Source organism: Passer domesticus, chromosome 1 (assembly GCF_036417665.1).
Source record: "Passer domesticus isolate bPasDom1 chromosome 1, bPasDom1.hap1, whole genome shotgun sequence".
Classification (NCBI taxonomy): Eukaryota; Metazoa; Chordata; class Aves; order Passeriformes; family Passeridae; genus Passer; species Passer domesticus.
In genome coordinates, this window is record NC_087474.1 from 98,136,310 (window position 1) to 98,280,488 (window position 144,179).

Below are 144,179 nucleotides of genomic sequence, written 5' to 3' on the forward strand. Positions count from 1 at the left end.
TTCTTATTGAGTAACCAGTTTTCATTTTAGAAATTACCACATAGAGGTATGTATATCCACAAATCATTTTATGCGTCAGCAGCACTATTCAGAAAATTATGTAAACAGTGCCCAGGAGTTTGAAGTACATTGCAGCAGTCAAAATATGAGTAACACTGCTTGTAATCCTTGTGTTCAAGGTATGTAGGATTTGGAAATTGTTTTAATCTATGACACTCACAGTCTGACTTCATTCTAGTACAGAAAATGCCAAATGTGCAGAAGTCACTGCATCAGTACTGAAATGGCACAGAATCATAAAATCCTAACTTCCTTCCTTATTGATGAAAAAAAATTTAAACATCATAATAAGACTTTTTGAGGTGGGTGTTAGATACACTGTGAATAGTTGGGAGCAAAACATAAGTTATCATCCTGTGACTAGGAAAAGCAGAGGCATCCTGAAAGCTTTGCACATGCTGAAAGGAGAAACAACCAGGAAAATAAGTCTAAAAATACAGATTTTCACTTTGCAAAACAGCTTACCATTTGCAGAATTGCATTAGATATCTGTCCCCATGCACTTTCAGTGTTCTGTGTATCTTTTAATCATTATTTTGTATAATCTGACAACTAGTAATTGCAGTTACAAATGGGAGACTTGATTATTTAAGTAAGACCAGTAATAGGAGGGGTTTGAAGAAAAATGAGCAATACCTTGTTCAAATTATTGAATGCATTCTTTTTCTTTTTCTTTTTTCACTGGGAAAGATACCTTTGGTGATAAAGATTTTATGCATAATTCAAAGGAAAAATTAGCTGCACAACACATTTTTTTGCTCAGGACATAATTTTTGTACGCTATGGACTGCAATTTGTAGCACTTTAAGGCTTCTATAGTAGAACTACGCTATCCTCACTCTTTCCCCACTTTAGTCTTGTTATCAAAATGAGAAGTATTTTTGTTTAAAGAAGTCTTTCAGAAAAAGTCACTTCTAAGCAGCTAAGGTTCATTGTCATAGTGACATTTTAAAATGTTATTCATAGTTTGCTTTTTTTCATTGCAAGTTACAATGGAGTCATTTATTCTGAGTGAAATATCTGAGAATGTTAATACATTTATAAATTAAAAACATCATATCATCCACGTCTGCTGATAATAAGATCTGCATCAAGTTCTCAGCTTCATTGGACAAGGAGATTTAAAGGATTACGTGAGTTAGTGTCAAACATCAGCTGATGAATGAAAGCTCCTAAACTCCATATGCTCCACTAGCACAGTTTGAGCTTCACTAATTGTTGGACTCACAAGTGGCAGAAGAAATACTTTGTTTTCTGGCTCTGAGCTACTGATTTGCCATATCTTTGAATACAGAAAACAATGGAAGTGGAAAGTGTTGACTTGCAAAACATTTCATATATTCCTTTTAGTAAACTGATTCTGTATTTTGAACCCAAAATCTGCAATTTTTGGAGTCAATCCTATTTAAAAGAACAAACCAGATCATACAGATAAGCGAAGTTCTAACTCATCCTCCTGTCTCCCAGAAAAGTAAAGGGTGAGAAAAGAGACAAGAGTTAAAAATCCCATAGAAATTTCTTGGCAGAATGAGTCTATAACCATGGCTTTTTCATTCAAAACAGCATTTCTGATTCTAGCCTTCTAGAGAACCAGTGCTGGATCGACGCTTTTTGGAGGTTGAGGTTTTCTGGACCACCAGGTTAGGGAAGGAATAAATAGTTCCTTTTATAACTTGGAGGAAAAATAAAACATCAAAGTAACAATGTGACCTTTGTAATCTAACTGTATTTGACTTTCCTTCATGCCATCCGACCAGAGTTGTTTTGTGCCCTGAAGAAAGGAACAAGATCATAGTATTTGCATATAGACTGGTGGAGATACAAGTCAAACACTGCTCTCACATTCAAAATCAGATGAAACAGATAAATCTACAGCTTCTCTCTTGTTGTACTACTGAGATTATACATGAATAGATAATAACAGAACCTGAACATAATCCCTTTTGAAGTCTGTGGTTTAACTATTTTATATCAAATAAAGAAGATGTAATTGTCTGTTTGAAACAACTCACAATCACTGCTGCTGAATACGGTACCCTCCTTGTTCCTGATTACTGATATTCAACCAGACCCCAGCAAACTTAAAGACAAAAACCACTTCCGTATGTCTAGGTGGTGTTTCAGAAGTGTCAGATTTTTCAAAGAAGAAACAATAAGAAGAACATGGGAAGAAAAAGGCCAGAGCATTAGCATTCTTAGCAAATTATTCCAATATGTAAGTTTTGCTCATGTAAGATTCAAGTAGTTCTAGATCATTCTATGGAAATTATAGTTATTTAAAAATCTTCAAAATAACTCAGTAGTATCTGAAAGACATGACGACAGATTGAGTGGTGATGTTGGTATATAATTTTTCATAATTGCATTTGCATAAAAATGTTACTTGTATTAATCATCTTTGAATGTAAACACCAAAGATTGCATTGTAAAATACTTTCTAAAGAGAGTATCAGTATTCATAATATTAAATGCCATTACTACTTACATGAGGAGCACTGCTCTATTATATCTTAGCAGTTACTAAGACAAAATTAGAATTTGTAGTCTTGTTGCTTCCAAAGCAGATACGCTCTCCTCATTGCTGTGCATCTTTCAGTTCTCTCAAGCTCATTTTAATCCACCTTGAATGAGTTTTTTAAATAATATGAAGAGCAACAGCTACAATTTAAGTGTTTCCTCCGACATGGATCTTAAACAGATTTTCAGGCATTAGATTCTATGGGATATTTAATAATTTTCCCCAGCTAATGTAAATATTTTCTTGTATTTTCAAACAGTTCAGTATATCTTAGTAGGTTTTGTAAATGGAATATTTCTTTCCCTCCTTAGGTTAAGTCAGCTGACTGTTTTCTGCTTAGTTTTAAACACAATAGTACTAACTCATAAAATTAATTCCCATTTTGTGGGATTGTCAGAAATGAGGATTGCTCTGACCCCTGTTTGAACTCATCAGCTGAAATGAAGTTGTTCAGTGAGCTGGAGAAGACAAAGCTGAGTTCCAAGAAATTAATCAACTCCATCAGCCTCCACGATAGGCCTGAAAATGGCACACATCAGACTGACCCTGAGCAGCTCTGGATTCCCTCCGTAAATGAAAGTCATCATTCCTGGCAAGGAAGATACTAAATTATAGGCTTTTAAATTTAATTTTCAGTTTACTTGTGTTTTCGATTAGTGTGCCATGTTTCATAAAGATGGTAGTACCTTTAAGTAGTAAATGCCCTTCATCTACCAGCTCAATCCCTGTTGTAATAAAAAGGTAAATTTGAACTAAAAACTGTTAGCAAATGAAACATGTGGTGGGTTTTTTTTCCCTTTTCTCTTTCTTTTCTCAGTGACACCTTAAGCAACAACACCAAATTATTTTCTTCATACCAAAATCAATAACAGGCTTGGAAATAAAAAGTAGCCCCACAGCCTGAGGCCACAGATTTTCATGACAGGCTACTAAAACTATCTTTCAGTAGCCTGAAGGTCTGCCAGCTAATCATTCACTTTCCTTTCACTATTTAGTTGTCGGATATCTCTCCGGGCTAGTAAAACTTAAAGGCTATGTGACAAATTGTCTGCTAAAGAAACGTTGTCCATTTTTATCTTTGTGGAACTTCAATCTTTAGCACATAGGCTGGAAAGTTCACATTGCTTTGGAAAGAAGACAGAAATTCAAATGCCAACTAATCTTAAATCCTTAAATGCCATCTTATTTTATTACATGCAAAGTATAAAAGCTATAGTCGTATAACTTTACAAATCAGTAGTAGTAAAAATACAATTTTTTTCTGGAGAGGCAAGATGGATAAAAAAGGGAAAGCAAGTTTAAGGTTCTTTAGTTCAAGTCTCAAAGGTGAGGGACAATAGCAATTAAAACTGAATATCTTGATTAGGTTTTCCCCTCCCTTGTACCTTTGCATGACAATATAATCTATACATAACTATAAACATGAAAAAGTATATATAAATGATATATAATACATATTATATATGAAATTATATAAATAAATAATATAATTATAGGTAACATTAGGAATTCCCAGCATCCATTGTAAGTGATATCTATCCACAGCAAAGCTGACAGGATATTGGAATGTGACGAATGCTGTTAAGTCTCCTCAAAGTTCTCTTTTGCACAGGTTTTTATTTAAATATATAAATGTATACATTTACCCTAGGTAGTAAAATTTCATTCCTACCTTTTCAAAGGGTCAAACAACTTGAATGGTTACCAAATAACAAATCTAGTGACTGCCTAATAATCTCAACAGTAATTTCCCCATTAACACATCTGGGAGATATTTAATAAACTAGATTGACGGGCAACTTTCTAGTATTCCAGACTAACCATGTGTTCCTAGATTTGTGCTTATATAATCTTTCAAGTGCATGGCTTGAGGCAAAATATGAACCTTTGCTTCTTTACTCTTCTTCAACATTTCCAGTGTTTCCCTTTTCCCTTTACACCTCTATTCCCTCCAAACTGTGCCCTGGAAGGGCTTTTGCAGATAAACCAACCTAAAGCTTTCAGATACATAAGTATAATCTATGCTAAACCTTTACATCATCTTAAACAGATTACATCAATATAAGTCTTTAGATCATCTTAAATACCTCAGACCTATTAATTTGTTCTCTAATAGGCATTTAGCAACAGAGGTGCACAGATAAGGGGTGACTAGGGTGGGGGCAAGACAGTTAAATCTAGTATGAAATAGTGAAATGCTTTGCCACGGTGGCTATGTGCTAAATTTTAGTGATTAACCTTCATGGCCTGAAATACCCTGACATAGTGGATAGTGTATGTCAGTTTAGCTTAGTTAAAAAGCAACAAGACTTCTCAACCTTAATTACTGCTTACTGGCTTTTACATCTGAGAAGCAAGTTTTGAGGTGTTTCAATTCTCTGTCACTAAAATGGAGAAGTAGGTTGAGGAGTCAATTATTTCAAAAGTTTTTCATTGTGAACAGGAAAGTTCAGTCACTTCCATTGTATGTGTGTATTGTACACAGAAACACACATAAAGGAAAAAGGTGATTTGTACTCTTTTTCCACTGTTCTTTTAAAACAAGCACAGTCAGAAGCAGCAAACTCCCTGTCACAGTTTCTTTCCATTTCCACACTACCATTCTCCTTAAAAAAATACCTTGTTGCTGGTGAAAATTATCAGACTAAAGGTGTGATGATTGGTTTATTATAAAACCAGGAAAAAAGACTATAGATGATCTGAACATCTAAGGGTAGATAATGTGACCAGACTTAAAATATCTGGTAGAGGGATTTTTTGGAGCCTTGAACCCCTTATAATCTGAAGAGAAAGTAGAACAGACAAGTGATGAAGATTTAAACAGAATGGCAGTAGCAGACATGAACTTCTTGGAAAAGCTGTTGAAACTCCTAAGTTTTCTTGTTAAGGCAGGAACCAGGCAGCCTCATGACTTTACTCACTAGAGTGTGACTATCCAAATTTGCATCAGGCTTGCATACTTCACCTTAGGTGGATGTAAGGGACAATATTCATATAAATATTTCACCTTCACATGGTATTTTCCATGCTTATTTTCTAAAGCAAAATAGTCTTATGAGTTAGGTAACTCTTTCCTCTGGAGGGGCATAATGGTTCACCAGGATCACTACAACACTGATGACCCTCAGTGCTCAACTGAGTGAGTGTGCACCCTCTCTGCAAAATAGAAAGGTTAAAATTCCCAAAGTAATTTCAAATAAAGGTGGCCAGTTTGGGTTGAGTAAATGGGTACTATATAATCAAAAGCATTTTGCATGTATAGGGGAAGGAGCCCTGTAAGAGCACTTAAATAGAAACCTAATAAACTTCTTGTTTCAGAGTCTTTGAGAAATAATTACTGAGACATGAGGGAGAACGTTATTGTTGCTTGATTTTACCATGTGTCTGGTATAGAAGTATACTTGGCAATATACAAAGCTGGGATAAGCAAAAAATTATTTTCAGTTAGCTGTCTGTTGTGTATAAGATCACCACTCACTCTGCTAAGATCGCCACTGGAGAGAGAACGAATTAATGGTATAAACAGGTGAGCTGTATTAAGTTTTATAAAAGCAGAGTATTTATGCTAATAGCTGACCATTTCAGTTTATATTAATAACCACTAATTCTTGCATGTTAGCTCTTGCAAACGTACTCAGAGATATATTCAAAATTCAAATGCAGGCAGTAAGATGTTTTACATGAATTGTGGATTAATCACAAATGTCTTGATATTTCATATTCCCATCTGCAGTTCAACAAAGAGGCCACAATTCAAATGTTCTGAAAAACATTTTTATTATTTTCCGCAAAGCATACTTTGCAACACCTTGGAAATTAAGGTCTATCTACACATGTATTCAGATATTCAGCTCCAGTCTCTCCTTTGTTTTGATAAATTACATTTCTGTCTTGTGCCCATCTCTCCCTATGAAGGCATCATTTGTTTTCTTCCCCTTGCTGGTGCTGGGCCTCAGTACAGGCATCCACAATGACACATGCTGGTGGAAACAAGGTAAGAGCACTGGTGCAGACCTCTTCTGCTCTGTGTCAGTTATGCCATTATTGGCACTTGATCTAGTGGCATGCATTTGTTTAATGAAGCATGGTTGCTTTAACCTTCGAGACTGTCCCTCTTGGAGAAGCATCAGCTCTCTCCTAGAAATTGAGCCATGACTCGGTAACGTGCCAGTTATTACTGCAATAAAAACTGTCTCCCCACAGCAAAGGCCACAGCAAAGAGTACTTTGATAATCTTCTACAGCTATTTGTATGTGTTACTCTTCACATGAAGAGTTAACTCATATTCACTAGAATATACTAAATTTGTTTTATTGGAAAATTCCAGTCCTTAACTTCTGAATTTTTCTTACATTTATCCCTTACATGGCTTGATTCAATACAGAAATGAGGCCTCAAAGTCTAATAATTATATTATTTTCTTTTGAAACTAAAATATCAGTAGGAACAAGATTTCTGTCTTAATATTACCTTGAAAATATTAGCCTTAAAAAAGACATGATTTGCATTAGTTAGCCTGAAAAATCACATGTATAACTAGAAGTTGGGACCTCAGTCTCTTGTCATTTAGTAAGTACAGAGGAACACCCTATATGGTTAACAGATACTATAAAAGTTGTTTTATGTCTATGTTAACATCAGAGACTTACTGCAAACATCAAAATCAATAAGGGATTTAATTCAACTGAACAAAGATGTGTTTGAGGCAAATCATCGTTGTATTTCAGGAGCTCTTTTCCTGCTTTTTCATGAAATTTTGCTAACCAGAATGTGACTACTATTACTCTTATTGTTAAATTTTATTCTTAGTGCTTGATTCCAAAACAGCTGCCTGTGACCCTGAAAGAGGAATTCAGCTAAGCTTTATTTAATACTTCATTTTGTATACTCCGCCAAGTCACAGATCTTCTACCTTGACTATTAACATAAATCAAAAGATCTTGTGAAAACAACAGTGTGTCTAGGAAATGGTAGTGCTACAGAGAACATGGGCTTGGGAGCAATACAAATGTTCAGATATTTACCTACCTTTCTTTGTAAACAAGATATTACAAACAGAAAGATTACAAATCGTAAAATGCAAATAAATGGTTGACTACTTCGTTATGCACTTTTCTGAGTTGGATACACTTTATAATGGGGTTTTGAAACAAAGGCTTTGTGACACATTAATACTACTGCTTGTGGTTGTGATGAAAGCTTGGTGTTACTAAAACATCAAAGGCAATGATTCAGTGTGAATTTCTCTGATTTGAGCATTGATGATAACCTTTGTCTAAAACACTAGGCTGGGACATTTGTATTGTTAAACACTTGTGCTGCATTGACCTTTCTCAGGATTGTTTGCAGTTGGATATTTCAACACGCTGTACCTGCAATTGTATTGACTAGAGTATTTTGCCTGTCAGGATTAAGTTAATGTTGTTATCTTTGGCTGTAATGAGTTTTGAGCCTGCTGATGCCTGCCTGCAAGTGCAACTGTAAATTACTTTACAGTAAGACGTGATGATTTGCTAAGTCTCTTGATAGGTTCTTTAGTCAGATTTAGTGTAAAATATAAGGTGAAAAAGTTTTTGTGCTCTGACATTCTGCATTGCAGTTGATGTTTTCAGAACCTTAGCTCTTATATACATATAAGAAATTTCACTAATGTCCTGGAAATTTTAATACTTTTCCCTACCAAAGTAGGGGGCAAAAAAGAGTAAAGAATAAATAGATTTTTTCCATCTTATTTTTAAAATTAATGGGAACTTCTAGGTTTCGTGTAAAAATATTTATAACCTTGTAACTGGGCCCAGTTGCACAGATAATTGGCATATTATCCTCAAGTGCTTTCAGCAAGATCTGCCAATGATCTCATGCTTCCTTATGTTTCCTCTTTCAAATCATACAGGTGAGACAAGAAAGCAGGCCAGGACAGAGAAGTTGAGTGTGCACATTGTCTGTCCCATGGCTGATGTGCCGGGTGTGTCTCCTGCCCAGCCACAAATGTAAAACTCCTGTACAAATTCCTATAATTTGCATCTCACTTAGTGTGATATCTTTTTCTATTTTTGACAAATACAGTATTACCTTGTTTATATTTGTTCAGGACAAGTCTGTAAAAACTGGACAGGAGCTAACTCAGAGTTCTGGTGCTGAAAAGAGTTGCTCTTTGCCTATCACACCCAGCATCAAGCTCCTAGTTTCCAATATATATGCTATAGCATTGGACAAAAAGCAGGCATTGTATTTATCTCTAGCAATAGTCATCCTCCCAAAGTTTGCACTCTATTTGAAAAAAAAAAATAGATAAAAAACAAAGAGGGGAGGAAAGAACTGAACATCTACATTTAGAAATAAATAAAGTAACAGAAAAAATTTGTCACTTAGCTGGGTGAACATCAGCTGACTTATTACACTCTCTTTTACCAGTGTTTCATAAGGCTCATGGATGGGATGAGGTGAGGTAATTCACATATTACCAGAAAGGTAGTGGCACATCCTTCATCCTTGAGTTTCAGGGTCACCTGTTGAACCCCAAATACTCATAATTAAGTGGTTCAGGAAAGGCTCTTTAATTCTATCCTGTCACCTATGAATATTGGAGTCCCTGAGCTGGAATACCATGGAATAGAGTTTGTATATAACATAAGTTGCAGCTGCTATTACTTTAATTCCATCTGGATACTTAAAGGAGGTTCCATCAGGTTTCAGACAAGAAAGGCCTTACAGTGGCTTTGCTAGGGGGAAGAGGGCAAGATGTGCTAAGATAGACTTACATGTTGTGACCTAAATTCTTCTTTCTTAAAACACCTTTTCCTGGCTATAATACATGATAAAATAATTATGCAGCATGAATTAAGAAAATTTTCCAAAAATTTGCTAAAGGATTTTGAAGAGATTTAGCAGTGTTCAGTGCACGTGCAGTGTGCTGTACGTCACTGAAAGAAAAAAACAATGAAGCAAATGGATACTTTGGACAGACAGAATATACAAATCTACTTGTCATTATGAATTTTCACTCCAGCTGGCTGCACATCTTGCAACAAGAGTTGATTATATCATAGTATTTTTAGAAGCAATAAAACCACAGTTCTTCCTCCCTACCTGTAGAGCCAGCTCTTAGTCTCCATCTACTGCTGAACTTGTTTCACTGTTACTCACACCATTGTTAAAGTGCATGCTAAAAATTGTAGATTATTTCTGTTCACTGCACACTACATTGTTTTACCATGGATAATATTTTATTTATAAGGAAAATAAATTGTCAGAGTTAAAAAACACAGTGCATTTTGTTCTAGGCAACACATTGCTTTTATCACACAAATAATTTATTGGTTCTGCTCCCAGACGAGTTCTGTGCTGACCTTTCCAGGTATACTGAATATTACTGCATAATTCGTCTTGTTGGGAAAATGTATTTATTTTAGCCATTAATACATGCTGTGATAACCTTTGTGTTGAGGAGCAAGTTTGCTGTTTTAATTCTGATACATATTTTTACAGAGGGGTTTACGGAAAACAAAGCTTCCTATCTTAAAGCCTTTTATTCTGAAGAAGAGAGAGATTTTGAATCCGAACCTACCATATAAGCTTTGGTAATGGATTGAAGCAAAACTAGAACAGCCCCATATCCAGGTTACAGGGCAGACACAGCCCCAGTCTAGTTCAAAACCAGCCTCTGCAAGCCATCAGCCCAAAATGGCAGGCACATCTTCAGAACAGCTCACTGCATTCTAGTAACACCTAACGTGAGCTTGAATAACTTCAAACATGGTTTCAAAGCATCCCTGTCTTAAGCAACCAAAATCAGCCACCACATCAGCCCATTACTACATGAATATTTGCTTTCAGGTTCTATGGACGAAGGGTCTGAAGGCTGAAGAAATGCCAAAACCACATTTTTCAGTTTATAATGAGCAGAACACTTGGCAAATTTAAGTCACAGTAATAATGTACAAAGACCAAAACCAAACTAGAGTAGTGAAATCGATTAGAGTAATGAAATGTATTTTGAGCAAAATATAATTTTTCATGTGGTAGTCAGGTTTTTAGATTGTTAAATTTATGTCTAATAACTTATTTTGAAATAACCAGTTCAAATTTTCTCTTCTGAGTATCCTGAAATTTACATGAGAAAAAGTGGTTTGTTATAATAAATGCAGAAAACCAATATGCAAATCTTTGGCTTACACTTCAGGAAGAAATGAATCTCTGAAAATAAAGTTACATCTGTTTTGGTTTGTTTTTGTTTTTTTTTTTCCTGAACATCAAGCACTTAATATCGGGTCCTCATTTTTTGTAGTTTTCAAGTCCTTCTACAAGCTGCTCAAGATCTGGTCTCATGCTTGGTATTTCCCCACTCAGACAGTGTTGGTGAACATATTATTTATTATTTTGTTGGGATTTTTAAGGAGAGGGAGAAAAAATATTCTCAAAGCAGAAGAATGCTCAGGATTGGAAGATGAGCAATGACTTGCAAATATTTTCCACTTCAACAGCTGCTCCAGGAGTTTAACATCACTTCGTGTTTTTTTTTTTTTAATTTCAATACAACTTCTGTTTAGACAGCTGCCTGAATACATGTTTATAGCACACAGAAGAGAAAACCCTCCCAGTAAAATGTGACACTAGTAATAAAGGCATACCATAAATTGGAATAGGCCTACCTCTACAATTCTCCTATCTACTGTAATTAATTTGGACACTTTCTGGCATTTGCCACCTGAGATTTGAAATATAAACAATGTTTACACCCATATATACTCATGTTCAGTTTAGTCAACTTATGATGCAAATGGTAGGAAAAAAAATGGTTAAATCAAATTTTTTCATAATTATAATTTTTGGAAATAAAAACAAAAAATGAAGAATTCCCCCCCAAAAATTCCAACAAAATATGTGAAAATGTCATGAGAAAGATCTTAGAGCCAAGATTTCTCCTGCTCTCTCTCTGGCCCATTTATTTAATATTTATTATTTAACAGTAATATTTAATTATTTATGTGAAGTGGAATAGCATCAACAAGAGAGGCTGGGAGGAAAAAAAAAAAAAAGAACAAACCATACTTTGTAGAGCAGTGGTTATTATACTTGCCCATGATGTGGAAGAGGGAAGCTGGAGGAGTTTATATCCCAAAGCAGGGAAAGCAAAACTTGAGGCTATTTTTTTCCTGTAAGATTTGTATCAGGACATTAAGCTATTTCATGATAAAAGCTGGTTTGTATTTTTTTTTTATTTTCTAAATGTCAATGGGATCTTAGTACAACTCACTGCTGCAATTTCTTAAAATAAAATGGCATGCCAATGTTGAGAATGGAAATGATCCCCTTTAACTTGAAACATCAGCTTAGGAGTCTCAACAGGCAGCTGCAGGCATCTTGGCAAGGAGATACAGAGCACTTACTTTAAATATATACATTTTCTATCCAATCAGTGCACAATTTCAGCTATTTCAAAGGATGTTAGAGAAGGCCAGTGGACTACAGGACATGACTTGAGCTTATGTGCAAAAGACAGAGACATCTTTGAATATCTGCATGTTCCTAAAGCAGGTACCTCAGACCTGCAAGAATCAGACAGTATATTTCTGTTATTTCCAGTTTGCCAGTGCATGGACTTCTAGAAAGAAAGATTCTAAAGGGGAGACCTCCATTCTCTCCAGGTTCTTCCCTGGCCTATAGGGATATAGAATTCATACCACGAACTTTCTGATAGAATAGTCTGGCTTGGGAAATTGGGCAACGGAGAAAGAACAAGAAGCTCCCACTCCCAACTGCTGTCAAGACACCCAGGAAAAGGAACTCTGCAATTTGAAATGTTTATGCTTAGTATACTGTTACTTTGATTAAGATCACCCAGCCTTAGCAGCTGCAGTATATGGAACACTTTCCCAGTCCCTTCCCATCCCAATCCCCACCACAGATTCTCTTCCAAAGAAACAAGAATTTGACATTCACACTGCCAGCATCAGTTGTCACCAAGAAATGTATTCCCTTATGCACCTGTTGACATGAGTGACTGCTATGGGGAAGAGAAGAGAGTAACAGAAGATCAGGTGGATAGCTGCATTTGCTCCATGCATTCCAGCTGCTGGTGTAGTTGTAGGGGGTAAGGAAAGAAACAGTACTAGGAGAAACCCAGTTCTGACATGCCAGGATGCTGAGTTCAGTCCAGGTCCTTCTTTCCTCTGGAGTGGTTGTGGAAGGGTTAGTATAAGGAAGCCCAGCTTGCTGAAAACCTACCAGGCTAAAGAAACTGTGCAGTCCTTCTGCTTGCCTGCGGGAACAGCTACCCCTGTTTCCATAAAGATGTATTAGAGAGGATAGGAGGTTCTTGTAGGCTGGACTGGGCCTCCAGGGTTGTGATGTGTTAGGTGAGCAGGGACTGGAGCCCAAGCCCTACTTTCTAACAGAGGTATAAGCTACCAGCCAGGCTCTGCAAACTTCACCATCTCCATTCATGTCTAGAAATCAGGGCATTCAGTACTCTAATGATCTCCCATCAGCTTCCTAGTGCTTCATGCTCATGACATACCCTGATCTGACTTGATTCATGCTTGAAGTATGGATGTACATGAATGTTTGCAGTAAGATTTTTCAGCAGTAAGTCCTCTGTTTCCACATGATACTCAGTTAGAAGGCCCACTATCTTTCAGTTGCATCCAGCATTCCCTAAATTTGTTTGAAAAATAGATTTACATCTTTTCTTTCTTTAGTTCCAGGATTGCTGTTCATGATTCTTTCTATTTCCCCTTCTTCTTCCTGAAAAATCTTATGTGTAATTATTTGTCTCTGAAGATTTTAAAAACAAACCTATAAACTTAAATGTAGCCTCTTCTCTAATATTTTTGAAATTTTTCTCTTTTTTTCATTTTGTGTGGTTAATTCAATTTTTTCCAAATCAAATTTCACTATTTTCTAGCTTTTCTTAGTAACTTAATTTTAAATCTTCACTATGAATCAATATAATTCTCAGAGATAGTTGCCCCTTCCCACCTTCTCAAACTGTTTTCCTGAATCTTTGTCTTGCTTGAGGTTAGATAGCCTTGCCAAGATGTATCAAATCTGACCAGTTTAACATAACATTGCATTTAACATGTCCAGATCTGCTGCTTTGAATCACCCCTAGAAAACAATTACCTCTGTCCATTAACTACAGGTCACTTAGGTCTGTTCATTAACTACAGGTCACTTAGCATGAATCTGATTGTAACATTAGTGAGGTGTCCAAAGTGAGCCAAAGCTGCGAGTGTGTGTCTTGCCGTACTTGACAAATGATTTGAAGTTGGCGCACTCACCTGCAGGAACAGGCCCAGTCAAGAGGAGGATATATCTTTGTTTGAATTTGACTACAGAATGAGGACATGCCCTAATTATAATGTTCACACAGCTGCTGTGCTTCAAAACAATTCCAGGCCCCAGTCCTGGAAAAAGATTTGTTGTGAGGTACTCTTTGGCCTTGAAGAGTTTATTGACTTCAATGGGCCTAAGAGTAGGCATTGGTGCCAAACACTGCAGCTGTAATAATTAATTAAGATTAAGCTGTCTAAGAGTGGGAAAAGGTACAATATTTCTAATTCTTTTGATCCAGGGCTGCTTTGTTCCATGTGAAGACCTAAAACTTTATAGCATGTGAACATCATGATGCCCATGACCACCATTTTAATGGTCAGCACACTGCATACGCAATGGTAAGTGTGCCTCAATATCATGAAAAGGTTAATCCATCACCTAATCAGCTTACAATTTCATTCCTCATTCCCTTTTTAAGTATGTATAGAGTGATGGCTTGGACTTGAATACTTGTAATTTATACGAAATACTTGATTATTTACATAGTAAAAGAGGGATTATTTTGGATTTCTTGGACTGTAGGAAAGTTTTAGGACCTAAAATACTGCTAAAGAAAACTATCTCTGAACCTGTCTCTAGCATCCTACTCACTCACTATTTTTTTTTCATTTTTTATATTATATATTTTTTTATTTTATATATTTTTAAATTTTCCTGCAGCTGTCTTCTCATATGCCATTTATCTCAAGTACTTCCATAGTCACTTGTCAGCCTCCTTATCTACTATTGTCCTACTCTTGGACCAGAAGTGCTGGAAACACCATCTATGTAATAAAATTTCACTCCCTCTTGTGGGAAAAATGAGATAGGAAGCAGCAGCATGGAGAGTCAGGTAGGCAGAAAATATTACCACTATTATTATAATTTACAAAATAATGTTCTTCTTGTTAACAAAATTGAAAACACCACAGATTTGAAATTGGTTTTCTAGACCATGGGGGCTAGGAACATACTATTTCCAACTTAAAATTTGGCACTCCATATGTTAGTAACAAGAGCTAAATTCCATGGCCAAGGAATCACTCAGTCTTGCTGATACATCTGCCTTGTTAGTAATAAATCTACAGGAGTCATTAGCAAAATCTACTCCCAGCTACATACCCTGTGGTTAAAGTTCCTTTACTTCTCAGAGGCTTGTCCAGAACATGTCTGATCAGGACATGGGCAAGAAAATGTCAAGAGAAATTCAGGATACTTTAAGCCATGTCTCTGTAAAACAATGCTGAAACCATGTCAGCTGGAGTGGTAGAAATCATATCCTCCTGCTAAGAACAAACAATAACAGACTGATATAGAAAAACATACAAGTAAGAGCTATGATAGGGTGATAAAAACAATGGCAATTTCAGAATTATTTCAGCTATTCAGAGCTCCATCTCTTTGACCTCCTTTTTTTTTTTTTCTCTGTTCTTGGCTTTGTTTGACTATGAGGCACTCTACAAATGGTATTCAAACAGATTTTTCTGTGTAACATCTAAATCTTTTTGGCATTCAATCAGAATGAACAATATTACTGAAGAACAATATTATTACGATGAATTTTTCAGCTTACTGCATACGTTATTCCTATTACAGCATCTGGAAAGAATAGATCTGCCAGGTATTTTAGAAAGTGTAAATTATAGTTGACAAGGATAATTGATACTCCTGGGCTGACTTTTCTCTGTAGTCAGCTGGGAGTTTTGGAGCAACACAAGTTTTTATAGATCCTTCAGCTAAATTGAAAATCCAAATGTAGAATGCTACACTAAAAACCGTATGTGGATTTGAGGAAGTTCCTGAAAAAAAAATTAAACCCAGAGTCAGTGAATAGGTTCTACCGTCCTATGGCTATATTATACTAATATGTCTACTGTCCTATGGCTGTATTATACTGATAATAATCTGTATTATACTGGTACTTCTTTTAAGTAGGATACAATGATCACTGTGGCTGACAGTTATGGAATGATATTGCATATATAAAGCACAACAATGTTTCACATCCCAACTTCACCTGGTTGGGCACTGGAAGGAGGCCCCCAGGGAAGCGGTCATAGGAGGCAACCAGGCAAGGTTCAAGAAGTTTTTGGACAATGCTCTCAGGCACATGGTGTGATTCTTGGGATAGCTTGTGCATGACCTGAATTTTTATGATCTTTATGGGTCCCTTCAGGGTATTCTATGGTTCTATGACTTCTAGAGAAGTGGAAAGCAAGGATTGAAATAGCATTTGTGTAGTCTAAATCTTACCTCACTGAAAGCATTTTTCTGGAGTGCTTGTGAATGCATGAAGATGTCATAGATAGGAACTCAAGTGCTCTATCTATAAAAATGGTCTTGCAGACTGGTGCCTAGGGCTATCCTTGCATGTTTTAATAGATGGTCATTGTATATATGACCTGAGGGCAGGATTCAGGCCTTTAGTCATAAATGAAGAAACTAGCTTGAAACCCACAACCAGCTGCTCAACCTCTGCAAAATCATTGGGGTTAAGTGAGGCAACTGTTTTGTTTTGGTTTTGGCTGAGTTTTAAAGATTGATTTTCACAGGTATCTAACTTCCATCCACTGAATGGGAAGCTTAAGTACTGTACTCTTACAGTCTTATCTCAGGAACACATTTATAAATCCTCAGGTCTTTTATGTTCTATTTCCCTGTGTTGATCATAATCCTTCCTTTCACCATGTGAAAAATAATGAAATTTTAAATTTCTAATTGTGTCTTTTATTTTTTCTTTTATATTTTCTTCTGTTTGGAAAAAGAATATTGTAAAATAATTTCCATTGTAGCTAGTGGGCCAGTATACCAGCTGAAGAGTTCAAAGGTCTCCTAAAAAGAATCAATTACATTTGCAAGCGGGGAAAAGAATGGGGATGATTGTTTGAGTCCTGGGTTTGTGCAACATTTTTAATACTCATTGAAAACCCTCCTAGCTGTCTTTAAAACATGGTTCATTTTAAAGACTCTTTGCACCTTGTCTTAATGATTTGGGATAGAAATATTTTAGCACTTATTTTAAGTGCTTGCTTGGTCATTCATGAAGCAGTGATAACATTTCTTTGACAAACAAGCCCACTGCATATAAAGAAAGTTGCAAAATTAAAAGGACATATTCTGCTCCTCTCTCTCTTGGGAGAAATCTGCAGAGACTTTGATCTTAGCCATGTTGCCCTATTACTTGACATAACATGAGTATTTTGCAATGCATTTCTAAGAATTTATAGAAGGGCATAAATAATGATTTTTAAGAGCTATTGTCAGTTTTAATATACATGGAATCATTTAAAAATCTAATCCAATTAGCTGATCCAAACATTGCTTCTCTGATATCCAGAACTGTTTCTCTGGATAGTTAAATCAATCAAAAGTCATCTTCAGTGCTGTCTTTCACTTAGTTTATTTTCATCCTATCCCAACCTTCATCTAGCATTTAGGAAATTTATGAAGTTATATTAAAGTTATCAATGGTAAGACATAAAATAGAAGATAGATCTGCTACTTCAGATGTGTTTTTACATTGTTAAATATGGCAGTGCAAATAAAATTAACCATCATGAAAAACCACTGAACATTTTATAGGTATGCTGTATTAGCAAGACATTTCCCAGAAAAATTGCATTCTTCAGCTGTGTGGGTAAAATATTTTCAGTTTGTTTGGAAGAACCTTTAGGTCTTAAGAAGATTGTTCTTCCAGAACCATATAAAAACATTGTGAGGACACACCACAAACACCTTGTTGACATTACAGGTTACCCAGAGCGGGATTGTCAAAAGAGCTCATCACTGGCACAATTTTCCTCTCAGCAGCCTCAGAGGTAGCAGGACAAATAGGAAAAAAAGCAACAAACTTTCAATGGTGGCTGGAAATCCAGAGGCATCAAGGCACTTGGATTACAGCAAAACGAAATTTTTCACCAAGGAGATTGCAGTGAACTGAAGCCACCTCTAACTTCCAAAAGGTGCTAGGGAATAAAGTGGCATTACATGGGAGGACAGCAATCCAGTATCACTGCAGTTCACAGACAGAAAGCACAGCAGCAAGGTTTCTATTTAGAGGAAACCACCACAGTGTTAGGTTTAGGCATATGGAGGGGAAAAGTCAACACACCCTGTCAATATTTTCCTGGACACCATTTCATGACTCTTTAGACCATGTGTCTGCTGCACCTGAGATGCAAAAATACATTAATTGACTTCTTCACACCTCTGTTACACAAAACACAGTCTCCATGACCTTTACTGAATATACCAAATTGCAAGTTAGAACTCTTGGGCCCCTTCTCAGACAGCCTTTGGAATACCAGAAACATAGCCACCTTGAAAACTGTTGACTAAACAAGTTTCTCCTCATTTAAATTACTGACTAAACAAAATCTCTGCTTTTCAAACCGAACACATAGACCCCTGCTTTGAACAATTTCAAATTCCATGTTTTGATAAAAGTACGGAAGCTCTTGGAATATTTTATTTCCAATATTTTTATTTTATTTTGAAAACAAAACATCTGCTTTTTCATTGTGGAGGAGCTGGGAAAAATGGTGTCTTCTTCTTCTCTAGTTATTTCCAAGACCCAGCTTTGTCTTCTGTGACAGCTTGAAAAAGGATTTGCTATCCAGCTGGAAGATCTTGGTCGCAGGGCTTGGTCGCAGTTGTAGAAGATGTCCAGGTTTCTTAGGTTTATTAATACTTGGTAATTATCCCTTATATCAGCCCACCACTACACACAAAGATGCAACAGAAACATGTTAGAAATCTATTGCAGAATTATTTCCATTATTAATTTCTTAAGACTTTTCCCTCAGGGGTAGAAATACTTGAATAAATGGTAATAATGGCAATGTCATCACTGTGACATCCTAAGCAAAGACCCACCTCAAAACCCACCACGCTTTTCGAGAGAAAATTGACATCAACAGAAAGGGGCAAATTGTTGTCCTGTAGAGTGAAGAGGATTTTGTTTGTTTGTTTGATTTCTTTCTCACTTCTTTTAAAGAAAGGCTAGAGCTACAGGAGTCCAGCCAGATGGTCAGAAAGCCTCATGAAAACAGCACACCAAACATGTACCTCCCCTCTTCAACTGTAGCACTGCTCCTCCAAATTAGTGTGAGCACCAATTAATTGGGTTCTGGGCTGTGGTGCTTGGTTCATTTCTTTCCTCTGTCATGTCATAAATAGCGCCTGTTCCCTCAGAAAGGAGAACCTGTATGGGACATGAGCAGTGACTTCAAGCTTTTGTAGAAAGTAAATACAGGAACTGACTAAAGGGTTGTAAAGAATATATGCACTTGTTAAGTTTAATTTGAGAATAGTTGCCATATCAGGCATAGAAATCTCTTTCTACACTCTGCTTTTCAAACAAATGAAAATTACAATATTGAATTTTTTCAATGAAGAGTAAAAGGAGCAGTCTCCCTGCATATAATGCATTTAAATGCCAATTGTCTGCCGCTTCTCAGCAACCTAACATTGTTAAATTGCCTTTTAATCACTCTGTTTGATATTTGATATGTAGCAGTAAAATGTTTATACTGCGAATTGTACAGTAAACCTTCAGTTTAGGAGCAAATTAATAGTCTGGAACCGTGAGAATCTGACTGTATCTGAATATTGATGATCTCACTTTCTGAGTCTCTCTGGGATTGGGGGTGCGAGGTGTTGATCATTGCTTCTCACTGATAAGCAAAATATTTCCAGAGCGTGAAGAATTCTGTGGTGTGTGAGAAGGATAAACCATAATCTGCATCAACACACTAACTTCTCCTCTGCCATTTGCATTGAAAATCAGGTAGAAGTTATGCTAAGCTCTCTATTATAGCCTCATGTATGTGAAAGGTCTTCCCCTTCATTTGAATAAGGCCTCTTATGCATGTGAAAAAAAGCACATTTAAAAGGAAGGTTCCTTTAATTAGGGTGGTATTTAGAATTCTTAAATGTTCACTTTTTGTGATGCTAAATTGTGGAGTATTTTCAAATATGTTGTAGTAGTCATTTTCATTAGCCACCTTTATTTTTATTTATTTTAAAAAAGAAATGACATGCTGTACAATATGGAGTGAAGGAGTAGATTAATATGAGTAGCTAGATTAAGGAAAATTTAAATCAGAGTGTTTGATGAAATGTAGGAAAATGTTTAAATATAGGATTAGACTTACGATATAGAAAGCAGTCAAGGAGATCAAAAGAACTCTGTTCAGAAAGTCCTATTAAAAAGAGGAAAAAAATTCTATTGAGTGAATTCTTATAACTAAATGATTAAAGTGTTTTTAATATATTAAATTCAATCTGACTTAAAAATAAAAATAAACAGTAAAGAATGTGCACAAAGTAGAGATTGTATTAATTTTTGTGCAAAGACCGAGTGACTGGGCCTATGTGAAGCTGTCATAAAACACATATATGAGACTATGGAATTTAACTTAAAAGGAGTTCCCTGGAGAATAATTTTAAATCTTCCATGCAGATTTATGGAGACAGAAGTTAACTGATTGGCATCTGTATGAATATGGATTTCTTTAAATCCATATTTGATTTTCTACACCTTAAAAAAATCAAATGTAACTTATTAAATAGATCTTAAGCAAACCTTTGGAAGAACATGCTTAATCCTCTAGGGAGTCAAAAGAAATGCCTCTAACTTTGGTATTGTACAACTACCCAAGATCATAGGAGACATGTCCATAGCTGTCAATGTCCTCTGTATCTCATCAATCTAGGTTTGTTTTGTCTTGTTTTGTTTTCAGTTAATGTTAGACTAAGTTCTTGAGTGATTGTTAACACTCAGTGCTGACAGGATCCTGCATGCTTCTTTTATTCCCCACTGGAAATATTTACAAGAAATGCACAGGGAAAAATGTGGATTGAAATTTACTTTTCATATTATACAAAAGTTTTTTCTTATTTTGATAATCTAAGACTTTCGCAGGGTTTCATTATATAGAATAAGCAACTGATGGATGAATTAAAATTGTACAGCTGTATGTGCAGTGCACATCACCTGTAAAATGCATTTCCCACCCTATTGATCTATTTTTGTTTTAGTGCTTTAAAAAAACAAAAATAAAAAAGAATATTTAATGTAGTGTACAACCCCTCAATGCTCACATGAACCACAGAATTCCTTCTGGCTTGATTCCCTAGTCCTTCATTTACTCAAATAAAAATCTCTACAGAAGTTATGAGCATCAATCAAAATGCAAAAAATTTGTATTTCAAAGTACTATTTTAATTTGGCATGATTATTCACTAGTCGATGTGGACATCTTCTCCTAGTTTACTTTAAATCCAGGTGTGTTTGGTGTAAATACCAAAACAAAAGAGGTCATTTCATTAAGGCTCCCCCTTCCCATCAGCCCTTCCCAATGACATTTACAGCCATGCTTTCCGGATAAGATCTACAGCACAAATGCTTTGGTGTGTGGAGTGGACTCTTCTCAACTTTCATATTAGAAGTAGCTTTGCTATCAGACCAAACAGATGATTATTTATTAATTAGTAAACAGTACAAGAGATACATTCACACCTTAGTTCAATAACTACAAAATACAAGAGGAAGTACTTTCCCAAATACACATATATTTTAAAATATTCTTGATGTAAATGGGTAGTTTCAGTTTTCCATTTTTATCAAATGAATTTCAAGCATGATTAACTAATTGTTTCTTCTTGCTATAGCATCCCAAAGGCATGGTCAGTTGATTAGTTTTTTAATGCACAGTGACAATGTTTGAGGGCTGCATTCAGTCTGGCATGCGCTGCAATCAAACACATGGACCCTTATGCCAGTAAAATGTGCAGTTGTTCCTACAGCAGCTTTAATTCCACAGATTGGAGTGAATTGTGAGAATACCTTGATATAGAGATACCAATACAGTACTACACTACACTGTACTACATTCCTCAGTACTGTGCCTGCTGGGGAGGCCACACCTTGCTTTCTGGGCCTCTCAGTTCAGGAAGGATATTGAGGTGCTGGAGTGAGTCTAGAGGAGGGCAATGAAGCTGGTGAAGCCTAATGACGAGCAGCTAAAGGAGCTGAGGTTGTGTAGAGGAGGGTCAACAGGGGCACATTATCACTTCCTACAAGGACCTGAAAGGAGGGTGTAGCCAGGTGAGGGTTGGTCTCTTCTCCCAGGTAACAAGACTGGATGAGAGGAAAAAGTCTTAAGCTGTGCCATGGGAGATTTAGGTTGGACATCACAAAGAATTTCTTCAAAGGAAAAGTGATTAGAAATGGGAATGGACTACCCAGGTAGGTGTTGGAGTCACCGTCCTGGAAGTGTTTGAGGATAGGCTGGGCATGACAATTATTGCCATGGTTTAGTTGATATGATGATCTCTGGTCATTGGTTAGACTCAGTGATCTCAGAGATCTTTCCCAACCCATTTCATTGATTCAGTGATCTGGCAATTTTTGTGCCCTTTGGTACCACTGTGAGCACAGCTTGATATTGCAGCTAGAATTCTTCAGCTGGCAGTTGCTACTCTGCAGCAGAATGGGATACGTGCTGCAAGATAAACTAAAACAGCAGTGTAAGAGGTGGAAAGAAGGGGAAAAATTTGGGGGCCAAGAATACTCAGGAGCTCAAGAGTAGAAGAAATTAAGGTGAAAAAAATCTGAAAATAGCTTATCAAAAACACAGTTTGAAATAATGGAAGATACCTTAAATCAAAATAGTTAGGGGGCAAAAAATGCCAGCAGTGAAGACTGTGCATCTGGCAAGCCTGAAAGAACAGGTGACTGCACAAATCTTTGAAGAAGCTGCTAGGTTCATGGTTTGCAGTAAGTAAACATGATCCACTTCTGTCTCACCAGCTGTCTCTTTCTGGTGGAAGCCCAAAGGCTAGCTTGCTCCTTACTTCTCTTTCTGATGCTTCTCTACTGACTTCCTCAGTTTCTATTGCACATTTACAGAACTACCTCTTTATGTTTTCCATCCTGGCAGTTGGGAAGACTTGTGATTCAGGTTTTTATTAATTTGTTTCTGCAGTAAGACAAAGTATAAAAATGAGAATTGATATTGAATATCTTTTACATCTCTACAGTGAGACACATCTGAGCTGAATGTGACACACTATCACTCCTAAATTTGCATATTGACAAACATTCTTGAAAAACATGTTTAATCAATCCTGCACAGGAGAGACGTCTTGTTATTCTGATGTGCAGTAAGTACTTTAATGAAAGAAGAGATAGTAATTTGTAGAAACTGGAAAGAAGCTGCTAGATGTTCAGGAATCAGGCCTAGGACAGAATATCTTCATACTGACATTAATGCTTTAACACAAAAGAGAAAATGAAATGATTAAAAAAGCCATATGGAATATAATCTAAAAAGAATCAGATTATCTCAGAGACAGACAAAGAAGAAATGGGATAGCAATTGAAATTTGAACTATTGATTTTTTTTCTGTACAAATATAATCTTTTGATGTATCAGACAAGCTATAGCTGGATACAATATATTATACCAATTCTCCATTTTGAAGATTAATTACACCAATAAAATACAGAAGACTGCTACAGTAATTGGGAGAATGGAAATCATTCTGATGGAAAGCAACCTGATGAAGAGTTAAAGAAATGGGGCTTCTTGCCTTGACAAAATAAGGGGAGAGAGTATATAAAATGGACTGCTGCTATCCATAGGTGCAGCAGAAGAATGGATGAGCAGAAGACAGACTACCAAACAGACAAAGAGTGATGAATTACATAAACCTAAATGAAGTTGTAGTCAAAGAACTTTAGGGCCATGAACATGATTTGGAAATAGAAGGAAGCATTTTAATTACCATAAAGTAACCAGTGGAGAGAAATGAGCTTGATGTCCTAAAAATCATCTCCTCTCTCCTTCCTTTACTGAGAAGAATAATTTTTCAGTGAAAACGAGGATTTAGTGCAGCTATTTTCCTAGATTAATTTACACATTCTGGCCTTTATCACAAAACTCTGGGATTCTGTGTGTACATAAACTTAACAGCAGAGGCCACAAAAAAATACTTGCTGTTAGTGTATGAAACCTGTGTGTTATGAAAGCTCATTTGTATACAGTAAAAGGCATCTGAATCACACAGTAGATGACCTCCACATGGATCTCACAGTCTGCAAGGATCTCTTTGATTACTTTCATCTCACAGTGTGTTAATATTGCTGACATGGTAAATGACTCCTGACTAGAAAGGATGCATTGAATTCACACCTGTAGCACATTACAAAAGAAGTTTTCCATGTAAATGTATCCTAAAATTATGAGGAATCTAACTGTAGGCTGTGCACGTGAAGGTAACTACCCCCTGGGAAAGACCAATCAAAGCAAAAGGATACCACTGAGGAAATTGCTGGTGTACCTGGCATGTTAAGATCTTACATGATGAACTTTGCCTTTTCTTTACAGATAAGTCTTAGGTATGAAAGTTCAGTCCTGCTGTTCAACAAGTAAAACTTAAAAATTTATAGCCTGGTTCACTTTTCTATCAGAGCAGTATGAAACATGTCACAAAATGGTATAGCCCTTTTAATTCAAACAGTAGATATGGTATGCAGCTAATGAGCTTTCAGAAGAATTGGATAAAAACTTACACTGAATCTTAAATCTATGAAGATGATTCATAGAAGTTTGTCAAAACCTTTTACACTGTCCCATTGTAAAAGTCCAAGGGTCATTCTACAAAGTTAGTGGTTGACAGATGTAAAATGAATGAAAAATTGAATTTAGCACAGCTCATAGCAACTTCAGGAGCCTTACTTTGAATGATACCTCTGAGGTGTAATAATAAGGTACGGAAAACTTTCTTCCCTATCTGCCACACTTAGCCCAGCAGGGTGGAGCATGCAGGTAAGAAAGAAATTCTTCAAAGGAAACATTGACTCTCAGGAGGTGTATATGTTAGCTGAGTTCATGTACAAAATCTGAACTCTACCTGCCTATAAAGTAAACAAAAACATATTAATTTTAAACAAAACTACATTTATCCATATCCCCCCAAGTGCAAATATGTGTGAAAACACGTCTAAAAATAGAGTTCAAAGACAAATGCCTTTCCTATGGGGATCAATGCGAGAGAATTTCTTTTCATCTCAGTAAAACCTCAATTCAAAAGGAAGGCTGAGGCCTTTGGGGAAATACCTAAAAACAATGTTAAGATATTTCAAAAACTGTTTTCCACAGTTTTAAGACAAGCTCACCTGAGTTTAAATTTCTGAGGTATGACAGACCTTGTTAAGTAATTTAAAAAACAAAAGCAAAAGCAGCAATACAAACCCAGTAAAATTCTCAGATGTCTGTTTCCTTTGTATGTCTAAAAGCAAATATATTCCTTCAGCATTGTTTCACTCAAAAAAAAAAGTTCTAATAGGGAATAAACCCCACTGTTCAAGGTACTGCCTGAAGCTGCTATGAACACCTTTTCCATACCTTCTTCACTCTTGGAAAAGTCTCCCTGTGAAGTTAAATTTCCTCCTCTGCCTCTAGATAAAGAACTACAAGTAATGAAATGAACATAGTCATTGTACCCTGAAATCACAGATATCCTCACTGCTGGGAGCACTTTAAATCACATGCTTGATTGGTACTAGACCTTAACTTTAACGAGCCAGACCTACACTCAGTCTAGTACCAGGCACGTGTCTGGTATACAGACCATTTATTCAATATTCTAGGAAACACATATTAATTGAGGCAGACTTGTCATTGTTAAGTATGAGCTATGGCAAATGTTGCCTATGGACCCACCTTCAAGAACTCCCAAAACCATAATTTCGTGAGAGAAATTTTTGTCAAAACTAAGTTGGTTCCCTTCTATATATGAGTATTTTGTAAACACTCCCAAAAGATTTTGCCTTGTAAATACCTATAGGTCACCATTACAATGTCCTTAACATTTTGCTGAAACCAAAGATCAGTTTCTTTAACCCATTATATCACTCATTTGTAACGCAAATTGGATGTTTTGTATTTCTACAGTAGACTTTGTGACCTGTCATCACTGTCTGAACTTCTGTTACACCAGGCACTGAGTAAACAGGAAAAAATGTGTGATCCCTCTTTCAAGCAGATTCCAAGCTAAGTAACTGTAAGAACCAATGAGATTTTTTTGACTTACGCAAGATCTGTCTCATTATTTTCCAGCTTATTTCTGTTTATTTGTTCACCTCTAACAATACTTCTTTATCATCCTCTCTCACGTACTAGTTTTCTGACTAACAGACTAATAAATACTTAGGTTAATACACCAGAAGAGTTTATAATGTGTAGCACTGGGCTTCATGTGAGATACATCAGACTTGAGAAATATTGAATTGCAATTAAGACCCAAAATCTAGCTCCCTCTGCTTGATATTCTCCAGAAGAAGGAGATGAAAGGCTTGTCCATATGTGTGTGGGTTTGTGGAAGAAAGTCGGGTTTCCAGGTACTTACTTCTCTACCAAAGTAAATGTAATCCATGCAGAAAAGCCTGAATGCATTTTTCTCCTACAGAAATTTAATGTTTTCAGCTCTTGCCGATTAGATGGTGCACTTGCTCACATTCTCTCTTCTAAAATCCATGAATAAATGTCACAAAATTCATATAAGCTTTTACTAAATTACTTTTAAAAGTGAGATGTAGAGGGGTAAAAACCAAGATTTCACACTAAAATTATCTAAGGTGGAAAAGAAGGAAATCTGTATTCTCCTAAAATGTCTGTGATTAAAATGTAGACTTATTTTCTTTTGAAGAAAAGAGGAATTTGATTTTGATTTTAAGCCTCCTGAAGTGTCCATGTGTGCATCTCAACTGTAAGATATGAAAATGAAATGCAGAACAGAAGATCTAAAACAGAAAAGAATTTTAGAGCAAGATGATAATATATGAAGAAGATATATATGCCATCAATTTTAAAGTGAATACTTCATTTTCTATAAAAATAATTCATTGTACTTTTGCAAAACCTCAATCCGTAAAATGGCTGAAGTTTATATAATGATTTAAACTATTCAGTGTTTGATATAAGCACAGACAATTTTTTCCTCTACAGGTATTATGATGGAAGTGTAAAGGAGAAAATTGCCAGGAATTGCCATAAAGTGCATGGTTGATTTTAAGTATATCGGAGGAATTAAATATATGTGTATATGGAAAGGAAGTGAAAAAGAAAATAAATGGTCCTGTAAAGGGGATAACAGATGGTTCCATTTGATCAGAAAGAAGGGCATGATTTCCTTGCCTTCACTTTTTGATAATTTCTAAGAATTATTTTCTTAGTTCATTTAGCTTGTGGATGTTAATTGTCTGATTTATACATCACTTTCAGAAAGTGTGACATAAATAAAAGGTAAGACAAGACATCTGCTCACTATCTTTGATATTTATAAATAACTAGACACAATATAGAATGAAGTTACTAAATTAGAAGAAAAGAAAATATGTGATAAGAAGGCAGTGCCACTTGTTAAATTTACTCTTTTCCGTTTTCCTGGGTGATATATCACAGAAAGGTTGTCTGAGCTGTCATTGTGGCATCACTAAGAGGATGTACACAACATCTTCCATTCAAATTACCTTTCAAATCAATCACCCTCATCAGGCTGCTATCTTCATCTGATGGCTGTAGGACAAATGTTTTGGCTTATAGGTAGGAAAGGTTAGCATTTGAAAGAACTCTGAGAAAGAAGGTTCCATGGTAAACTTTGATAAATTGTGTTAGGAAAGGGCAGCAAATAATATGATTGTTGAAATCCTTCATCTAACTGGCTTGCAATTTTTGAAAAAAAGTCTGTTCTTACTTTCTTTTCTTTTTTTTCTCCAAACTGGGGAAAAAATGTGTCCTTTAAAAACCTAGAACTGGATTTTTACAGGGATGTGTTATTCAAAAATGCACTAATGTGGCATACCCTTGTACTGCATGTAGAACTGTCTTCTGAGTCCTAAATTACTTGGTTTATCTGTAAGACTGAATTTTCCCACTGGTGTGTGTGTGTTTGTGTAAGTGTAGAAAAGCGAGAGGTAAATAGCTGGGGCGGCATGAAGGTTTGTGTTATGTTCCAGTCAGATTAAACTATAAATCAGAAGCCTGGGTATTTTAATAACACATTAAATAGTCCTATGCCCTTAGTACTGCATAATTGTGTGTTAAACAGCAGCTTCAAGTATTTTCTGTGGTATTCTCATTTTTTATACAGTAGCTTTTTAAATGTGATAAATGATACTCAGCTTCAAATGCATTGTAAATACTGCATGTATATTACCAATATACATTTTAGAATTTTCTAATCTTGCTTTAACACATATGGTATTATCAATTACTTACAGTATTTTAATATAATGTAACATTACTTTAAAATGACATACAATTTATACTGGATGTCACTAGCCCCTAAACTACCTTGGCACATATTTATATATTTCAGCTACAATTTATCACTTTGTCAAATATACTTTGCATAATTGAAAATAATGACACAAAAAATCATCTACTCCTATACACTGGTAGTATGATATACAATCCTGATAGCTTAGTGTACTATATGAAGTCAGTCTGCACAGCCATGCCTTTGAAATATGATTTAAAACAGAATTTATAATGTCGCAGAATTACATAAAACTGTGTGAAATTGTGCAGATAATCATTTAAATCTCCCTACATGAAAAGATAATTGCTCCAGAAATTAGCTGTACCTGGGGTTCATTCATTTGGTCATGGCTAGTTTCTTATATAGTGATGATTTGATATTACAGCTAATTAAGATCAGGTCAGAGTTGCTGAAGGTCAGACATTAATGCACAGGATCATTGAAATGATAATTATAAACAGATTAGGAAGCTACGGTCTTTTATAAGGGGTTATTAGATAATTACTGTGAGAGTGTACGGCTTACTGTAATAATGGATTATCGACTACTTACAGCGTTTTAAGGGTGAGAGTATATTACTTCCTCAAGGACTAAGAGGAATAATGTTGTTGGAACTCTGTAAATAAAATAGCACCAATTGCTTTTCAATTTTCTTCTACAGAATTCGTTCCCTCATTGGAATAAACTGTATCATTTTATCTCAATGAGACTTTAAATAGGAAAGGTCTTTAATTCTTTTTTTCCTTTTCAGAGATGAAAGAAGAAAATGAATTTTAAAAATAAATATTTTATTCTATTTTAAGTACACAGCTAGGGCTGCCAGAAGCTTTACAGAGAGCAATAGAATGGGAACAGTAAACATTTTACAATGATACAGGGAATAGGAAAATATTAACCCGAAACTTACTGACATAACAATTGCACACTTATTGCTATGGCTTTTATTCTAACACAAATCAAAAAAGAGCAAAAATAAATAACTAAATAATAAAATGTTTATTGTCTAGCTGTAGCACACCTTGATCTACTACTGGTTGAACTCCATTTCATTTGGAGCTTTGCGCATCAAAGCATGACCTATAAATCAGTAAGGGGGAACAGGGCTTGAAAAGAGCTTCTGGAAAGACAGCATCATTTAAATACTGCAGAAGACACTCACAGACAGATTCCAAAAGCAGCCAGTGTAAAGGAAAAGAGAAATCATTTGTGTCACCTATGGTGACAGTGACTATGTGACCAAAAAAGTAAAACAAGCATGAGGGACACCTGTGTGGTCTCCTTTGAAAAGAAGACTGTTTTTATTGTGTCGTCCCTTTACGCAGAACAAAAGAGATAACCTTTGGAGACACAGTACTCTATTCTCTTGGATGAAAATTGTCATATATAATAGCAGTATAGAGTTGTAGATGGGAAAGGTTATATTTAGCTCAATCTTTTCCACAGAGGGAGGAACAAGAAAAATTAATATGTGTCTTCCTAGATGGGTCCCACACCTGGTTGTAGAGAAGACTGGAAAGGCTACAAGGGAGCTGAGTGGCACTAGCAACGGAGAAAGCAGACCAGCTACACCTGCAGAACCCTAAAAATATTTTGGCACCTACAATTCAATAAAAACAGCTAAAATCAAGAACAGAAAGGGGGCTTTCCTTGCCCACAATTATGAGACAAGATCTCCACCATCTGCTTCTTCTCAGATCTTTCGCCATCCATGGCAATAGGAGGTTTGTTATGCCCTACTGTGCCTTAGGATATGCTGCAATATTAGGCTAGTATTTCAGCATTGGAGACAGGAAAGTCCCCTCTCTGTTTCTTGGAAAGAAGCGAACTAGGAGGAGCTTTGAGTCATTGTTTTTTCACCTAGGAGACAAGGGCATTCTACACCGTTCTTATGGAGGCCAGAATCCAATACTTCTGCCTTAAAAAAGCCTTTGTTGGATTTGAACCGATCCCTGATCTCTACTCCTCTTACTCCCTCAAGTTCAGGCATCAAACTGAAAACAAAGGCAATTATCTTCCCAGTTTCACTTGTAAAATATGTAAATATCATTCATTCACAGCAACACTGAACCATAGACTCATTTGAAACATCAAGGTTGGAAGGGACTTCCAAGATCCTATAGTCCAACTGTCAATCTAGCATCTCCCCAGTCATCCCTAAACCATATTCCCAAGTGCCATGAATTATTTAAATAAATAAAAGGCAATTAAAAAAAGGGAAACATTAGTATCCACTTAACATTAGCTTCATTTTGTTATACAGGCCCAAACTTCCCCCCTATCACATATGTATATCAAAAATACACCAGATGATTAAATTTTTATTTGCATATATTTGAGGTCAGTCTGTTCTCTATCTTTTCAGTCCATGGGTATAAATCTTGCAACACTGCCACATAAACACAAGAGCTACACAAATCTATTGGGCCATATCCTCAGTCTTCCTGAGACTCTTGGGGCTCATTGCAGCAATGGATGAAGAAAAGTTTACAGAATATGGTGCAGGTATAAAAGCACTTCTGTGTTATGGAGAGCACACATCACTTTGCTCCCTCATCTCTTCATGTGAGGGAAAATCTGACTCATCTACTCAATTTTAACAGAACAGCTCTTAAAACTGGAGAAGTTCTGTACTGCCTCTGTGAAGATGATTTGCATGCCAATATGTGAAAGAATGTGGTACATTAAGGCCTCAAGGATAACATCCCACACTATGTTTTTTTATGCAGCAGGTTAGTGTTTCTGTCACAGAATAGCTATATTTATTATATTTAATAGTGAACAATGAATACTGATGACCTACTGCCTTTGAATGTTGCTGCACAATGAATATTTTACACATTTTCTTACTATAAAATATCTACTTCTCATCTGAAAGTTATTTTAGGCTTCCACTAAATTTGTGAAATTGCTGTAAGTAGAAACATACTGACTTTTTCCCCCTAGCTACTACTGTTGAAATATTTTTAACTTACGGACTGTCATTTACCTACTGTATACAAATTGATTATAGGTGCTGGCTTGTGATGGATATTCATGTGATACCAGAAAAAATCCATGCTATTTTTAGTTAGATTTTTTTTCTTTGTATAATTCTACAGCTACATTTAAACCACTCCAGTGTAAAATTCTGACTTTTCTTTAAAGGAATGAATCAGAACAAAACAGATATCTGATCTTTATCATGTTGTTTTTTTCAGGCATTATTACGAACATGTTTTAAAACAAAAGCACTTTACCTTAAAGGAGGAATCTAATTATAGTAGATATGTTAGATGAAGCCTTCTGTGTGTGAGTCACAGAAGTTTAATTGAAGAGAGACTTTTGTTTGTTGCTATTCAATCACTGAGTCTACACTTTGTACAATGGTGGTGTTGAAAGAAGATTTACACAATCATAATGTTATACCCTCTCTTTGTTCAGCTTTTGTGGAAGAAAATTACATACATCTCAACAGTTCTCGGAAGATTAAATCTGCAGTTTAAATTTGCAATTTGAACCCTGTATTCAAAACAGCATTCCACAATTAGTAAGCCATGCTGTGTGGCCTGGGGTTAAACTAAGCAGGAGACAAGGGCAATGGGGGAGCCTAGGACCAGTGTTTTCTGATAGGATGTGTAAATAATGCTGCTTTGATATTGCAATTCTCAGCCTATACAGGGCTCATTCATATGTGTCCATTTTTGACAGTTATGCAGGTTGGAAAAGATTCCTTTCCGTGGGTGAATAGTGGCAGCACTTAGGAACAGCATTACTGCCAGTCAAAGAAGAGAAGAAAATCCTGGATGTTAGGATCTTCCCTGTCTTTCTTGCTTTGCATGAGTGATACTAAGATGGCCATGGAGAGATAGAAAAACAACTCTTTTAGAAGCTAAAAGAAAAAAAAAAGCAGCTGAATATTCACCACAACTTGCAGGCCCAAAATACTGTTGACCACATATCAGTTTTATCTGTTTATGGTCAGTGAAGGCTGAAGCCCACTTTTCCTGAGACATAAGCAAAGTGGGGTGGAGGAAGAGGAAGAGAGAAGCAAGCACAGAGGGGCACTTGCAGACAGTGAAATCTTAAAACATGTTCAGGAACTGCATTGACTGTTTCTTCAAGGTCTCGCAAGATCCAACCAAAATCTCAGAAAAACATTACATTTAATGTACAGACAACACTATTTTTGCTCTGATATTTATGTCTATCAGTAAGGTCATTATAAGATACTATGTCTTTAATAAATACTGGACACATGTTTTAGATTTTTATAGCTAGGAACTAATGATATATGTATTTAAACAGGGTTTTTGTTATAATGCTAAAATATTTTTTCCATCTCAGCAATAGTAAAACACTTACAAAGAATCCTAAATACACAGTCTATGCATGAGTTTGTGATTAAGTATGTCTGTGTTAATATATGCATCATAAATAAAAAATAAACAAATAAATGTATAAACTGCATATATGAAGAATATTTTTTCTGAGTACTAGAAGGTAGTTCTAGGGTTTAAGATATCACGCTCTAAGAACAAGTAATAATAGGCAATTTCTCTCTGCCCACAGCTTCACCAGGAAGCATTTCTAAAGCAATGACATCACAAACTTTTTTTTTTTCTGTAGGATAATGTAAGTCACAGGTGGGTTTAAGGCTTAGGTTGAAAAGCTTAATCTTTTCTCCTTGGCACCCAACAGGATACTTGCACCCACTAGCTATGGTACTACAACAAATAATGTTGAAACTTCAAAGCCTTCAATACACGAGTAAAACCCTCAAGAAATAAAATTTCAAATGAAACTCCTTTTGGAATTTTTCTTTGATTTTCTTTTTTTTTTTTTGGTTTTTTTTTTTTTGTTTTGGAAAGACCTTTGTAGTGTTTGCACAAACATTTCCACTGGGTGGATGCTGAGATTTTTTTTCTATTGTTAAAAATGAAATTCATAAAATACTGTATTGGAAATTGGAGTACGGATGAATAAACGGAGACTGAGCTAGGACAATAACTAGAATAGGTGGACAGAAGTGAAAGGGAACAAGACAGAAGATATAGGGAGAGAAATAAAAGGCTGCAAATGCAAAATAAAAGAGAAAAAACATCTTGGGAAGTGCAGAACAATGTAGTGAAGTTAGGCAACAACATGAACTTGTAAATATTTTTTGGCCATCTACAGCTTTACACTGTATCTTGGGAGCAGTGTAACCTATCAAACCAAATGTTATCTGTCTTCACACCACCTCTCATTCTTCTAACCTTTCTCTGACAACTGAAGCCCCATCACACCACCATGCTGGCATATTGTACCTTTGCTCAAAAGATCATTTGTGTTTCTCCTATTTTTTAAAAAATATTTTCCTCCATTTTAGAAATGTTATCCTGTCAAAAGAGTCACCATATTTTTGTTAGTGCAAACGTTAATTGAATCCATTTTAGAATCTATCAAAACTATTCATATTATAAAAAAAGAAAAAACTTATTTTTCAAAAATTATTATTATTGAGAAATTTGCATTAATTCACTATTAAAATGATTAAGCATTTACAGGTTGATGTAAAAATGAAATAACAATTGTTTTAATTCATGCCATCTCAATTGTTTTTTGGAAGTTGGAGGTTTCAGTTTTCAAGATACATGTAGGATGGGAAACTTTTAAACTAAGAAACTCTCAGAGAATGATTTTTTTTTCTGGTTACCCCTAAGTCAGCAAGTCCAGAGAAAACAAAATATGTAGTCATAATCCAAAAGGACAGATAATAATTTCCTGATAAAGTCATGATTGTGCCAAGGCATTGTGAGCTGAAGATCCTATCAGGAGCTCTGTTGAAAAATAAAGGATGTAGAAGGATCTCTATTCAAAGGGAAAGAACACCTATGTTTTCCTTCTCTTATCCAATCTCTCTTTTCTGTTGAAAGAAGAAAATTAATTAGGTCCCCTACTTTGATTTTAAGTAGATGATCAAATAAAAGAAACAAGTAACAGCCTTCAGGTTTTTTAGTTTAAGATTTTTTCCTCCTTAGTCTTCTGGCCTATTCTTCAGCAATACTGGGAAATTAAAAACAGTAAAATTTTGTATTATTAAGTCTGTGGCGAACAGGTATACCTGCACACTCCAGAGAGTGGTGAAAGGATCTTCAGAGTCCAGTCCATGCTTTGGCATCTCTCTGCTCTGAAAACTGAAGCACAAGATCTTTAAAATATTCAAGCCTTGATGTTGTTTGAAGTTTACATTTAAGCAGGACTTGTACTTCCCTTAATGACATTATAAAAAGTGAGAGTAAGGTACAAAAGGACAATTCTGCCCTCATAAAGAAGTTCCACTCACTCAAATTTAATAGTTTTGCAAGCTGAGACCTTGAGTGGGGAAGACAGAGAGGTACCTCCTCATGACATGGTGGTAGAGATTGGAAGAGATCTCAAGTACAATGAGACCAGGGAGAAATTCTCTGATGTAAGGATGATCCAGAGGAGAGGTGTCTTCAGAGAGTTTATGGATTACTAGACTCCTCAAGTGCAAATTTTTTATCTGGAGGTGACAGATGTACTCTCCACTTGCCTCCCTAGCCAACTCCCAATTATTTTTTCGGTGCAGACCTGCCTATACCAGCTGCTGTTGCTGCCGCCATTTGTTTGATGATTATGGCATGTCCACCAAGAAGATGGAAGAATTGATTGGAGCTCTGCTCTGAGTTGGGAGTTTCTAAGCTAGGATCTTAACCTAAGGGCCTAACCACTACAGACTTGCACTGGCAGAATTTTTTAATAATTCCTTGTGACTCCATTAAAACTCCTGGAGAAGAAAGGCTTGGTAAAACAGAGACATAAGGAATTGTAGTGATGATTTTGAATTTTATTAAAATGCTAAAACTTTGTCATATATATAGAAATGAAGTTTAATATTTCTAAAGATGATCAGAACTTTTACATTTCTTCCAATTCCATTGGCTTTGTTGCAGATTTCCTTTATAAATTGAACGAACTGGTTGAAGCAAAAATGAGGTGAATGAAAATAAGTACAGAGAAGCCCAATTTGTGTTTTGTTTTTGTTTTAATTATTAGATGTAGAATGACTTTCAGAATATTGTTTAACTTACTTCTTACCCAGATACATGATTTTTTTTAAAATAAGATTTTTTTTAAAAAATACTATGCTGGTTGTCATTTAATGTAGATGTTTCTTGTTTGTCTGTTTCCAACTAACATCATGCCTCAGTAGAAAACATAACAGCATATAAAGACTATAAATTATTGTGATAAGTTTCACCTTTTTCTCTTCCAAAGGCCATAAAGCTATATTTTTGGGTAACCATCACACAAAAACAGCCAGTTTCCTTGAAACACAATTCATTATTGTCAAGTCATTCACTAGTGCATGAGATTTTTTTTTTCCTTTATTTAAACCCTTAGAAGAATATGTTATAGTCTCATATCTTGATTTTCAGTAATGACAAAACTGAGGTCCAAATATGTCTTTAAGTAAATTCTATGCCTATCTAGAAATGTATTGGTATTTTGATGAAAATAAGAGATTGATTCACCTTCCCTGGCTTGACTAAGTCAGTGCTCACTGCTCAGTGTAACAAATCTTAAGGTTAACCTCTACAGAAGTCAATCAATACATCTTTATTATTCTGTGTATGTGTGTAAAACATCAAAGACTAACTGACAAGAGACAGCTAACATTTCATTTCTAGGACAAGAACCTGTGAAACCTCACTGTATGGTTAATGGCTGAATCTTAAATAATTTTAATCTCTTCTTGTATTTCAGTGTCTGAAGAGCTCAAAAAGTTGAAGTAGGTACATGAAGTGAAACATAAAAGAATGTGCATGCAGGAAAAATGAAATACAAAAAAAAGGGTAAATTTAGGGAACTTATAACCATCTTTAACTATGAGGATCTTCATTATATTAGCTGCTTTTTGTAAACATGTGCTTCTAGGCAATATTTATATTATTCAGTTTGGTTTATTTTCTTATTTGATGAAATGTACACTTCAGAAACATGTCTAATTGGTTCAGAGGAAGAAGTCAGTCTTAAAAGCATGCATTCTCATAGTATATTGTACATATAGTTGAAACAACAGCTTTCCAAATGCATAAAATTATGCTGAAAAATTTTTCCATTTCCAATGGGAAATAAATGAAAAGTCTAGCGTAAAAAAATGTACCCCGTCTATGTTAATTTGGTATGTCTTTAGTATGATTTCATAAGACAGTTACCCTACAAATAAGTTGATTTAATAGGAATGTTATCACATTATGAAAATGAAAGTGTTTTCTAAAAACTATATTTAACTATTTACAGAGCAGTTAACTAGTATTTTCCCTAATTCCCTTTTCAAATGTTGTGCAAACATTTAAAATAAGATTGTTCAACTATTTTTATTATATGAAACTAAACTGAAAATAATTTATAAAAACCCCTCCATATCCTTAAAGGTTGAGAATATTGTAAACACAGTATCAGTTCTTTTGTTGTCACGTGTTCCTACAAAGACATCTGACATCACTCTTTAATGTTTGCTTTATATAACATCTAAAGTCAAATCACTTTGAGACTTTAGCAGGATGAAGCACCTGGCCTAGTCCTATATCCAGTGTTTACACACATCTCTAATTAGGCGCCATGAAAATATGTTGTGCTTGTATCCAAAAAGGTGTGGGAGATTCTCATGCCAATTAATATATTCCAGAAAGTCTCAAACACATGACCAGCATCAATTTTAGACAAGGAAGGCTCCCTACTTACACAGACCTAAGTGTGATCTAAACTACTCATGATCTTCCATATCTGTCAGTCGTGCTTGAGGGGAAAGGGGGGCAAGAAGAGCAAAAATCACCAACGATGAGGAAAACAGGATTGCTTAAATAAACTTAAAGTAATTTTGAAGCAATAGCTGCCCATTAAGTAAAGAAGCATTTTACTAAAGTGGTTTCTGTCTAACCCAGGTCAAACATAAGTTTTAGAGAAATTGTAGTGGGCTAACCTTGGTTAACAGCAGAACTTCCATCCATTTGTTCTCTCTCACTTTCACTTCAGCGGGGTGGGACAGGGGGAAAAAAAAGAGTATGAATGAGAAAGAAACCTCAAATATCAAGGTAAAGAAGGGCTATTGTTTCTCAGTTACTCTCAGGCCAAACAGACTTGACTTAGAGAAAGTGCATGTATTGACAATTAAAATTAATATTTTTGGTAGCAAAATACAAACAAAATCAAAGACATAAACATTAAAATATCCTCTTTTCTGTTTCCTTTCTCAGAGTCAACTTCACACCTTCATCCACATTCTCTTACCTTCCACAGACCTGCTCCAAGCTGCATAAAGGGAATAGAGGTTGTAGTTAGCAGCTGACCATTTTTTTCTTCTGCTCTTTTTTCTTCATGGTGTTCCTTGACTCCAGAATGTGCTGTCCACAGGCCATGGTTACTGGCAAGAATATCCAGGGCAGGCTCTTTACAATCTGCAGTCATCTGCCTATCCAGGATCTTTTGTCCTCTCTTAAATATACTTTCCCAGTCTGGCTGTGGAGCTCAGCTGAGCCCTGTATTGGTTCTGTTGGAGCCAACTAGAACTGGCTGGAAGCATCTGTGTCCAGCACAGGGCAGTGCCTGACCGCTTGTCATAGAGAGTGCCCTTACAACAGACACCCAGATACCCATTCAACCTTGTTTTGTGGTAAATATCACAAACCAGATTAGATTATTGCAGTTGAAAAAATAGGCCCAACAAGGTATGCCCTGATTCCAAGAGAAGCATCACTGGCCATGAAGAATTTTTTTCAGAGTGCCTGTCAGCAGAAGATGAATACAGCATTCATTTTTGAGCAACTGGATCCCTAAAACCTGATCATTAGATGAAAAGAGGCTCACACAAAATCTACCAGCCCTAGTTAAATTCAGAGGAATGGAAATTGACAAAAAATTTTTGAAAGGGACTCAAAGCATGATCTAGGCAACTATAGGTCTAGAAAAAGGAGTAACAAAGGTGACAAAGTTGTACAAGGCATTGTGATACTGAATGACAGTGGTAAAATTATAAGAGAAATACTGATAAATGATCAACAAATTATACAAGGAAACCTAAGCCTAGCTGTATACACTGAGTGAGTGACCTGAAATTATTAACATCAAAGAAGAGTCTCAGAATTATTGCTTTAAAGGGTTAGTACTTTGAAACCATCAGTTTAATGTTCAGTTCATCTGACAAATAAATGCCAAAAATGTGAGGGATTATTAGAAACAGAAGAAACACATGAAACCACAGTGTAAATCTAATGATCTCACTTTTAAAAATATTACATCCAGATCTAGTTCTAGTTCTAGACACCATATCACACAGTTTAAGGAAACCGTCAATGCTTTATAACAGGAAGGATGAATCTGTGGGTGCTGGATGCCACAGGTTTTGGGAGGACATACAGGAGGAATGGTAGATGAGATATGTTTAGCCATCTACAAAAGAGCCATGTATGATACCAGCTGGGATTTTTGTGTGTGTTTTATTTATTTATGTTGTTCCCCTCAACTTCCTTACTTCCCTTTTTAAAAATGGGAAGAAAAATGTTTCCCTTTCTTTAGTCAGTGACATCCTCACCAGACTGACACAATTTTTCAAGTATGATGGATGGCGACTTAAACACTATCTACCATCTCCCTCAGGACCCAGCAATATAGCTCATCAGATCCCATGGACTTGTGCACCTTCAGGTTCCTAAAATGATCTTGAACCACTTTTTCCTAAAGTATCTCTCATTATTACAGAAGAAGTTTCTGAGGCCCAGTCTTGAGATTTTGGTTCTGCAAGAATGATTTCACAAACCTTATTATTTTGATTTAAAAATCTCTAAAGGCATAATAGGCTTCATTTTTCAAATATCTTAATTATTTTTTTCCCACAAGAATGAATTTAAAAAGGAGAAAAGACATGCATTAAACAAGACTTATGATTAGAATTTTAAATGCTAATTTGCTAACAAAAAGTAAATAAATAAAACACACAAAAATCCCAGCTTGTATTGTACATGGCTCTTTTGTTGATGGCCAAACATAGCTTGTCTACCATTCCTCCTCTATGTCCACCCTTCAAAAACCGAGGCATCCAACACTCACAGAATCATCCTTCCTGTCATAAAACATTGATGGCTTCCTTTTACTGTATGATATGATGTCTAGAACTCCCACTAGATCTGGACGTAATATTTTAAAAAGTCAGTCTTACCAATGTGCTCACAAAGATCACAGAGCACATTGTCCTGAAAATTATGCCAAAGCACATGTTAAATAAGAAGATGAGTGGTGGCACCCAACATGGCTTTTCTAAGGGCATTGTGACTGACAAGTCTGGTGACCTTTTGTGATGGAGCATAGAACATCGGCAGAAGAGCAACCAACATGATCTACGTGGACTTGTGCAAAGCACTTGATGCTGTCTTGGATGAAATTCTTGTTTCTAAACTGGACAGGCATGGATTTGATGGATAGGCCACCCAGTGAATAAAGAATTGCCTGGATAATTGTAGTCAAAGGGTTGCAGTCAATGGCTCAATGTCCAAGGGGAGCCCAGTGACAAGTGGTGTCCTTAGGGATTGGTATTGAGACCAGGGCTGTTTCACATTTTTGTTGGTGACAAGGACAGTGGGATTGAAGGCACTCTTAGCAAGTTTCTGACAACACCTGGCTGTGTGGTGCAATCGACATGCTGAAGGGAAGGGATGCCACCCAGAGGGACCTCAACAGGCTTGAGAGGGGGGTCTGGTGAACATCATGAAGTTCAAGAAGGCCAAGTGAAAGGTCCTGCACCTGGGTTGGGGTAATCCCAAGCACAAACAGAAACTGTGGAGAGAATGGATTGACAGCAGGCGTTAGGAGATGGACCGGGGGAGCTGCTGGTAGATGAGCAGCTCAATATGAAACCTGGTTTGGCTAGACCAAAACCATCATCATCACCTGATGGGCTTCATCAAAAGAAGCATGGCCAGCAATGCCAAACTTGGCAAAAGAATATATTTGCTGATGCACAAGGAAATCTGGCTACCTGGAGAAGAGAAACAGAAGTAGGACAAACAGGGCCGAAAGGAAGGCGGGGCCCGTGGCTCAGGCCCGAGCCGCGGCCGCGGTGCCGCTGCAGTCTGGGCGCCGGGCAGTAGAGGGCGCCGCTCGGTTGTGCTGCCGGCCCGGAGCGGGGCGGCGCGGGCCCGGGGCCTGGCGCCATGCTGGGGCTGCTCCCCGCCCTCCGCGGCCCTCGGGCCGCCGCTCCCTGCCGTGGGACAGGCACAACTGGTAATAAAGTTGCCTCTGCCTCCCACATCAATATTGCTTGCGAACCTCCAACCTGTGCCTACAACGTGTTATAGCGCTTGGGTCAGCGTTGGAAAACAGCAAGCTGGTACTTTCCAACAGAGCTTTTTGAGGAATAGTGTTGCTGCTTTTATTGTCTTCAAGCAGAAACCAGGATGTACTCTGGGCTCACTCTTTGCAGGTGTTCAGTATTTTTTCATTGATGTTCATTTTTTACCCTCTTCCCATGTCTGGAGGACTCACCCTAGCTGAATGCTTTAAGCTTTGTGAACACAGACCTGGTCTAGAAACTGCTGCAAGAAAGGTGGTTCTCCCACGCAAGCTTGAAAGCTAAAATGGTCATAGAACATGGCATATGACATGGTTACAGGAAGACCAGGCATTAGGGAGTACTTATTGCTTGAATCAGACCTATTGTCACAGTTGCAACTTGACTGGATTTTTAAAAAGTTTGGTGTTTCGAGCAGAGGCTGAGGAAATTGGCAGTGATTTGGCATTTGTAAAGCTATACGGTTAAGAAACTATTAAAATACAAGGAAAACTATGCTGTTGATGAAAATCTATACAAAACCTGAAAACCATTATGATCTTACAAAAGAAATGCAACATTTGGGGAAAGAATCAACATTATCTTCTGCCATTATCATGGATCCCAATCTAAAATATGTGATGTGGTCAGGAGAATGTGTTCTGTTTTGAACATGAATAGTTATAGTCATGCATAGTTAATGATTTTGTTACACTGGTGAAAAATGTCCCAAAGCAATCTCCCAAAATCCCGCATGTGCCCACCAAATCAGGCTATTGAAGCATTATGTGATAGTCTCTTTCTTTGTTATATCTGTCCTGTAAAGACAACATGCCTGAATTTATTTCTCTCTAAAGATCATGGATTTCTGAAGGGTTTTGTGTGAAAACAAAGACCTTATAGAATAAGTGATCCAATAAATGTAAAAAATGTATGTATGTATTTTGCAAACAGTACTTTTGATTCTCAAGGCTGGACTCCAGAATTGCCTAGATGACATTACTACACTTGAAAGTTTGCTAGAGGTCATGAGAAGCATATACAAGCATCAGTTAGACTAGGCTGAAATGTCTTTACCAAGAAACAGGCATACCTTGCTTGAAGGCTAAGAGGAGCAGAGAATGCTGCTTCAAACAAATGAAGAACCAGTTCTCAATAATTTATTTGCAATTAAATTCATTTTCTGAATACCCTTGAGGATTCAGTGTGATCTAATTGTGGCCCTCCAATCCCTGAAGGGAGCCTACAAGAAACATGGGAAGAGACTATTTAAACAGGACAAGGGGGAATGATTTCAAACTGAAAGAGATTTTTATTAGATATAAGAAAGCAATTCTTTAATGTGAGGATGGTAAGGCACTGGAACAGGTTGCCGAAAGATGTTGTGGATGTCTCATCCCTGGAGGTGTTCAAGGCCAGGCTGGATGGGGCTCTGATCAACCTGGTCTAGTTTAAGGTGTCGCTTCCCATGGAAGGAGGGTTGGAACTAAGTGATCATTAGGGTCCCTTCCAACCTAAGACATGCTATGATTCTATGTATTTCATACAATTCCTTTATATTTAATGTCCTGGCTAGAAACTATGCCCAAATTACACTGATTTGGAGTTGCTATAAGCAGGACCCACATACCCATCCTAGACTGCTGTCAGCCAATTCCTGAAAAAAGAAAAAAATCTTTGAATGTAATCATGCAAAATGGTACATTCTTTAATTCTGTGTTAGCTACAACTGTGATGACTGACATAAAGAAGATGTCTGTCTGGTCCAGAACACTCCATGGACTCAAGATTCCCCCCCTTAAATTCATCCTGAGAAATGAATGTTTACTGTGAGCAGTTTTACTGGGGACTAAAGGTAGCAGTGCTAATTTAAGTATGGTACACTATGTTTCTGAAAGTTCTGTCAGCTCAGAGATGATCATGTTCTTTGAAGGAAAACTAACAAATGACAAAAAAAGTCTCCTATTGTTAATGAACTTTTTACCAGTAACCATAACCATTCTATGAGGATCATTATGTTTATTTTTCAGTGAAACACTTTTGGGGAAAAAAAAAGAAGAAAAAAGAAGTATTGCGAGAAGAATAAACACAAGAAAGTGCTTATTTGCATATTGGCTACACAGAAATGAAGATCCTGCTGTGGAAGACACAGATTCAAAAGAATCATAGATTACTTGGTGATGGTACGAGAAAACAGGAACTCAAAGGGTGGGGATCTGAATTATCACAGAGATGCTGAGATTTCTTTTTTGTTCTCTTATGACAAGAATTATACAAAAGACCACTTTGAGTGCTTGTTCTTCATTAGACACTTCTCCAGAAGATTGAAAAACAAGGACAATTATTGCATTAACTGAATTTTAAATTTAAAGCCTAACATGTAAAATTATCATAAAACAGGTGAAGTCCTTGCAGTGATATACTTAAAAATACTGAAAAACTTGATATAAAGGTCACTCTTCCATATAAGATTTGTCAGAAAAGCTATGAACTAGCTATGTGGTGTGATGTACTCATCTGCTGTGCTAGAGAGAATAGATGAGAAAATATCATGCAGCCTAATGAAATATTAGAGCAAAAATCTGACCTAAAGGTAGGCATTGGTTATCACCATAGGATATTTAGATTTAAGGCACTCTAAACTCCTGTGTTGCTTCCTTGTGACCCTTTGACATGCACCATGCCATGAAGTGGTATAATGACCCACTCTCTTCTAGTCTTCAAACCCCACAACATTTGTCAATCCATTTGACAGTGTAGTACTTGATTGCCTTGATTTGACCGCTATGATAACAATTTCAGAACAGGCCAGAAGTAACTTCATATCTGTGTGCTGATTTAGGTTTTGCAGAGAGAGGGTGCACACCATTTTATCTGTGTACTAGCAAGCTAGCTGAAAAGTGGAATATGTCAGTATTTGAAACTGAGTTTACACACAAATAACCTGAAAGAAAAAACTTTAGCAGACTTTCCTTTATTTGGCATCTTCTGAGTTGCTGTTTTGAGCAAAGGTATAACAGAACTCTACTAGATTGTTGGTTCTACTAGACCTTTGCTTGAAACAGCAATTCAGAAGATGCCAAATGAATTCTATATGGAAAGAGATGTGTTAAATATTGCTAGGTTATGGATGCCTAAGGCTAGAACATGAGTCCAGATGGCTGAAGTTCAACAGATGCCACAGAACTACAGAACTTGCATAAATATGTGATGTCAAGTGTGGGAAACCAGAGTGACGTTTTTCTGTGCAAGTATGAAAGCCTGAGTATTTTGTATTTTAAAAAAATAAGTTCCCAGTCTTACATTTTCATTAAAAAATGAAAAAAGAAGACCATGTTCTATGTGTCTATCCTATCTATCAGATATTCATGGAATTTTTCTTGCAGGTTCTTGCTGAAAATTCAGAATATCTATTGTAAAATATCAAAGATATAGGCTTTATCTCTGATCTAATGAGTTTATAAAGATTGATGTCATAATTAGAAACATACCAAAAAGGCTACATAGTCATATTCAACTCTCAAAATACAAAGCAACACTGCTGAGACATAAAGTTTCACAGTAATATTCTCTTCAGTAGAGAATGAATGAAAATCAGCTTGTTTATACTGTGAGAAAATTTATGCCAAAGACTGGAGCCTCCAGATGTATCAGGTGTCACAGTGTGAAATAAAAAGCTAAATTTCACTTGCATTTAGTGCCACCACTTCCCAGAAATAGATGTTGGGCATTTGTAATGAGAGACAGCGGTCACATGCAATGCTGGTACCCTGAGAGATTGGTGCAGCGGTCATATCAAATCCTCAATGCACACAAACACAATGGGCAGGGAAGCAGCCAGTGCTTCATCCAAATTCCATGAGGGAAAAATTGCAAGAAGTTGTGAGAGCTTTGGGCAGAGAGCCAGGGCAGGTGAAACCAGCTGGGCCGAAGGATGCATCTCGTCACACCAAGAGCTGCTGGACCCTTTGCAGCAGCAGTGTTGATGTCTGAAGGTTCCTCTGAGTGATTGAATATTGTTGTGTGTAACAGTTTGCACAATTTTAGCCAAACAAAGCACAGTTTCTGACTCTTTTAAAGAAACAATCACCTCTTTTAATGTAGTAGAAACGTTATTTGGAGAGCTTATGTTTGAGAGGTTCAGCTGGGATGCCTTGCAAGGAGGAGCCAGATGCTCGTTCACTTCAGCATTTCTCACTGTGAGAATATTCCTAGGCTCTGATTATTGCGTGACACACATTGCCCAATGGAACTCTCTTTTAGTTCTTTCACAGAGTATTTTTCAGTGTACTAAGTCTATACCTAGATGGAATTGAGATCACTACCACCTTTCTATCTTTGTGATGTTTTACATTTTATTCCTTAAGAATATTTTATTCCTTATGAATATCCTTTACTTGTGTCTCAAAAATCCATTCATTTCCTTTGCTGACAATCTTCTTCAGGAACATCCCCAGCTTCTCTAAAACTTCCTCCATCCATTTGAGACCCTGCTTCTTTCATCTTTTTTTTTTTGGTCAGACACAAAACCAAAATTTTTTGCCTTTAGTGTCTAGTTCTAATTCCAAACAAAATATTCTAAATATTAAGTGGTGAGAGATGATTAAAAAAAACTTACTTTCAAAGGTAATCTGATCAAAAATAGTTTGTTATACAGGCAGGATATCTGACAAACAGTTTTCAATGTCTTCATAAAAAAGAATGAAAATGCAGCTACAGTGATGTAATATCTCACCTGCCTTTTATAAAGCAGATTTCATCGGTGGTGCTGGATTTGTTCTTTAGGCAGTAGCCACTACATTTGGAATCAATGATTACATATCTTGACTTTTGCCATTAGTTATAATAAAACAAATATGTATGAATTTTTTATTTTTTTTTACCGTGAGCACTTTACAGGACATGAGTTAAGCACATGTGCAGCTCCAGACTGCATGAGCATAATCCAAGCGTAAAACAGCACATTATCTCTGAAGTCTTGCATGTCCTTTCTTTAAACTTTCCAGTTGGGTCTGAAAAACCTTGCTGAAAAAGAACTTTTGTATACAAATAATTGGAAGAAAGATGAGGATTCTTTCTGCTGACCTTGACATTATTTAAAAATATTTTTTAAAATACAGGAAATTATGAGGGCAGAACATAACACTGTAGATCATGTGTTTTGGTAAAAATGAAGACCCTTTGATGTTAGTAAAAAAAAAAGAATCACAGTTGTGGAGAAGTAGGCCCTCTAGCTGACAAAAAATAATGTCTGACTAGAACTTTTCCAAATTCAGTGATTTTAATGAAAGAAAAAATATTTAAAAATTGAAGCTATTGATTGAAAGTTAGAAAAGATGATTGCTTTTCTTTCTCTTCTTTGTGTGTCTGTCCTCCTGCCCATGAAAGCTGTTTTTTCAGTGCTTGGTTTCTCTTTTGTAGAACTATAATTGGATATATATTTGTAAGTCATGAAGGTTTATGTTGCACACATTTGTTCTATGGCTAATTGTTTTTCTTAGATTCAGTTTTACTAATTGATACTAATTTCAGTTAGTAACAATTTTTTTTTCAAGGCTGAATCCTCCTCCTTACTTTTCTACTGTATTTTAATATTAACTGAAGAATACTATATCTAAATATGTATGGAAGTCAAGTAGCTGCTATGAGTGGGGCAGCCAAGAAACCTGTATAGAGAAGAGCCAGCATGTTTGGTTTTTTTTTCCTTGATGGAATCTTGTGATTCTGTGATGCTTCCAGTATCTATGAATATCTCCAGAATTTAGAATTTTGTGATGTCAAGGTTTCTGACTTCATAGAAGTGAAACAGACAACTGCTTTAAAAATGTCATAATTGGCTAATTATCTGTAATAAAATGAAAATGTATTAATTTCTCCATAAATGTGTCAGTTTAAATGACTTCCATAAAGCTGTTCTATCCAAAATGGCAGTTATTAGAAAGACAAAGACAGACTCATGCCTGCAGAGCAAAAACAAGGCAACAGTTACCAAGCTGAACCAAGACATAATATGAGGAATCAAAAATTCACAATGAAGGTAATAAGCAGTGGAAAGAGATTGATCTAAATCTGATTTGAAAAGACTATGAGCAACATGATCTGTCTCTGAGGTTAACCTTCCTAGATGATCTTCAGAGGCCTCTTCTAACCTTTTCTATGACATATATATCTATAAGCATAGATATATAAATGTGTGTGTGTGTATATGTAACTATTCTATATAATATCTAGTAAAATATAATTTTTGCTGAAAATCCCAATAAGGAAAAGAAAAAATAACATCTTCTATCCAGAGTCTTTCAAACTGCTAACTTGAAGAAAACCCTAAGGGAAATAGATATCCATCCAAGAGATCAAGGCCATGAGGAAGCTATTGGGACATTTCAGAACCATATCTACGTGAATGAAGGAAAACATCTTTTCAGTTGTTTTCTCTCAGTAATTGCTATTTGTTAAGGAATCATATTTTTAAAAAATTGTATTTATAGAAAAGGAAAACCAGATTTAGAATAAGGTAGGACCTAGAAAGACAGTCCGTCCTACCTCATAGCCAAAGCTAAGTGATCTATCCTTCCCTTTTCTAATACTAAACTGTATTTACTGAATTATTCTGGAGTGTAAATGCATTTTGTCAATTCAAAATATTTCTAATCTGCAGTCTAATACTCAAAAATAAGTTCCCTTTCCTGTTTAATTAATCTTTCCTAAAAAACAAAAAAAAAAAAGAAAAACCCAAACAAAAACTTAGAAATGTTTTTGGATTTAATCAAGTTGTAAGCTTGAACTTTAGTCTCAAAACCATGCTTTAGAGTTAAGATCAAAGTTCTGCAATTCATGCCATGAAATGTTTTCTTCACTAGTTTTTAATTGAGGAGAAAGTTTTACATCAGTTTGTTGGGAAGTGCTCTGGCTGAATGTCAGGTTTCTGCTACTGGGAGTGCAGCATTACTGCGAGATGGTTTTAGAGCAGGCTTTCTGTCTGGATGAACGGATGATTGCCTGTTCTGCAGTTGCCTTATTGAAACCTGCTACTCACACAATCTTACTCCTAGAAGGAATAAAAATACCATAACTCAAAAATATAGAAAAGATTAATTTACAAGCACTTAAGACTGACTCTTGAACAAAAGGTCCTGTGTAGTCTTACACACATGCCAGTAGTATATAATTCTGCACCTCTTAGAAGAGTAATGCCTCATTACCTGAGTCATACCCTGGGTGAAGACCACCTGAATGATGTTAGATTCAGGCAACACAGAGGTGGAAAGAGGAAAATATTTAGTAATATAAATCACAACTAAGGCCATCTGTCCTGCAATTGTCAAGGCAGTAGACCGCCTCAGGCTCCTCCTGGGCTCTTCATCACTACCAGCTACCTGAATAGTAACAGCTGCTGCACTTTCTTTCATCTGTGGATAGTGAGGAGGCAGTATTCCAGCTTGTCAGCTGCTAGTGTGCCCACAGTGAGCCATATATTTTTTATCTTTTGAATCAGGCTATTACTGTAACACACTTCACATGGGAATACGTTCCTATATATAGAAAAATTTCCAATGTCTTAACATTTAAATACAGTGGATGCACTTCAACAAGCAACTTTTTTTTCTTTGATTAAACACTGACTGTTCCTCGGTTATCAAATCAAATTTGAGATCTTAGTTCTTGGTCTTCAAAGCTCTTGAGAGAGTGGATAAATTTAGAAATATAAACATTATAATCATAATAGACTGGAAGGTTGCATGAAGAGAACATCTAATCCATCTTTCCTGCCAGAAGGCATAATCAACAAGGCAAATATCACCTCAGGTATATATTGGTCCAAGCTATTTTTATATATCTCCAAAGGGAGAAGTTTCACAGACTCCCCAGACAATCTGTTCTTGTGCTTTGCTAACTTTGATCACTATAAAAAAAAATCATATTAATAACCTAAATCTTCTCTGTTGCAATTGAAACCCATTATTTCCTGCCCTATCCAACTTGAACGTGGAAAACAGATTTTTCCTACCTGCAGCAGCCTTTTGCTTACTTGAAGATTCTTGTGCCTATCTTCAGTCTCCTCTTTAGGTTAAACAACCCTAACTCATCAAGATTTTCACAAAGCTTCTCATCCATCTCAGTGCTGACTTTCAGACTCTTTTCATTTGGTTCAAAACTGAACAGAGTGCTGCAAATAAAGCTTTATATTACCTTCTGAATAGATGAAATAAAAAGGCTGAAATACTAAAAAATACAGACAAAGGTAATTGTCTTTACAGCTTAATTCTCATTGAATATTAGTAAGGTAATACTTTCAAAAGGCAGATGAAAATGTGTTTTGAAAGTTGAGATACTAGGTAATAAGAACATGAAAAAACATGGAAGGACATTTTAGATGAAATATACTGAAAAACATTACAAAAAAATTCCATCTGGTTCTGAAGTGCTTAATGAAAGGGCAAAATAAGAGGTGGTGTAAATAGGTGTCAACCTAAGAAAGGTCATAACTACACGGAAAGGGGAGCAAGAATAAAGCCTAATAACAAGAATAATGCCTAATACGCATGTGCTTTAGTCACACTGAGTTTCAGGTGATGTGTAAGTATCCGTAGAAAATATTAGAATTGTGACAGGACCTGTGAACTGAGTCAAGAGATCTAAGTCTCATTTCTGAAATCTACAAATGTGCCCATCAAATCCATTCACCAGATACTTATGCACATTCTACTAACATAGCTAGAATGAAGGGGAATTTAATTATATTTGTAAACACAACATGGCCTAATTCCGATGGAGAATTATAAAATGTATGTTAAGACCATGTCTGTCTTGTCCAGAACACTCCATGGACTCAAAGGTCCCTCTCTCCCTTAAATGTCACCCTGAAAAATTAATGTTTATAATGAGCATTTTACTGGGGACCAAAGGTAATGGTGATAGTTTAATTATGGTAGATTATTTTTCTGAAAGTTTTGTCAGCTCAGAGATAGTTATTAGTTCTTTGGAGGAACAAATGATGAAAAAAAATATCCTCCCCTTTAATATGCTCTCTTTTTAATACAAAAAAGCTGAATATATCAGAGCTGTGTTAAACATAGCATCCATTGGCTTTGGATCATGCATTTGGATCATCTACTACAGAAGATTTTCTATAAGCAAGTAATAATCCCAAATATATACTCTTAATTCTGAATGCTGTGGAAGTCTTCCAGATGTGAATGGAGCTGTAGCTGAAACAGCAGTGTCTATTCAAATCTTAAACCTACTCTGAACAGTGACTCAAGGCTATGAACTTTCTTATCCCCTGTTAATAATGACACTTCATTGCCACTGTAATCTATTTAATAAATTCACACGAAAGCAAAGGCAGTGGAGAAAAGGTGGAGGGGTGAGAGAAAAAACATGGAGAAGCAGGCATTAATAGCTGTTTCAGAAACGAAGGGGAAGGGAGGAAATAGAGCAAAAGGAAGGTAATAAACTAGAAAAGGAAGCAAGTGGTAGAAGTAGCAGTCTTTTAACAGTCAAATTGAATTGTACTGAGTATACCAAACACCTCTTTGTTTAGACTTCAGAAGTTAGGGACCTTAGTCCAAAGGAGATCTGTGTGTATTACAATAAATTAAAAAGTAGTCACTGACATGTAGAAGAAATATTTTTCAACAATGCAGTATTGCATTGCAGTGACAGGCTATCTCTGTTATGTAATATTAACGACAGATTTAATTTTTCTAGAATAAACACTCATATGGTGGATTTAAGAGTTTTGCAGTGCTATTGAAAATGCTTGGGAGTGATAACTTAGGTCTCTTAACAATTTCTCCACTTTTGGAGATTTTTATCTGAAGAAGTAAGATCAGGCCAAGAGTTCTGCCTAGATAGTCGTGAATCTTACAGGATGTCCTTCATTTAGGGATCTTTTGACCTGAAGGTGGATGTACTTAGGGGTAACAGATCTTGAGGAATTTGTGCCTGCATTTGGTAATCTCACTTGACGTCTCCTCACTTGTTTGAACAGCACTTCCTAATCGATCATCCTTGTTTCACACATAATTATAAAGTCACGATCCTATGCTTCATCATCTACCTCTCTGTGGATTCCTTACTTGTAATTGTAAAAAATACAAATCTTTTAACTCAGTCTTCATAAACAGTTTTCTGTACACATTCATTACCCTTCCTTGTACCTTTACAATCTTACTGTATAATTCTGAGGTGAATAGCCTAAAAATATAAACTGTGTACAAGTTCTTGAGTAGTCCACATAACTTGGACAAAATGTTTTCTTTTCCATTCTATTAATTTTAACTCCTAAAATTTCCTTTCTTTTCTAAACACCTTAGTGTATTGGCCTGAGGTTCCAGGATTTTATGCAAGGTAACATTTAGTTTAAAGCTCATTGCTGCATATGAACAGTGAGGATTATTTTCCCATTACATTACTTTGAACTTGCCAACATTGGTATGGTCTACTATTTCATTTCCCAGTCATTCAGCAATATGACAATGTCCTGCAGTGTTGTCACCAGAGTATTCTTTCTATTAGATCCTTAATGCACGTTGCAAAATGGGAATCCTAGCACCCTAGTATTACCCTATTCTAGTGTTAAAATTATCAACTTTGTATTTAATTGCTTTCTATCTTTCTGTACATCTATTATTTGTCCATGGAAACTTGATTTCATTATAAATCTTTATTGGAAAAGTTGTTAAAAACTTCCTGAAAAGCCAGTGTCAAGTAAGTATTTTCTATTTGGTCACTGATTCTTTGAAAAAAACCTCCAGAAATAAATTTACAGGAGGCAGTATTCCTTCCTCTTTTTGTTCACACCTCTCCAAGCACTTAGTCTATTTTTTATTATATTTTCTATCATTTTGTCCAGCATGGAAATCAGGCTTTCTAATCTGAACTTCAGTTCAGTCTGAGAACCTTTCTATGAACTAAAACTTTATTTCCCACTATCCGTGCTACCAAGGACATTTTATATTTTAACTGAATCATTTATTGCAGTGCATCTTTTTCATATTTTAGTCCCTTTGAAACTCCTAGGTGAGTACCATCTGGTCCTTGCAATTTGCTACAACTCATGTTATTGATTTGTTCTTCATAAAAATGTAAGAATGACTGCACTATGTCAGACCAAAGGTCTAGCTACATCAGTATCATTCTCGGACAACGCCAGATGTCGAGGGAAGATTATAGGAAAGAAAGAAAGGTGTTTGGGTAGTTCCTTTAAATTCTCCCCTGGCCTTGAACCATTTGTAGTTCAGAGATGGCTGAACTTCAAATTGTCAGTTTATTTTAACATTCTTAATGAATTTTTCTTCTACAAACCTTATAGCAGTGGAAGAAAAGACTGGACTTACTTCTCACATCTGCCAGATCCCATAGCAGAGGTACTGTGCACAGAGAAACAGATCCTTTGTTTTGTTTCATGGTTTTAACTTCTGGCAAGGAAATCTACATCCCTTTCTGCATCTTCATTAGGTTTACAGATATTCATTAAGTTCACAGACTTCCATCTCATCTGTCCTTGATTATCACTTTTCCAAGCTGAAGCATTGTAGCTTTTCAGTTGTTCCTTGCATGGAGTTCTTTCCATATACTTTCACAACATTACTGCCACTGTCTCAGCCTTGTGGTGGGATGTTTTTGTGGTCAACAAGCAATCTCCAAGCTACCTCCAAGTATACCTTTTCAAACGCACTTTCTATTTTATTTTTAATATACTGTCACATGAGATTATTTCCCTGCTTGAAACTAAATCCCACTTCCCCTTACACCTGATCCCACCAGCAGATGAATGTGTGGTTACAATCTGTCAAGAGTATGCATTTGATAGCAAAATTTTGAATAGTATCCCAGTCAGTACTGGAAGTAAGGTAAACACTAGATGTCTTCTCTTGGATTTGCTAACTAACAGCTCCAAGAGGGATTTTCAGTATCTTTGGATGAGATACCAGAGTGTCATCCCTGTCATGTCCTAACCCGATATATAGACAGGCTATATATGATTGAAATCTGCTTTCATTATTGAGTTTTCTGATGCTGTATCCTTTCTCATTTTCTGTGTCCCCAGTCACTTTGACTGTCATGATTTGGAGAGGAATGCAGAAATTGTTAATGTAACCCTAGTATTACCCACTTTCTATTCAATCATAGGTGCTGAACACTCCTGATTGATAGTCACCTCATGCCCTTTCTCATTTGACCCTGTTTATACTACAATGTCCCAGTATGGTCAAATGATGGAATAACTGGTACTTTGTAATTATTTTCTTCTTACTTATTTTCCATACATCACGTTTGTAATATGGCTCTTAAGTCAATATCTTAATTTAAAAACAGGCATTCTAGTTGAATGGTCTTGCTTTTGGGAATCATCTCTTCCTTTGGACCCAGTGAAGTGATTTTGCAGGGCTCTGTTGAACTAGATTGAAAATTAGATTCATTGAAGTCGGGGTAAATGTCATATCATGTAGATATTATGCTTCTGGGAATACATTTTTCATCTGTCCTTCTCTACCTTTTTAGATGCATTTTCTTGCTCTCTTTGATTTGCCAACTATGAGGGTAGAAAATAGCACTGATAAGGAAATGATTCCTCAAGAAACAGAATGTGCTGAGAACAGTTACTTGTTCAGCCAGTGGCTCTCATTCTATTTACTGCAGTTTTTGGGAAAGCACAAATCAAAAAATAAAGAAAGTCTTCACGCATCTCTGAAAGGCACTAATTCCTTTCAATCACTCTTACAGCCAACCTCTATCCTGCCTCACTTCAGCAGAGGTCAAGATTTTGTTGTCCATTCATTTTATCATGCCAAGAAAGAAGGGAAGGAGAAAATTTAGTCATCAGTACTCACAAAGGTTGGGGATAGTCCATAATGGTCTGCAAGAGCTGTCATGAAAAAAGATGCAAAGCCTATGCCTGCAAACATAGATAAAAAAAGGCCTGTTTAGTTTTGAATTAGTAAAGTTCTGACTCAGCAACCACCTGAAAACAAGGTATTCATCTTATATGACCTTCCTTTTGAAAGAATCAAAGGATGAATGGGAAAAAATATTGAGAACAGAAATTAGCAGGGCAAGCAGTACATGTAAACTGGAGTGGAAAAGCTAACTTAAGTAATTTAGAAAAGAAAGAATGAACAGATATACTGACTAGTGAATTGTATAATGAAGATAGATGGTTTGGTGCTCTTAATTTAGTCTCATAATGTGAGAACAAGAAGACACTCAATTACTCTGAGTGCTAGCAAATTTAAAAGTGATGAAAGGAAACAATTCTTTATGCTGTGAATAGTAAATCTTTGGAACTCAAATAGTCTAACATTCAGTAACCTGAGAAGTTTAGATTATTTAGAATTGGGCCTTACTGAATGAGAACAAGCACAGCTTTGGTTGCTGTTTTGAAACAGTAAAGCGCAGTGAAATAACTTCACTATATCTAGAATGCCTTTTAGAATGTTGGAGAACATTGCAATTTGATTTCAAGAGCATGATCTGCGTTGGACATTCACAAAAATTTGTGACAGCTTTTGGTGTTTTATGATCTCTCAAGGAGCGGCTATGGTGTACTGCTTATGTCCTCACCTACAGTGGCAGATTCATTCTCATGTCCTAGTCAGAGAATTTTAGCCAGTATGCCATGTTTCCTGTGAGGACTGCAATAAAATGCCTTGGGCGATTGATCTGGCTACTGCAGCCAAGTCTTAGATAAACACTATTACTTTTTTAAGACCTGTGAATGAATCTTTCTTCTCTTATTGGCATTATGCTTGATGACATCTCTCCTCTTACTGAGGCATTATAGCTGAATTCCTGTTACTGGACAGTTTGGCTATCTGGAGGATATAAGTATCTGTGAGAAGTGTGCTTGGTAGAACAAGCTGATTAAAGTTAAGAAGACCAGGTGAATGTTTACACCTACCAAGGACGAACATCAGACATTAAGACTTTCAAGCAGCATTTACACTGTTGGAGTGATGATCAGCTATTCTCAGGATTAGGTTGAACAGTCAATCATTGGCATGGTGCAAGAGACATTTTGACATTTCAGTGTTAAGATTTCGCTGTAAATGAGAAATGTCCTTCTTAGGGCAGGTTACTGCTATGTCATGGGCAGGTCAAAGGATGCCCTTTTAGCAGAGTGCATAAGTCTGGCCAACTTGCAAGCCATAACTCATGTGCTCCACCAACTTCTACAGCTACTGTATTAGAATATTGCACATGAGTTCTTAACCCATGGTTTTAGTATCCATTTGTGACCCTGTTGTTTATGTTTATGTTATATTTTTTATGAGTTTTTCTGTACCTTTTCTTCTTCAGATCTCCCTGCTTCTACTTCCTCCCTGAGCATCAAGTTCCAGATATTCTCCAACCACTGGCTGAACAGGTATTTTGTTTTAAATCCATGTTGTACTAGCTTGGAGCCACCTTACTTAGTGTCGCAGAATTCGTCTATTGCTGAGTTTAGTGAACAACAGCTCTGTGCTTCTGTGATCTCCCCCTTTAAGTTCATAATGCTTGGTGAGGCCCTTTTCTTAGCGTTCTCTACAGGAAGGATGCTAACCTGTCCTTGTGACGTAGCTACTCTGTCTCCTTGATCCTTTCAGGTTTCTTCCCTTGTATGCACATTCTTTATATCCACTACACCCTTCTGGGCTCCAGAGATAAAGGACACACAAGCTGCAAGGATGTAGCCATGCTAGATGCAGCCTTTGCCACAGAAATGGCCTTAACAATCCTATATGACTTCTGCATATGTAATTGCCAGTTCAGAGCATATCCTAATTCACCCCTCACAAGAAGTCAGCAGCCTAGGAACACAAGCCCATCTATTATCCTCCTACTCGGACTCTAAGATGTCTTACACAGGGCTTGACATTTCTGCCAGTCAAACTTCCACTTTAGAGACCCCATGTGACTATTTTAGTTTCCACTGCTGACAGTTTGGTTCTGTTACAATGAAGGTTCAGCCAAGTCTTTCTAATGGAGGTCTTTCATTGTCATACATGGAGATTATGAGTCCCTGCCTGCCCCTCACAACCTGCATGATTTCAAAGAATATTACTATGCAGGTCAGGGACTTTAGTCCTTTACCTAGCAGAGTGAATTTAGCTTTCAGACTTTCCCTCTTGCATTTGCCCCCTGTGACTAGACCAGCAAGAACCAAGTTTCTCTCCTGCATTCTTAGCAGGTTTAGTATTTTAACCCACTTGATTGAAAATAAAATAGTCTCACATTTGGACATTTTCCTTTGGTTTTGGGAAAGACAGAAAGTGTTACAGTCATGCACTTGTACTTGATTCTGTGATGGGTGGTAAAAGATTTTTGATGTTAAAGAACTTGTGTCTGAGATTGCCAGAAGAATGGTTAGCTGAAGGGAAACTGTAAGGACCTTAACATTTTGTAGGTACTACATACCTCCTATTGTCTAAGGAAATAATGTTCAAATGTCCTGCAATCTTAATGACAGTACGGGTGGAAACAGACCTTCAACACATCTGTGGAGTTAGGCACAAAGGCCTAATGTTCATCCTTGGAGTTCCTCTTCTCAGCATTTATCCAACTCTGATTCCATGGTCCTCGTGACATGGCAATTCTCTAAGGAATTTTTTTAGCACCTCTTTTTACTTGCAGAGTCACAGATATCTTAATTTAGCATCACTGGCTAATTTTTTTTCTCTGCTTGCCCTTTCTGCTACCTACCCCTTTGCACTGCTGGGGCCAGCATTCAGGTTGTTACTACAAATTAATTTTTTTTTTTCCTTGAGCTGCACACTTTTACTTGCATTGACATAATTAACATACACAAATCATAATTACCATGCTGGAGTGACCTCTTGGATGGATCTTTTTTCAGCTTTGAACAAGCAGGAAATATGAAGATATTTGCAGATCTGTTTTTACAGCTCCTGCCATGCATCGGATGCTGACACTCCTGCATGCGCCCTGAGGTGCCCGGCACTGTCACTGCCCTGTGCTCAGGGTATTAATTGGCCAGCCAACAGCAAAACAGCCAATCAAACAGCTTAAGTAACAAAGGCTGCATTGTATATTTACTCTGATTATCTTACTTTTGCCTAATGAAGCTGCTTTAAGGTTTCTCTCCTGGCAAGGATCCAAAATGCTTTTATCTGCCTGCATGCAGTGGGCTGTCAAGCTGAGAGAAAAAGCCTCCTTTGTGTGCACGGTCTGTCTTGTTTTCAGAGGAGTTGCTACAGAGGAAAGGGTGGATATCTTTCTGGGTGCCTTGACTTTCATTTGTTGAAGGAGGACTGTAAGGGTGTCTTTTTCATAAATGTTCTGATTTTTTTTTAAACTTTGATCCCAGTGAATGGAGTGTGTGTTGAGAGTGCATCAGGCACACAGTTTCATGACCATGTGGCTCCTCCATTTTGATTAATTTTTGTGTCACTAGTGATATTACTGGGCTCACTGCTTATTTGCTAATGCCCTCTACAACTGGGTATATACTCTCTTTACTGACGGGTATATACCCCTGTCCCCATCCTTCTCAAAAATAATGGAGGGATCTTAATGCAAGTCTTACAAAGAAATTTCTGAAGGACTAAATCAAGAAATGAACCTGATAAGGACTTCAAATTTACATGGCCTTAGTTTCCAGTACAATGTCCAACTCAGTGATGCAATTCTTTAAGGCAAGAAGTGCGAAGAGGATGTAAGCAGCATAAGAGCAATCAGGTTTGTGCTCTCGGGAAAAAAAATTCACCAGTTTTTGTACTTCTTTCTCAACTTTTATTCCCGGTTAAGACCTTCTCTGAATTTAAAACAAAATTTTTCTTCAATTCTAGAGTTAAGACACTTTAAACAAAATTGTCTTATCAAATTTTGCAAAAGGTATCGTGTATTACAAAAGAGAAGATTTTATGTATTGTGGAATATTTTTCCCAATTATTTTATAACTGAAAAAATGTTGCACTCTTGTTTATATATAATTTTATTTTTCATTTAAGAAGTTCCTTTCATAGTCAAGTGATACCCTGCAGTAACTATAGGCCATGCAAAGAAACTTGTGCTGGAATGAGTTCATATTTGCTTCAACCTACTAATTTTCACTGCTGTATGTCAGAGGGCTTTGGTATACTTCAGACTGAATTTGCAAAATACTGTTTTTCCCACTGTTATTTTGTTGTTTTGGGGTTTTTTTCCTTATGTTTATGCAAACATTTATAAAATAGGACTTCCTGGCTTCATAGTTCCTATAGAAATACAGCCACCAAACTGAAACTCATGGAATTTGTTTAGGATTATTTCCTGAATATTATTATGTCAGGGTGCTGCCTGTGCGCCTTTACTCATTGTCAGAAAGGATGGTGACCAGATCTGTGCAGGGACTGAGGTGTCTCTGAGTCCTGACAGCCAGAGATCCTGGGAAGGATGTATTAAGGTCCCTGTCACTAAGTCCTTAAAAGAAATGCACTGTAGAAAATGCAGGGTATTAGGAAAACAGAGATCAAATTGGTGGAAGATGGTAGTGACTTGATCTCTTCGCTTTTGTAGTCAGAATGGTTCTCTGTTTTATATGGCCACAATACCAGAATTTACAGATTTTTGCGAGTGATTTGGTAAGAGCCCAAGGAATGCGTGTCGTGTTCCAGGGAAACTTGCATGGGGAGCTGAATGATGATACAGCAGGTCTCTGTCAGACACCTTCTGAAAGTAACTGCTTGTTTTTCCAGTGACAGAGGAGAGTGAGGTGCATCTGGAAGCTTGAAGGAAAATGCGATCACAGTGATTAGAGATGTTCTTATGTTGAAGTCACCATTTGTCTCCATTAATCCATTGGTCATCGATTGATGAGGGTGACTGAGTTAAAGAGAAGGGAAGCACACTGTTAGTGGGGGCTCTGGAAACCTCATTCTGTCCAACAAACTCTCCGTTTGGAGAGTCCTAATCAATGCAAAATCATACCTGTATAAAAACTTTTAACATATGCAATCTTCTTAATTCTTTTTCCCTTCTATACAGTCCTTTTGATCTCATTTCCCTTCTGCTGCTGTCTATTTCTATTCCAAGTTATCAACTAAGAATTTTTTTGTGTCTGTCCTGGTAGTGCTTACTGCAACTGCTCTAATAATAATTAATCAAATGTTTTTATTATTTTATTATTATCCTACAGGTAATGTTTTATCTCATTATATAATTTGACACCATTCAAAACCAGGTGAATGAAAAGTCTATTTTATCTAACAATAAAAGGTAATTTTTCATTAATATGCAGAACTGTTTGCACTTTTTCTACAATTATTACTTATTTAACCTTTCAAAACTTAGATTTTTTTATGAACAACATTATCAGACATTGTTAGATCATTTTGCTGGCTTTTATAAAAGATAATGAGTACTCTTCCTTTGCATGTTCAGTGTAAAGTAATTGTAGCTATCTTGTGGTTTTAAGAAATGTTCAGCCACCATAAACAACGTATTTCAGTGTATGAAAGACGTACCATATATGTCACTTTCTGTTTAGTGTGTGCCTATTCCAAGATACCAAAGGAGCTGAAGTAGGTTCATAATGGATGTCGTTGTTTGCTTTAGGTAAAACAAATACGTTTTTTTGATCCTGTGTGTATGAACAGAAAATGCTGTGTGACAAATCCATAGATAAAAGACACATGCAGCTGCTTCTCAGTATCTCAAGCATGGTGCAGAGCAAATAACTAATCAATTTTCTTTTAGATCAGTAACAAGTCATGTATTAATGAGTAAAACCTGTTTCACAGTTACGTGCCATATGAAAATTCATCCTCTGGAAACATAACTTGGTTGCTGGACAACATGCATCCTTTCTGTAACAGCCAGGGTTCTGTTTCCAGTGTCATGTTAAGCTATTGATAACCAGCCCAAACACTCAAATATCTTACGTCACTGAATCAACAAAAGCTTTTGCAGAAAGTCTGTTACTTCATTGATTATAGTCGAGAATTCAGATTTCCCTGTATATCTTATGCGATGTGAAAAAAAAGAGAAGAACAACAGAAAAGCAAACCAATTTCACTCAAATTATGATAAGAATGTAATTTAATTCTTATTTCTCCATACCTGTTACTGACAGGTACCTATTAGGTGCTGCATCAGAATGGAACATCCCGCATAGTGAAAATGAAATAGATTTCTGCTCGATATATCAAAAATCTGATTTCTTTTTTTTTTTGTATGTGTTCTGACTAGTTTTCAGTATTACAGTATCTTTACCCATGTATGTGATGGCTATGAATTTTCATTTTAAGCGGGTTTATTTCACTATGAAATTATTTTTGGACTTTGTACCTTCCCTGCATGAATCTTTTAAAAGCAAGAAAGCTCTTACATTACTGTCTACATAAAAATATTAGGACATTTTTCTTCCTGTGCAGAGTCAATATAAATACCCAGAATCACAGAATATGCTGAATTGAAAGGGACCTACAAGGATCATTGAGTTCAGCTCCTGGCCCTACACAGGACATTCCAAGAGTGACATCATGTCTGAAAGTGTCCAAACATTCCTTGAACTCTGTCAGTCTTCATGCTGTGATCATCTCCCTGGGGAGCCTGTTCCAGTGCCCAAACACCCTCTGGGTGAAAAACCTTTTCCTGATATCCAACCTAAACTTCCCTGACTCAGTTCCATGCCGTTTCCTTGAGTCCTGTCACTGTTAATCACAATAAAACATAATCTCTCTATAAATGTGATATGTGGGTGTGAGTTTAGGTCTTAGATAAGCTAAAGAAGAATGTGAAAGGTAGTTGGGATTGTCTTTGTCTCTGGCATGTCTGCAGTAGCAAGTAAACCAGCAGAAGCAAGATCTGTACTGTGAAACACTTGGTGTTCATGTCCACACAAGTCACATTTTAACAGGGGGGAAGGAGGGGGATGAACTCTAGGCTATCCTATAGTCTCCAGTCCATTTGCAGCTGGTGTGCATTGAAACTGCTCCTTCTTCCTTAGTTTCACCTGAAAGGATTTCAGTTCAAGTGCTCCATAGCAGCTCCATGGTGCATTTCAAAATAGAGTAAATGGGGACAATTGGCAGTTCAAAACTGCTCTCCTGATACAAATTAAGACACAAATGTAGGCACATATACTATGTCTCAAAAGCCATAATCAGGCCATAATAAAAAAGATAGGAAATGGCTCTTAAAAGGCAACAATAAGACCTAAGAAATGGCAGATCTAAAGGAAAAGTACACTTACTATGGATATCAATGCACAAAACCAATGAAATGAAATGAATGCTGTAACCTGATCAGAAGGTATGAGATGTAGTAAAAAAAGACACCTCTTAATACTATAGCTAAGGGACATTAGTATTTTCTTCATAATATCAAGGAACAAATGTAATTAAAAAGAAACATTCACAACATTATACAAAGAAAGTCTGTTAAAAAAAATACTGAAAAACCACAAATATTCAGCAAAAAAGTCTGTGTAGGGACAAAAGGCAACACAGATGTAGTATGTTTCATTCCAAAAAAAAATAAGCCTTTATACAAGCTTGTACAAGTAGAGGGACTGAAGGATTTAAGAAAAGATACAGTGTGCAGAACCATCTGCTGCTGAAACAGTGGATTTACAAATTGAAATTTTCTTGAGTTGCATTGGACAAGAGAGCCCTTTTTCTTCTCACACACTTTTCATTGCAGTTACATGTGTAGCAGCACGATATATGAGGGAAAGAATAATAAAAGAAGCAGAGAGCAAAGAAACTGCACAGATGTCCTCTCCCTGCCCCTCACCCTGATTATTCTTACAGGTTCTGCTGATACATTAGAATAACTATGAATTCATTGGCAAGGATCTGTACCATCTAATGAAGAAAAGTTACTCACAAAAGCAAGACCTTATTTCTTGCTATTTGAATGGGAAATTCCCTCAGAGCAGAACACTTGTTGCCATCTAAACATAATGCAATAAATAGATGGCATCCACTTTGTATTTATTGAGCAATGTGTTTACTGTAATTCACTTGAATACATATAAATCTGTACTAATAGTTTTTTACTAGGTGCTATGCTTGACTCAGTAGGTGTTAACTTTGATTTAGTAGATTAAATATCTGATTCAGCAGATAATTCACATGTTTCGACAGGTTGTATAGTTGATTCAACATATGAAGTATCTGGCAGTGTTTATTTTTTCTGAAGGTTGTTTTATCCACATTAGAATGAACTTTGTTTAGTTCTCCATATGGCGCATTACTTTAAGTGCAAGTTAAACATTTTATCAGGAATGTACATTGTAAAGTGTTCATTTAAATATATTTGAATAGCCTTTCTGAATTTTTAAGCAGAAGATTATTCCCTTATGACAAGTTTTGTGTTTAAACATTATTCTTCTATTAATACTAGTTTTTGTTCAGTTTTGACACTGAAATTTTAGAATCAAAAAAAGATGTTTTTCAAGGTACTTTTTTTAACTATCTCATGCCCAAAGGATAAAAAAAACCACCCCAAACATAAAAGCAGAATAGGGAAAAGATGCAGGTTTCAAAATATGATGGTTCATTTTTGAGAAATGGTTGTTTATTTTTTGCCTTTATCCTCAGTTCTTTTACATCTTACAGGTTGTGCAGCAGAAACTAATTTAAAAGAAACCTTGACAATAAAGCAGACAGAGGAGAATTAGCCTGGAAAAATACGAAGAAGAGTAAGGAGAAATAAAAGAGTAATATGGTGGTGTTGGTTGAATATCTAAGGACAGACTGTGGAAGAACATGTTACAACATACTCCTAAGTAAATGTTTTGGCAATAGGCAACATTTAAGTTCACAGGAACTTTATCAAAAATTAATGCAGAGAAGAACCATAGCATTTCATAGTAACGTGTGTGAGAGCTAACAAAGAGCAGGTCTTTCAGAAGGCACCACAAACATCCAAGGAAGTTCTTGCCCTGACCGTCACATCCCCATCTAGTGGTGCTTTCTAAGAGTCTCACTATACAAAAGTAAATGTAATCTTGGCTAGCAGAATGGACTGGTTCTGAATTTTTCCTGGAGTCTTAGCAGTAGATTTAGCTGGATCTTAATTGTTAAAATCATGAAATCAGGTAAGCAGGAGTTGACAAGTAGGATCCTAAGTACTCAGGTCAAAGTCTGGCATAGCTAGACACTCATCAAGTGCTCAGTATTTTGTTCCTGTTTTTCCTTTCACACATTAGACTACTGATGGTGAGACATAAACCTGTAGTGAAAATCATAGGACTTTATTCTGTTTGACTTCTTAGAGATTTCATTGAAAACTACTACTCTATGCAACTTGACCATCCTGTGGTGGCAAATATTCTTTTGTTTAATTATTTTTTCTTGTTCTAAATTATAATTGCAGTTTTTTATTGCAGGTGGTTAATCTTGTTTTATTTTGCAATGGTTGTTTTATTTGTATTTTAATTACATATTTAATGTTTTTAGGACTAAGAGAAAGTTGGATAGTTCTGGAAAATACCAGGCACACCAAACAGTATTAGGAAGATACAAAATGTTAAGTAGGTAAGACAAGAGAAGAATAACTGCCGAACTGTTCTAAATAGATTATAAGATTTTAGCCTTTTAATCTTATATTAGGTTATCCTAACTTTACATTTTATAGTCATTTTACTGAGTGTTGGCTATACTGACTGCTTTTATTTACATCTGAACGGATTAATAAATTAAGATGCAATTTTTGCATCTTTAACCCTAATCTTTGTAAAATGCAGAAATTAGAATTTCCTAGACAAAGTGATTTCATTTATTGAAATTGATTTTGGATGTTACTTGCCATTGACTTTTTAAACAACTGTGCTAAAGAACTCTAAATATGAAGTTAATGTACTATGCTCTTGATCTACATTGGAATGGGCGAAGTTCTACCTTTGTAATGCATGACTAAAGATATTAGAGGTAAAGAAAGCATGAATATCAATCTGTTTCTGTACTCAAAATGACCCCTGGTTTTATTAGTAATGGAATCTAAGTGACATCATCTTTTGACAGTCATGATCTTTAACCCAGTTTGATCTAAACCAGACTCCTTTGGAATGATATCATTAAGGTAAATCCCTGAAAGAAGAGCAAACCATTTTATTATAAACCATTTAAGGATATTAAGTTACTGGGAATGATTTCACTGATTTTTTTCCTTGTAAAGGACAAACAATTTCAAGATTGCGTGTTAATATAAAGAAAAAACTGAACTTCAATTTTTTTTTCAGTTGTATTAGGTTTAATCTTCTTAAATAAATTATAAATCCTCACATCTTTTAAAACATGATTCAGAAGTCACTGAAATATTTCTTACATGAATGCTGCCATGCAAACTATATTATTATACCTAATTCTATTAAACAATATTGAACTGCAATAAAAATGCAAAAAAACCACAAAAAACCAAAAAACCAAAAAAACTATTTTATGCAAGGAATCTTATTCTCTCCACCCTGTCCACTCTAAACCCATTCCATCTGTCCCGTGAATTTATGGTTCCTTTCAGTAACTGGCCATTCTGGGATTGTTCTCCTTTATTGCCACATATTGACTAACCATTTAATGAATTAACCAAGGTCTTTTGTTTATGATGTATCACAAAAGATTATTTTAAATATTGAACACTGATACTAAATGAAGACTGGTAAGCTTCAATTTGATACCAGAGAGAAAAATATTGTTCAAAATACCCACTTAGGCGTGGAAAGTTGCAAGCAAAAGATGTGTGATTTGATTGTGGTATAAATTTTTGCTCTTGATTTTTTCTTAAAAGTTTTAGAAACTTTTTCTTAAAAGTTTTTTAAAGCTTTTTCTTAAAAATTTCAGAAACTTCTAGGTCATTGAATGGAAATGAAAATAGCAGCTGAACACTCTCAATAGCAAAAATGCACAAATACACTTTCAAGAGCATTGCTGCTACCAGGAGAAACATGAACTTTGAATCAACTTACTTGTTTTGTCAATGTTTTTCCCTGAAAACAGATTGCATACAGACAATCTTACAGTGGCATTATCTTGAGCTTAATCCTGATATTTTTGGTAGCCTTACTTTTGTTTTTATCTTCCAGCCAGGTGTTTCCAATAGTTTTGACTGTAAGATAACCCAATAGCTGGTGATTAATGTAGCCATCGTAGAGAACATAAACAATCCCGGAAACAGAACTCAAAGTTCAAATATGGATGCTAACAGTAATTGCTTTTAACAAGTGCAAGGAAGAAGTGAGAGGAAACCTGGTATTGAATTTTGTGTTGCCAAAGAGCAACTGACCAGCGATAACAGAAGCATCAGAAACACAGAGTGCAGAGAGGTAGCACTTTGCACAGGAAGTATCATGAAACAGCCCATGTCAGCCCAGTAGTAATTGGGCCTTTGAAGTTTCAAATGTGAGAAGAGATGAACATTCATCTTTAAAGTGTGCTGAGTCTCAGGGATTACTTTTGGTTAAAGTAGGAATGTGCAGTTATTTGAAACCTGACCCTGAGGTCTCTAAAAAGTTTGGCTTAGGTTGTGCTAGAGCTGACCTTGTAAATTTAGACAGCTGCTAGACTACTGCTAGGAGCAAATTATTACAGCAATTGTGATTTTCATGACTAGCATAAAAGCAAAGGGCACCTATTTAAGACCTGTGAGGTCAACTTTCACATTTACTACATTGCAGAGAAGGAGAAGCGGTGCAGTCTCGCGAGAATAAGGTACGGTGAAGAACTTTGAGATTCTGCATAAAGCTGGAGGAAAAAGAAGAAAAACACATATAAATATAGCAGTCTAGTTCTTTCAAGACATGAGTTATTCTGGCAAAAAAGATATTATTTCAGAATATTTTATTTTTGAAAAAAATCTCATTTACAAGCAAGTATTTAGAGACAATGTGCCAAATATTAAAAACATATAGCAAACCTTGAAGTCATAACAGGTTTTAAAATTTGATTGTTTTGCCTCTATTTTTAAATTAATAAATACTTAGGCAAAATGGGTTTATCAAAATTCAGTTGATTTTCTTTTTGTGTTTGCTGCAATTGAAGACTGGATATTAGCCTAAAAATACCATTTTGTGGTCACTTTATTCAATGCTGTGTCAATCAGAGATGAAAATCATCAAATTTTTATTTGAACTTTGGAATGGTTTCTATTTGATCTGTGTTTTTAAGTCACAGATGGCTCTTCTGGTGATTGGAATTCTGCAGTTTTATTAATGAATTAAAAAAGCTGAGCATTATTTCTTTATGTGAGGTTTTAGAATTTAATGTGGAAGCAAGTTGGGGTTTTTTTGCTTCACTTTTTATTAAAAGAACAAAATTACTGCTATGGTTTTTAGCCTGTTCGCACATCTGCATAGCATTTGATTATGTGCTCTTCTAAGAACACTTAATATTTGATGGACCCAGAATTCAAACACTCATGTACACTAATCTTGCCTTATTCAGCTTACTGACACATGAGAACTAACTGATTTATTTAGTTTATTTTCACCTTTGTGACTCAGGTGTTTATCAGCAAACCACCTGAATTCTAAAGAAAAAAATTAAAAATTGATTTTGCATCTCTGTACTGAGATGTGATGGTTTCACAGAGATATGTAGAATCCAAAAAGGTATCGTCACCCAAAATGTTGAAATCTGATTTTAATATAGTTAATATTACTTAATTAGTTTAATTAATTTAATTAATTAGTTAATTAATTTGGAGCTCAAACTCATGAGCTTTGTTGTGCTGAAAAATATACTCATCAAAAGCAGAACCTACAAAAGCCAGGTACAAAAAGAAGCAGCAAATCAGATTTTACAATGAGTGATATTGGTTATGTTGTTCAAGTGTTGGGAGTTATGTTGTTCAGGTTATGGGAGTTCAGGTGTTGTTTAAAAGATATTTTGAGGAAGAGCTCACTGACAGAGAAATTGGAAAGAATAGGAAAAAACCTAAAAAAAGTAATGGCAGATAGTCATAAGAGGATAGGCATTTTAAAAAAAAAGAGTTGATGAGTAACTGAGAGAACAAGGAGAAGAGTGAATGCTAGTTGTCTAGGAAGATGCCATTAGGCATTTGAATGAGAGTGGTTTTGACTGATTGCAAAGGATCTTATTTGAGAGGATCTAGGATGGAGTGCATTTGAATTTGTGTATAATATAGAACTTCATTTAGCTCAGAGGTGCAAGAGAGATGGACCACCTGGACAAGCCGATCAGTAAGCTACATGTATATTCAAGGAGAAAGAGCCACAGGAGTTTTAGAAGTGTGGAAAAACAAGAAAATGCATAAGAATGAACTCAGGAAGGATCAACAAATGGGCTGGATTCACTAGTGAGCATGTAGGAAGGTCGTGGGTTTTGTCAGTCATTGTTTAAAATGAATCAGTGAGACCCTGTGTGCTGAAACAGAGATTTGAGAATAAGCAAAATGCCACAAATGATGATGTGGACAGGGCACATGAGTTCTAGGAAGGAAAGCAGACCTGTTTAGCCTGAACATAGACCTGCATTCACTAATGGTAAGAGTACCATCAGAATAACAGACTGCAGGAATTGATGACTTGCAGTTGTAGAGTAGACCTTGCAATACGAGAAATGGAAGGTGAATGAAGGACAGGAAAAAGTGAGAAACAGTAAAGATCATGTTTTAATAACTATAGGCTGTTCTTTGCCTTTGTACATGCTCAGCAGTCGTCTCTTCACCTTTTAGATCCATTAATACAGACAGGAATGTGGTTTTTTTTAATTTATATTGTGACTTTTAACCCCCTGGAGATAAATAGAGCTAAATAAATCCTTTGGTGTCCTTTACGTTTTCTAGAACTGGAAGGCTTCCTGTATGTCTGTTCTTAATGCTCTTCAGGTTTCAAGAGTTTTTTTGAAGTGTGTGAACAGAGGTTAAATTTTCCAGAAGGTATTTCTTTAGTCTATATTCAGTTTAAGATCACATCACTACATATTATCATGTTCTTGATGCATCAATAAAGCCTGTATATTCTAGTAGCTTCTAAAGTTTTAAAAATTTATTTTGCTTTCTTTCCTGTCAGTAAGGTTTACATTTTTGTGGAATTCACATATTTTGGAAAATATACTAAAGAAAGTTTATGGTATTCAGTAAACTTTGGATGAATTAGTTCACTGACTGTGCTACCAAAAAATTTTAGATGGTGGTAAATACGCATCTAGAAGCCTTACTTGTCAAGGGGAGAAGTTGGTCAGTACAAGAAGCATGTATTTCTTCTGCCATGGTGTAATTTTGCTATTAATTCCAAAAGCAGAAATCAATGCTGTTCATTAGGATTACCCTCATGGACCCCTACCCTGGGCTGTTTGCTGAGTTGTTTCTTTTTAAAAAATATTAAAGCTCTTTGTTGAGCTTACTCCCTCTCTTCTACTAATAAATTTATACTTTTGGTATTTCCTAAATGTTTTATATTTGTAAGCGACATTAAGTATTGTATACTCTGCTGTTTCTGACTGACACTTCACACATAGCCCTTTCACTCTCGTCTCAGTAGTGTAACAAATATTGTTCACTATATTTTAGTTGTCAGCGGAGATGAAAGTTATTCCCAGCAAAATCTGCCATGTAGTTGGCAGTCATAGAACAAGTGACATCAAGCACAAGTCCCTTTCTGTCAGGGTTATGGCCTGATACTGATTGGAATAATGTTATGGTTTTGCATGCCATGCACCTCTGGTGAATACACAATAGATATGCTGGTTGGACATTGTCTTAACACCTAACACTAGGGCTGGTAATTGTAGTGGATTGTTCTTGAAAGTCAATGCCTTTTCTTTGTGGTCAATTGTTTGCTCTTCTGCTTATAGAAGAGAACATGGACTGTATATATTTCTTTATAAAACCTGGTAAAATGTTGTGACACCTACTAGCAAAATACTAAGATGCAAAGACTTCAGAAATATTTATGTAATCTCACCTTTACTGGCATCAAGCTCTTCTAATGACTTTGTAAGAGATGGAGATGGAATTTCGTAGAAGGGAGTCTGGTCTGTCTTTGGATATTCTGCAGTTTAGGACTCACAGATGGTTTCATTCAAGTGGATCTAGTTTCATTTGCTTTGTTAAATGCAGTAATCCTGATGAGCAGGCACCAAATGCAAAGATAGCTTGGACAGGCATTTTCAATAATCCTTTATGGTAATGAATATCACTTTAAATTGTGTTCACTGTTTAAGCAATGTGTTGTGTAGAGTGAAAGTTTTTAAAGATGGAGGAGAGTATTTGGGATTAGGGAAAACATTTCTGCAGTTTGGGTGAAAAGACACAGAGGTATTTGTCAGCCAGGATCTTCTAATAATTTCTGAGAAGTATTTTCTTTTGGAATTTTTCTTTCTTGTTCAGTTTTATGTCTGAAGTTCTAGTGGTATATTGAGAGGGTTTTCTATGTTTCCTCACCTCTGAAAACTGGCTCCAAAATAACCAAAACAAGTTTTCAAGCTCATTTGAGCTGTCCCAGCTTGACTGATACTACTTTTCCATTGGAGTAGCCACTGTGCTGTCAAATAACACTCACGTTACTCCTTTAATCTGAATTTTAGTGATATCAGGCTCCAGTTGCAATTTGTGCATCTTCTCAACATTAAAAAATTGAGAGGATGGGTGTGTTTGCGAGCATACTGACTAAAGTGCTTTCAGTAGACTGTAGTTAGTGTGTCCAACAGAGAATACAGAAATTAAAATGTATTTACTAAATTGTATCTGTACAGCAGTACCACAGTGTCACTAGTCTAGTCATTGTTTCTGTCATCACTCACTGCTTCCTAATGGATTTTTCCAACTTTTACCCTTGATTGGCTGATCTGATCTTGATTCAACTCTAGGGAAAGGATGGAAATTGCAACTGCTTAGGAACAGGCAACAAGAACCCCTGAAATACTTACAGAGAGTGCATGAAGCACCTGAGGTCTCTCAGTGGTTGACTATAATGCTATAAGGTGGTTACTGTAATAATAATAATATGTCAGTTGGGATAAAAAATCACTTCAAGACTATCACTGAAACATTTTGATAGCCTTTTTCAGATATCCAGGGGCAGTTCTAAATGATCTTGATTATTCTATCATGTACTTTGGACTTTTGTGCCTTGTGTTCTGCATTTTCCTACACTTTGAGAAACAGTGTTGTTTTGCCAAGTAACCTATATATGACTCCCTCCCCCATCAGTTATTAACACTGTGCTAATTTAAAGAAATATTATGCGTTACAGTTTTGCTATTTATACAACACCTGAAAGCATGTTTACATTGCTCCATTTCAAAAGAAACTCACTGCTCTATGAAATACTTGAGGTTGTCTCAAGTCCGGTCAGGGCTCACATCATTAAATAAATATCAAAGCAAACAACTGAGTTTTGTCTTTGATTGGAGAACTTCAAGGAATAAATATGCCGGTATACTTCAGTCCTGCCATAATTTTACCATGATTGCTTATATGCTTATGAAATGAAACAGTCTATTAGTACAAAGTAAATGTTGAAAATGCAAACTAATATTTATCTCAATCATAAGCCAAGCTGTTTCGTTTCCAAATGAAACGTGTTTACAATTGCATTTGCCTGCTGTGACTGATAAAGCTTGATAGTACTTTTGCTAAGTGTGTCTCTAAAGTTTTCCATGGATGTTGAGTTTACAACCTCCTGCAGACAGAACAGCCATAACATAAGCTACCAGTAAAAAGGAATGAAGTTATTTGTCAGTAATTGTATGCTAGCAATCTGAATACTACAGACCCTTTTAAAAGCATGTATTAAAGCATGTGTTAAAAGGTTTGCATGTATTTATTGCAAGAAGAAATTCTATTGGATTTCCATCACAAATAGTAAATGGTAAAACAATGGCCTAATTTTTAAGGTGTAAATGGGTTTCTGTTAATTAAACTGATTTGATTTTTCTTCCATGTAGACTTCTGTGGAGGTCTGGGTGAATGAAACTGGAACTGCTGTACTAATAACCCACGAATGTGCACAGAAACATGGACAAGCCTGCTATACTATGTTCAATGGTTAAGGACATCTCATGAAATTTGGAATGGTAAGTTTCTTCCAAAATAGCTTCCACCTTTTTTTTTTTTTTTCTGAATAATGTTGCCACTTTTTAATGGCTCATTTTGCTTTTCTAATTAAGAAAACTCCCAATTGCATCCTTTCTGGTGGCATGCAATGCTCATTTGAAGCTGAGGGAAATATTTTTATTTTACATTAAAAGAAGAATTAAGAATATGAAACTTACCATAAAAAGAATGGAAAATGTGCTGTTTCATAAAGCAAAGAGATTGCACCTTAGGAAAACCAAGTAAATTTGTTAGGAAAACTATGTAACAGGAGAGAACTGGGGGCCTTGAGAGTGTCAGGGTTTTTCCTAGCTTTGCTGGAAGTTTCTTTTACAGGTTCATATGTTGATTATGACCTTGGTCAGAACTGTCAAGCCACCTTTTTTTAGGACTTTGAGTTAAGTACATGTTTATAAAGTAAAAAAAATAAGGTGTTTTGGATAGTCTGAATAAAAATTACTTTCCTTCTAGAAGTTGTGTTTACATATTTTTCCTGTTACTATAAACTTCCCAGCACAGTTTATTGCTACAAATATTATCTTTAGCAGTCTTGTAGAATGGCTGAATATATTAGTTAAACTGTTCTAAATCTGATTTTTGACTAACAAAAAAGCACTCCACAAGCGTAAGAAATAGGGAAAACGACTGTGTTTCAGACAGCATTATAAGTCAATTGCAACTATTCTAACAGCAGCTGCTGGGAAACTTCTTTGAATTCTTTCAATACCATATCCTGACATTACAGAATCTGTCATTGTGATATATCTTGAAGTGTAGAGTAAAATATAGTACAGGCTTTTGCATGGTATGAAAAGTTTCAGTTTTATGACTATACTGTTATTCAGCCTTTCATCTGCAGTGCAGATCAACATTTCTGAATTTATTACATACATCTGTCTGAACTCTTGCTGCTCAGTGGGGAAAAACAACAGTTGAACATAGGAAACTGGAACTCCAGTTCTGGCAGGTTTTGTTCTGAATAATCAGAATATATCACAATCTTGTTTGAGGCAGATAAGCTAAAGCAAAATGAAACAAAATGAAAAAAAAACAATCAAACAAAATTACCATGTTTTAATTTCGATAAAATTAACAGAACAGGTATTTATTTTCCCTAGAAATAGTTTAGCTTTACATGATTTTGATTCTCAGCCTAACTAATCTTTAATTGCTTTCCCATGAATGTCTGAAAATTGTCTGAAAATCATCTGTAAACTGGCATTGCCATCTTCTATTTTTCAGCTGTTCTTGTAAAGGGACCAGGATTGAAGAAAACATAAATTAGGTAATTAAAATTAAAAGTAGAATTTTCTTTGGCTTATTCTTCAAACTCCTATATGTTTCTGGGAGGTAGACTAAAACTTTCCAGATAGCTTAGCATTTACATGAAAACCCAGGTGGCTGTGTAAATAATAAGGAGGGTGCATAAAAATAGAAGGGAAAAAATATTCATTCATCAACTTAATAAGAATATTGGGTGGAAATAAGAAGGCAGAGATGCAGATGGAGGAAAGATGCAGAGTTGAGATAGAATCAACAACTGAACTACAAGGAGTGAAAACAAACAGCTTCTAAATCAGAATCTGCTGAACTATTTGCATCAAGAAATGCTTTTGCACCTACATCTCTTCCTTCTGTTGTTGTACTGGCTTTAACTCTTAATGGAAAGCAGAGCGTTTGCATTCTTGATAAAATATCACTGAGAAATTGTCTTTCTTCCACAGCCTGCATAGATGGGGAAGAGCACAAGAGTCAGAGAAAAATCTCTAAGAAAGCAGGCAGTTTGGATGGCAGCAACATTTGCTTCAGCTTGCCTCTGTTTAGTCCATCTGAACAGTATTTCTCAATGCTGGATTTTTTTCTATTAAAGAATTTTTTTTGTCCCTCCCTCCCTCCCTCCCTCCCTCCCTCCCTCCCTCCCTCCCTCCCTCCCTCCCTCCCTCCCTCCCTCCCTCCCTCCCTCCCTCCCTCCCTCCCTCCCTCCCTCCCTCCCTCCCTCCCTCCCTCCCTCCCTCCCTCCACAATGATGATGCCAATCATGTGGTAAGAGAGGCTTGATATAACACCTTTCTTCACAGGCCCCTGTGTAGTCCACTTTTGAGGGATTTTCATTCCATACATCTGGTCTCTAACAATCTGCTCCTATATTAATTTTATCAATTGCTGTGTATTCTGTCCCATAACTGACATGATTCCTTTTATTCCTCCTTTCTCTCACTGAACATTCTGGGTTTGACAACAACATAGCAAATTGATGTCTTCTCCTTTCTTCCAGATCACCCTGATCTCCTTTTTCCATCACCACAGATCAATGTCTTCCTTCTAGGTCCAGATTTCTCATCCCTGTCCTTGTGATATCACTCTTCTTTGCATACAACATACAGATCATATCCAGGTAATGAATTATATTTATTTTTGAACAATAACACTGCTGCTGCAGTGGTTTCCTGTCAAATTACTGATCTGTTTTCCTCAGGTGGAAACACATGGTCATTCCTGTTTGAAATATTCCTTCCATACTTATCTGTCTCTCTTCTGTTACTCAGAAGTACTCAGACTGGAATTCAGTCTACCTGCCATATCTGTCCACATCAAATTCACATCACCAATAGTCATTACTCTAATTTAATTCTTTCTTCTCTTTCTGGTGTTCATCAAAGCACTATCATAAGGTCAATCTTTCTTCCATAGCCATTTCAAATGCTGAAACACCATTTCCAATTTTAAATTTCCCATTTAACTCCACCTCTTTCACATCCTGTAGCAACATACAACGTAATAATTATAAACTTGACATTTATTTTATTAGGTAAGGATTTCTACAAAGTAAAATATGGCATATATTCATTACATGCAGAAATACTGTGACTTAAATATGTGTAAAAATAATTCTGTATGTGAAATCCTATTGAAGGAATGTTTAAGTGCCTTTTATCTTTTTGTCTATGAATCCTAGCAGACTATTTTATAAATGTTTCAATTTGCCTCGGCAATAAAACAAATTCAAAATATATTTTCTTTCTTCTGAAATACAGCACTACTCTAAAAATTTTATAAATTGCTACCTTCATGTTTCTTCATTTTTGCATGCATCATCTTTTCAATGGCTTTCTCAGGGACTAGCTAATAATCTAATGCAGAAGATGTCCGGCTTTGTTTAATTCACATTTTTGCAGTCAGTTTACAAGACACAGTGCCCTCAGCCTGTGAGCAGGATTCAAGAATACTAAGTGTTGAACACATATGAAATATAATCCCAGGGGCCCATATATGTCCTCACCAGGGAAAGCTGACCCTCCTTTGCAGTTTAAATAGTTATTCCTGAATTTGTGTTCTGCATATTTTCCTGTACTTATTTTTAAAAGAACAGATAAAATATACCCTTGTTTTACTGCACTTTTCTATTTGCTGATGGCAGGAGATTCAGATGAATTTATATGGACATCATCAGACTTGAACAGGGTTAATCTGCTTAGGCTCAGGTGAGTTCATTTTAGTCTTGATTCACTTCATTGCACATCTATAATGGTTATTAACAAGCTTAAGGACCTTTGGGAGCTTATGGATAACAATGCAGCACCATGGAAGGTGGGAAATCATTATCCTCATAAGGCTGGTGTAATAATTTGCAGTCACACACAGTTTCTGTAGTAATCCTTGGGGCTGAGATAGGTCACTAGGTCTGTAAACCTTTCATCAACTTTATACATTTTTTGCACTTGCTCTTTAATTAATGAATATATAGTAACATAAAAGTAGATGTAAAGTGTTTAACATATAAGTTTGTTCAAGCATCACTGGCAAATTTTACTGCCTGTATGTGCATATTCATTTTAAATATAAAGCTTACGGGTTTTTTTTTCTCACTATCATATATATCCACTGTCTGTCTCATGATAATTGATATACAACATTTAAGAATTGGAAGAAGCTCCACTGAAAATTTTTTTAATTAATGATAATTTCAGATAATATTTCTTAGAGTATTCATTTAGTTCAAACTTTGTATTTAGATAATAACAGGTGTGAAAATAGTTCTATATGTAAAAGAGATGCTTATTCTGTAATGTTTTAATATAAGTCCAAAAACTGGCAATAAATGCATATATTAATATTATAATAAGTTGTGGATATATAATATTCAAAACACATATGTTTTCAATACCATGTTTTCCACAGTTTTTCAAATAATTAGTTATAGTAAGAGGATATTGTACACTTTCTAAGAGAGCAGAGGTTGATATGAGGTTGAATGAGGTTCTGTAACGTTGAAATTTAGTCATCTTTAATCTCTGTGTTTTTTCATGCAAACAGCAAGACCAGCTTCTTTAATATGTTAAATTTGGTAATGAAACACCATTTTCTCCCCCCACATTTATGATATTCTTTTCTTTTACATAAGCATAAGTCATTAATTTTAGTCTGAGCAAGAGTAGCATTAAATTTGAATTAATAGAATAATAAGTTCTAGGGTTTTATAATTACCAAGTTTATTTTTTTTAGAGTTACTTCTGCAAGACAGGGAAGTTATAAGAGCTATAAATTTCTACTAGTTTTGCTCTTCTGGAAAATTTTGACACATTGGACCCATTGGTCAATCTGAAAAAATACACTGTAGAGCAGGTGGTGTCTGAGACTGTATCCAAAGCAGAGAAGGTAATTATTGAGAGTTATCCAGGTGAAATTGCAGCTTGAGCAAGTCCACAAAGGGTCTCAGGACCACAGCCCACTCCATTTCAGAAATGTCGTCCCCTCATTTCTTACTCAGAGGATGGAAGAAGTCAGAGTAGTTGCACTTCCTATCTCATTTGGTGTTGTCTGAAATTTTTTTTTGTAATTGAAGACCAGAATCAATGTCCTTCTCTCCCTAAGTAAAACCAACTGTTTCATATTGTACTACTCTGAAAAGTGTCTTTTAGCTCCTTCTAGGAAGCACATTATTGGCAAAGATGGAGGCAGATGTGTTATTCTCCTTTTGATGCTGCATCCTAAAGTAACAATGAAGTCAGGGGTTAGAAAGAGAATATGCAAAAGAGGAGAACAACCCAGTAGTAATTAGGAGATGCAGGAAAGAGAGGAAATGAAACAGCAAACTTCTTAAATTTCAGTGCTGGCTCTGAAAAATGAATTTTTTGTTGGATAAAATCTGACATATCAAAGAGAATACAGACATTTCTCAGAAGGTTTCCAGAACCTTATAAACTGCTGCTAGTTGGCAACACAAGTTTTGGCTTGGAAAAGCCACACAGCTTGTCACGGATATAACAAGTGATTGTAGTCTCTCATATGATTGGACCTATGCCAGGACACTGTCCAAAATGAAGATATACCCTATCATTGTAATGGATGCATGTTTGATTAGTCAAAGGGTCATGGTAGCACCTTCCACTGGTATTGCTTGGTGTGTAAGCAAGCTGCTATTACCTCATCAGACATCATTTTGTCTTATGAAGGGAGATACCTGAATTTTGAATGAACAGACATGCAGTTTGCTGAGAAGGTACAGGATTGAAGGCCGTCATTGAGCAAGAGTGTTTGGGTATAATTTTCAAGTCAGTCTTTCATTGAGCCCTTTATAATTATTTGTATGTTAATACATTTTTTAAAACTGTTTGGCAGCTACTAGACAATCTGAATAAAGGCAGTTTTGCATCTTGTTTTCAATAAGGAAGCCAAAAATTTCTGGTGAAGAAACAGTAACAGCCTGCCTTTGGGGGCTGGTGTGTGTAGCATAATCTATTGATTCACTGGAAATTAGAAAGCATGGGTATCTCTCCTGGCTACACTCCAGTGGAATGTGTTAGTTTGGACAAATCACTTAGCTTCCGTGTGCTTCACTTGCTCCATCTGTAAAATGGAGATAATTATGGTATATGCCTCTCAAGGATGTTACAGTACTTAATTAGTGAATTTGTAATTCCTTGGAAGTCTTCAGAGGAAATATATTATATGTTAAATATGTCTAAAGTATATTAAAATAATTTTAAAATTATTATAATCACTCCCTATTTAAAACATATCTTTTTTTCTTTGAAGTTATGGAGCTTTGGGACAAAGAATGAAATATTCTTGAGAACAAATGAAAAAATAATTTTACCTGCTTCTCAAGTGCTTGTTGGTCAGCTGGTGACTTTAAAGGCTATGCTTATCCATTGTAGCAAAAAGAAGGTTATAATCACTTATGTCTTCCAATATGTTGTGTAAAAATGTTAGAGATGGTGGGAAAGCAACTAATTTCAAGGAATGATCATAGAATCACAAGTCATAGAATGTCCTATGTTGGAAGAGACCTCAATGATCATTTAGTTACAACTTCCCTGCCATGGGCAGGGGAACCTTTCACAGCACCAGGCTGCTCAGGGCCCCTCCAGCTACAGCCAAGGGCCAGCCATGAATTAATGTAGACCAGAAATTGCAAGCAGGTTTCTTGGGTAATCAAGTTCTAGAACCACTGAAATATGAACAAGTGTTCACAAAAAAACTTTGAAAATATTTAGGTTATGATCAGGCAGGAAGTGCAAAGTGTTACACATTTCAGCAGTCAAAGTAACAGAGGGCTGTACCCAAACCTTTAGGAACTGCAGTTTACTACAACTAAGCTTTGCAACACATAGCAAGTATAAATGTGGCATCATGTCATGGTCACAGAGGCAGAGCAGGCTCTATCTCTGCTATGTGCAGTTGTATCTCTGTTGTGTGCACAGAACCCTTGTCAAGCCATTTTGTCAGATCTGATGTACAACAAGGAAATAGTGCCACATGAAGGAAGTTGTTCTTACTGCTCTGTGATATTCAGAAAAGGATGATCATATGTCTTATCAGTTATAAGTTCCTCATGACATTTGCTTTTTGCTCAAGACATATGTAACATTGCAGTTTTTAGTTTTAGTACTGAGCAAGAGTCAGCTGCCTTTTTCAGCTACTGAGTGATAATCAATCTGTGCTGTATAGAGTGTAGTTAGAATAACTACATAGAGCCATACATTGATCTACATGCTTGACATGGATAGAATTAAACCTTACTCAGCACCTTCTTCTCAGTAGCTAGTTTTGGCATCTGGCTTAGTTTCAACCTGGTTTCAGATTAAGTAAATGCAACAAATATCTAAAAATATCTGTTAAACTGTAAGGAACTAAACTCCTATTTTTCTTCAATTAATCAGTAATATAGGTATATAAACAGTAGGTATAATTCTCATCTGTGATGCAACATCATATACTTCATTAGTGTAAAAAAACCTGATTCTAAAATATCAATTGAAAAAAAAAACCTAACTGAAATATTCTTTGATGAGTTCTTTCATTATGGAAAAATATTGTTAACGATTGTGTGTACATTTGCATTTTGGTTGAGAACAGCACTGCTGCTTGAAAACAAATTCCCTAGCCAAAGCATTCGCTGCAGTTTGATCTGGATTTGTAGAGCAGTTTTACTGCATGCAGCTGGATTCCTATCAAGTAAAAATGTTTTGATCTTGTTGCACACCAAATGCAACTCCAAATCTGGAGTAAAGGTGAAAAAAATCCACATCTATGACTTGTCCTCCAGATGGCTAAGAATGATCATGTCCTTACATGGTAAGGACAGTCAGCCCAGGGGACCAAAGCAAACTGAGTACAGTGTAAGACCCTGACTGAAAAACCACTGAGATGTAGGAGCTGCAGCAGCAGCTGTTTTGATCTTCTGACTCCTCCTATCACAGTAAACCACTTCTTAGTACCCACATGGCCAGTATTATCCTGCCCACAAATAATTTTTCATGTAATTCTATTATTTTATTTTGGTATGTGAATTTGTAAATCTGTAATTACACACAAATACACAATCATGTATATAGGAAAACACATGCTGCATACTTTAAGGCAGAACCATCTGTAACTTTTTTGATAAAAATTCACAGGAAAAAGGTTTTAATGCTTTCTTTTCTCACTTCAGTGATGACATTGTTAAAGTTCTTATTCAGAAACTGTAACATAGGCAAAAGAGCACAAAGTTGTCCAAGATTTTAATTGGCTGGAAACTCCTGTAAAATGGATTATAGAAGTGAATTACTGGTGAGTGGTATAACCAGAATGCATTCAACTGATGTGTACCACGATGTTGATTTGCAGTAGCCCTATGAACACTAAGGACATTCCAGAGGACTGGAAGAAAGATAACACCATGCCAGTACTTAAAAGACTAAATGAGCCAACCCACATAATTATAGGGCTGTCAGCATGACATCGATCCCAGGCAAAATAATAGAGTTACTGAAATGGGACTCTGTTTCTAAAAGAATGAAAGGAGGAAAATTGAATGAATACCAATCAACATAAGCATATGGAAAATAGGCCCTGTCAAAATAACTTTCTTTTGTGCAAGATTACTTCTTTGGTTGCAAAATGGAATTGTGTTGATACAAGCTACCCAGGCTTCAGTAAGACATTACATGTCTTGCAAACCATATATATGACATATATGGATAGTTATATAGATTATTTTAGTTTAAAATCAGTGATTTAAAATTAACACAGTACACAGGAAAGATCTTATGGGTTCTGATATATAAACACAGACTTAGCACCAAATATGTGAGATTTGAACTCAGTATTGGAGGTTTTGAGATTTTTTTTTTATTGTTAGAATCTATTCAATATTTTGTATCAGTGATGAGATATTAAATAATTGTGAATTGATGCATTTCCACCATTTCTGGCAGTGGAAAAATTTGAAGAGATAGTTAATGAACAGGATCAGTTATTGCAACAGAAGATTATGTTTATCTCATGTGACTTCTAGAAACCATGGGATGCAGTGTGGTCACTTAAAGAGTAGAACACCAAGGACCTGCTACATGTCAGGGTTCAGATTTGATTGCTCTCATTGCAGAGATATCACACAAAACAATGGAGTTGGTTTTTATTTTCCAGACATTCCTTACGAAGAATGGGATGAGGAGAGGCAGGGGAAGCAATGAAGCTATGCTCACTGACTACTGGAAGCAAACGCAGGAGATGTTTCCATCTACTTTCCACGGAGAGAAGGTTGCTGGCAGCCTCTTCCGTTCTCATCCTCTATGACAGGACACTTCAAATGATATTTTATCATTCACAGTTTTCCCTGTGGCCTCCCTGATTTGTTTCCCTAGGACTCTTGTGTTCCCTCCCCCTTTAGAGTGTCTCACAACTGACATTTTGCTGCTTCCAGTGACACCAAGGAGCAGAACTCAGTTGCTCACGAGCTACCTGTGTACTGTATGCTCTTAATATTAAAGAGGTTAACTATGTTCAACATATTGGAGGTGAATTCTGTAGGGCTCTGCAGACAAAACACAGTAGAAAGCATGATGCTTAAGTATGTAGCCCGGGTCTTGGAATATGACTCTGAATTAGTCAAATAAGTTCCTGACACAGTGTCCAGGAAGAATTAGTTCCCTTGTAGGGGGATCCAGAAGAAACAGGATACTAAATTATCAGCATGTGAAACAACAGAAATGACTTAAAAGCAGTACTACACAAATAACTGACTGTGGACAGCATCCTCCTTTACTTTCCTTTTTAACCACTATTTGAACATTTTCATTTTCTGTGGTTGCAGGCAACAGAATCAAGTTTCACAGGCTGCATGCAGCCACTGAGTTAGAGGAAAAGCAACTTTTTTCTTTTTTTTTTTATTCCTAAGTAAGATATTATTAGAGGTAAATTGACCCGTACCTCAAAATTTCTTGGCTTAGTCTGCAAAGACACACAAGACTCTTGGCTTCTTCAATAGACATTGGATAAAGGAAAGATAAAGTTAGATTCTGGAGAAAGCCAGTGCTGCTGCTGTTTTCAATTAGTGAAATAAAATAGAAAATTTAGAAATTATCAAACTTAGGTTGAGGTTTGCTTGGGCAAGACTCTCAGCTGATGTAAAGCAACGTAATTTTCCATATTTACAGTTGGATTCCTTTCTTTCATATCAGCTGAGAATCTGGCAGCTATTATTTATTTAGGCTTTCAGCATGACACGAAACTGCTCTGAGATACTTCTCTTTTTTTCTCATTCAACCATAAGCCAGAGTACAAATGTTTGGTAATAAATTTTTCTTACCACTGGAATTTAGACTAGATACAAATGTAATTTAGCTGGTACTTTATTTTACAGCTCAGGGGATTTGTTGGATACTTACTTAGGGCAAAAGCATTTAGCTTTAGATATTGACACCAGCCGTGCTGTCATCTGGCAAACACTGGAGCACATATAGTACTTAGGAGAATTATATTTGGTAAATAAAAAAGATGTGTAAGTAAAAAATATGTTGATTGTAGTACAGGCTGATATTTTAAGCAGTCACAGATGGCAATGTACTAACTGGTTATTGACAGCAATATCAGCTCTAGAAAGGATTTTGACAGGTCTCATCATACAATGATTAATTACTGCAAGGCACTCCAATTTCCTCTCTTGTTCAGCTCATGGCTCAGAGTAAAATCTGTTGCTCTTATTACACTCTACAACACAGGAAATATCTTCTCACTGCTGTATCCAAGGACCAATCAAGAGCCCAAAAGTCACTCAAAGAGGACTCAGAGTCAATGCTGGAAAAAGGCCTTTCCTCAAGGGATTGAGAAAGGAAGGAAGTTAATATGGCTTTGCTCTCTGTGTTTTAATTTGTTTTAAATGGTAGTAGAGACTAATAGGTTTTCTGAGGAGAGCAGGTGGGTATTAGTCAAGTCAGTTCTCAGGATATGTGTAAAATAATAAATAAATATAAAATAATATAGGTGAAAAATTAACAGCTGAGAGGAAACAAAGGATAGTAGACCTCATGCCTAAAATGTATACACTAAAAGAACAAGAACAGTAATTGAAATAAGAGCTACATATTTTCCTGAGACTGTTCCTAAAACAGAGATATTAGCCATTTGAAGGATTGCTTCTATGCTCCTGGTATTGCATACACGGTGACATTGGATGTAAACTGCTTGTTGCGATTTCCTGGAAATGAACCAAGCCATGTCCTGTCTGATCAGTTTCAGAGAAAATATGCAGCAAGTAGCTCTGTCAAGAAGGCTTTTCACAGTGCAAATGTTTTTAGTAAGTCAGAGGAGATACTATAATGTGAGAATACTGAAATGCGTTTAAAGTCTTGAAGTTCTCCCTTGCGTGACCTGAAACAATAGGAAGTGTGTATGTGGGGTGAACTGCTTTACAGTGTGGAATTCTGTTTAAGATTTTCAGGCTAGCTCCAGATGAGGTAGTAGATCTACACATCTGCACAACTCTGAACAGAAATTATAGTCTGGGTCCTGGAAGCAGTGCAGATGCATGATTGCTGCACTGAATTATGCTTTGGCTAGTGCAGTTATGCTGACGTGGCTATGCTCCTTCCAGTGTTAGCCTTATTTTGAGCTAGCTTAGATCTCTGTGCCCTATAGTGCAAACTTATCCACAGTCTTCACCCTTACCAGAATCTAGAAATGTTGACACTTTAAATATACCACCTGTTGTATCTGCAAAAGAAAGTGGAAAGGCTCAGGGGTATATCCAGCTATAATTAGCAAGCTGTACTCTGAGGTGGGCATTGCTCTTTATTTCTCCGGTCTTTCCTCATAAAACTAGACACAGGACAATAGATTGCTCAGAATTGTGCCTAAAGTTAGCAAAGACAAAGTCTTTCTTTGGTTCTTTGTGGCTGTGTTTTGCATCAAGGTTGAGGATTGGGCTGACTGTCTCATTAAGGTCATATCTGACTTAGATTGACAGTGGTTTAGATGGTAGTGTGTGTGTATATCTGTGCTGAGTGTAAAGGTGTTTTCAACTTCCTCTGCAACATAGGATGTGGTTCAGCTTTTGAGAATCATCAGGGCAGCTCTCACTTCGTCAGTTTTCTAACATCAAAGGATCTTTTGGAATTACTAATGCCTTGATCTCCACTTCTCAGTCTGTAGCACAGAGCTTATTCTGAAACACTTTGGTCTAATTAAAACCTTAGGGTTTACATGAAACTGAGTGATATATAAGGTTTGTGATATAAAAGAAGGAGAAGACCACATGACCATCAGGGTCGGTCACTTGGTGATCCTTTTCCAGAATTATGTTCTACAGGTCTTTGTCTTCTCCCTGTGGAACAGAAGGAGGTAAGGATATGATATATATTCAAGAGCTCTAAAGCTGTAAGGAAACCTGCCTTGATTTCCACTGAATCACATAATCATGGAATGGGTCAGTTTGGAAGGGACCACAGTGGGTGGTCCAACCTCCCTGCTCAAGCTGGGTCATCTCAGACCACATGGCACAGGATTGTGTTCGGACTCTTCTGGAATAGCTCCAGGGAGGGAGACTCCACAACCTCTCTGGCCAATCAGTTCCAGTGCATGGTCACTCACAGTAAAGTTCTTCATGTTTAGGTGGAACTTCCTGCGCATGAATTTCTGCCCATTGCCTCTTGTTCTACTGGCTGGCACTATCGAGAAGAGCCTGGATCCATCTTCTTGGCATCCCTGCTTTAGATATTTATAGACAGTGGGGTCACTTTTCAGTACTCTCTTCTTGAGGCTAAGCAGGCCCAGATCTTTTGGCATTTCCTAAGGAGAGACTTGCTCTTGTTCCTTGATCAACTTTGTAGCTCTTGCCTGTACCCCCTCCAGGAGCTGCATGTCTCTCCTGTACTGAGAAGTCTGGAACTGCACACAGCACTCCAAGTGTGGCCTCACTAGGACTTATGATGGGCAGGATCGTCTCCCTTGATCTGCTGGCTGTGCTCTTCCTATTGCACTCCTTCATGGCTACAACAACAACAACAACAACAACAACAAAAAAAAAAAAAAAAAAAAAAAAAAAAAAAAAAAAAAAAAAAAGTCCCCACAACCCTGTCCTTGGCTGAAACCAGGACAGAGGCCTGAATCTTCTCTCCCTTAGATGCTATTCAGTGATCAAAGGTGAAACATATTTAGTTTAGTGTTGCCTTTTTGACCTGATTACCATTGATGAATCACGAGTTACATCACATCAGTAAAACAGGCAGATAGCAGTTTAATGTGTCTTAATTGTTGAGAGCAAGGGAGCACCCTATAAAATTGCTTCATCCAAAGACGCAGTCGATATAGTTGTGGTGGGTGGTGTGCAGAAACTGAAAAGCAGGGAGGCAAGTGCTGTCACCCATACAGTATTGTTTGACATGATTTATTTCAAACCCATAAGAAAAAATACACAGTCAGGAGCCACTAAAAAGAAAAAAAAACAACCTTAGAAATACATGGATAATTTCCCATATTTGAACAGAAATTAAAAGATAGAGGAAAAAACTGTGCCCTGATGTGCCTGACCCTGTAGCCTATCTGATCACAAAGGCCCAGTATCACTAAAGCCAGGCTAACAGGATGTCACCTCACTTGATGATAACTGATATTTGTAGGTTCAGACTCCACCTGTATAGTGCAGTCATGGGAAGCCTGAATCCCAGGTGAAACACTCATGGCATTGGGGTCTCACAGAGTTCTGCTCAGCAAAGTCACAATAAAAAACCAAGAGTAAAAAAATTCTATGGTATAACTAATTTCTGAAAATTACAAAGGAAGTAAAATTAAAGCTACTGACTTGAGATGAATGCTATGAATGTTGAAGGATCATAAATTATTCCTAGGGAACATCAGGAACCCGACAGGCAGTCAAGTGATTTAAGACAGGTAGAAAAAATTAAAGATGTTTTTAATGCTAAAAATATGGTCTTCAATATGTCCTTCAAGGTCAAACATATGCCATAGGTTTATAGCCAAAATATGGGTTTTCTCTATTAGGGTACTTATTTTAGGTTACTGATGCTGAAAGCTGATGCATGAAATTGCCTAATGGCTGCTTGAGTTCAGGCAGTAGGACTGTTAATGTGGCATCCTTGCTTAGTGTAAATAAAACTCTGTACTATGAGAATAGTTCTTCAAGTTTGGCAATTCAGTGAGTTTACAAATTCTTGCAAACCAGTATTAAATCTGCAAAATCAGTTTGCAAATTCAATCTAGTATCGGCTCCCCACCCAAACTTCACCTAATAATACTTTCCACGTTCCTTACTTTTATTGAGCACTTAAGATGTTGGGGTTTTTTTTATTAATATTACTTTTAACAATCCAGTTTAAATAGATCCTGTAGATCTGTTTAGTCCATTGATCTAAAACCTAGACATAAATATAACAATAACTTATCAAGTAGTTTTTATGTGCAAGGTCTTGAGAGTTACAGGATCTTCAAGAGTTACAGCAAATTTTACTTACTTGGAATTTTCTATGGGATCTTATTCTCTTGTCCCTAAGCATTCAGGTAGCAATGTTTTTTATAGGGCCTTATTGATTGTCTATAATTACTCTTAAATAGCAAAAATAATTGATACAAGTAATATTGAAATTATACAATTATAACTACTGTATTTATAAAGTATTGAATATAGGTATGTAATAGCCAAATACCATAATTACCAGATACATAGCTAGGTATCTATTATATGAAATTTATATCTGAATTTTAGAGTTTTTTGTGGACTTTAAATGCTGTTGCTTTACAATTCTACTAGTAATAATACCTTTGTTCTCCAAATGAAATCTTTTTATATTAACATTTTTTCCTGAAGCTGAGGGGATACAAACTCTGACCTATAGCATGTGAAATAATGAAATAAATATATAAATAAAATATTTATATAAATATACTTATTTTCAGAAATAAACTGGGCCATGCAGAAACAAACAGGACCATGCATCTCTCTCTCAAAAGAGAGATAAAAGTTGTTAGCTGACATATTTTATTGCTTGAAAGCTGTTTTAGTGTAAGAAGAGTAAGAAGAGATGACAATGTCCTTGAGTAGAACAGCATATTGCAAAGAACAAGCCAAAATGAGAGTTTTATTAATAGTAGAGTGAATCTGGTAAAGCTTCCCTATGTAAGTTTACGCCTGGCATATATTATTTTTTCCTTTTTCTTTTTTTCCCCCAATCTCCAAGTTACACATGAGAAAGTTTCTGGTTAGCGTAACTGTCATGGGGAGACCTAGTGAGGAGATGATGTTGTACACAGGGTTTATCAGTCAGAATCAAGAAGAGTGGGAATAGTGTTCAAGGGGAGCAGGAGTGTTGAGTAAAAGGTATCAGCTGGGGCTCAGTTCTGTGGAGGGCTGGATGGTATTTGGGTGAGAGAATTTAGGTCTTCTGTAGGAGTGCAGCAATGCTTTGAAATGAGTGTTTTAAAGATAGAGCTCTAGAAGAAATATATCTTTGGCTGGGAGAGATTGGGAAATTTGTGTTTGGAGATTCTTGAAGTATGAATGGACTTTTGGTGTGAAATTTTGAGGTGTCCCCCACTAGGCATTCTTAATGTCCCTTTACAGGGATGGTGACCCATACTCAGGCCCTTATAAATTTTGTAGACTTAACTGTGCCCTCCAAATTCTTAAATTTGAGGAGATTAACATAACCTTCCAAGTCATCCAAAGGAAAAATGAATGCCTGTAATATATGTGTGGGAAGGGTATGTGCTACTTCTGTATCTGTATCATACTAGAGAGTAAGGGATTATAGAGCATTTGCTTTGTTAGTCAAAAGAGGTTAGAACAATAATGTGCAGCCCTGTGTAACTAAACCTGTGTGTTGAGAGAATGCACTATGGTGTGTAAGCACTGAAAGACTCCAATAATTTTCAGCCATAAAAAGATTGCAAACCCCCAGCTTCTTTCTCCAAATGACAGGCTTCTTTTCTGTCTGTTCAAAGGTAAATGGCAAAGCCATAGTCAGACCTTAAGTAATATGGTGTCTACACATTCTTCCATAAACAATTAAAGACTTTCTGCTACTGAAAATATATAACCTCTTATGGCCAAGGAGATTTCAATCCATGATATGAATACAATCTGACTATCTTGTCCAACTCACCATTCCTGAGCATTCCTGCCAAAAAAAGTATTTAGGGAAATTCTGTGTGGTGCCATGAGTGGCATCTTTTCATTAAACCAAAATAAGTGAAAGCACATCAGTGTTTTAGGCACTGCTTAAAGAAACAGATAGACCCTCTCTCAGTAAAATGGTGGGGAGCAGGCTGATTGCCATCTAGGATGTAACTAATTGGTGTGTTCTCTGAGGTGTGATAGGATATCAGACTATCAGGCGTAATATTGCTGTCTTATAAAGCTACTGCATAGTGCAACCAGTAGAGTGTGCCATAAAGGTTGTATTAAAGAACAGCATGATTTTAAAGTCGGTCTGGTGTTCTGTGATGAACCAAGGATGTTTCTGCATGAATAGGTTAATGCAAAATCTGGTTCTAGCATGCATGCTTACTGTAACATGCATTCAATACATGTACAGATCTACATGTGTTCCTGTATAAAGACATGAGAAAGATATGAAGAGATAACTGGAGACATTCTGAAGTGGTAAAGACAGACATTTTATGCCTGCTATGACCAGGAAGCAGTGCAGGTGTTGTACTGGCAAAAATATTCAAGTGACAATAAGGAAGCTGGAGGAAACGAATGTTGTCATTAAGACAAAGCTTTAAATAAAAGACGAAAAACATAGGCACATACTGTGATAACTGAAAGGAATTTTCATTTTGCAACAATAGACAAGAGAAAATCAATAATACTTGGCTAGTAATTTGTTTCTATTACTTATTTTTATTAATGTTTTAATGGCAGATCATAAAATAGATAATAAAATAATAATAAATAATAATTTTTACAGATAATTTGCACTGGATTGAAGGTGAAAAATATACAAATTATACACTCTCCTGTGCATATGTCACTTACATTGTATGTAGATCAAACCCCACTTACACTAGTTTAGGTTCATATCATATTGAGTTATTACAGTTTGGTCCCCTCTCCACTTCCAAGTTTAGGCCAAGTGAAAACCTTTGTAAAACAGACATGAATCTAATTCAAGACAGAGACACCATCACAACACTGCCCCCAACCCCCCCGCCCCCAAAACCACAGACTGCAATCTGACAATACCTGACTGCAATTCTGCATTCATGCAATTTGCTGGGAGATGTTTCTGAAGCTGAATGGTCAACACTTCTTTATTGACCTTTGGCAGGTAAGGTGTTGGGATATGAGGGGGAAAAATAATGAGGCTTTTATTAAAGATGCTAGAGTTCTTATGGGTTAAATGGACTGTCACTTATTTAGATAAACTAGGACAATACACTGATCAGAAATACTGGTGATAATAGAGCTACAGCATCCAGTCTTTAAGGAAGCAGAATTTTTCTGGCAAAATGTCAAGTGAAAACGTGGTACTTAGTACCTCAAGGATGACATCCTCAATCTGTGCAATAGTTAATAAAAAGCCAGGTGTCTTTGGTAAAAGAGTAATAGGAAGGAAGGAGGGATGGAAGGAAGGGTGACTAATGGAACATAATTGCGTATGGATATTGGATATGGATTTTGTTCACTCTACACAGCAACTAGGAATATTTTCATACATGTTTGAAAAATTGTCCTAGGGGACAAATGTCGGTTCCTTAGGATTTAAAAGAAAATACGGCTGTACAAAAACAAATTTGCACAACTGGTGAAACCAATGAAAATCCTATTTCTGTGGAGAAGCGAAATCCTGCATCACCTAGTTTCTTATCTCACCCACTTTGCTGTAAGAGAAAGATACATAATTATGTGGCTGCTTGTCCATATAGTTGTGGTAAATTATATTCCTTTACTTTTAGCCTATATAAGACAGTGCTACTTGTCAATTATTATAGGCAGGATGGTAGCATCACATCATTACCAATATTAGAATTATCAATAATTTTCATTATCAGTCCCCATTTTAAGTTCCTATTATTCAGTTGCTTATAGCTTGGCACAACTTCAGTCCTTAGGGTGGAAATTTCTCCATGTTTTGTCTCAACCTCAGGTTAAGATTTCTTATTTTTGCATTTTATTTTAATTTCAAACAAAGTGATTTAGTGGTCCATTATTTCTTTGAGCAGCAATCCCCTCCTTTCCAACAGAGACTTGAAATAGTGTCAGGGATGTGTTGGGGTTTTTTTTTGTTGGCCCCTTCAAAATCTGTTGAAATTTGGCCAAATAATAAACATTTGAAAGATACACTCAGCCAGCTTCCTTCATATTAAAAAGCTAAACTCTTCCTCCACAAGCATGTGTTTATTGCTAGTTGAACCATATGTGGCCTCTTTCACAGCAGGCAAGGGAGTATCCTGGATCCCATCTCTGGTCAGAGACTTCCACTTGCTGCCTTGTGCAGTGCAAGGGAAAGGCAGGAACCAATGTCAGAATGAAGGTCAAGTTGTCCTGTGTGTTTTGTTTTGCATGTGGCCTCCAGCTACCACTCAAGAAATCTGGAGAAAGGAGGGGTTCAAAAAAACAGATCTGGAGAAGGATAAGGAGCAGAACTAGGTCAGTAAGTCTTGTGAGATGTAATCTGAAGTGTGAATCAGAGCTTCTGCCAAGGTGTTATAACAAGAAGAGGCTTGTAATGAGAAGAAAGGATTGGGATAAGGGTAGACAGGTTATATTTGGTTGGGAGGTGATTGGTTATTGCTAAAAGTAAAACTAGGTTTAGGACAAGTTAGGAAAAGATTGGGTTAAAAATATTACTGAACAGAATCTGGGTTGCACAGACAATCACGGTTAAACAAAGAGTAAGATGAAAGCAGGATGGAATGGGTAACAGATTGGAGCAAGTGCATTAGACTATTCTCCTAAGAAAAAAGAAAATGTAACTTTATCTTTGCATCCATTCCTTCTTTTGCCTTTTGGCAGAAATTCATACATTGAATGCAATATAACTCGGCTTGGACAAAAATGTTGATTGCTAATACGTCAAAATTTTTCCTTGCTTTTGAAGATAAAAAGCTATATTACTGTGTATAACTGAAAAACAAATGTTAAATATGAATTTAAGAGAGTGTTGATAAAAAATTCATGTGATAGAAAATAATAGATAACTTTTTAAGTATGATGTTAGCCCGAGTGATTGAGGCAATTTCAAGTTACTGAAATTATAATTCCGATGTAAGTAGATTCCATTGAACCTAATTCTGGTGCACGTGGTTTCAGGTGGAGGTAGCGACTTTGCAAAAGGTTGCTTAGATTGATTGTATTTCTATATTAGGCTTTAGGGAGCAGCAGGTGGAAGTTCTGGGATACTGTGAAGATACCTCTAAGCTGAAAACTCACTTTTCTTTTTTCATGTACAAGTTCTTTTTGAGGTTTTTTTTGGTTTTTTTTTTTTAGCCAGCAGCTCCACCACAAACTTAGTTGTTTGATATATGGTTAAAATGCATTTATCATATGAGCTATGTACTCGATTGAGGAATACTGATTTAGTAATATGGGCTTTGAAACCTGTTCTGCACAGGTTACCATCCCATTGCAAAAACAGGACAAATTCTAAATCCTATGAAGACTATTCCTTGTCTGCTGTAATTTCTGAACTCTTACACAATCAAGTATTATTAATTGTTATGGGGTATGTCATGGGGTTTTATGATGAATTTTTTATAATTTATTAATAAAACACTGTGAATTTTCTGAAAGTCTATTACAACATTTGCCATTATTAATTATATTCATCATTGGCATTTTACATGAGCTGTTTCAGGTGAAATTATGGAGAGATACAATCCTCTCCTAATTCCCAGATAACCAGGATAACTAGCTTTTACTTATTCATCCTTTTGCCCTTTTGAAAGGTTGCCACACAAGATTTTTCCCACTCTTATGAAATTTCCCCAGGACTAACTTGGGGTCAGCATTAAAGATTCACAAGAGTCTCTTCACTGCTGTAACTGAAGGCCTAGCTCCTAAATGGTAAAGGCTGGCTTAGAGTCTGTAAGAATATATCTGAAATAAGGATTGTCACTTTTCTGTATCCATCTTTTTACCTATATACTTACCTTCAATGAATTTCATCTAGTATTTCATTGCCCCATGCGTGAAGGTGCAATATAGTGCCAGGTTAAGAGTAAGAAGTGACTGCAGTATCTGAATTCCAGTAGCACTATCTGCACTACTTCACAGTGAACTCTTTTTTGTGCTGCCTTAAATAGCTTAATATCATAAGGAACTGTTGACACTTTTTATTCACCCTCTCTTCCTTCCAGTTCTTTAGAAATACACTGAGCAGTACAGACCCAAAAACATGACTGCAGAGCTCCACAGGGATCTTCCTTCTACACTGAGGAAGGACTCTTAATCTCTGTTTCCAATCTTAACCAATTATTTATACATGCAAGAATCTTCTTTTTAATCTTCTGACTTCTCAGTTCCTTTAAGGACCCTTGGTAAGGGATCTTGTCAAACGCTTTCTGGAAATCCAAATAATCTGCATCATCAGGATGAATCTTATTAATTCTCTTGTGTATTATTTAAAGAACTTGTATTGATTTGTTAGGCATTATTTCTTTTTATAGAAGTAGTTCTAGCTCCTTCCTATTACATGTAATTTATTAATATGTCCACTGGTTATATTATTACAATAGTTCCTGCTGAATTGCACAATATAGATGTTGGAGTTCCTGGTCTGTAGTTCCTTCATTATGCATAAACACCCTTCAAAAAAAGAAAATCTGTTTTCAACACCACTTAGTTAAATTATTTCAAACAAAAATTGTCCAAAACAATTCAGATAGTTCATTCTTTCATCAGCTTAGGGTTCTTGGGTAGGTATTATCTCTTGTTGGTGACTTAGCACTGTTCATTTTGTATTTTTGTCTGATAAATGAGTTCAGAAACATTTAATGATAAAGTGGAATTTCAGAAGACCCTTTATTTAGAAGAATAGTGGTTTAGGAATTTATCCACTTTCTTCATGTCAGTTGCTAATACTCTTTTCTTTTCTTTTCTTTTCTTTTCTTTTCTTTTCTTTTCTTTTCTTTTCTTTTCTTTTCTTTTCTTTTCTTTTCTTTTCTTTTCTTTTCTTTTCTTTTCTTTTCTTTTCTTTTCTTTTCTTTTCTTTTCTTTTCTTTTTTCTTTTCCTTGGAGCATTTCTCAGTTGTGATGTGCATGAAAAAGGTTTACTTAAGGCTTTTTGTACTTACTGAAAGTTAGTACTCAAACTTTTGTTTGGTCCATCATGTTGTTTTTTACATTTGCCCTGCTTAACTTTATGTTCTGCTCCCTTTTGCTTGTTTACAACCCATTATGTCTCTGATGAGAAAGGAAAATGGAAGGAATCTTTCTCTTAACTGTGGTTTTTTTAATGTCTTCTTTGGTCATTTTAGCCCTATGAGAGGAAAGAAAAAGATTAACTTCCTTTCACTACAAAGTTCTAGAGCTAAGTTGTAGCTGATCTGTTGTTACTCTGTGAAAGATCAAGTTCTCCAAAACCAAAGATTATATTGCCAAAACCAAGCAATCCTTTCACATCAGAGGGTAACAGTGAAATGTTTCAAAACTGCTCCTTCAATAAAGAGCTCTTGGTTGGTTCAGCCTTTCTGCCTCTTTCAGAGTGACATTCATTTGGTGACAAGCAGTGTTTGCCTGCCACAGAATATGTAGGGTGTTTGAGCTCTGAACACCATTTGATACTCAGAAATTTTGCTAAATGATTGATAATTCTGCAGTAGTTTTCCTATCATTAAAAAAAACCCCACCAGCAGGACAGAGAGATGGAGAAATATTAACCAAATTTTAGAAATATCTCTGTGTCTGTATGCATATATCTGACAGCATCTGTGCATTTTATTGAAGTAGAACTTTGTAAGTCATACAACTCATCTTTTTATCTTTTAAATTTGGAGGTCTACTGTTATGATAGTAAAATACAAGCATAAGCAGCTTTAGGCTAAAGTTATACTACTGTGCTGTTGTCAAAAGCTGTTCATGTTGCTTTCAACAAAATTAACAATAGTAATTGCTCATGGTTGGAACCTGAGAATTCCTGAACTGAAATGGATGAGGATTGACAAAGCTCTGCTTCCCAGAGGCTTTGCAACACTTCTGTGTGTTCAAAGTAAAACACCGTAAATAAATGACTTCATGGTCTTATGTTTATTGAAGGGATAAGTCTGAGAGATCTATATGTATTCAGTCTTATGAAGAAACATATTTTGTTTTAACAAAATTAACATCTTAATTTGCTGGGTAGTGCCAGCTATCCATTATTTTTTACCCACTTGTGATGCATTAAGTCATAAATATCATATCTTTATAGGCTACTCAGAAGGACTTAGAAATACTTCTAATTATCTTTAAATCAAAATTTATCAAGAAATGTTTATTGTATATCTTTTAACAATTTCAGTTAGGAAGAACATATTTGACAGTGTGTTACCTTTTGTTTCAGCATCTATATCCCATGGTACTGGTTGTTAGTATGAGAAATAGTAAAGGTGAAAAGATTTCTAGAAAGCTGAAAAAATATGAAAATATATTTTATCCATTGTTATCCATTGTTTTCTAGATGCTTCTTTTAATTTCTGCTGCTGCTGTTCTGTTTATCCCCTCCAATTCTTGATGTTGCTGTGCTGCTATTCTTCTAGCCTTCCTTTTTCTACACTTGTGGTGCTCTAAATCTGTCAACCAGATGCAGCTTCCAGGAGTCCTGATTACAAGCAGATTTGCAAGCTCTTGTATGTTACTTTCTATTTTAAAAAGTTGACTTGGGATTTGGAAAAAGCTCCCCATTTAGTTCTTTAAATAGAAAGAAAATACTGTAACTCAATGTTGGCTGCTGGTTAGCACTACTGAAACCAACTCATGGCTGGAAACAGATTTGTGGCATTGTTGGGCTTTATAGATGATGATTTATTTTAATGCTATTAGAAAGTGCATGTAGGAGAGAGTTTGCCTTCATTTTAAGTATTTCTAAAGGTGTAAGGCCTTGTGGTGCCAGGGAAGGAGACAAGGGAAGACTGTCTGGACTCCTGAGAAAAATATACCAGTCAGCTTCCATGACCTGTATAAGAGCTATATTTCAACTGTGGGGCTGTTCTCTTAGATTACCCCAGGAAATGTAGTTTGCTATTCCCTCTGTGACATTCACAAAAGCTGTGTGGCAAAAATGCTGCCTCTTCCCAGGCGCTTGTCTCAATGACATGTCTGCAGAGGCAATGGAGGCCTCTTCAGCTGGGCAGGCTCCTGATGCATTCTGTCATGCCAATGCAACCTGTTCTGATAAGCAGCATGTGAAATTCCTCTTTCCACCTTCCTTGTATTGGCACAAATGTGCCAATGTGTGGGCAGCAGAGAGGCTGAGTGTATTTCAACTGTACAGCTAGACGTTCCCATCTGGGTATCCCCAAAGGCAAGAGAAAACATGGGATCTAGCCATGAGAAAAGACAACGAGACAAAGTAAAGCGTGTGTCTCAACAGCGGCCACAATGCGACAACATTTCTTTAGAGACCATCAAATGATGACCCTTCTTGAACTGTAGCTTGTCAACAGAGATCAACAACAGTGTATGGTCCAGGGGTCTTTTGAGACATGCTGTATGCTGGAAGTGTGAGCACTGTGGTCAGTACTGCTGAGGCATCCCAGGAGTATGTGGTCCTCTCCTTCTCTTTGACTTCACAGAAGTGCCACAAGCGTCCACATCTCACTGGACCTGATGGAGTCAGTTAGTCGCTAACCAGGTTAGTTACAGCCCTGGAATGAAGCCTAGAGTTTGCTCTAGGAGACAACGGGTACCAGTCAGCTCTGCTCAATGTAATCCAGTTGATTAAACAAAGTTGTTCCTAAAAGGGAATATTTCTTTGCCTCCAAAAGAAATTATGGGACAATTTTACATTTAATGAAAAATGTGATTTTTTCCATTTGTGATAAAGACAGAGAAAACAGCACTGAAAAGGGATTAAAATTACTTTTAAATGGAGAGCTGTAATCTTACCCTCCCCATCATCAAGTTTGCTATGAACTGTGAAACTGATAATTTTCATGTATGACACAGGAATCTTTGAATGTATTGTGATTGTATTTGAAAAAAAAGAAAAGTTATAAAATTGGTTAAAAGCAGTCTTCAGTATTTCCTGTGATTATATATTTTGGAAAAATGTGCCCATATGAGTTGTTTAAGAGAATGTATCCGTCTGCCAAAGTGATGAAAATTCACCTCAAGGTGTAGTAAAATGACTGAGCATGGCCTTAGCTCTGCACTCTTAATGCTGCCTCAGGAAAAATGAGTAATCTTAGTGGCAAAACAGATCCAGAATTATCTTGAGATCAAAGACTGAAGTTGTAGGGGCTCTTGCTCTGATTGCTCAAGTTTGGGAGGATGCTTATTACAATATCCTGCATATCAAGCCAAAGCTATTTGCAATTCATATTACCTTAGTTTATGTTTTACAAAGTGTAATCATTGTACGGACTCTGCAGCCTTTCCCACACTCTGAGTGTAACACAATAATCTACTGCTTCTCAGTAAATTATTCTGTCTGTGGAAATATATGTGACTCTAAAGTGATAGCATTCTCATTTGTATTTATTTGTATATTAGTCCTATTTATATTTATTCACAGAATGGGCTAATCCTTCACATATTTGACAAATAGACGCATCATGTTTGTTATGGTGTTGCCATGAAGTGGAAACCTGCAATAAAATTATTATAATAGTCATCAAAGGCTTGCAGTACTGAGGTTATAATCAGATGCAATATAAAAAGGTATGTATTTGTATATAAAAATTACCAGTTTTGAAACCAAAATACACTGAAGGTATTTCCACTGTCAACATGGAAGAGAATAAGCACTTTTCATTGACAAGGCATCTATATATTTGTGCTGCATGTGAGAATGCCTGTTCAGTGTTTGCAGCAGCAAGTATTAAGCAAGGTTATTCTAGATGTTAAAGGAAAGCCTATATTTTCTCTTCAAGTGATTTTATTTTACTGCTTTTTTTTTCCTGTCATATCACTGTATCTTGCAGTCTTTTGATTAATTGCTCTTGGATGTCAATGCATGTTAGCCAATATTTGGTTATTCATTCTCAGGGATTTAAAGGCATTACAAAGATTTGTACTCAGTACAGAAAACATCACCATCATGAAGTTGAAGTATGTACAATTGAGCACAAATAATTATGTGGACCAGTCTTATATTTTTAATTAACATAAAGTCCAAGATAAATAGGTTATATGAATTTCATTTAGTACCTAGTCTAAAGTGGTTGGGATTTTCTCCTGCATTCTCCAAACTAGGTAACCTCAGTGATATTTTATGTATGAAGCTGTTTATATTTTCCCAGCCTGCAACAGTATTATTTCCATCTTGAAAATAATTCTGGCTGCATCCTAACCAGGTTTAGTCCTAGAAGGACATTGTTTTTCCACATGAAAAAAGAACTGCTGAACTGATAAGCATATTTTGAAGTCTATTTAAGATCAAAGTTTTTATGGCCAGTAACTTCACATTTATGACTGGCACATTAACTTAACTCATTAATATCTGGTGCTTAAGGAAATCTGAATTTTAAAATGTAGCAAAAGAAGGTAGAACTAATCATTTTATAATCCATTTTGTCATATTCAAATGGTTCCAGACTGGCCTCATGTGACTGGTTCATTATCAGAGTATTTTAAAAGATAATGTAACATTGATTTTTTCTATTTTCTTTTTGGTTTCACTAAAGACTTATTTTCAAGATTTTCTCTGCCAGGAGGGTTAAAATATACTTTCAAAAAATATTACAACAGAGGCTCATGGCTCCACAAAATATCACTCCTACAAAACAATCAGTTTCACTTCTTTATGTCACAGGAATATTTGGTGTTCCAACCTATAATTGCTGTAGAGTTAAAGGAGATTGTGCTTTACACAAAAGGCAAAGTTGCAAAAATACAAGCCCTATAATAAAAAATAATAAATAATCACTTTTTATTGCATGTGGGATCCCTAAGTGTTAGGAAAGGAAATAGAACTGTAGATAGAGGACAAAAAACATATGCAGAAGAGGGGAAGTCTAGAAATACAGCAGGCAAGAGAGAAACTAAAGCAGCATTTTACAGTTTTGAAGGCAGCTTGCCTTTTTTAGAATTTATTTTCACGTGTCTGCAATGGGATATTGCCTGTCATTTTATTGGAAACATGAGCATTCCCAGCTCTTTGCTTCTTTTCCCTCTTTTAGTCTGTTCTGATTGCCTTTACCATTCCCACCCTTTATCTTCTCACATCCCTTTTTTCTCTTCCAGTACATATTTCTTGCAAAAGGATGAGTCCCAATATTTCTAGTGAAGGTTCTGCAATATTATTGACTCTCCTCTTTGTCTTGCTCATTGCACCTTGGAAGTTTGGCTATTTTGGGAAGGTTTGTTCTGTGGCCTTCTCCTCCATCTACAGTGGACTGGTGGCTATCACTGGTGTCTCATGAGGGGGACAGATAGACATTGGGCTAACTTAAGGATCTCTCCAGTCAAATAGGAAGAGCAAATGGGTGCTTGGAGGGGATACAGTTCTTGCAGATCACCTTTCTGTTGGCAAAGCAATGTAATTGCTACATAGTTAGTTTTTATGTGTTTATTTTTGAAATGAAATTCCAATGAATTTATTAGAGAAGTGACAGCAAAAAAAAAACCCAAAACCATAAATTTCCCAAAGGAAACATGTAATCTCAAAATCCAACAAAATTATTTTTGTATTTAAAAAATTTGCTTGGAAATGCTGACTTTAAAGGAAAAAAATAAACAAGAAGCTTCAAGACTTTTATAGAAAAGAACAAGGAAGCAAGGAACTGAGCATTACAAAAAGCTCAAAATAGGGTGTATGTGGGGCATTTTTATTTTGTGACAACAATTTGCATAATAAAGGATAAAGTGACAAAAGAAGTGATTTAAAACAAAAAGGGTTAGTTGAATAATTAAAAAGCACATTAAAACAACCAAACTTAAATGTAGCAAGATGAATAGTTCTTACATGCTACAGTGAGGCAGTACATAAAATCCTCAGATAGAAGCAAAGTGAATATGAAAATAAATTGCTAAAAAAACCCCATGTTTTCAAGGAGGTTTTTTTCAGGAAGACAGAATTACCTGCATGTATACTTTTTTTGTTCTTTACAAAGTAATTTATATTTCTATCTAATATGTCTGGCCTAGGAGTCTAACAAATACAAGTGGGAAAATATAATTAAGAGAGAATTATAAAACCAACTGCAAAATATATTTTCTTTATTTCCTCATGATAACTGGAAGGAAAGAAAAGCAACGGGTACGACTGACATTCCTTGTTTAATGCAGCTTACTTAGTGACTGGCATAATGATAAGTGATGGTAATTTACCTTAAAAACCTTAATGAGTGGATCATTACTATAGAGAAATGGGAAGAAAACTTTAATCCCACAGAGGCAGAGCTCCATGGTTGGCTGTGCAATAACCAGACAGAACTCTGAATGAGATTCCCAAGCTTCTGTTCCCTAGATAAAATTTTCTCTCACTCCACTTTTGCAAAGGTAATGAGGAGGTAATGAGGCTTGACTTGAATTTTTTCAGCACTTGATTCTCTTCATTCCCCAGCAGGTTCCCATAGGATAGAGTAAGATGTTGGATTTATATAAAAGCTGTGCTGATAGATAGGTGGAGGAGGTGAGCCATGCTATTTGGTTTTGGATTCTGTCTGTATGAGAAGGGGTTCAGATAAATTTCAAGTTCTTTCAGCACTGTCAATTCACTCTGATAGTTTCCACAGAAAAGACAATTTGACGACATGCAGACCTTGTCAGCGTTGTTGACTGTTTATTTTGTCACTTTACTGATACTAAACACTGACCTTTCTGTGCCACCTTTTCTTCCTCTTTTCCTCCCATTTTTCACTAACTTAATGTACACATCTGAGTAAATAATAGAACCCAAAAAGGTAGGCAGAAATGTTGTATTAGATCATTAGCTTAATTTGAGCTGAAAGGTCTTTGTTGTAAGTTGGGGGTGGGAAGGGACCTGGGGACCTTTGCAAAGTATTTTGCTGGCAAGCTTGTTGAGATTTGATTGCCTTTGTTGTGATAATCTGAAATTAATTTGCACTTGAACCCATCTTTCTTCTGGGCTCAATTTAAACACGGTTATAATTATGCGCCCTGCATGAAATTGAGAACAGACACTGATATGACAAGTCTGAATTTTTTAATTCCCCAGGTACTAAAGGCTTTTTTCCCCACTTATCTCACAAGGTAATAAAACAAAATGTTCCAGTGAAGCACATGCTTAAGAGAGAGGTATTTGCCTGAGGGGAAACAGTAATAATCAGTGTATTGCTACACATTTACTCATGTACTTTCTCAGTAGGTCAATCTCTTTCTTTTAAAGTGATGTTAAACTTCTGCTAATATTGGTTGATTTGTACCTGGTACAATATTAATAAAAAAAAGAGAAATGATATGTTTTATTCTATTTTAGCAGATCCTCATTTAAAAGGCCTTTTCTCCAACATCCATTTTGATAGATATTTTTTTAAAAACCCACTATTGAAGACTACCTCCTAACATCCACAATTGATCTTAGCAGTGCACCTTTCTTGTTCTCAGTATGAGCTGTAATATCCTTATCAGCATTCTTTTAGTTTTAACCCAGATTAGTGTTTTTGGTGAGGAATCTCATTAACTACAGTAAGCCCATCTTCTTTTGTGATTTCCTTTGGAATTGTAATGTATGAAAAGGCCACCAAGGTCAATGCCCTGGGCACAAATTCCTCTTTAAATCATCATTCAGCTCAGAGTAACAACGTTCTCCTTAGAAATAGACATTTTTAAAGATCTGGAACAAACTGCTCAGTTCCTTGGAAGTGAAAATCATAAGGAAGAGAAGCAGAAATTAAGAGCATAGGAAATTAAGTGTAGGGATCTGCAGAGTAACTATATGTTAGATACATTAATTTCCTTTTTACCAGTAGAATTTTTCTTCTCTCTGCCCTCTGAATTTGTATACTGTGTAAGCTTGAATGAAGAGGATGTTTTTTAGTAAAATTACCCTACATTTTAGCACTGGTTTTTGAAGGTATTAATGATGCTACTGTGTTACATTTTTTAAGCTTTAGTAACAGCAATTTTTGTCTCTCCAACTCTGTGATGGCATTCAGTTGAGTTTCTTGAGAAAATTAAATAATTAAGAATATCCTGTGTTTATGCCAAGGAAAACAATGGTGTTATTACTGCCATATTATTTTACTAGTAGCAACTTAAGAAACAAGCACAGAACACATGCTGAATATTTTGCCGTTCTCATTCTCCACTGCCATTGCAAAAAAACCAAAGTAGGTGAAATAACTGACTAGCACCTCATTGTGGTTAAAAAGAAGAGCTTGGCCCCTGCTCTTTTAAGGGAGTCAATATTAATTTGAATACTTTTTGGAAATTTACTTAATTTTATCTAATGATGGTTTCCTTACTGACTATAATTGAAATAAAAATGAAAATCGGTCGTGAAAAGTGACTATTTATCCTACTCTGCCTTATAAACGGAAATGTTGTGATCAGGCTGGCACATTTGAAGATAAAGACAAAAGCTAGAAAAAATAATATGCAGAATCATTACTTTTCTACACTGAAGTTCATATTGTTTGCAGTCAGGTTTGTCAGAAAATTACTTTTTATTTTAAAACTTGTGTATTTTTTATTTTCTTTTTCAAATACTAGTTTGCTGAGAGGAAGGAAGAGTGGAAGTGATGTTAGCTAATTTCAGTGAGGGTGGGCCCCTACAAAGTATAGTTTGACAGTGGGCACTGACCCTACATCTTTTATTTTTTTTACTGTAATATCAACATCACAAGTTCATGATGCAGATTTCCTAGATTGGACCCTATCCACAAAACCTTGTTAAAAAAAATTAAATGCATCTTCTACTGTGTTCCTGGCCTCTCTATCACTTTTTTTCAGAACAAAAACCCCAAACTTTAGAAATCATGGGAAAGAAAGCCAACCATACAATAAACTTCTTAGTCCACAACATACCTATTAAACAATATAGTAGGTCAAAGCAGCAAAAAGTCACTACTGTGGAGAAGTGTATATTCCTCCACATCTTGAAACCTAGGAATCCCATAGTATCTTCTGATCCTAAGGTAAAAATGTGTTTAGCACATGACCAGCGACAAGACATCTAAAATGCACCAATACTAATACAGGATGACATGCTAGGAGAGTACATATGATAAGAACTGTGTGGCCACACATGGTGTGGTACGTTTTCACCCCTTAGTTTATGTGTTTTGCTTTCCACTTCCACATTTTCTGGTGACTTTATCTAGTCTCGTTCAATCATGCTGTGCACATCACAGTCACTTACTGACAAGCAGCCCTGGCTGAAGCATTCAAAGAAACAACCTTCCACAAACAAAGCAGGCAAGTCCTGTTTCTCTTAAGATAAAATCTGCTGATCTCATTATTGATTGTCTGCTTTCAGGGGTTTTGTTTCCTGAAAGTTTGATATGGGGCAACAGAGGTGACAAAAGATTGGCACTGCGACCTGGAAATTAAATGGTCGACTATTAGATCAACGTCAAATAGGGTGAGGCTGAAGTGTTTGGCAAAAGCATTAGATGCTGTCTTGACATAATCTCTCTCTCCCTCTTTCTCTCTCTCTCTGCTTTATCTTGAATCTGTTTTGAACCCTCCCAGGCAATTTACTATACTTGTCATTGATCTTTATCACCTAGTGTGCCCCTGTGAAGAATTACTTTTTGAATGATAAATCAGCTTCCCCATTTAAACAATTGTATGCCCCACCTTAATGTGAAAATAGGCTCTGAAAGGAAAAAAATATATAGTGTTAATATTAATCACTGACTAGTGGAACCCTTGTGATTTTGAAGGGAGACCCAGATTTTCTTTTATTGTGGAGGGGATAATTGTACTAGATGAACCCTCTTTCTATTAAACTTTAACTGCTGCTAAGAAATAAATTACAGTGGCAAATTACAGTCAGTGAGCTAGGAGAAATAAAGAGGAAGAACACAATTTTTCAGTAAAGTTCAGGAACTTGTAATTGCTGTCCAGTGTTTTCTGCAAATAGGTAGCCTATAACACGCACAGATGTACTCCTCCTTCCACCGGTGCTATGGTCTGGGAATGTAAGAGATGTTTGGAAGAAGATCACAGTCGATTACTTATTATTACATAAGCAAGACCAACCTTTTCTAGTAACCCTTCCTCACACCAACTTTCTGGTCATTCAACTGGCCTTTGTCTCATGTATGTTATAAAATAACAGCTCTATCATGTTGATTTTATAAAAATTGATAGGTATTCCCCACAACATTCAAAAAAAATCTGGTTTATGATGCAGACTCACTGTTTTGATACCTGAATGTATGATCTCTAATCCACGCAGGGACAGTCATACATAGAGTTAATCTTTCATCAAATCCATGGCTAATGCATTTTTAGGAGTCCATTTCTCCAAGAGAAAACTTTAAGAAAAACACTAATCTAATTCTCCTTTTTCTCCTGTCTGAAGGATAGAATAGGGAAGGAAATGGTTGAAGTCCTTACAAACTGTAATCAGAGGAATAAAAAATTGAACTGGACAAATTATAAGAGAAATTTTGCAGTTCGTAACAATTGCATAAGAGTAGATGGCTTTATTTTATCACTGGAAAGGAAAACATTTCTGAAGGTTTTCCTACCAACTTATCTCTGGAGTGTACATTAGTTCTTAAAATACATTGTCACTGAACTTTATTTTGAAAGTCTTATTATTCAAAATTTAATTTAGAATAGCTCTTTCAGACACCTTGGTTGTGTTCCATGTAGAATATCTATGTATGTCAGTCCTAAGATGTCATCACTACCAATAGAAATAGTTGTTTGGGATGTTGAAATGATGGTATGGTAACAGTGACAACTTCAGAGCTCTCTGATGTGAAACTGTCCTTTAACTGCTAATCTCTTGAATCAATATGTGTTGCATTGATTCACTCTATTCTAGAGTAACTCAAGAGTGTGCACATACATACCAATTTCTCCAAGCCACCTCTGCTCCCACCTTATGTTCTACAGGGAATGAAGCACATTTAAAAATGTTCCATTCCTACTCTATAGAACATTTTGTCACTACATTCTCTCAACAGCTCTGGTTCTCTTATTCTGAGGCACTGAATTCTTCATTTTTCGTTTCCTTGACTAGAAAAGTAATACAATGCTTTTTCAAAATGAACAATTAGAACCACACTTCAGTCCTTTGAACCAGTATATAAAGGTCTGTGGTCAAGTTGCCTGTATAGTTCTCTAGCTTGCAAGTACTTACAGGGCTTCTTGGTATTATGAAGTTTGAAGCTTTGAATTATATTGCATGTGTCATCCTGCGGTAAAGGCATTGAGTCATGTAGGCTTTTTATGCATCCAAATCCATGGTCATGCAGAATTGCTCTTCCTTTTCTTCTAGTAAGTGCAATTGTGCATCAAGAACTACATGAAAAACTTATCATAATCCCATTTAAAATTATCCCATAAACAATTGAAAGCTGTTCCTTTGCAATAAAATGTTAAAAACTAAACCAAAAACTGCACACTAAATCTCCAAATCTTTACTTATGGTTATGTAGTTTAAACTTCCCTGCCTCTGCATTCTCTTGTAGAGGGCAAAAAATAAATTCACTTGCTAAGCAAACAAAAAATATGTCAGTCTGAGTAAGTCAGAGCACCTTGGTTTCTTAGTCAAATATGATGCCATTTCTTCACAGTATCCTAAATCTGAAAGAACTCAGATTTGGGATTTAAGAATGTGTGGAAAAGTTGTCTGTCCTATCTTTAACAGATTTAAAAAAAAAAAAAAGGCACAATTTGAGTTGTCCATAGCATCAAATACACAGAATGACTAGCGATAATACATGTGATAATGCACTTTCAGAGCCTGACCCCTCTATGGATGGGCAAAGGTGAAATTTCTTTCACCTTCAAATCCTATGCTTCATTTTTAGCTAAGCTGTACCAGAATTTTACAGCTTTTTTTTTTGGGTCTGTTTTCTAATAAATCTTTCTGTCAAGCCCATGTAATGACACTGGACAGCTAAAAGAGAATATTTAAAGTGTGATCGGGAAGACTAAATATAATCATCCAGATAACAAGTTAGGGAGTAACTATTAGTGATTTTATGCCTCCAAATGTGAGAGGGCACTACCCCTAAGGAGGGGAGGAATGGAGAGCAGCTGAGGACAGGCTGAGGACAGAAACTTCTTAACTCCACGTAGCTAGAGCTAGAACACAATGTTTGCTGTTGAATGCCACCTGCTCTGAAATATCTTTTGTCTATTGGGTTCTTCAGCAGAATTGCTGTGGTGGCTGTGCTGCCCCCAGGAATGGCTTCTGGGACAACAAAATGTCTCTGTGGGAGGAGGAGGGCCTGTCAAACCTTTAAATTGACATACTGTAAATTTCCTGTTAAAGATACATTTTTTTAGTCTATATTGTTTAGGAACCTTACTGAAATCAATAAATATGAGTAATTTCCTTACTTGCAGCTATAATTTATGAGGTTTAAATTTTGCCTTTTACCCACTGTCCATGCCAAGGCTTACAGGAATCCCAAGAGCACACAATTAGGGCAATTTTTAAAATATAATAGCATAGCTGTAAAAATGTAGGAAATAATTCCTTCTTTTTGACTTGAATATATGCTCATACATTTGTTATGTGCTTTAGTGGAATCTTGAAGCTTCTGTATATTTTTTGTGGCTGAGACTTGAATTACAAAGATTGCCAGATCTCATCTTAAACTGAGATGTGATTGAGATTGCATCTCAAACCGCCTACTTATAAAGTTTGTGGGGGATTAGGATTTACCTATGTCAGCTGAATTCTCCTTCAGGCAGAGAAAGTTATGGGGTGATTTTCATAGTCTTGATCCTGATGTTTTCTAGTGAACTCAATAGTAATGACCGAGCATCCCTGGTAAGCCATTCTGATGCTGAGAAACTCAAAAAATGTGATATGCAGAACCTATCTTCAGGACATTGTTTTCAAGCATATGGGCTCTAGTATACATTCTTTTGAGAATTTTAAAATATAAATTTGAAAAGGCTATAGTCCACCTGTGTAAAATGGGTTTCTGTTTATATGTAGTTCATGTGTTATAAAACATATAGGTAGATATATAGCCTTAATCACTTTAGGGAACTTTGGACTTCAAGCAGCCCAAATTATTTCCTTGGGAGTTTTTAGACTGTGATGTACTGTTCAGCATTTATTGCTATATCTTGTTTTAATTTTAAATTTTCCACAACAGCACTGCTATCAGTGTATGCAAGGAGTTGGTACAAAGTTGGATATTCTGTTTAAGTAGAAAGGGTTGTACTTTTTGCTAGTTTGTTTGTTTTAAATAAATTATGATGTGTTCTTGTGGGAATGTTTCTGATCACAGACACTTCCACTAGTTGAGAAAGTAAAGTTGAATGTTTTGCTTGGCATTAATAAGGGTTTTTCTAGGTGAATCCATCAACTCTGCTCACTAATATTAACCTCTTCAGAAAGATTTATTGGCTATACCATTCTTGTCTCCATGGGAGTATATAATCCCTAGGGCAGTGACTGCCCTGGCTGCCCCTGACTCCCTGGCCTGTGCTGCATCCTGACACAGGGAACAAAGGATTGACTCCTGCACAAAAAGAGCTGAATTAAGTAGTAATTTGTAATTTATGGAATTCCTTTGTACAGCAAGCCACACCTGTTTCACACAAACTCACCTGTTGGACCAATGCATACTCTTTGTAGATCCATTGTGCCCCATTGTGGATGGCAATACCGTAATAATAAGGAAAATACATCAAGGATGTTTTCTTCTGAGGATGATATGCCTGCCTAGAGTGACTTGCACCAGATGACAGAAAAAGTATTTTTTGAAAGAGTAGTACATTCACATGTTTTTACTGGGAATAAAGAAACAAAAATGCTACTTTTGGCCAGCAAGGGAGAGATCAATGGATGACAGACTGAGAGATTTATTTCAAATTTTTCCTACATAATAGGAAAGGAAATTTCCTACATAAGTTCAGAAGGAAAATTCTATACTTTTTTTACAATGATGTTGCTTAAATTTGATCTATCTGGGTTTTCAATAGCAGAAAATAACATGTAAACATGTTGAAAGTTGTGAAAACTCAATTTCAGCAATAAACATATTTTTTAAAGGCTATTTTTTTCCTACCAAGGACATTGCTGATTTGAATGGAACTTTTAGACTTTGCTCAAGACTCATATGTTTTTATAAACAGTGATTTAATATACTGTCATGTTGTTATGAACAGTGTAGGAGGATTTCTTTTAATTTCTGATCTTATTTTGCTCTTGGACTAATTAATTTCAGATCATGTGTACAATACATTGCTGTAGAATGGGAAAAAAATATTGGAGAAGGAAGGCAGGGCAGAACCAGCTGCTGCTTCCTGTGGGCATAAAAGTCAAGAGCTTTTTTACCCCTCAGCCAAAGGTAAGCACACCTTTAACTTTATGCCCACTGAAATCTGTCAACTGATTTTGGTAGATGTGGAGTATCCTGCCATCAGGTCTTCACTGTTCTCAAGACCTAGCAAAATAAGAAGATAAAGGAATGGTTGTCTGAGGAAGAAAGTCATCAAACAACAACAACAAAAAAAGAGTGTGATTTGATCCATTCAGGAAAGAAGAGCAAATATAGACAAACTTTGGCTTTGAAGGTTGTGACTGACCCCAACAGAACCAAGTAGAGTAAACCATGTGCACAATAAGCAGATGAGTTGAAAAGCACTAACAGTGTGGAAATTCCACAGTATTGGGCATAGCAATTGTTTAGATGTGCACACTGACTCTGCCACTGTGCATATTTGTTTTGCACTGGCTCCTGTTGTGCTGCTTCATGCATACATTGTATGGGGCCAGAAGGGAAATGAGAAGACAAACTACTCCTGATGTCTGTTGTCCTTCTCTTAGCAACTTGGAATTACTGAGAGATGCTGAGTGGTTCTTCATCTTACATTCCACTCCCCCTCTGCCTTGTGTATGTTTGTACTGTGCTTTCCCCAGTGACAAAATGCTGAATAGCTCCAAACACACATTTCCTTGTATTTTCTGACTATGAATTTTTGGCTTCCAACAGTACGTGGTAATTTCAGCCAAGAAGTAAAATAATATCCTTTAGTTGTGATGTTCCACTAGTAAAGAGTCAATTTCCTTTATCCAGCTGCAAATTGTTTTGGACTGTGAATTATGCAGATTGTGCAATAAAGGCTTATAACACTCATGTCACATGTCCCTAGAAAATAGATCTGTTTTATAGGGATATAACTCAGTTTGAATGTGGTCCTTGGTATTCTTCACTAGTCTCTACCTATTCATTAGTATTTAAATTTATGTTAATTTCATCAAGGTGTGAAAAGATCTTTTTTTGCATATACATGAACAAACGATGTTACTATTCAACCAGTTATTTTCCCTTTTTTTTAACCCAGGAGAAGCTTGTTGTATTAACAAAAAGAGAAAAGGGGAGATAATAAAAGCCCAGTTTTGAAGACTTATGATTCAATGTAGCCATTGAATCTGTTTTTAAAAGAGATATTCAGTATTCTCTTTCCTGATCTGAGTGAAAATTTTGGATGGTATATTTATGGCACATTACACTTCCACTATATATATATATATATATATATATATATATATATATATATATATATAAATATATTTGTTTTTATATACGTGTGTGTGTGTGTATATGTATGTGTGTGTGTGTGTGTGTGTGTGTGTATGCAGATATATAGAGAACTATGGGTTAGCACATTTGTATTAATCTATGACATTACCATCTTGGGACATTTCAGTGTTATACCTTAACTATGAAGATTCTATAGAACAGCAAATGTGGTGGCAGAAATATTTGTTACATTTCAGAGTTGAATAAACAATGGGTGCCAAAGTTTTTAAGGGACATACTTTTTTCAGAAGTGACCATACAAATTAAAAATTTGAAGGAAGTGGGTCACACCTTTGACTAGAAAACAGCTATGAGTTTCTGTTAAAACTATTGTCAACTAAAAAAAAATCTTAGAAAATATTTTTAAGAAGATTTAACTTTTGTTACTGTCTTTTAATATTGTCTATTATTAAAGTCAATTTCTGGAATAAGGTGCTATTTCTGCCCAGCCAAAATAATTAATCATCCTTCTATATGGAATTAGTATTTATGAACTATATCCTTTTGTTAACTGAATGAAGACAAAAGGTATATTCACTGCATTTCCAAAGACCTTTTAAGTAGCTCAACAAAGCACATAATGCAGGCCTTGTCTTACAAGTCTGTGATGATACAGTTTAATAGTGTTATAAGGCTATGGTGGTGTGTAGTTGTCACGATGGTAGATTGTGCTGGTCTGTATAGATTTACTGTCATTCTTTAGGCTTTTCATACATGACAGAGGTTGTCTGAAGCACAGCAGGGACATGAAGCTTGCAGGGGTTAAGTGTTACTTGCCTCCTGGCTTGCTACATAGTCCTCCCTGCACACATACAGAGATGAGGTGCAGGGTACATCCGTCACCGGGCTGATGACATGATGGATTACTCATGTCATTGTCAGTACAGTCAAAATCACTCTGTTGCTGATAAGGTGGCCCCTTTTCTTTACTCTGGTTGAGTGATGCTATTTTCCCCTCTGGTTTTAAAACTGTAGCTCACACAAACATCCCTTAAATCAAAGATGGAGAAGACTATTTTTAATTGTACATAGTAGCTTTGGAACACTGGAGACAAATTCCTTTGAAAATCACTTTCAGAATAGACAGATGTGTATCAAATGTTTTGCACCACTTGATTTTTTTCTGATCCTGAAAATAAAATATTTTAAGAGGGATGATGAATGTTTCTCTGAACTCATTCTTCCTTGTGATTTATCAAAGAGTTTGAATTGCTAGCATCACTTCCTGATTCTTCTCTGTGTGAGAAGAGAGACAGCTATCCTTGCAGTAGCACTGGAAGAAGATAAAGCACTGGAAAATAGCAGGATTTTGGAAATGCTTGTAGGGGAGCTTTGCAAGAGCTATGCAGTGCAAATAAAAAATTCAACAGGGGCCCTAATGCTGCTTGGCTCTGAGCTAGTCACAAACTCTTCTGCATGTAGTGGCTGATGCTGCTGTCTTTCCCACAGCTCCTTCTGTGAAACCTGAAGAGGGTGACCTGAAGTACAGAGAATAAGTACAGCTTGGACAGGAGTCCTGAAATACCAGCTGCAGGAGTGTTGAGCACAGCATTTATTTTCCTGGAAAATTACTGTCAGAGAATTCCATGTGAGTTCATAATTATTGTCACAGCTTTTCCTGATGCAAAGTTTTGCTCCATAATGCCTGTTCCACCCTGTCTCCACAAGCCTGAAGGTAGTACTAATAATTGAGCTCACTCTTTGCTTAAGTTTTGTAAGAAATATAGATGATCCACAAACAGGCAAGTGTGCTTGGCAGAAAAATGTGCAAGTTTTGCTGGACTTTCGGTAGCACAGGAAGACCACTTCCATCCCATATGGAATATTATAAGGCTTTCATGGCACACAAAGGTCCTGTTCCATTCACAGTGCCATGGTGATAATTCAGCCTAATTTTTTCTTATATTCTGTCCCTGAAGTCAAAAGTTCTACTGGAGAAATTGTGCTTGGAGAAGGAAATCATAGTCACTGTCTGGTTACTCGGAATAGAAGAGATTTGGAAAAAGCACATGCAGGTATATTTTAACTACAAGAATATTTTTTGATTTTCAAGCCTTTTTGCAATCTGCACACTTGGTCTGAAATATATAACATGATTTCCAACCCATTGTACTTTCCATGTTATTTATCTTTTCATTCCACTGTGTGTACATGTACATGCCATAGAGAGCACAGTCTGTTGTCCTTATAGATTGTCTTTGCAAATAATCATAGACAGCAAAAAAATTACTAATTTTTTCTCTCTGAAACCAAGAAATTCTTTCAAAAATACATGATCACATTAACCTCCTGACAAAAAAAATCTTTTTACACAATCTAGATGACAGCTGACTTAAAGAACAACAGAACAACTGAAAGTTTGTGCATGCATATCAAGAGCCCAAAAGATATATACTCTCCCACAGTACACACCCATGTATGCTGATACATCTAAATAGCTTTGTTTTGAAGTTTGAAACAGATTTAAATGGAAAGTTATTGAAGAGAACTGTGTGGTCTGAATTTTAATCCCTGAACCCACCGGCTTCTTTTTTATTGCATGTGGTGTGGCCTTGAATTGCAGAATGTTTTAAACATACATAATGAGCTCAATGTCAAACTGTTGAGCCTTTTGTCTTTAACAATAAGCACTTAGCTCAACTAAATGAATAGAAATTGCTTTAGTGAATTACAAAAGCCAAGGTTTTATACTGCAGTAATACTGACAATAATTAATGTAGACATTGTCATATTTTACAAATATATGGGATTAAAATCCATGGTTAAAAAATGCAAGACATCAGTAACAACACAAATTTCAACAGTCAAAGATGATGCATAATAGTATTTCTTCCACCACGAGTAACACTTTTTTTCTGATTCATTTGCATTTATATAGGCTACATTTAGAACATATATGGTACTGTTTGAATGGCAAGAATCAGAAAGAAATAATGTAAACAGTATGTGTAATTTCTGTAATTTGGAAAGAGATTAGGTCTCTAATTCATAGCAGACACTTTCTCCTACCGTATTTCGTAAAGGGCACTTGCAACTGGATAACTTTTTTAATGTTGGAAAAGAAGAGATCTTATTTTCTTTCTTCAAAATCAGGAGGAGTATTCAGAAATTTACAGTAAATGGCAATTCATCCTTTAGAAATTCCTTCAACCTACTATTAGAGTTGCTGCCAGAGATCTGAATGCTTTTTGCCTAAATCTCTGTAATCCAATAAGCTTTTGTGTTTAGCAGCTTGTTTTGAAACTTGTATAGCACCCCAGCCTGTGTCTCTGTATGTTCGTTTGCAGGCAGGTGAGTGCCCCAGGGCCTGATTATTATTCAAGCCAGGAGGCCTTCACAGCCCCAACCAGAATGTAATTTGTAATTAACTGTCATTTACTTCTGTCTGCACTGACTTGTTGTTCAAAAGACAGTGTATTTGAGCTGGTCACTAGCTTCTCTTTGTTGTGGATATGATGTCTTTCAGATCTAGTTTTATTCATAATGTTTAGAAAACCAAGTACTTGCACTCTTGAAACCAAAGCAGAAAGGGGATTTCACTGATTTTTCCTAAATAAATTAGGTATATGCAATTATGAATAATTAGGTATGTAAAAAGGAGTATTTGATGCTCTGGGATGAGTTTCTGAGCAGAATAGTTAAGTTCATGTGAAATATATTTAATTGAAGTCTGTTAGAGATAGAGAATTCCTGCTTTAAAGTTATTGTAGTTGAGATCTGTAAAATGAAAGTGCATATTTAAGTTGTGGGAATTCTTCTTAACACATTTTAAACATCACAACTGTATTTTCTCACTGAAGCGGGACCACTAATGTATTCTGTGAATGTACCCATATCATGAATTTGTAATTGTCCCCATGGTAATCTTTTGTTAGCTGAAATAAACAAAAGCATAACATAATATTCACATTTATTACTTTAAGGATTGTGCTTCGAATTATTATTGACATAATTTTAATTCACAAACAGTAAAAAAAAAAAAAAAAAGGGCTTTTTCTGTTTAAACTCTGTTTCATGCACTTCTCTGTGAGAAAGCAAGCATGACACTGGGCAAGAGTAAAGATCCACAAACAAAGCCACTTTAGAAACAGGTTAAATTTATCTGATTCTGACCTTTAGCTCAGCCTTACAGAGTGCTATACTGCTATTTTGCCAGAGCAGTTGGCCCGTTTCATCTCATTTCTCGCTGCTGCTACTGCGGCCGCTTCTCTCGCTGTTGGTGTTGCCTCTTCCACCTTCACAGGTGCCATTGCTGCGCATCCTCTGCGGCAGCCGGGCTGGGAGATTCCCGGGGCAGAAGGAGCATGACAGCCCCCCCGGCTGCTCCCCAGCCCCTGTGCAGGAAAGGAGCACCTCCCTCTGGTCCCAGCGGCTCCCGGCCTGCCCGGCGTTTCCCAGCGCTGTCCTGGCGGATTGCGCATTCTGGGCAGTATATACCGGTCAAGGGGATGCATAAAGAGGCTCAATGGCATTCTTTTGTCATACTTAAAAGGCGGGGTGGCTGGGGGGGTGGCTGGAGAGAGAAGAAAGAGAAGAAAGAGCAATGTCTATAGGAACAGCTTTCCCCCCGTGGTGATTTGCATAAAGTTGGATTAGGCAGCGCTTCAAGCCCCCAAAGGCTGATTACTTACACTGGGCCTTATTAATTATTTCCTTCTTTATTTGAAACAATTAAGGGGAGAAAAATAAACACTGTGACACTATCTCTTTAAGATCGGGAGCAATAAAAGCGTAAGACCCCAAAGAAAGCCTGCTTTTTGTGGAGTGTTTTCTGTTCTCGCCAGCCACGTCGGGGCTAGCAATTCCCATGTGTTATCAAAAGAGACAAGAAGCAGCAGGCTTTAGCACCTAGCTGAGCGGGATTGCTACATGCCACTCTAAGTGCGATTAAGCTTCCTTTAGTGCACCAGTGACATCACTGATGGCTCAAAGCTGCAGCTACTCAAGAGTATTAGAATGCATTTCATGCTTGGCTTACTCAAAACTGCAGAGCTAAAATTTACACCTTATTTGATGTTCTTCTCCCTGCTGTTAATTGGTAAAGGGATCTCTGACCCTTTTGATCTCTGCTACAATCCTCTAAATGCCCAGGTCTGCTAAACTGTTCAGCAGGAGATGCTCAGCAGTTGCCCAGTAATGTGAAGTCTTTTTTTGGCTTTCGTGCCTTTGGTTTACATCCAAGTTGCACAGAAATAAGAGATGACAGTTGTTATAGATATGCTGGTTTAATTACTTGTCAGCTTAGAGCTGATATCTCGGCTAGCCAACGTGGAAGCTTAACTTTCTTCTAGTAGCTTAAAGCATGACCAACTGCTAGTGCTTTTGTATTTAGCTATAAAACTCTGGATACATTTAAGATAAAAATAAAATAGAGGAAGAGCCTTTTTGATTTCTTGCAAAAGTGATCAGCTTTTGGTGCACTTGATTTCATGTAGATCTTAGGCAACGTAAAATTATTTGGTCGTATTGATATCTAAGTGGATATTGGATTTGTTTTAATTCTGATTTATAATTGCATAGGGAATACCAAATACACTTTTCCCCTGCTCCCTTTGAAATTGGAGATTTAAAATCTTTAAGGGAATTAAGGAGAGGTGTATTGTGTTGACTCGACTACAAATATTACTATACAAAGTTGTAACAGCTTTCCTTGAGGAGGCATCCCTTCAAAAGGAGCCTGGTGCAGATAATCTTAATGTATATGTGACTAAAAGCGATTAGCATGCACACACCTCTGCATATGGCTGAATTAATTGCACAGAATACTGTGAATTTTAATGGAGTTGAGGTAACCATTAAGCACCTTTGAAGAATTTGCTTAGTGAAGAACAAATGAGGAATACCCTAATAATTGTTGCCTATAGGTGAAGGCTGGCTAAAACGTGACCTGACAGTCGAGACACCATACTCTCCCCCTCCAAACCCTGTCAGAGGTTTTTAGTGTTTATCCCAGGCTTTGTTATCCACCAAGATACATAGTTTCCATTGAAGTGAAACAGATTATTGGTTACTATAGTTTCCCTATTGCTCAATTCAGTGCTGTGAAAAGCCAGGGACAATAGGTTTAAAAGTCCAGTTAGGACAAATAAATCCATGTTGAGAAGAATGGGAGAGAAGATACCTGTTCTTCTGTCTTTGATGTATTCTTTATTTTGTAGGATAGAAGGGGAATTAGTGGAGGGTTAATTGTTCGGTGCTTAGAGCTCTGTCTTTCCAGTTTACTGCAGAGTGAAATATAGTGCTATAAAGACAAAGTGAATATTGTTTGATTCCTTGCCTTCCCCCCCTCCTTTCCAGTTTTCAAACTGTTCAAGATACTGTAGCTATGCCGAGGAGACAGGAATAGAGATTTCTGGGTTTAATCTCTGGCATTATATTTTCCCTTCACCCAGTCTCATCCAAATACTGTTTCCATGCCAAAATGGTAAAAGACATTTTCTTAGATTCTGAGAAAATTACTCCACCCGGAATTTTGAGGTTAAGCTACAGAAAATTTACATTAAGGGAAGTGAAAATGTCAGCTTTCACCAGGATACATCAAGAACCAACCATCTGAGCACGCTGGCAAAATTAATGTATTCTAGAAGGCCAACACACAAATGTTAAGAGGGACTTGATGATACTGTGCAGATTAAAGCAGTGGCTTTTGTGCCTTTGGAAGCTATGTTTGCATTCAGCCCAGTATGACTAGGAAAAAAGTTAATTTGATTTGATAACTGAAAAGGTCACACATTTTGTTCAGCGCCTTGCATGCTTTTTTCCCTTAACTAGATTCTCTGTTTCAGTCAGAGCTCACTTCTAAGGATTTCTCCTTTGCTTTAGCCCTTGTTGAATCCTGCCAAGAAACAGGTTGTGGACGGCATTCTACATGCCTAATACAATAGCAAAATGGAAAGCCACTGAAGTCAAACTGTGTCCCAAGCTTATTTGGCTTCATTTATCCTATATTTGTCATTCTTCTGTGCAAGTTCACAGGGAAAATGGTGGAGGGGAAAAGAGTTAATCAAGCTCAGTCTGCAAAATACAGTGCAGGTAAACTACAGAAAAAGCTTAAATATTGGCAATCTCTACCTTAAGTGCAGCCTTCTTCTCTGAAGGTATTTGACATTGCTGAAGGTTTCATCTTGATTACTTTCAATAAAATCCAAAGTAAGGATGACTGTCTTGGCTCAGTAAGCAACAAGGTTTTATCACTAATTACAATCCTTTATTACCAGTAGTTTAATAGGTTTATGATAGGTCATAAAACAATTCAGCATGGGAGTACATAAAAGGAATACGTTATACAGCTGTGACATCTTAATATCTATTCATTGTAATCATTTTATGATCTTTAATGGTAGCATTTTCAAAATAAGTTTGTGTGCTTTTACATGAAATAGATGGCCACCAAAAATGGGAGGTGAAGGAAAACCACATAAATATAGAGTAAAATACTTAATGAGGCATTTTGAAAACTTCTAATGTCAAAAGCATGTAGACTGTATCACGCATGTGGAGTCTCATTATGGGTAATTATAATAAAATTATAAGTGCTATAATAATTCTAACCTTGAAGGCACAATAAAGGATAGTTATATTTGCCTTCCTAGCCCACACATCTGAGACATTTTCCTCATTAATTATATTTCATGTAAGTATAATTATGTAGTGTAAGACTAAAATTCAAAAGCATTTGCTAAATCACTGTTAATGGCAGCCTTATTCTTCAGAGCTTTAATATAACTAATTATATCTAAAGTTATAGGCTGAAATAAGAAATGGAAACAAAGTAAAATTTACACTGGATGGGATTTTTTTCCCTACTGATTGTTTTAATCTGTCATGTAATTAATGAATGGGAAGTGAGTTAGTAGAGAAAATGGATTATTGTTTGAAACTATAGTAAAAGTCAAACCTAATTCCTCCATTATAAGTTATTTTGACTTTGGCTTCACTGGAATCATCCTGGCCTAAAACTCTACATTTGCTGTGACACGGGACGTTATATTACAGGTTTCCAGACATTTTTGGAGAGGGTATACTACACAAAGTATTCTGATAGTTTCTGTAGTGCCTAAAATATTTGACTATGATTAAAATACCAAGTCATTGTGCATGATAGCAGAAAAATAGTGTTTTGAAATGTTGTAATACTTAATTTACTAAGATTTGTCTCATCACATTTGTTCACAAGTCTGTACCTTTCTCCATCCACTAATTGCTACATTAGAAGCTTTGTTGGTGATACAGTTATTTTGACTTTACCTTGAAAGTAAATGTATGCTCAATACCTCAGTATGCAATAATTCAAGACAAAGACACATCTTTTCTTCACTAGGAGTACTACTTAAGCAGCTATGAACAACACTGTATATTTCAGGATAAAGAAGCAAATATATTTTCACAGAAGTAGAGGAGAAGCAAAATTACTCAGAATTTAATGGAAGTTTTAGAAAATTTTAAGGTAGATATTGACTTTAAAATAATGCTCAATATTCAAAGGGGTTTTTTCCCCTAAAGTTCAACCACACAATAACTGAAGGGGGGAAAGCTGAAGTTCTTTCCAATGATGAAAAGATGATTTACAAATTATTGTGAGCTGGCTTTGAAGAGGGAAAAATGCACAGTGATTCAACAGACCTCCCCAAAAATTAAAGCTATACTTTTCTTTCCTTTACTCAACATAGTTTATTATGTATTTGTACAATAATGTACATAGCTGCAGAGCATATGTGAGAATTTAACACACCTAACATAATAAAATATAATGTGTTTATTTTGCCTGTGCACACATAATCATATATTTTTAATATATTCCCATATTAACTATATCATGATTTCAGACTTTATCAGGATCAATGATGCTGAGGTTGAGACATTCCAAAAGAATACAGTAAATCATCTTCTAATTATTACTTGCTGCGGGGTGTTTCATATACCTGCAGATCTATTCCAAAGAAGATATTTATACGTACTTCACAGGTTTATAAACATTGGATGTTCCAGACAATAGGACTTATTCAAAAAACAGTATTTTGAAACACCTTGTAATGGAAGACAAATACCTCAGACCTGGTAAATTTCTTTTTTCCATGGGGAAGAGGATGGATGTAAAAAAAAATAATAAAATGAGCAAAATCCATAGAATAGACTACATTTGCTCCATAATCCATGTAGATGCAACAACCATCTGTATCTTTGTCACATTAGAGCCCCAAGTTTGAGTTAAAGCTATGACCTAAAATCAGTGGAATCAAGACAAACAGGGAGCAGGTAGTCAGCTTCTTAAGTATAGCTTTTTCTTAAGTACCATAAATGTTTGTCCCCTTGTTTGTTCCTTAATATTTTTTTTAATGAAAATTATACCTGATTCTTTAAATGGACCAGGAAAAGGATTATTTTGTGCCCCAAATCACTTTCTTTGGATGCTGTCTTGAGCAAATTTCAATTCATAGAGCAGTTAAAAACCTGGTGTCCTCTGGATTTAAACTAGAATACAGAGAGAAACCTGCCATTTCAGAAAATTCTCCTTGTTGTGGTCCTTATCCCCCCTGTCCTTCCAGAAACACACTGCTGCACGACTAGCCTATTTAGGTGGGATTTGCAAGAGAGGATTTGAGGAATTGTACTGCGGTCCAGAGCTGGTGTGGTAGTATTTCGATTTATGTTGAGGCTTTCTCATGGGATTACTTATTAGTTGCAGCTGACACAGTGTTGGTAATTTAACTACCCAGTATTTGAAAAAACAGGCACCTATTTTTTATATGTGTTTTATATACTAAGAGAATAATGTTGCCAGTTATGTTCCCAAGCCCCTGTTACACAGTTAAATAGGGAGATCTTATTGTGCTATCAGTCGCTCTTTGCACAGAATGCAATTATTAAATTGTGGTTATTCTGTTCCTGATAAAATGAATAATTTCCCTAAGCAAATAGTCAGTAATAAGTGAAACAGCTTTAATTACTTTGGTGCTGTAGTAACAATTTATTTTCTTTTCTTATGTTCTCATTACTGAGGGTCTATCTATGAAGACAAGTTAGAGCAGTTGCTAATAGGGCATGTTGCTTAAAAAATATTTTTCATTCTTTTATTTCACAGTCTGCTTTGCATTGTTTTCACACAAATTTTGTGGGAACAGACTATTACAATATGGTACCATATTTTGCTTTTTGGGTCCTATTTTTATTTGCTTTTGGCCACTTCGCACATTCTATAGGATACTAGATAAAGCCATGGGAGTCTCAAGTGTGATAAATGTTAAGTGTTGCATAAATTAAATCCAGTTAATGATGTTAAACAACTACAAATAAATCAAAGCAGCACCTAACTTTTCAATGTCTGGCCCTCAGACAACAATTAAAACCCAATGTTCCTAATATCTATCTAAAGGGCATGAGCTGATCAGCAAGTAATCCTGAACACCCACAGGTGAAGTGAGGAGCCAGCTGAAGCAGCTGATAAGAAACATAATGTGATGCTCAAGTCTGATATCTCAAGCTGTTCTTCCCTAGAGGTTATCTGAGGGAAGAAGGCAGAATGGCACTGTCCTTAAGATATCTGTGTTTTGGAAGCCCCTCTTGAGCATTGTTGAACTTATGGCCTTCCTCTGAGTTGAACAAGGCTACCTCTTTTCAAAATGCCATTGTCAAGATGATAGGACTGTTCTTAATATATTTATTACATTCAAAACTAGTGTGCTGAGCCTAATTTTCCTTGGAGGAAATCACCTTCTTTCATGTAACTGGAATGAATTTTCACCTGTGAGGTATAAACTGTCAGAGCTCTTTCATCTTACAAACTCCTTGTGTTTTGAGAGAAATGAAGAAATCTTCCTTCACCTAAAGAACTAATTCAGCAAGAATATTCAAGTCCAGTCACATAATAGTCTCATTTAACAGTTATTTCAGTGTTTTGCCTCTGTTTGCTTATGAGTCCTCTTTTTGTGGAGCTCCTTTGGATTCCCTCAGGCCTTTCTTCCACATGCATTCGTGTAAATAGATTTCTTGGTGTTCAACAGAACAATTTTTGTTATTAGGTCTGCTGCTAAGTTGGATTTTTTTCTTAGCCAAAGTGGCTAGTCTTTCTTGTCCCTTAATATTGTATTACCACCTTCGTAAAGGCTACAGGCTTAGAAATCAGCTAGATTCAGCTGAGTGTAGAGTATCCATCAAATGCTTCCTGCAAATATAGGTCCTTTATCATGCACTAAGAGAACTGGAATTAGATCTGAGGTCCATGCCTTTCAAAGAAATGATGCTCATTTAAGTCAATGCTAATGGAGTGAAATTACAAAAGTACAAGTCTTAGCATAAAAAAGTGGAGTAGGACACAACTTGTATCTTCCAGTATTAGGATTAATACAATGAAAGCGTTTTACCTACCTTGAAGTCTTTCTTCATTATGCTATTCATTATCTAGAGCAAATATGCTCATTTATGTCAGTGTTCTTGCCTTTGATTAACTAGTTAAATGCATGTTGTTTTACTTCTTTTTTTCTGTTTTGATGCCTAACTTATTTTCAACATAAGTACTTACTCTTAACTAGAGACAGCATCCAGTATTTTAGCAGTTAGACCAAATTACTTAATATGGTCAAATTTTTGTCTTACCTAATTTCTTCTTAGGTATTCAAAATGCCTGCCCAAATGCCTGCCCCTACCTTTTTGTCCTCACCATGCATAACAAAATTTCCTCATTTTAAATACCATCAAAATAATTGCTGGAAGATAAAAACTTTCTCTACTTCCTAGATGTAATTCACTTAAAATTTACAGTAAAACTTTCCTGAAATACAGTGTCAGTAAAACTGCTGAACAAATAAAGTTTGTATTCTAGTTAAGATTTGGCTTGGTGTCCTGTTACTTCCTGTTAAGTCTGACTTGGTATTCAGAGTTGAAAGGAATTTTGTATTTCAAAGAGAACTTGCAATCGTCAACCTGCTTGAATATGACTCTACAAAATGAAATGTTTATATCAAAATGAAGATATCAAATAGGGGCACATAGTGCTGTTTTGTTAATATTATTACATTTTAAAATCTCTTTTTCATAGATTTTTGAAAATTACCTGAATCAGGCTTTAGATACATGTCAGCTGTTTGTACTTAATTAAAATTTCCCCATGAAACAATCTTTAAAACTCTATCCTCTCAGTTTGGATTATGAGTAAACACAAAATAATTAAAGTGTAGTTTGACACATTAGTTTTTACTGTACATTGGAATGTTGTCTGCTACTTACTTTAAATAATAGTCTTGCCTCAAATGTAATATATGCTTTGATTACAGAAATTTCTCCTATATGACTGAAATGCTGATTTCCATGCAAAACTGAGAGTAAAGGAAAGCATGCAAAATGTGTATTCACCACATCAGTTTGGATGATCATTATTCTGTTCCTTGGGGTGATTCTGATTTCTCCAGACATATTATATATTTCACAGTTAGAAATGTTCATAATTTAAATAAAGTTTTGAACAATTTGGGTAGTTTAAATTATTCTATAAGAAAGGTGGTTAAACAATTTGGGAAGGCCCACAGTATGTGAATATAAGTGCTGCTGTCTCAGAGAAAGAAGAGGAAAAAGCAATTAAGAGTAGAACTCCTCGAACCTTGGCAAAGCATTCCAGTTATCTGAAATTCTGAAAACTCTGAATTAAACATTGAACATAAAGGACATTTGGGAAGTTTTACTTGTTTCCTTGTCTTCCACACTGTTCCCATTGGTGACATCTTGATTTCATTTGCCAAGTGCTTTGTACCAGCTGGCAGTCACCTCTCTTGTCTACTGGGTTTACAGACTCGGTCACTGGTGCAGTCAGCTTCCATCATTCAAGCCACAGGCTAATTCCCACGGACCATGAGGGTTAAATGTCTCAGGAGAGAAGAACTTGAACCCAAGAGCTCCAGTTTAATCTGGTCCTCTGTGTAAACCAATATGCTGGAAACCCATCACTTGTGCTCATAAGTAATTTCCCTTGTTAGAAGTCCTAACAACCACTTTGAGCAAAGGACATTTCAATCTGTCTTATAACTATTTACTATGCCTCTCAAATCCTCTGTGTTTCTTTTGCTACATTACCAAAAAACTTCCTTAGGAGACCAAGGAGAGGAGAAATTTGGGATACTGCTTGAGGTTCGTGGGACAGGAGCACTGAGGGAAGGGTGGAATGTTTGGCAACCTTGTAATCATATATACTGTCAGAGCTTCAGACCTGTTAGGCATTAAATAGCACTACTCTGTCCATCTTAATGCATTCTCACAAGTTGGACAACATTCTTCATTAGAGCTGAGAGACTTTAAATTTGACATCAGCAGTAAGTAGCACAACTGCACCAGTTCCCAGCCTCATTTGATTCATACCCAAATTAATACCTCTTGGGCAGGATCCGAGCCAAAAGCCTCAGCATGCCATTCAAGTGGGTCTCAAGGGTTTCATACATGCTCAGATTATGCATGCCTTTAATCCTATTGCACATTAAACAGCATGAATAGGACAACATCTTGGTCAGCTGAAATCCTAAAACAATATTTAGATCAGACTAACTGGTACTAAGCATCTTGTACTTAGCTGCTCCCCAAAACACAGTGTTTTTCCTGACATGTCTTTCCTTGCCCACTGGGTCAGGGATCAAAAAGACTAAAACTTACAAATGATCCCCTGCTGGCTTCCAAATCCCAACCACAGAATCTGTGCTCAAAATCCTTTGGAAGAGTAGAAGTAGTCACTGAGGTGTACATGTCAATCAAAATTTTCTCACTATTGTTTTTTATTCACCTCATCTGTTTGGATTTACACTGTCACTCAAACTTGTATTTGAATCAAGGCTGAAACAGCATTTTGTCAAAGTTGCACACTCATGCCTGAGTGCTGTGTATTCAGTGCTCTATAAAATACAGTAGAAAATACCAATTGCATGCTGAAAGAAGCACATATCTTTCCTACTCACAGAGAACTATTGTGATATTTTATAACAATATAAGTTATTGCTATTACTTAGGGTGAAAAGCACCTCAAAGGAATTTGGTGGTTTAACTGTTCAGAGTGACAGGAGAAGAATGGAAATTATCGTCATGGAACACATTGGGATGTGCTTGACTCCAGACAACAAATTTGGGGATTCTGGCCTTATCAGTTGGAAAATAATGAAAAGGAGGAAAACTTGTGTGTATGAAAGGATGCAACTAATGTGACGGGGTTGTGAAAAAGAATGACGAGTTTCAGAACATTTTAGACCAGGTGATTTTATCAGAGACCAGGTTTACTAGAACCATGAGGGAAGACAATCAAAAGACTTCTTTAGGAACATGATATGCAGGTCTATCTATCTGTATTCAGGAAATATAGAACTAAATGTAGGAAAGCTTTATTAGGAACGTGCAGTAGCTATTGTGTAAAGATAGATTAAAAATACCTAACGTCTTTAGAGACAATATGAGAGGGTTTGGAGGAAATTTAATAACTCAGAAACACAAATGTTCAAAAGGAAGAAGTGTTTTTTACAGAAAACAATTAAATGAACATAAGAAAAGTCATAATAAATTGGTTGCAAATGCATTTAGTTTGCTAACTAGATTATATCTAACCATCTAATAAGTTAGTTTGTAGTTCCCAAATAGGACAGTGCAGTAGGAACTCAATGTAAGATGGTGATAAGAAGGAAAGATTTTAAAACTTGCAAAAGAATTCTGGAGGAAAAAAATAATTAGGCTTGTGATAGGAATGATTAGTGTGTACAGGGAGTTGAAATGAGTGCTGCCTGTTTACACTGCATATAGACTGAATTAATCTTGTGCCCTGCACTTCTCATGCACCTTCCTGGAAGCAAGGAATATTTTCATATCTTGGTAAACAAGTTTCTTACAGGATGGAAAGTTTTTTTTTTTTTTTTTGTGAAATGTTGGAAATTGACCATAACTAGAGAAAAGTTATAGGAAGGATATTCAGATACCTCTAGTCTTATTCTACTGCACTTAATGTTCAGTACCATATTATTTTATCTCTCTCATTTACCCAGGGTAAAACGGCCTCTTGGTTTGGCTCTGCAAGGAAAGATTTCCTTTATTTGAAATTTGATGCACTTTTGTACTGTGGAGCATAGTGCTTGCTTTCTAGACTCACTTGAGAGTTTTATTTAATTGCTTCTCTGATAATGCAGGGACATAGCTATTGGAAGTGACTGTAGCCCCTTCTGTGTCCTTTCTGTGACATCCTGTTGTTGCAACTTTTACTGAAGATCTTAATTTTCCTTTGGTCCTGGGAAATGTGATAGGTGGAAGAAAGCAGAATAGACATTATGTGGATAAATCTAAAACAAACATCTATCACACAGTTAGCTGAGATTGTGAATGAATGGCTCAATGAGCAAGCGATGCCTCCCAATCCAATCTTTTAGAATCTTTTAGGTCCCCATCCCATGACTGTGTGCATTTAATTCTTCCCCTGTGCCACCAATTCCCCATTAATTTCACAGATTGAACACTTGCTCAAATCCCACATATTTCTCACGAATTCACTGAAGTATTTAACATTCTCCATCATCATCCTTCTCTGAACTAAAGACGTGCCTTGTAACTCTCAGGAAATTAATCACTTTTCCATCAAAACAGCATTAGACCCAAAAAATGCAGCATATTTTCATACAAAATTTCCCATGTTACTAATCTTCCTTTCAGACCCATAAATTTTCTCTCACCCTTTACTAGAATTATCACCCACCCAAACCAAACCCTTTCTAAAAGTGAGCAAAACATATCCCATTACCATCAGACAGAAAGACCTTCTGTGTCTGGTCCAAGTACTCTTCTAAATAAATCACTCCAACAGAGTTCTGTCTTAAGATTCTTTTTCCATGTAAAATATTTTGCATTTCTTTTACCATATTGCCAGTACTTCTTGGGGATATATTTTTCCCGTCTCAGTCCTGGGAGACAAGTCCCTTTATGATCACATGGGGAAGGTTCATTCAAAACACAGAAATACTGAATATTGAATGATGAATACTGAAATAATACTTGACTTGAGCTGCATGAAGAAAGGCAGTGAACCCAATCTGAAACGCTAAAAAAATACCTTTCCAAACTGTATTGCCATTGTTACTGGCAAACAGATAGTGGGAAAATACTGTGGCTAGTTTGAGTATGTTCTTAGTTACCTGAACAGACTAACACTGAGAATTTGTGCTAAAGGAGCATTTTTAAACTATATGTTTATAGAGAATTTATCCCAACCCTTACCAAGAGCAATCTCTCACTTATGATGGACTGATGATACACTCTCAGTTATTAAAGAAGGAGTGTTTTTAATGAACACTGTGAAAAAAACCTGGGCTTAAATCCCACCTTTGCCATTCCCTGTGTTACCTAGGCAACACTTATATTCTCTTTATATCTGTTTCTTCCTGTGAATATTTGCTATAATAATTCTTGACCAATTCACAGGGGTGTTGTGATGTGAACCCTAATTAATTCACACCTTCATAGCTAAAAGGTGCCATGCAAGTATTAACACCATTATTTTTAATAATATTTACTTAGGCTATGTTAAAACCTTTCAGACAGATACCCCTGATTTTACATTTTCTTCAAATTTTTCAGACTGACTTATCTAAACAGTAAGGAAGAAAATGATTATGCAGAAAGGCCAAGTATAAGGGTAGCTACTTTTTAAAACAGACGTTTTAAAAATAACGTGCAATATTCAGCAAAGCTAGGGAATAGATAGGGATTTCTGTCAGGTTGGAATGATAAATGGAAGGGCTCTAGTGGCCCTTCTGTTTGTTTAGACCTCTTGTTCCTGCTACAACTCTGCACAAAACTAGCATTGAAGTGCCTACTGTTAAAACATAACATAACCTGACAGTGATCAGCCCAGAGGGCTTTTCCAAGAGAAGGCCATATTGTTCTGCATGGGGAAGTGCTCTACCACGAGATGTCCTGAGACGTGAAGGGAAGCAGCGAGTGCGGAAGACTTTCCAGTACATTAGTAGTATATGAAAGGAGCTGACCACTCATACATTAATATGGCCTCCTCCCAGAGACTGACATATGGGAAAGCACTGCATCAGATTCTCTGCAGACTGCTTGTTTTCTCCTTGTTGTATAACAGCAGATACAAAGTGCAAAACACACCAGATTTACCATTACAGGGCCTGAACGCATTCCGTGTATGGTTAAGATACTTAACTTTTATATTGTGCAGATGACTGAACAATTACAGATCCCATTATTTTTTTACTATGCACTATTTGTAAAGCCACTACAGAATGTTTACCTTGGGAACAGCTTTAACATTAAGCATATTATATACCAACCAGGCCATTTGTAGTTAAGCAGTTTTCTGCTAATGGCTCTAAAGTATTCTGTTTTCGACTCCAGAGGATTTTTAAATGTCATGAAAGAGACTGTGTTTATGATGCATTTAAGTTCTTTATTCAGGCAAAATAAAGCAGCCTGATACTGTCTTGAAAACAAAATAAGAATGAAGAAAAATTCTCATGAAAATTAATGTTAAAAGAATAATAACAGGTATTTTCAAAAACTCTACATAGAAATTTAAAAAATGGTGCTCTAAATTTCTTTCTTTCCTGTTGTTTGTTTTTTTGTAGAATATTAATATTAACATGTCAAGATATCTTCTTATGCATATTTATTTGTGCAGTGTAAAGAAACAGTAAACATTGTATTACTTGAAAACTTTGTGGAAATGCATCTCCAGTTTGCACAGGTAGATTTCAAGTATGCCTGAATTTCACCAAACTTTGCACATCTTGGAGAAGATTATGCTGGGGCCAGCAGGTTTTCCACAGCTTGATTGTTGGGCTTATTCACTTATTCACTGCAGCTTTTTTTTTTTTTTCCTGTCAGCTCTACTAGCATGAAAGAGCTGGAAAGGGTCCACAGACACAATGCCTGCCAGAGAGTTGGTATAGCCCTGGTATTTCCCCACACAAAAGAAGAGTCTCTTCTGCTTTTGAGATGAACAAACCTACATCAAGCTTTCTCTCTAAATTACTTATAATAACTCAGGGCTGTTTTGGTTGAGAAAAAATGAACTTATGAGTGATGAATAAAAACTGAGGTGTGATGAGAGACAATTCAGTGTGATGCTTGTCCCACCCAGCATTTTAGGGTAAATTTTCTATTGACTTACAGTAACACAAGCTAAGAATCACTGTTGGCAATATGACATGGTGAGTCTGAATACTTTTTCAGATTCATATACAATGTGAATGTGATCAGTTCCCCAGAAATATATATTTCTCTCTAAGACCAAGCTAGGAGGAAAAAAAACCCAAAAACCTACCTATCTGTAACTATGAAGACATCTCTTATGCTGACAATCCTCAAAAATAATTTCATTTTTGAAGGAATCCTCCCAAGCAACATAGTTTTCTCACATATAATGAATATTCCCTTTGCTATTCACTAGATCAATTCATGCAGTCAGACATACAGTGAAAGGATCCAAGATGCAGAGAAATTAGCAACAGAAAGAAATCAGCAAATCAACCTTTATGCATTTAATAGACTGCTGCACATTCCCTCCAGTTTCAAGCTCTGCATGAGCATATGTTTCCCCCTTTTTTTTTTTTTGTTTTCTAGAAAGCACTCAAGAGGCCTCTGTGAAAGTAGCAGGGGATGACAAGCTGAGTTTGCCAGCACTTCCCTGTGCAGGTGCTTTGCTTAGTTTGTGGACACTAAGCTACATGAGTGATTCCTTCTGTTTACAACTATGGTACAACAGCACACATTCAAGGAAAGTCTCTGTGCCACTGCTGGTTTTCCCCAATGTCTTAGAAATGATTAAATGTTCCCATTGAAGCAGATAATGAGGAACTCTTTGGGAAAAGTGGATTTTTTTTTCTTGTTCTGCATTTACATGCAGACTGTTTGAGATGCCAAGAATATGATTATTAGCGTGCATGTAAATATTCTTGCTTCACACAACATTTTTCAGGAATAAGCCCTAGCTTAGATGTTGAAATCATGACCAGTTATCAGCAGGTGATGACTCAGTGATTATCTGCTAATTATAGTTCTAATTGTAATTTTATTAATTGTAGATTGATACAAGCTAGAAGGTATTTAGCAAATGTCTTAGTGTTGGAAATTATAATTGAGGGACATATCTAATTTCTCGTTCTTGGGGTCTAGAGTTTAAGGGTTGACCTAATGGGGAGTCAAAGGTGTGAAAGCCACACCTAAGAATCCCTCTTGTCTTTGTGGTACATACTCAACTTGCTGTCTAGAAATTCTGTGCAGTTTCTTTTTCTTCTGCTTTGCAAAAATCACATTAAGAGTGTACAGTAAAAAAAATTCTGTGTCAATGACCTGGTCATTAGCCTTTTGGAAATGCTGCATACCGCCTAGGATGATTAGCACAGCTCTTAGTCTTTAGTCTTATTTTCCTCTATTTCAATTAAATGTCAGGATCTAACAAGTAATCAGGAGAACTGGAAAAAGTGTTTTCTTGATTTTATATAAGTAATTGAATATGTATTGTAACATGGGTAAAAACACGAGTCATTGCTTCTCGGGCTCCTAAACCATTGGGTTTTGAGTTGCTGCACCAGTGGATGTTTAATGGTGTTGAGCACAGTGGAACAGAGGCAGTGGGAGGATATGACAAACAGACAGACTTCCTGGAATACGCGATTTGGTGTTGATGAGGCACTTCACAGAGACATGCCTGCTGAACCAAAGTAGGAATTTGAGCTCTGGCCTCCCACATTGTGGGTCTGTATTTTAACAACTGGGGTACTGTAAATAAAGGGAATGCTTCCCTCCGAGGTCCCTTGTGAGACAGAGCTCGTCAGACCCTTGCACAGAAGCACAGGAAAAGATGACTGAGTATTCCAGATGGTCATAATATTCTGAATCGGATGAAAAAGGGTGGTTTGAACCTCAGGCATGCTGGGTGTTATTTTGCTTCATTTAAAAGTAGTTTGCCTTAAAAGTTCTAGGATTTTGCTTCAGGACAGTAGAATTTCAACAGCTTCCTTTTCTGCAAGATCAGGGTCAATTCTGGAAGCAGTCTTTTGTTTGAATTGCTTTGCAAAAGTACATTTATTCCTGAAGATAGTTTCCTTCTGAATTTTCTTGTTTAGGAACAAATCCTGCTGATTTTCTCACCACAAGTGCACTTTTCTGCTTGTGCATGTTCTTCTGTGACATTTTCCTCTTGTAGAAATATGTAAGGAAGACTGAAAAGGTAATGTTCAAACACCTTTCTACAGGAGTCATTGATCTAACATTGTCTGGAGAATAATCCATCAGTTCCAGACACAAAATGCAAATTTGGTCCAGCCCTAACTTGGCCTTGAAGACCTGTTAAAACTGAAAGTGATGTAGAGGAGATTGTAGTGCATCATGAACATAATTTTAAAGCAAGTAAACAAACACTTCAGGAAGTTATGACAGGCTGTAGACACAGAGCCATGCTGAAAGGAAAACAACTTGAATCTTTATTGCTAAGGGCAGAATTAGAGTGGAGAGCAGTTACATAGATATGCCAGAAAACCTAGTTTGGCCTGCATTTATAATAGGATTGAAGAAATCTTATCCAGTTGTCAGAAACTGTTGTGTGTTTTTGTAAAATGGATAAATTTGGAAAACAGGATAGCTCAGATACAAGAAACACCATACATCACTGTTCTGAAATGCTGCAGAGAAGTTACATGTAGTGAAGGTGTGTTTTATTATGATTCAGTAATGCTCAATGAGTAACATTCAAATGCAAGAAGGTGATTTGTGTGCTGAAGGCTTTAAACTTATTGTAGACATTATTTTTATAATGAAATAGGAAGGAAGCAAGATTATAAAATAGGTATTGTGGTATTAAACTTTTCACTTTAAAGTTCAGGCCATAACAGGAAAAGAATGCTTATAGTAAAACATTACTTGAGTATGACATGTACTCTCCAGTAAAGGAATGGTGTTTGGAAATCATGTGGGAACTGAAGTATTGGAATAACAATGTTGTTTCAATACAAGTTGCCCTAAGAAAATGTGAAACAAAAGTTTTACCTTCCACTTCTGACCCCAATATTTCTTCATCTTCATTGAATGTGTTTAACAACAATGCTGAGAATCAGATTGTTGAGCAAAGCTATTCAGTGGTCAAATGTATGTTGTCAGAGAGTTCATGAAAAAGTCATTAGCTCTCCTCCCCTCCTCTTTCACTGTCAGGCAGAATCATGTCATAAATACAGCCACTTGTCTAGCAGGATATCAATCTATCCAGGTATCACCCACTTCCTGTCTCTGGCCATATGTTTCTGTTATTTATGTCAAGAAAATAGCATTTACACAACCGCTGCTAGTTGTTTACAGAAGTTTAACTCCTGTGATATGGTCCCGCTTGTGTTGCATGCTTTTAGCCCATAGATAATACATGAGATTGTACATTTTAAAATATGCTACCACATGCATGATAGAATAAACACAGACCTGAACTGACAGCACCATCTGCCAAACACAGTTGATGTCAGGGGAATGGTCTCTGCACAATATTCCACTGCTCCCCCATGAGATAAGGTTATTTTTTTCTCATAGTATAACTACACTAAATTCTACTTGTTCATTTAGTACTCAAATTGTTAAAATTCTCAGAAGCAGAAGGGACTCAGGCCTCCTAAGAAGCACTGCAGAGGAATAGTGCAAATTGAACAATTCTCACATAGGTTTTTCTTGTTCTTAACACTAGTCACATTCTTGTTTACATCCTTACACCAGAAATAAACCTGCAAGCAATGTATACACGACACCTAGATTCTCAGTGCTCTGAAGTCATGGAAAATTCATAACATTAATCTTTAAATGGCCCATCTGAAAATTATATAGGGCAATCTGCTTGCAGATGCAGTCTAACTGCTTGCAGTGAGACATTAACAATAGTTGCATTTTTTTCCTGCTAGAGATCCACATTATTCACAGTCACAAAAAAATATCAAAAAAGTAAAGGTGATACTTAACCTTTTTTTCCTTTTAATGTTTTAAAATTTATAAATATTAGCCTGTTCATTTGAACTCCTCTGTTCATTCTCAGGAGCTGGTTTTATTACCAGATTATGGAGATAATTGCTAGGATTAGGAGGGTAAAAATACTTCTGCATGTCCTACAACAGCAGAAAACTCAAAGCTGGGAGGTCCCTACTTATATGACAAACATCATTTACAAGGAAATGAAATAGAGCCTGCACCAAATTTCTGAAGGAGTGTATTTCCACCTTCTAAACACCAAACCTTTCAGTGCCTTACAAGACACAAATGCTAGTCGTCCACATCCCACACTGTGGTAGTCTTAAAACCTTATGTAGTTAGAGCAGCTATTGGTTGGATATATCATAGACCTGGATTTTTCTCTGCATCCTCCTCATGCCACCTGTGTATGAGCCCAAGCAGCCAGAACATACAAAAGTCCTGGAGAAACTGCCAATCTCCTGGTGAATGCATCTATCCATGTGCAGAATGCCCAGCACATTCTGGCCACATCCAGCTCATTTTGCTTCCATGAGTTAGGGGTGCCAGGCATGTTTGGCACTCTTCAGGAATGCCTGGGCAAAAATGTAAACTTAACTGGCAGACAGAGGTCTGGGCTGTCCACAGAGGAGCTTGGAGCTATGTTTTCAAATCCTAGGTTTGCCTGGTGGGAGCTGCCTCTCTTACACTGGAGGTGCTGGATACTGTGTTGTCATGGAAATGTAAGCTTAGTTTCTGGCAAGTTGTCTCATCCTGGACCTGAAGAAACACATTGTGATAAAGTGTTTTCAGAAATGCTCCAGAGAAAAATTTTAGTTTGGATGAATCAGCTTTTTATCACAATAAACTTTTATTGAAGAATTCCTGACCATCTCTACTTGCTGGTATCCAAATTTCCATTTTGCACAGTGAAATCAGCATTGGTTCTGCTGTTGTCAGGGACTTCTGCCACTGCAGATGGCTGTGGAACAAGGTTTGTGCTGTTCTTTATTATTATTTGATGTAACAAAAATCAATGTGTAATATTTTACACATTGAGTGTAAATCATCAAGTATGATATTTTATTTAATGTTAGGCATTCCTTGCTAGGTAATGTAAGTATTTTATTACATCAATATTAAATAAGTTTATAAGGAAGTAGAAATCAAAGACATGAGCAGCTTTATTGTGATTGATTATAATTTTGCTGTACTATTTGTAAAACAAGATATCTTTGTAACATCCTCGTCTAAGAAAGCCCCAAAGTAACTAGGATTTTATTGTTTCCTCACAAACATGATTTGTTTGAAAAGTTAAATAAATTTAAATCATCATATTGTTACATTAAAAAGTTGCAAAACTGGTGTATATTCAATTTATTGCATTTTGAATGTTACTATATTTAAGAACTTTTCAACTGAAAATTAATTTTGCCGTAATTTTGTACCACATTTTCTTTATTTCAATATTCTTCCTTTTGTACTGTATATATAGAGGCTACTCTGAATGAGAATTAAATAGAATTCAGTTTAAATTGTGAGTTGCCTCTGTGAAAAATTAGTCTGGTTGCAGGGAAATATTTATTCTGAGTTTTTATATCATGTAGTTTCCTGACCTATTAAATAACATCAGTAAAGAACTGCTGCAGTAGACATTCACTTGGAAATACTTGTGAAGTCATCATGTTTTTAGATTAACTGATAACACTTTCCTTAATGTTGACCCATCCTGATGAAGGATATTTGTGATTTTCTTCACTTGAATGTATCTATTATTAAGAAGATGAAAAGTTGTATTTTATATCAATTGAAATGTTTGTATTTGTTGAATTTATTCCTATCAATAGAAGTTTTAAAATCTGTAACTTTCATAACAGTGGTTTTACTTCATATTAACATTCAAACTAGGAAGACTTATATTCACATTTGCTGCTTATTTGTGAGACCCATAATTCTATAATTTCCAGATTTCAGTATTTTCCTGCCTTTGCTGGGGCAAATAAAATTCTGCTTGCTTTTTTTTTTTTTTTTTCCTTGATGGTCCCTATATCACAGCAAGGATTTCACAGGTCTGATAGCAAAACCAAAATTATTTGGATCTGCCACAGTACAGGAAAACAGGAGAATCTTGCAAAAAGGAAGACTTCTATTCTTGACACATCTCTTTGACTTTTGGGTACAGTACCAATCTTGTTCATATACACACAGATCAAATTTTCAACTTACATAATTGTGTGCTTGTGTGTGTGTGTACACTTGCAAATCCACTACATGATTTCCCATAGCATTACTGTGTTGGCTGTAGAACCACATTGTTTGGGTTTATACTTCTGAGGTGATTATGGTTAAAATAGGTCTTTTTATACGAAGCTTAATCTGAAAAAGTGTCCGAGTGGTGCACTAAGAGAAGGGCAATTGTGCATAGTCTGAATTTAGTGAGTATCACCACATTCCAAAAACACATTATAGGTATATTCAGTGATATCTGATGTTCCTTAAGCAGATGACATTACACATTTAAACATCAAAGTGATGTTAAATAGCTGTTATTAAGAAAGCAATCTGCCTCCCAATCCTGTCATTCCTATAGATTTAAATCATCTGTTAAATCTAACTGGAGTTCTGCATAAGCAAGGAATAAAAGATATGAGCTGTTATAAAACAAACACATTCCTCTTCACAGATTTCTCAAATATATTGGTGTTCATGAATTTGGTACTCAACAGGTGAATCAATAAGAATGCACTTCAGTAGATCACAGATTCAAATACATATTTAAAATATAGTTGAAAACTCAAATTACAACCTACCTGAACTCAGCTGTAAACATTATGGAATTCAAACTGCAGTCTTACTGTTGGAAGGATAAAAACATTATACTAGGGAAAAAAATCAGTGCAAAAGCTGACATCTTCTCATAAATTAGGAATTTGAGGAATTCCATTTTTGGAAAATATTATATACCCTATAATATCTGGTAAAGCTTTTTTCTTTTGTATTTTCTGTGAAAACATTTCTTTTTCTCAGGGTGTGTCAGGAGGCAAAGGAGTGGAAGACTGGGATAACAGAGATCTGATAGTACAGGAGGTTTTTTGAAGAGTCACTTTTGTGAAACTGTAGCATTTCTTCAGAGCAGAGATTTCTGGTGTTTCATTGGTTTAGCATGCAGTCACAGAAAATATAGAATTTCAGAAAATTACATGTTGAATTAACTTCTCTTCCAGCCTTGTTTTCAAGAAGGGCAAGTTTCAAATTTTGGTAGGTTTAACTCAGGATCTTGCATGAGTCCTGGATGAAAAGGATGTGAAGCTCAGCAGCTTCTTCTGGTAGTAAACTACTATCACTGTGAGCTCTGTTCTACTTTCACATAATTGGGATTTTGTATGTTGAACACTCCAAGTGTTGTCTTTTGTCATTTGGCTGCGCATCTCACAGAAGTGTCTGTCTCTGTCATCCCCATAAGTTTTGCACTTCCTGTTTAAGAAAGTGGAAGATCTCACCTCATTAACATTTTGTTTTGTAGGCTAAACAAATGCACTGCCTTGTCTTTCTCCCTGTATGCTGTGTGCTCCAGTTCAAGGCAGCCAAATAAAGAGTTTCAAAAACTTTACACGCGCACACACACACACACACACACACACACATGCTCCCACTTCTTCGTCCTATATTTTCTTAGGAAAAATAAAGAAACAGTTGTGAAGAAGCTGAGGTTATTTCTGCTGTACTATACTGCCAGTTTTCCAAAACTAAAGAAGGTGCGGGTCACAGAAAAAAAGCAAGAAGACAGAGAGAATGCAAGATAAAGAAAGGGGGTCTTCACCTCTCTCATTTGGAAGGTCCAAACCTATAATGGGGGAAAAGAAATTGGTGGGGAGAGAAACAATAAATTCCACCTGAATATGAATTTCCCATTCAAGAAAGTGTAATTTAGGTCAAATTTGTAATAACACTGAATTCTGTTGACATGGGATTTCTATGCTTATTATGATTTTGTATATTTCATATAATTTCTCTGGCACATTTTTTCTCAGAAAATGGGCTTCCCATGTTGGCTGACTTCCCTTTACCCTTAAGGCTACTCCATTTTACAGAAATGGAATTCTACAAGAAGCAGTCATAATTATGGTTATCGGAAGGGATTGCCACATATGAAAGCTGCTGTTCCACCAGAATTGTCCAACTCCCAAATCCAAACTGAGTTTGGCCATACAGAGCTGACCAAGAGGGAAGTCACCATGGCAGAGCACAGACAGAAACTGAAATGGATAAGTACTCCTATTTTTAGAGGATATAAAAGTCTTTAAATTTTGCATTTTGGTTTGGTTTTGGTAAAACTCTGGTTTTCCCCATCTTTTGTAGTGAAACAGCACAGAAACCTAATGCTGTATGTAGAAAAAATGCTTATACTGACCTTATTTAGAGTCATAGCACTAAAGGAACTTCTGTAAGTGAACTATTTGAACTGCGACACACCTCTGTTAAAATGCTGGGTGCTGTTGGAACCTTGCAAAGAGACCAGTAGGTGGGATCTGATCTTGAAGTGTTTCACCATTTTGTTGGTTGACTTTGCTTAGACAAAACTTTACCAGCACATCTGAATCCATTATTCAATTTCATTATCCATCTACATTCTTCCAGAGGATAGGAATGTATGTGCAAATGGCTCTGAGTAGGCTTCTTTATTATTTTAAATTAAATATATTTTAATAATATAATGGTATATCACACCATGTTGGTGCTGCAGAGAAAATACAGATCATTAGCCCAGGTCCTCAGCCCTTGTTTGTCCTTTTGTCTTGTGTAAGAAAGGGTAGAATATTGTGCTTCATACTCTCACTTTATATACAAGATTTTCATAAGTAGAATCCAAACTCTCCTTCAACTTCTATGTTAGCACAATGATGCCTTGAACCACACATTTGAAGAAAAAACTGCCTCATACATCCTGTTGAGACATTACTGTACAAACCTAGCAGCAGCAATGTTTTATTCATCTTTAAAGCATATAAAACTTGACAGTTACAGGTCTGTGCAATGTCTATATGTGTTCTGTGGACCAAGACCAGGCTCCTGGGACTCAGGCGAGAGTCACAGGCCGGTGCCATGCCTGTGTGTTCTGTGGAGAAAGACCAGACTCCTGGGATTCAGGGAGAAAACCAAAATTTCCCTTCTACATTTTCCTTGAAGATTTATGCACATTTTTTTCTCTCTATTTTGCTGTGCGATATTAAGACAGCTATAAATAAAACTCAGAGTATAATTTACTATCTAAATGCCACGTTCCACAGATGAACACTACTGAAAGTTGCATAAATGTCTTGATTTCCTCTAGAAACTTGAACAGTAATACATGGCAGGAGCTTAGTGAATACTGGCTAAATAAAACTGCTACATGTTTTGTTCTGATTCAATCTCAGAAGTTTTTGGAAAAAATCTCAACAAAAATGAAAACTCAAGAATTATCCCAATATTGGTTTGGTTTGTTGTTGTTTGTTTTTTTTTTTTCCCTTGTGGTAAACAGGTATTTTTGATTTTTTTAGATTTTATTAACTAGTCTATTTGCAATACTGTTACTAAGATTAACATATTTATGGCTCAGGGTAATTTCTGGCACTCCTGCATTATAAGGTTTCACTGAGATTATGCTGAGTTTCAAGATTCTCCTCAAATTCCAAAATGTCACTAATAATTTCTATTATTAGTCCCAATCTAGCAATTAACTCCAAACCAGTATCCCACTGGCCTCTGTCTGCTCCTCTTGCAGTTGTTCAACACTCCCGTTCCCTTCTCAGCCTTAGGGAACACCACACATTTCACAGCAGGACCACACTGAAATGGGCGAGAAAGTAAGGTAGGCAGCCAGAAAAGGCTGAGATTTAGCAGCACTGAATATGTAGCCCTGGGCCTTATTTACTTAACTCCATTTACCCTTTTCTGAATATTCAATTATTAATTTCCTTCTGGACTTTCCTTTTATGATTTTGGTCCCTCAATGTCATGGTGAATAATTACAGTGGAAGCTGCTCACAGCCTCAGCCTTTTCATGATGCAACATGAGTAGAACAGATAACCTGAGAAACTAGAACACTACAAAGTTGCAAAGAGATGTTCAGAATCATGTTTACTAGCTAAAGTATATTTTCACAGAGATCACAAAAGTATATTTTTGTGGTTAGACTATCAACTCTGGAAAATTTCAGCTGAAAATATTCCTAGATTAAAAATCATCTGAAAAAAAAAAAATAAAAATCAGTGTCTTGCAGAATAATGGCACAGAAAATTTTCATCCCATTAATTAAAAGGAAAAAAAATATCCTAAGTAAATCAAGATTTTAAGAGTAGAAGTGTTCAGTGACCTGAATAAATTGTTCCTTGTTGATGACATCTGGAGAGATTATTGTATTTCTTCCCCTTCCCCATAAGCTGACAAGAAAATAACCTACCTTGATCATAAATATTTTTTCTGTGGGGAAGGAGGTGTTAGGGGTTTTTTTTTAAAGGATGCAGAATTTTTAAACTCTACCTAAATTTAAAAATTTTCATCACAAAATTTTTGCCTTTAGGACAGTTTGTGATGACTTCCAAGATCCCTGGGCACCTGGGGACTCCTATTCAAGCTTCCTGTGGGATCAGCATGATCCACTTACATCAGTGGCCTTATGTGGAAAGGACTTTCCCTTTGAACATCCAGAACAGCACTGGCAGTCGGGGTGCCAGAAAAATCCATGCTTCAGTGCCAATCCATTTTGAGGCATCTTGAACCAGTTCAGAAGATGCCAGTGTCTTTTTTTCATCTGGGTGGTAGCCGGCCTTGGATCCTTTGTACCTCCTACTCCAGAACCTCATGGGTTGTCCTCAGTCTCCACATGTACTTTTTGCCAAAGACTTCAGGAATAACCATTCTCCCCAGATGCAGTGTCTGCCCTGACTGGGCCTAGCCCAGGGATCTCCAGGCTCCACCTCCTCATGGCTACTGCAAATGATTAACTCCATCCTTGGCCGAAACCAGGACACTCATTTTCTAAAGTTTTCCTTGTCCCTCCCCATGTCCAGGAGAACAAGAAAATGTGATAGCAGGCACACGTGGATGAATAAGGAACTCCTGAAAAAAAACTCAGACTGAAAAGGGAGCATATGAAGAGGCAAGCAGGATCAGGTCATTCAAAGTATGGAGAGGCGTCCAGGCATGTAGGGATGGGGTTAAAAAAGTCCAAGTTTGACTGCAATTAAATTTGGAGAGATTGTGAAATGAAAACAAGAAGGGCTTCTACAGGTCCTTCAGTAAAAAAGAAGACTGAGAAAAATGAAGCCCTGATGCCAGATGGGGCAAGGAACCTTATGGCAAGGGTAGTGTTAAACGCTGAGGCGCACTGTGGCTTCAGGAATGTCAGGTCCCTGAGATCAGTGGAGAAATTTGGAGGAATGTGGATTTAACCCTCAGTAAAGGAAGGTATAGTTAGGCAATATTTAAACTAGGGGACATACACAAATCTATGTACTCATATGTGCTGAGAAGCTAACCAATGCCATTGGAAGTCCAGTTCAATTATGTTTGGAATGTCATGGCACTTGGAGAAGGACAGAAAGAAGAAGCATGAATGAATAGGAAACTGCAGACCTGGTAATATGATGGAAAAAATCCTTCTTGGAACCATTTCCAAAGATATTAAAAGATGATTTGGAATAGTCAGCTGTGAATGGGGAAATCATGCCTAGCAAACCTGATAGACTTCTATAAATTAATTATTTGCTCAGTGCATGAAAGGTGATCGGTGGCTATCTTGGCTTTAGAAGGCTTCCAGCATTGCCTCCCATAACATCCTTGTTGACAAATAGGTGAAACAGGGTCTAGATAAGTGGATGATGAAGTGATTGAAAAGACCAGTCACTGGTGTGAACTCAAGGGATCAATACTGTAGTACTATTTAGCATTTGCTTTAACAGCCTTGGTGGTGGAACAGAATGACACTTTGCAGATGACAAAAAGTTGGAAGTAATGAATGATACACCAGATGGTTGTACTACCATTCAGAAGAAATTTGAGAGGCTGGAGAGCTGGTCTGACAGGAACCTGATGAAGTTTGGCAAACAGAAATGCCAAGTCCCATCCCTTGAGGAAGAAACCCCAAGCACTGACACATACAGGCTGAAGACCAGTGAATAGTTTTGCAGAAGACATCCTGGCGCTATAGTGGACACCTAGTGAAACATAAGTCACCAGGGTGGCCTTGTGGCAAAGGTGGCCAGAAGCAATTGGGACTGCACTAGGAGGGGACAATAGGTCAAAGGCCATGATCCCACCCCTCTATTCAACACTGAAGAGAGCTCATCTGTTTCCAGAATCTTAGTAAAGACAAAGACCTTGTTGGGATTCACAGTAGTCATCTGACTGTGTGAAATAGTCCTTCTTGAAATGAAAGTGACATAATTTTTCTCTAAAGTAGCTTTTTCTATCATAGTTTGATAAGACAAAATATATCTCACTGAAAAAATTATTCTCAACCATCTTCAGCTAGCTAAATGTTCTGGATGAGGGTGTTATTCTAATCAGCTGAGAGAGAGAGATGTCAGAAATTGAGTCATTCCACCACTTTCAGGCAGCTGTCTCAGAATGGGATAAATTAACTTCTCTTTGAAATTTTCTCCTCATGCTTGAGACGCGAGTTTAGAGAAATGTATAAATGTTTAAAAAATGTTTAAAAATGTTTAAAACTATATGTATGCACTGCTTTTACATGACTAGAAATACGTGAAATTTATTCCAAACTGGCTTTTTTATACTAATTGAAACTGATTAATTTTGGAGGGTTTTTTTTTTTGTTTTTTTTTTGTTTTCAAAACCATGAAGCAAATTCCAGTAATATCTGAGAAAGCAACTTCTGCTTGTAACATTTATCTAGTTATTGATCCATCCAAGTTATTGATTTATGGTTCAGATACTACAAATAGAAGATGTAAATTAATAATTTAAAAAAAATCTGATGGTTTATCCTTACTCAAATTTATCCTTACTAAGTTCTTTCTAAAGTAATGCTTGTTTAAAAGTGTTGTGTCCCCACCTATATTTAAGGCTTCCTTCATAAGAAATAGATGAGTGTAAAAATGTGATTAATTTTGCTTTCTGGAAACAACATTATAAAATGAGCTCAAATTGCAATAGAACACATTTAATATTTAGGAAACTGTACAGTTTTCACTATTGTGTTTTGTTGAAAAAATAATATGAAGCAGGCCAAGCAAAAAGCACTTTTGAAAAATTAAGTCACAAACTCCGATAAATAACAAAAAATAATGTATCTTTCTGGGGAAGGGTTTGAGAACAGAAATGGAACAGAAATATGTGTAAACTGAACTTATTTAATATCTTCAATAATGATCTATAATTGAAGATCTATGGTCCTTCTCCTGAAAGAGGCAGGAGATAAAACATTTATGAAATGCATTGACACAACTAAATCCTGAGGACTGCCAGAAGCCAGGCAAGAATGTGAAGAGAAGTTGGAGGATATGAAACCAAAATGTTATCTATACAGTGATCTCTAAGCATTTGCAAAGTGCATATAGACAGCAAAATGCACTTTAGAACAAATTCAGCAAATGATTTTGTATCTAAAGAAATAGGTGGATGAATCCACAGTACAACCAGCAACATAACACAGCAAGACAGCAAAATAATTTTCTTTATGCTTGTTGAACAGTTACCTAGGACTGCATTTGAACTCTACAGAAATATGTGATCCGTTCTAGGCTAATGCTAAGTTCTGGTCCTCAAGGATATTTTTTGGCAGTAGGTTTCACAGGCTATCTATGAACTCAGTGCAGAATTAATTTGCTTTGAAATAAATGACTTATAATTTAATTTAAAACTTAATTTTGACTTTGAGAAAATATAAACAGATCTTTGCGATCAGCTTTCAAATTACCTTTTTTGGACTGAGATGATGATAGTCACTAATTGGTGGCTTGGACAATTTTTTGAAAATATATTGATGATAACACACATGGGGCTTGCCTGGGAGGACGAACTTAGACAAGAAGCCCTAAATGTTGGACAGTGGCCTTTCTTTCTCCCATTTTTGCAGCTTACATCATCCTGGTAGCCACAAACCTTTCTCTTCTTCCTCCTTTCTCCACCACACCACAAAATCTCTTCCTGCCTGCCTTCAGAGCAGGTCCCACTTGCTGTCTTGTGTCTGGTGGGTCTCTGGAAAAAGAAGAAATGGAGAGAAATGAAAAATTATGGTCTATGTCCTGGGACAGATAGCTTGGATGTCTTGTGCTATACCGGTATAGAGGTTGCAATGATAACATAACAAATATGGATGGGAGTTAAACTGGAGTTTTCACTAATAAATGCTACTGACCCTTCATGGTTCACTTGCTGTCCCGAGCCCCTGCCAGTAAGCGAACACACAGCCTGACCTCTCCCCCTTCCACAGAGCTTGCAGATGGACTGTGTGCTCTGCTGCAGCCTAGTTTAATAACAGGATACATTGTCTAATATCTTTCAATGTCCATGAAAATATGAAGAGCAAACTGAACCACTACTCAACCAAAGAGCAGAGGTGCTGAATAGCCACTGGGATTCATATTGCATGGGATGACTTTACTCACGCTTCCCAGGATTTGCCTACTTTTTTTCATCATATATTTATATTCACTCATTTAAGGGATAACTTTTCTCTACTATATAGTAGGACATTGCACAACCCACAACACTATTGCTTCAAAACTGTCTTTCACAGAATTTATGATAATTTGGGCTAATGTTACCCAGAGATTATCAGACCCCATTCTTTCTAGAAAATTTACACCTACTTTTACACCTGACTTAAAAAGAAGAATAGAACTACACTCCTGATATTTCCTCATTTGAAATCTCAGAGAATTTATGTAAAACTGAACATTCGAATCAGGTGGTGATATTAAAAAAAAATATTCTCTAGAGCTAAACAAGGCAGAGCTGGTAAAGAAGATAGCCCTTTTCCGAATTAGGCTTATGGTCCAAATCATTCTCGGCAGTCTAGATCTTCACAGAACTTGAAGGTTTACTTTGTCCAATTCCTTCTTTCTATCCCAAGGACTGAGAACAGCCTTTGCAGAGCCTATGTCCCTGAAATAATGTTTTAAAATATCTATTATCATCCTTCCCTTACTTTAAAAAGTTGTAATGACATACAAATTGCATGGTGGGCACAAAAAAAATGTTTAGCATTAAGGAGAATTTACATGCTGAACAGCCCATGTAGTCTTTTATTTTTTTCCAAAACTCAGGAGCTTTTTGGCAAAAAAATGTTTAGTGATCATGTTATTTTGCATTGAATAAATCATGACAATATTATGTATTTGTAAGAAATTTCTTGTATGAACAATATATTAAGAATTATCAGAAACTACTAAGTGCATTTTCTGCTTATAACCCCACAAACTAAACAATCCAAACAAGTGAGCTGTGATTTTTTACACAAAACTAATGCCTTATGTACTACTGAGCCACAAATGTACTAGAATTCATGATTTTGAGATTTGTGAGCTACTCATCTTTAGATGGATCGGTCAACATTTCTCTGATCATATGCACATATACGTGCATTTGCAACCTGATCTATTGTTTGAACATATATAGCATTTTACTATTGATGATATCATATGTTATTTGTTCTGCAAATTGCATTTAGCATCACGATCCCTATTGGAAATTTGTGATGTCAGAATGGTGCTCTCTTCATACTGAAATATCCATTTTCTTAGATGTAGAGCTTGTATTTACAGTTATATGTCTGCAGAGCTTGTATTTACAGTTATATGTCCAAGGTAGTACTTTTTCCTGTTTCCTTGCATGTTTCTTTAATTGTTATATAGCAATGAAATGGATGAGTTGTTAATATACTGATTCAATTAAAAGCTCTGATTAGGCTGTATGTGTGTGTTTATGTACCCCTCCCACTCAAATAGCAAAACTGACTGATTTTCATATATGGCTCTGAAGACTTTAAATACATTTACTAGCAAGCTACTATAGTAGACACACGGTGGGGGGTGTCAGCTTTTAATTGTAACTGTCTTGCAGAGTGGTGTTGTTTTAATATCCTGTATAGATTTTTATGTAATACACTTACTTGCAGGCAGCCTGAAGCAAGAATCAATTCTGTGAAGGATTCTTCTTTTGTTAAAAGCCAATCTTGTTTTAATGATGCATGAAGAAATATTCGAGCATTGACATTTTTCTGTCAGGTTTCTTTTGAAAAATCAATTAAGATAATACTGCTTTGACCTAGTTATCTAGTTAATGCTTATTAGGAATGTAATATGATTTACTGTCAGCATAATAATTTTTGTATCTTATCCCATTAGCTTGTGCATATTTCAAAGTGTATTACACAATGGTCACTTCTTAAAATGTAATGTAGCAGAATACATTAATTAGATTGACTGGGATCATTAGACAGAAACTATCCCATTGGCTCTTTGTATCAAATTTGTATATCATCCCTATCAAGTTCATTTATTGTTTACTTGTCTGAAAGGTGTCTCTGAGTAACTCTGATATACAAAAAGTTTTTTAATTGGCCAAAACCTCTTAATTTCATGTCTGCCTTTTTTTTTTTCCTTAATTTGCAGCTACTCCTGGCTGCACATTCTTTATACACCATTTAAGCACACTATTTAAGTACACGATTACCAAATAAATATATAAATCTAAAGTAAGTTTTTTGAAATAAGATAGAATGTAAAATAATGCAGGTAGATACATGAGAGGACTGGCAGAAGAGCACCAAAACACCAGTGAAGCACTTGATTTGGTAGGTGTTAAAAAATTAAAATGATTAGTCTATTTTTTTCCCTACATTTCAGCTGCTTAGTGTTAATGGAAAGGTCAATAAAGGAGTTGGCTTACTGTGGCATTAGTGAAGAACTATTGATTCCTACTCATTTAGTGGTCAATGTTAACCAAGAACCGAACTCTTCTAACCTTGTTAAGCAAAGCAGAAATTAAATCTTCCCATCACTTTCAGAGCAGTGGTCTATCTCAGAACATTACTGCAGTTAGACATTTTTGCAAAGTTTATCCAATTCCATCATTCTAATGGTCTGTGTGAAGTTAGGAGAGAGAGAAAGAAGGATGACTGAGTGTTTTGTAGATCCTAGTGAAAGAAATGCCTTCCTGTGGCAAGAGGAAGTAATGAAAGGGTCTTTCTTTTAGTCAAAAGTAAGCACTTATATGTCAGGTAACTTTAAGTGAAGAACAGTAATGATCTTGCATTATAATCATTATGTGTTTTTCTTCAGGAAGATTCAGATTTAATTTCAGGTGATTGGCTGAGTTATAATATGATTTTCCTCCTAGAAACACACACTGTAGTAATGAAAACAATATCTATGTTAAGAAAGATGGAAAGCAATAGATATTCACATAATTTCTGCAGATAGTACATACATTCAAAGAAAAAAAGCCCCAACTTTTTTATAAATATATGTTTTAATGCCAGAGAGCTATTTCAAACAGTCAACCAAAAGGATAATTGACTGGCCATGCATTATTCACACTGGAAAGTAAACGGCATCATCATAAGTTCTTTATTTCTTCTTTTCCTAAAATGAATGCTAAAAAAACAAGTATACAAAAAAAAAACCAAAAAAAAAAACACCCACAAAAAACCCAACAAAAATAACCACCCAAAAACCCCAAACAAACCAACAATCAAAAACCAAACCCAAAACTCACCAACATGTTTGGCCTCTTATGGGTTTTCCAAATTTAGTATTATTTCTCTGCATTCTCTTTCCACTGAGTCAGAGTAGCCAAGGCCACTGTACTGCTGTCATACATAATTTGAAATGCACAACTGTAAGATTTGCACTCTAATAAAAACCACAATGTTGCATAGATTAATATGATGAATATGCGCTGAAAGTTTCTAGAAGAATTTGTTCTCCTTTATTTGAGCATTTACATAAAATGGGAGGATGCAAATGAAGAAATTCTTTCTCCATATAAGGAACTCCTTGATTTAACTTAGACTTGTATGCATGTAAGGTAGTTGTAGATATCAACAAATCTTTTTTCTACATGTCATTAGAAATTTCAACAGTCTGGAAGATTTTAGACAGCTTAATATATATAATTTATCTTAAGACTCTGAATATTTTTCTGTGAACAAGATGGCATCTTGAAATCTGTAAGTAATGGTGATAATGTTAAGATGGGTCCTGACTTTCCTTGGATAAATAGAATGCATGCAAGAAATAAATAAAAAAAATAAGAAATTAGTCAGGATACAGGATTTTAAGATTGGCATTGTTTACAATCCATAAAGGAAGCAGGGAGAAAAGAACATCCTGATGCTATCAGTTATTCTTATTTGCATGTAAACTCTGATATTAGAATTCATTTTTGAGCATGTCACATTTTAGCTCCTAATTAATTGCAATGACAGCGCGGTGTGCGTCTGTTTATAGGAAAGATGCTGTTGTGGCTGAGGTTTTAATTATATTAAATATTAATCATGGATTGAAATTGGAAACCTTAAATTATTGTTTAATGATCAATGATCAAACGCATAATCAAGATAAAGAAAATTAGGATGGCAGACAGCAACATCACAATTTGAATTTTACATTATTAGTCTTCTGCCTAACTAGGCACTTTTCTTGAGTATCTGAACTGTTTTGCCTTTTAACTGTGCTTGCAGTTGCTATAGTGATGGCATAATTTCGTAATGGTCTAAAAATGACACTGGCATAGATACTGACAGATAGGAATTAATTCACTAACAAGTAATTATGTAGCGAAATGTTGACTGCCATACAGAAGGTGCACTGTGACACATTTACTGTTTTTCAGGGATGGCAGTAACATTAGCGTTGGTCATTAGTGGTAGACATCTCCGTACAGTGTTGGATACAGACTTATATGCAGACCTATTTAGTTACCTGTGTGACAGCCTTGTTCAGGACACCAGAAACAGCTGTCCTAGCCTGTATGAGCCAAAATAATTAGGCCTGTCATCTTCTCGCTCTGATTTCCCCTTCAACCTGCTCCACAAAATGCAAATATTTTGCTTTCATTGTCACATTCACCTTGACATGGATATTGCTTTGGCGCATAACTGGATGAGATGACTCAGAATTTGCATTGTTCATTCTAATAAATTTGCT

At 36.2% G+C, this 144,179-nt stretch overlaps 1 protein-coding gene and 3 long non-coding RNA genes across 28 annotated transcripts; 2 read left to right on the top strand and 2 right to left on the bottom strand.

Annotated features, from left to right (window-relative positions):
• Positions 1–17,314: 17,314 nt before the first annotated feature.
• On the bottom strand, positions 17,315–55,012 carry LOC135306542 (uncharacterized). Of its 25 annotated transcripts, none has more exons than XM_064430758.1 (7): positions 40,242–40,325; positions 37,561–37,634; positions 37,194–37,240; positions 34,308–34,380; positions 20,050–20,097; positions 18,770–18,832; positions 17,315–18,614 (listed from the first exon to the last, which is right to left on the bottom strand). In XM_064430758.1, the coding sequence occupies exons 4-7, from the start codon at positions 34,362–34,364 to the stop codon at positions 18,261–18,263; spliced, it is 522 nt and encodes a 173-aa protein (XP_064286828.1). In that variant the 5' UTR covers positions 34,365–34,380; positions 37,194–37,240; positions 37,561–37,634; positions 40,242–40,325; the 3' UTR covers positions 17,315–18,260. The 25 variants fall into 25 exon arrangements, 13 of the variants coding, with proteins under 13 accessions (XP_064286828.1, XP_064286818.1, XP_064286808.1 ...); XM_064430748.1 differs by having other exon boundaries at positions 37,513–37,995; positions 40,242–40,316; XM_064430738.1 differs by having other exon boundaries at positions 37,502–37,995; positions 40,242–40,316.
• LOC135306599 (uncharacterized) lies at positions 40,434–43,861 on the top strand. Its single transcript, XR_010367396.1, has 2 exons — positions 40,434–40,685; positions 42,563–43,861. It is a non-coding gene; the product is annotated as an uncharacterized LOC135306599 (long non-coding RNA).
• Positions 55,013–57,422: 2,410 nt separating the features above from the next.
• LOC135306592 (uncharacterized) lies at positions 57,423–59,990 on the bottom strand. Its single transcript, XR_010367389.1, has 3 exons — positions 59,944–59,990; positions 58,982–59,097; positions 57,423–58,340 (listed from the first exon to the last, which is right to left on the bottom strand). It is a non-coding gene; the product is annotated as an uncharacterized LOC135306592 (long non-coding RNA).
• A 2,945-nt stretch (positions 59,991–62,935) lies between these two features.
• Positions 62,936–79,768, top strand: LOC135288992 (uncharacterized). The gene is made up of 5 exons (XR_010351792.1): positions 62,936–62,997; positions 70,370–70,498; positions 72,793–72,912; positions 73,936–73,999; positions 79,431–79,768. It is a non-coding gene; the product is annotated as an uncharacterized LOC135288992 (long non-coding RNA).
• The last annotated feature ends 64,411 nt before the right edge of the window (positions 79,769–144,179 follow it).

Excerpts from the sequence above, each read along its gene's own strand:
- LOC135306542 (XM_064430683.1), bottom strand. The coding sequence starts at position 37,678 with ATGACTGCAGATTGTAAAGAGCCTGCCCTGGATATTCTTGCCAGTAAC. Across the intron at positions 20,098-37,193 it reads AAGTTCTGCTGTTAACCAAG|GACTTTCTGAACAGAGTTCT; the intron begins GTTAGCCCACTA and ends TCTTTTTAATAG. Across the intron at positions 18,833-20,049 it reads CCTTGACTGCTTTCTATATC|GACAACAATTTGCCCCTTTC; the intron begins GTAAGTCTAATC and ends TTCACTCTACAG.